The following is a 144,179-nucleotide window of genomic DNA, read 5'->3' on the forward strand; positions in this document are numbered from 1 at the left end:
TCAGTGATCACTTCGTTATTAAGTAGTGTATTGTGTAGCCTCCATGTGTTTGTATTTTTTACAGATCTTTTCCTGTAATTGACATCTAGTCTCATAGCGTTGTGGTCGGAAAAGATACTTGATACGATTTCAATTTTCTTAAATTTACCAAGGCTTGATTTGTGACCCAAGATATGATCTATCCTGGAGAATGTTCCATGAGCACTTGAGAAAAATGTGTATTCTGTTGTTTTTGGGTGGAATGTCCTATAAATATCAATTAAGTCCATCTTGTTTAATGTATCATTTAAAGCTTGTGTTTCCTTATTTATTTTCATTTTGGATGATCTGTCCATTGGTGAAAGTGGGGTGTTAAAGTCCCCTACTATGATTGTGTTGCTGTCGATTTCCCCTTTTATGGCTGTTAGTATTTGCCTTATGTATTGAGGTGCTCCTATGTTGGGTGCATAAATATTTACAATTGTTATACCTTCCTCTTGGATCGATCCCTTGATCATTATATAGTGTCCTTCTTTGTCTCTTGTAATAGTCTTTATTTTAAAGTCTATTTTGTCTGATATGAGAATTGCTACTCCAGCTTTCTTTTGATTTCCATTTGCATGGAATATCTTTTTCCATCCCCTCACTTTCAGTCTGTATGTGTCTCTAGGTCTGAAGTGGGTCTCTTGTAGACAGCATATATATGGGTCTTGTTTTTGTATCCATTCAGCCAGCCTGTGTCTTTTGGTGGGAGCATTTAATCCATTTACATTCAAGGTAATTATCGATATGTATGTTCCTATTCCCATTTTCTTAAATGTTTTGGGTTTGTTATTGTAGGTGTTTTCCTTCTCTTGTGTTTCTTGCCTAGAGAAGTTCCTTTAGCATTTGTTGTAAAGCTGGTTTGGTGGTGCTGAACTCTCTCAGCTTTTGCTTGTCTGTAAAGGTTTTAATTTCTCCATCACATCTGAATGAGATCCTTGCTGGGTAGAGTAATCTTGGTTGTAGGTTTTTCTCCTTCATCACTTTAAGTATATCCTGCCACTCCCTTCTGGCTTGCAGAGTTTCTGCTGAAAGATCAGATGTTAACCTTATGGGGATTCCCTTGTGTGTTATTTGTTTTTTTTCCCTTGCTGCCTTTAATATGTTTTCCTTATATTTAATTTTTGACAGTTTGATTAATATGTGTCTTGGCGTGTTTCTCCTTGGGTTTATCCTGTATGGGACTCTCTGTGCTTCCAGGACTTGATTAACTATTTCCTTTCCCATATTAGGGAAGTTTTCAACTATAATCTCTTCAAATATTTTCTCAGTCCCTTTCTTTTTCTCTTCTTCTTCTGGGACCCCTATAATTCGAATGTTGGTGCGTTTAATGTTGTCCCAGAGGTCTCTGAGACTGTCCTCAGTTCTTTTCATTCTTTTTTCTTTATCCTGCTCTGCAGTAGTTATTTCCACCATTTTATCTTCCAGGTCACTTATCCTTTCTTCTGCCTCAGTTATTCTGCTATTGATCCCATCTAGAGTATTTTTAATTTCATTTATTGTGTTTTTCATCGTTGCTTGGTTCCTCTTTAGTTCTTCTACGTCCTTGTTAAATGTTTCTTGCATTTTGTCTATTCTATTTCCAAGATTTTGGATCATCCTTACTATCATTATTCTGAATTCTTTTTCAGGTAGACTACCTATTTCCTCTTCATTTGTTAGGTCTGGTGTGTTTTGACCCTGCTCCTTCATCTGCTGTGTGTTTTTCTGTCGTCTCATTTTGCTTATCTTACTGTGTTTGGGGTCTCCTTTTCACAGGCTGCAGGTTCGTAGTTCCCGTTGTTTTTGGTATCTGTCCCCAGTGGCTAAGGTTGGTTCAGTGGGTTGTGTAGGCTTCCTGGTGGAGGGAACTAGTGCCTGAGTTCTGGTGGATGAGGCTGGATCTTGTCTTTCTGGTGGGCACGTCCACGTCTGGTGGTGTATTTTGGGGTGTCTGTGGCCTTATTATGATTTCAGGCAGCCTCTCTGATAATGGATGGGGCTGTGTTCCTGTCTTGCTAGTTGTTTGGCATAGGGTGTTCAGCACTGTAGCTTGCTGGTCATTGAGTGATGCTGGGTCTTGATGTTGAGATGGAGATCTCTGAGAGATTTTTGCCGTTTGGTATTACGTGGAGCTGGGAGGTCTCTTGTGGACCAGTGTCCTGAAGTTGGCTCTCCCACCTCAGAGGTATGGCCCTGATGCCTGGCTGGAGCATCAAGAGCCTTTCGTCCACACGGCTCAGAGTAAAAGGGAGAAAAAATAGAAAGAAAGAAAGAAAGAGGCTATAATATAGTGAAGTAAAATAAAGCTATTATAAAGCAAAGCTATACAGACAAAATCTCACCCAGAAGCATATACATATACACTCACAAAAAAAGGAAAAGGGGAAAAATTAATATATCCTGCTCCCAAAGTCCACCTCCTGAATTTGGGATGATTCGTTGTCTATTCAGGTATTCAACAGATGCAGGGACATCAAGTTGTTTGTGGGGATTTAATCCGCTGCTTCTGAGGCTGCTGGGAGAGATTTCCCCTTCTCTTCTCTGTTCGCACAGCTCCTGGGGATCAGCTTTGGATTTGGACCCGCCTCTGCGTGTAGGTCGCCTGAGGGCGTCTGTTCCCCACCCAGATAGGATGGGGTTAAAGGAGCAGCTGCTTTGGGGCTCTGGCTCACCCAGGCCGCGGGGAGGGAGGGGTACAGAGGAGGCGGGGCGAGCCTGCAGCGTCAGAGGCCAGCGTGACGTTGCACCAGCCTGAGGCGCGCAGTGCGTTCTCCCGGGGAAGTTGTCCCCGGATCACGGGAGCCTGGCAGTGGCGGGCTGCACAGGCTACCGGGAGGGGCGGTGTGGAGAGTGACCTGTGCTCGCACACAGGCTTTTTGGAGGCGGCAGCAGCAGCCCCAGCGTCTCACGCCCGTCTCTGGGGTCCGCGCTGATCGCCGCGGCTCGCGCCCGTCTCTGGAGCTCGTTTAGGCGGCGCTCTGAATCCCCTCTCCTTGTGCGCCGCGAAACAAAGAGGCAAGGAAAAGTCTCTTGCCTCTTCGGCAGCTGCAGACCTTTTCCCAGTCTCCCTCCCAGCCAGCTGTGGTGCGCTAACCCTTTCAGGCTGTGTTCACGCCGCCAACCCCAGTCCTCTCCCTGCGATCCAACTGAAGCCCGAGCCTCAGCTCCCAGCCCCGCCCGCCCCGGAGGCTGAGCAGACAAGCCTCTCGGGCTGGTGAGTGCTGGTCGGCGCTGCTCCTCTGTGCGGGAATCTCTCCCCTTTGCCCTCCGCACCCCTGTGGCTGCGCTCTCCTCCGTGGCTCCGAAGCTTCCCCCCTCTGCCACCCGCAGTCTCTGCCCACGAAGGGGCTTCCTAGTGCGTGGAAATCTTTCCTCCTTCACAGCTCCCTCCACTGGCGCAGGTGCCGTCCCTATTCTTTTGTCTCTGTTATTTCTTTTTTCTTTTGCCCTACCCAAGTACGGGGGGAGTTTCTTGCCTTTTGGGAGGTCTGACGTTTTCTGCCAGCGTTCAGTGGTGTTCTGTAGGAGCAGTTCCACGTGTAGATGTATTTCTACTGTATCTGTGGGAAGGAAGGTGATCTCTGCGTCTTACTCTTCCGCCATCTTCTCTCCTCCCCTCCGAATCATTTTTAACAGTAGGAAGAAGCAGAGGGAAAAGAAGTTGGGGAGGCAGACAGGCCAGATCAGGCAGAGGCTCTTAGGCCAAGTTAAAAATTTTGGTCTCTATTAAAAGAGAACAGAAAGGCTTTGAAAAGTTTTAGAACACATAATGACATGATCAGATTTGCATTTTTGAAAGACATTCCAGCCTTTATCAAAGAGCACCAATACCAGTTTAAAGGTTCTTTACAATATGTAAAGGGGCATGAAAGAAAAATTAGCTCATTTATGTATATATGAAAATCTGCACCACAAGAGGCTGCATCCCAGCAGGGGTTGTAAGTCTTTGTCAGCCCACAGCTACTGGAACTCCTCAAGTCCCTGCTCCCCTACCTCAGTCCAGCTGCAGCTAAAAGATGTTAGCCGTGACTGGCCATGACCATCCCGGCTACAGATTCCTCCCTCACACCGTGGGTACATTCCGTAGGGGTATCTGCAGTCACTCCAGAAGCTCCACCAGAGGCTGGTGTGGAGCTCCGAGGTGGAGGGGAAGTGCATGCTCACAGGACAATTTATATCCACAGGTTCTATTTTAAGATATGGTGACATTAAGATATTATTTTGAGAAAGCTCCTTTCTAACTGCAAGTCCAGTGCCTGGTGGTCATGGGGGGGTGGGTAGGGGGAAAACGGGGGTGTAACAACACAGTAAAACCATGGAGGTCCATGCACACTTTAGGCAAAATAGGTTCATTGAGGTTTGGAGAATAAGAGCATTTGTTGAGAGAAAAATTGAACAGAAGAGGTATGTTTTGGGTGAAGAAAGGTCCAAGGTGTTTTGTAGTGTGAAACCATGAACAGGTAGGAAATGGGACAGGAGCCCATAGGTATTCGAAGTGAGACCCCGGTAGCCCTGACAATGGACTCCAGACAGGAGAGGAAACAAGGGTCCCCAAAGAACCAGATGAAAAGTGAAACATGCATCTATCAACTGTATCGCAGGATGGCATGCCCCCATGCGAATGATTTAAGTATCTTAGAGAAACCTCTGAATTATCTCTCTCCATTCTAGAACATTATCCTTGTTTTCAGGACAAATAAACCCACTTGCATGGCTTCCCTTCTGCTTTTCAGAAGAGTACTTTCCAGTAAATTTTCTTTGATGTTTGGAATTTGCCTCAGAAACACAAGTACAACCTCTCACTGCTAAACTTGACTCATCAATAACTTTTTCCCTGATTTAAAAAAAAAAAGTGGCTCCTTACATTATACTCTGTAAGATTTTCCTATCCTCTGTTGAGTTGTGGGATGTTGCTTTGCCATTCAGCATCAGCTAATTAGAGCAGTTACAATTTCTAGCATGAAAATCAGGTAAGCATCTGGAGAGAAGTGTTTTGCTTCATGATTTGGCTGCCAACTCCTTTGAGATCTTAGTGTTTTTCTGATTTGGCTATACTATGTTATCTTGCTCCATAAGTGTTTGAAAATTGGATTGGAATTTGACAGGTGGGAACATGAATCATGTCTGACAATGCTTTTCCAATGAGCAATGGAGACATTTTAAGAAATTGTGCTGGATGCTCTGTATGACTAATCGTGATAACGACACCAAACAAAAGGACTCGCTGTCCTGTAGGTACAAGCCAATATTATATTAGAACAGCTAAAAAGCACAGTCCCTTCTGTTATATAAAAACGGGCTGCAATCACGGCCTCCTGGTGTAGTCATCACACAGGCGCAGGTATTTTTAAAAGCTGGAAAACTAGGCAAAAGTAACCAATAGCACATGAATTTTTTCCCTCCTACTACTTTTTCTGTGGGTGGCAATCAGCAGTGGATATTGTGTGGCAATTGACCTTTGTATAAATGAATGAGCATTAGGCTAGAGCATCGATTGGTAAGAATTTTGCTTTCATTAAGCAGTAGGAATTGTCCCTTAGCTATTTGGGTTAGAAAAGCTTGACGCAATCAGAGTTTTAATTAGAAACATGCTAGGCTTAATTACCTGTTTGGCACTCTTGTTTGATGTCAGTGGAAATGGTCCTACTTTTGATTCATAGTCTCTCATTCCATCTCCAACCTACCCCCTATGGGCAGTTAAACTGGTTAGACTAAAATCTAGAAAATGTGGAAAATCGCCCTAATAGCGGAAAGAGGCCGTCAGAAGCTAAGAACACAGGTAATTATGCTGTGGACTTCAGAAAACCATCTCCTTTTGTGGGAGCATCTGAGGTGTCCTTTGTGGTCCCACAGTAGGTGGATAATAAAGTTGACTTGCACAAAGCAGAGCCAGTTCTGTTCCTGCCATCGAGTTCCCAAATGCAGCAGGTTAACTTCCCTGATAGCCTCATTGCGGCCAGAATGATCATCCTCCCCCACCCAGGGCACTAGATGATCTATGGGGGCAGGATGACCCTAGAGGAAGAAGCCCAGATGGCCTGTGACACAGTGAACTCCTAGAGGGACGTTCTTATTCATCTGTGCTTCCTCACCACACACACACACACACACGGCTTATTGCATCACTGAGCACATTGAAGATGCCTAATGAATAGTTATAGATTGACCGATTGATATGATGGGCCAGAGAATGTCTTCCTTCCCCAACATCACCCAAACTAATGTGTCAAAACAAGGGAAATTCCGTAATAAGAAATGAAGTGATTGGTGTTAAGGTCATATTTTGAAAAAGCCCTTTTAAAACTCCAAATGACTTGAATGAAATAACACCAAATCATCAGCATTCATTGTTAATGTTTACTGAGCGTTACTATGTGCCCATACTAAACACATCACAAATATTCAAATCTCCACCCTATCCCTATAAAATATTTGCTCTTATCCCTATTTCATAAATGAAGAAATGAAGATATTTGCCTAGGTGAATTTGCACAAGACCACAGGGCTAGTAAATCCTAGCAGTCCAACTCCAAAGCTGGGACTCCTAAACCTTACTTTATATTGATGAGTTTGTTTATGACCTTGGGTAGACAAAAGGCAGCCCATCTTCTTGAGAAAATAGGACAGAGAACACGTATTAGGAAAGTAGAAGAAGAGGCCTGGGACTCACAGAGTAAGAGAGACAGGGCAGGGAGACCTGGGCCACCTGTGGAGAGAAAGGATCACGTATAGGTAAAGAAAGACCTCTGAAACAAGCCCGCCCAATTCTTACTTTAAAACTGTCTGATTATTCACAGTAGCCAAGACATGGAAACAACCTAAGTGTCCATCAGTGGACGAATGTGTAAAGAAAATGTATATGGTGGAATATTATTCAACTATAAAAAAGGAAATCCTGACTTCTATGACAACATGGATGGACCTTGAGGCGTTATGCTAACTGAAATAAGTCAGACAGAGAAAGGGCAAATACTATATGTTCTCACTTATATGTGGAATCTAATAAAAGTTGAACTGGTAGAGAAGATGGTTGCCGGGAACTGGGGGTGGGAGAAATGGGGTGATGAAAGTCAAACGGTACAAACACCCAGCTATAAGATAAGTAGAATCTGAGGATCCAATGCACAGCATGGCGATTATAATTAACAATACTGTATTATATACTTTAAAGTTGTTAAGAGAATAGATCTTACATTTATCATCATGCACACATACACACACACACACACACACACACACACACACAAATTGTAATTATGTGAGGGGATAGTGGTGTTAACTAACTTGATTGTGATAATCATTTTGTAATATATACATATATCCAATAATAACAATATACACCTTAAACTTATATATTTATATGTCAATAGTATCTCAAATGCTGGCAAACAAAGAAAAAACCCAAATTTTATGTTAAGTATTTCTCAATCCCCAAACAAAAAAACTGTCTGAGCTTCACCCTGGACTTAGCTTGGAATTGTCAACTTGGCATGGTCAAGGTAGATTCTTCAGAGGTGCAAAAATTCTGTGTATTAGTTGCCTACTGCTACTGTAACAAATTACTACAAATTTAATGGCTTGAAACAACACAAATTTATCATCTTATAGTACCTGAGGTCAGAAGTAGTAAAATCAAGATGTTGGCAGGGCTCTATTTTTTCTGGAGGCTCTTTCTTTGCCTTTTCTAGCTTGGTAAGGATGCCTGCATTCCTTGGCTCATGGCCCCATCCTTCATCTTCAAAACCAGCAGCATAGCATCTTCCAATCTCTTTCTCTGCTTCTGTCATCATGTGGCCTTTTTCTGACTCTGAACCTCTTGTCTCTCTCTTATAAGGACACTTGTGATTACATTGAGCTCATTCAGATAATCTGTGTAAGAAGTAGCCCATCTCAAGATCCTTCATCCAAGATCCTTAACTTAGTCATATGGGCCAAGTTCCTTTTACTAAGTAACATATTCACAGGTTGTAAGGGTTACGATGTGGACATCTTTGAGACACCATTATTTAGCCTGTCATAGTCAGTAAAAATCCAAGGTGCTGTAAATCCAATCTCCTGGTTGGAAAAAATCACAAAGATTGGGAATCATCTGTGTTGTTGAGAATGTAGAGAAATGAGAATTGTCCTGCATAACCCAGGAGTAGTGATGAATAGATAGGAATTATTATGATCAAAGTTTTAAAAACTTGTATTTCCTTTTAACTAACAATTCAAAACCAGACATTCCTCCAATTGTTCTGCTGTTTTAGGTGCAGTCCTCACGGAAGGGAAGGAAGAGCAGGACTAACTTCCTCACCTCTCTCAGGATGAGCCTCATCATTGTTTCCCTCCACTTCTCTTGTGGCTTTGTGGCTTTGTGGCTTTGCTCCTCATCTTCTCTACAAAGCAGCGGTATTCCCTCTGCAGTTCTGTTTGTGACTCTTCTTGCTCTCACTACATATATGTAAAAATCTGTGGCTGTGGATGATGGCACTGAGGTGTAGTGGTCCAAACTTATTGGTCACCTTTCTCCACTTTAAGCCATGCAAGTTAGACCCTGTTTTAACACTGTCCACAGAGTCCATGTGTACTAGTTAGACTGTGTTTGGCTACAAGCAACAGGACACTGAAAGCTTCTACCAATCAGGACTTTGTTCTCCCCAAAAAGGAGTCTGGGGTGCGCTAATTCGGATAACAGCTCAGAGATGCCATCAAGGCTCAGATTCCTACTGACTGCTTCCCCTCCCTTAGCATGTGGCCTTGGCCTCGTGGTGGCGGGAGGACTACTGCACCTCTCAGTTTGGGGTCCAGATCTCAGGTGGGAGACAGGTGAGCCAACGGACAGAGGAGAATGCCAGCTTGCCTGTCTCTTCTCTAATGTGTTTTGAAAGCTCTTCTCAGTGATTTCTGTCCGAATTTCACTGGCCAGAACTGGATCATACTGTCAGTTCAGACATAAGAAAGCCTGGGCAGGCGGGTGTTGTGGCTTTCTGGATTCTCGTGGTAGAGGAAGAAGGAAGGGGCAGGAGTTGTGAATGCCTCTGGGTAGCCAAGCCATAGCGTGTGCATCAACATGCTCCAGAAGTGCTTTAGAGGGAATTTTAGGTACTTGAGTTGAAAAAAATCTATATTATATGAGATGGAGCTAAGTTTATCTTAGACCAAAGGCTGATCCGATGGTCAATCTTGCCTCCACAATAGATGTCTGGAAAAAGTCGATTTTTGATAATGATTGCCAAAGTATCTAGAAATTTGTCAGAATTATAATTATATGAATTAGCAAAGAGTATATCTATACCAGTACAATAGCCCTAATAAAATTTCAGAATGAAATAATGCCATTTGCAGCAACATGGATGGACCTAGAGATTATCTAAGTGAAGTAAGTCAGACAGAGAAAGACAAATATCATATGATATCATTTGTATGTGGAATCTAAAAAAAGAAAAGGTACAAAGGAACTTATTTACAACACAGAAAGAGACTCACAGACATAGAAAACAAACTTATGGTTACCAAAGGGGAAAGGTGAGGGAAGGAAAATTAGGAGGTTGGGATTAACATATACACACTACTATATATAAAACAGATAACCAACAAGGACCTACTATATAGCACAGGGAACTCTACTCAATATTCTGTAATAACCTATAAGAAAAAATTATCTGGAAAAGAACATATATATATATATATATATATATATATATATATATATATATATATATATATTCATATATATATATGAATCAGTGTGCTGTACACCTGAAACTAACATGACATTGTAAACTATACTTCAATTTTAAAAAATTCATTTATACCATCATTCTATGTCTTGGCACAACACAAAAATGAGACTTACAGAGAGAAGGGTGCTTCAGAGGTTATCCAGATGTCCTCTCTTTTTTTGCAGATGAGGAAACAGATTAGAGTGGTGATGATGTGATTTTCCCAGGGTTACCCAGTTAGTGAGTGACACAGAGGGGCTGGTAGCCAGAGCCCCTTCTCCCACCGTGAGCCACCTGAAGATAAGCCCCACTAACCAGCATGTAGGACTGTTGGGCTCCACATCTTACCTGGGAGCTGTAGAAACAGTGGTTTACACTATCTCTGTCTTTCTTTTCTTTCATACTTGGAAAATAATTTCATGCAACTACTGCTGTTTCAATCAACACATATTCTGTTTATATTTTCATCAATGTAAATTCGATTTTAGGGGGGAAAATTTCAAACATGGAACTGAGGAGATTCCAGTGTTTGTGTGTCTATCTTAATGACAGCAAAAATATACTCCATAGACTACATATCTACTTGTTAAAAATATAAACAGGATGGGATGCAGCAAAAGCAGTTCTAAGAGGGAAGTTTATAGCAATACAAGCCTACCTCAAGAAACAAGAAAAATCTCAAATAAGCAATCTAACCTTACACCTAAAGGAACTAGAGAAAGAAGAACAAACAAAACCCGAAGTTAGCAGAAGGAAAGAAATCATAAAGAACAGAGCAGAAATAAATGAAGTAGAAACAAAGAAAACAATAGCAAAGGTCAACAAAACTAAAAGCTGGTCCTTTGAGAAGATAAACAAAATTGATAAACAATTAGCCAGACTCATCAGAAAAAGAGGGAGAGGACTCAAATCAATAAAATTAGAAATGAAAAAGGAGAAGTTACAACAGACATGGCAGAAATACAAAGCATCCACAGAGACTACTACAAGCAACTCTATGCCAATAAAATGGACAACCTGGAAGAAATGGACAAATTCTTAGAAAGGTATAACCTTCCAAGACTGAACCAGGAAGAAATAGAAAATATGAACAGACCAATCACAAGTAATGAAATTGAAACTGTGATTAAAAATCTTCCAACAAACAAAAGTCCAGGACCAGATGGCTTCACAGCTGAATTCTATCAAACATTTAGAGAAGAACTAACACCCATCCTTCTCAAACTCTTCCAAAAAATTGCAGAGGAAGGAAGACTCCCAAACTCATTCTATGAGGCCACCATCACCCTGATACCAAAACCAGACAAACATACTACAAAAAAGAAAATTACAGACCAATATCACTGATGAATATAGATGCAAAAATCCTCTACAAAATACTAGCAAATAGAATCCAACAACACATTAAAAGGGTCATACACCAGGATCAAGTGGGATTTATCCCAAGGATGCAAGGATTCTTCAATATACGCAAATCAATCAATATGATACACCATATTAACAAATTGAAGAAGAAAAACCATATGATCATCTCAGTAGATGCAGGAAAAGCTTTTGACAAAATTCAACACCCATTTATGATAAAAACTCTCCAGAAAGTGGGCATAGAGGGAACCTACCTCAACATAATAAAGGCCATATATGAGAAACCCACAGCAAACATCATTCTCAATGGTGAAAACTGAAAGCATTTCCTCAAAGATCAGGAACGAGACAAGGATGTCCATTCTCACCACTATTATTCAACACAGTTTTGGAAGTCCTAGCCATGGCAATCAGAGAAGAAAAAGAAATAAAAGGAATACAAATTGGAAAAGAAGAAGTAGAACTGTCACTGTTTGCAGATGACATCATACTACACATAGAGAATCCTAAAGATGCCACCAGAAAACTACTAGAGCTAATCAATGAATTTGGTAAAGTTGCAGGATACAAAATTAATGCACAGAAATCTCTTGCATTCCTATACACTAGTGATAAAAATCTGAAAGAGAAATTAAGGAAACACTCCCATTTACCATTGCAACAAAAAGAATAAAATACCTAGAAGTAAACCTATCTAGGGAGACAAAGACCTGTATGCAGAAAACTATAAGACACTGATGAAAGAAATTAAAGATGATACCAACAGATGGAGATATATACCATGTTCTTTGATTGGAAGACTCAATATTGTGAAAATGACTATACTACCCAAAGCAATCTACAGATTCAATGCAATCCCTATCAAATTACCAATGGCATTTTTTACAGAACTAGAACAAAACATCTTAAAATTTGTATGGAGACACAAAAGACCCTGAATAGCCAAAGCAGTCTTGAGGGAAAAAAACAGAGCTGGAGGAATCAGACTCCCTGACTTCAGACTATACTACAAAGCTACGGTAATCAAGACAATATGGTACTGGCACAAAAACAGAAATATAGATCAATGCAACAGGATAGAAAGCCCAGAGATAAACCCATGAACCTATGGTCAACTAATCTATGACAAAGGAGGCAAGGATATACAATGGAGAAAAGACAGTCTCTTCAATAAGTGGTGCTGGGAAAACTGGACAGCTACATGTAAAAGAATGAAATTAGAACACTCCCTTATACCATACACAAAAATAAACTCAAAATGGATTAGAGACCTAAATGTAAGACTGGACACTATAAAGCTCTTAGAGGAAAACATAGGAAGAATACTCTTTGACATAAATCACAGCAAGATGTTTTTTGATCCACCTCCTAGAGTAATGGAAATAAAGACAAAAATAAACAAATGGAACCTAATGAAACTTAAAAGCTTTTGCAACGCAAAGGAAACTGCAAACAAGACGAAAAGACAACCCTCAGAATGGGAGAAAATATTTGCAAATGAATCAACGGACAAAGGATTAATCTCCAAAATATATAAACAGTTTATGTAGCTCAATATTAAAAAAACAAACAACCCAATCCAAAAATGGGCAGAAGACCTAAATAGACATTTCTCCAAAAAAGACATACAGATGGCCAAGAAGCACATGAAAACCTGCTCAACATCACTAAATATTACAGAAATGCAAATCAAAACTATAATGAGGTTTCATCTCACACCAGTTAGAATGGGCATCATCAGAAAATCTACAAACAACAAATGCTGGAGAGGGTGTGAAGAAAAGCGAACCTTCTTGCACTGTTGGTGGGAATGTAAATTGATACAGCCACTATGGAGACCAGTATGGAGGTTCTTTAAAAAACTAAAAATAGAATTACCATATGACCCAGCAATCCCACTACTTGATATATACCCAGAGAAAACCATAATTCAAAAACACACAAGCACCCCAATGTTCATTGCTGCTCTATTTACAATAACCAGGTCATTGAAGCAACCTAAATGCCCATCGACAGATGAATGGATAAAGAAGATGTGGTACATATGTACAATGGAATATTACTCAACCATAAAAAGGAATGAAATTGGGTCATTTGTAGAGATGTGGATGAATCTAGAGACTGTCATACAGAGTGAAGTAAGTCAGAAAGAGAAAAACAAATATCGTATATTAACGCATTTGTGTGGAACCTAGAAAAATGGTACAGATGAACCAGTTTGCAGGGCAGAAATTGAGACACAGATGTAGAGAACAAACGTATGGACACCAAGGGGGGAAAGTGGCAGGGGGTGGGGGTGGTGGTGGGATGAATTGGGAGATTGGGATTGACATGTATACACTGATGTGTATAAACTGGATGACTAATAAGAACCTGCTGTATTAAAAAAATAAATAAAATAAAATACAAAAATTCAAGAAAATATATAAACAGGAACATCTCGAGACTGTTTATTTTTAAATATTAAAGATGCTAATATCTTCAATGAACTACAAAATTAATACATACAATATTTCTAAGTAATGTTGCCATGGTAACTGTAGATTCAGGATCAACTTTGAGGTTCTCATATGCTCAGAATGTTTTTCATTCTAAAAATTTTTTTATTGATTTTTTTAAAGAAATGAAATTCAGCACCTGTATGATATACCGTCTAGCTTCCTGTCAGTTATTAAACAAAATAATCATAACAGTTCTCTATTTTCTAAAAGAATGATCGAAGCAGTGTCAAAGTACTAATCCCTGCTTTTTTTTTTTTTTTTAGAATTTTTCTTTTTGATGTGGACCATTTTTAAAGTCTTTCTTGAATTCGTTACAATATTGCTTCTGTTTTATGTTTTGGTTTTTGGCCGTGAGGCATGTGAGATCTTAGCTCCCCAACCAGGAATTGAACCTGCACCCCCGGCACTGGAAGGCGAAGTCTTAACCACTGGACCACCAGGGAAGTCTCCTAATTCCTGCTTTGACACATCATTTCTTCTTTTTTTTTTTTTTAAGCAAACTGATTTAATAGTAATTTAAAATATGACAGGAGTAGTCACTGTTAAAAAAAATTGAAACTCTACAAGTCAGTAAGCTGGGTCCTATTCCCATGTCTGCCAGTGTAGCTGTGACCTCGATGGATGATGATTGTAATTTAATGCCTCTGGGTTTCATATTCTCATCTGTAAATGAGATTAGTGGGCTAGATTACCTCTACTGTGCCACAGTCAATGCTTCACAGACAATGTCTGATTTGCATCATCTTTTTGATCCTGAACACTGTTCTCACTGTGTCTATCCAAGAAGCCGAACCTCTAAGAATTAGGGGACAATTGATTTACTACAGGAATTAGACCTTTCACAATTGTGGGGAGGGAGAGAGTGCTGGGGAAGTGATGGTCTCACGGGGGAGCTGAAGGATCAACAGAGTGTCTGACCAGTTAATTTGAGAAGCCAAACACAAGCAGGAACAGACAGAGCCAGCAGAGAAGTCGATGGGGACACAGCAGGTGTCTGGAGATAGGCTTGGGCTACTGTTGGTCAACGGTGAGAAGTCAGGAAGGATGGTTGACAGAGAAGCAGAGGAGAGTGAGTTGAAACTAGAACCAACTGGCACCTCTGACCATACAACATCCAGAGAGGGAGGCTGCTGCTAAATCCTGCCTCCCGTTATCTTACACAAGGTTCTCTTTTGGCCAATTCTAACCTGGAACCATCTAAGGATGGGGATTCTAAGAAATACAGTTGCAGCTTAATTAAGATGATAACAGAATGATGTAATACGAACCCAGTGTGACAAAGTGGTGGGAACTTTGTTCTGATTCTCTCAACTGTTTATTCAATCTTTCTATAGTCTATGTATTTTGGTAATTAATCTCAAATCCTTGGTGCAGAAAGTTAAGTAATGAACGCTTTTAAAGAAGTATAGCTATGAAAACATCTGAGGATTGGGGGACCATGTGGACAATCTCAAAGTGAAGCTTTTGGTCTAGAATTAACCTGACTGCCTGCTCACACCAGCCCCTCCCTCCTCACAGATGCCCGGGCTGTGGGAAGAAAGAGTAGGAGGTTTTGCAGAAATGGGACATAGAGCCAGACGGGAAGAGGAGGCAGTGGGAGGAAGTGGCAGGTGGAGATACAGGATTGAGAAAGACAGACAGAGAGTTCAGGAGGGAATAGGAGTTCAGAGGAATAGGAGTTTGGAAGAAGCAGAGAAGAGCGATGAAAGTTGGAGAAACAATACAGAATGTACATCTGGACGATTGTAAGAATTACCTTAGAAACTTTTGTTTTTCATTACAGTGAAATAGTTTACATATCCCAAGGAATACAGGTCACAAATATTTAAAGATTGATGCATTACACTACATCAAATATCTGCCACCCAGCTCAAGGAAAAGGATATTGCCTACTGTTGAAGCTCTGTGGGTGCCTTTCATGGACTGCCTCTCTTGCCCTGGGAAGGAAGCCGCTATCCTGAACTTAGAGCCCAGAAATATGAGGTAGCTTTTCAAAAGACTACAAAGGAGAGTAAATGATGTGAGTGAAAGGGGAGTGGATAGGGTTTCCTTGAACAACTTTTCTTTCTGAAGAAAATGTCATGGAGTTTTTGTATCTTCTGCATAGCCAGCTGGGTGGTTCCTGGGTATATTGGTAAGGTCTGAGTGGGCTGGCAGGTGTTATTGTTCTTACTCTGACTCCAGTATGTTACAGTTTAATGTCTTTTGCATCTTTTCCCAGCGAAACTCAAGTCCTATGGCTATTCCACCTAAGCAAGCAGAGTAAGCTCACTTGCAAACAGTCACTGTCTACAAATTAGAGGCATTAACTGAGATGGTTCTTATATAGAGGGTCTCAGTATTTAATAGCCCCATTGAAGGCTGTTTCTTTGTAAATGATAAATTACCAGAACCTTTCTATAAAGAGGGATATTGTTTTGTTGCCTTTTCTGGGACTTCTAGATTGGTCTCTTCGGGTCCTTTTAGCTTCTTAGATCTTAAGCAGCCAATAAATTGAAGTCAGTCATAAGGAAGGGCTTTTCAGGTAGGTGAGGGAGAAAGTACACAGCAGAGAGAAGAAAGGCAGAGGGCGCTGAGGCTGTGACTCCTTGAGGAAGGGACGGTCTTATCCAATTTTCAATCTTTCCCTCTGTCTTACACTTTGCCTGGCACAGAACCCTTTGTTGAATTGTTGAGCTGAAATGAGACAGACGTAATTGGTCAGCAAAGCCTCCACAGCTTTCTAGCTTAACCATGCTTTTCGATCATCTACTTTGATTCCAACTCCACTGTTTCCGAACTGTAAGCGGAGTTGAAATTCACAGAGAAATCTCTCCAGCGTGACTGTGTCTGCCAACTGCAGTGATGACTCAGGAGTGGCCACAGAGCAAGCCCATCGTCCTTCAAACCTCCGAGTCTAATTGCCTCCAAAGGGTCAGAGACGAGTCGGCATTTTCCATCCTAAATCTTGGTTCCCAGGTTGTCAAAATGCTCTATAGTAAACTCCTGAGACTGAGCAGACATGGGAGGGGGTGAGTGGTCAGCAGTCACCAATACCAGGCTTGACGTGTGGGGAACCTGGAACTAAAGGCAGAAAGTTCAGAGTTTGGGACCCAAGTCTGCCAAGGGCAGTGTGGTTATAGGGCAGGTTTTCTCAACCCCAGCACCATTATCATTTTGAATCAGGTAATTCTTTGTTGCAGAGAGCAGTCCTGTGCACTGTAGCATGTGTGGTAGCATCTTTGACCTGCACTCACTAGACGCCGGTAGCACCGCTCCCCACCCCACCAAGACGTGACAATCAAAAATATCTCTAGACCTTGTCAAATGTTCCCTGGGGGCAAATTCACCTCCAACTGAGAACGACTGTGCATAGAATGTGTCTACAGCAGTTTTTCCCAAGACATTTTTCTAACCTACCTGCATCAGAAACACCTGGTGTGCTCATTAAAATACAGAGTCCCAGAGACCATTCCAGAATCACTGGGATGGTAGCATGTGTATGTTTGATGAGTGTCCTAAGAAATTCTTATATACATGAAATTTGCAAACCATCGTCTTCACTAATATTTGAAATAGGGATTTGTTTTGATAATTCAATAATACATGGGCCGTGAGTAAAACTATTTTAATGAATTTCCTTTAAATACAGGATTTTGTTTAAGAAAACATTTCCATGTCTCAAGGTGAGGGCTTGTTGATATCATAACTAACCCTTCCAGAGTCCCTTAACATAATATTTTCCAAAATAAAATGCAGTCATCTACCTGGCTCTGACATTCCTTACTACACTAATCAATGTTCCTTCTACTCTAGTTGGTCAGCAAAGCCTGCAAATCCTACCACTGGACGTTTATGTAAGTTTGGGCGAGGAAATCCCGTTACTATGCAAACATATTACCTGGTAGACGAAACTCTTTAAAACTTAGTACCACTTAGTTTTAAGGTTAGTTTTAGCATAGTGCATAGAGGGATATAAATAGACATTTATATCTAGATGAGGGATGAGATGTGTTCTGAGTTTTGAATAAAAATTAATTTTTTTTAACTAGACAATCTCTTAAGATACTTCTGTGGAGGCAACCTCAGTCTTAACATTCTTTGATTCATGGGGGGCTGGGCGCTATGTTCCTGGTTAACTTGGAAAGGGGCTTACGTTATGAGTCCTGGCTGTGGTGGTTACAGGGAATGTGTCTACAGACATTCCTCTGGGCTTTGGAGGATGGAAGCTGCCCACTAAGATGTGGGAGGACTGAAAGTAGAACAAAAAGACTCTAAAAATTAACAGAGCCTGCCTTCCGTTTTTGCCTACGGCTAACTCTGCCAATAACCACAGCTAACATTTGTGATGCATTTACTACGTATTTAATGGGCGTTATCGCGTTTAATCTTCTCAACAGCCCTAGGAGGCAGGCACTCTTATTATTCCCCTTGGCAGATGAGAAAACTCCAGTTTAGAGGTAGAACCATGGCCTACATGCAGACCTCTCTTCTCAAACCCATGCTCTTACCCCTGCAGGATGGGCTGCCTAGATTCCAAAGAATTGGTCTCAGAAAACACCCTCTAGGGGACAGAGGTTCACAGGCTTCTGTAGATGGAGCATGGCTTTTGATTTGGTTTACAATTTGGGCTTCTATTTTATCTGCGTCATAGCTGCCTGCTGAGATGGAGGTGGGTGGTGGGATGAAGGAGCAGAGCGGTCCCGGGGGTGAGATGCAGACAGGAGGAATGCAGATGGAGTCAGCTGGACCGTCCCCCAGGGATGGTCAGCAAGACCGGGCACCTCAGAGACCGTGGAACGAGAGGCAGTTCTCCCAGCTGCTGCCAACGCGGGCTGGAGCCCTTGACAAAGTTCAGAGGCATCCGATTTATTTTTCTATGCTCTGCCCTTCTGCTGGATACTCCCTTTTGTGCCTCCTTTTCCCCTCTAAGACATTCTCTTTCATCTGAGTTCACTCACTTAAAAATAAAAGGGAGGCGAGGAGGATGATTCCGAGTGAATTTTCCAGCTCTGCGTCCCTGCAGGGAAGGCTGAGTCTCTAGAGCTCCGCAGAGACCCCAGAGGAGGCTGTAGTCACTGGTCACCGTGTGGGAGAGAGGTGAGGGCTGGAAGGGAGGCGGCTGTCAGAGCTGAGTGCCTGGAGAGAAGTGTCAGCAAGCTTGGCTGTATTTCAAACCGGAGCCGGAGAGGGAACACGTGGTATCTGATCAGACAGTAGGATTTTAATGTCCGATCAAGTGTATTAACATTAGGATTTATTTATATTGTTCTATTTTGTGCCTCCATGATTCTGTCATCTTTTACTTCCTTTGTGTTTGCTCTCCCGTCTCACCTGGTCTGGAAAACTGGTACCTTCAGAGGCAGGACCTAAGCCAATGTGACTTTTCCAGTTGCTGGCACACTGTATTACCTGGTATACTGCTTCCCGTCCCCCAAATTCCATCTCCTCGTCATGTAGGGAATGTCAATCAGAACCTAAAATTGAGCTATATTATATAAGCATATTGTGCCTTTACAGTAGGACACACCCCGAAAGGGCCAGCACTGGTCTGAGGCCGCAGACAGAGCTGCCAAGGAACAGGGCCTCCCAATGATTGCTCCTTCTTTTCTTCCTTCAGCCTGTAAGCCACCTGCAAATCCAAAGTGCTGCAGTTGAGGGCTTTTCCAGTATTTACTTCAGGGTCTCTTGCCACTTCAGGTTGGTGCGCTTACAATTATCGTTGGAGAGGGTTTGGCTCTAAGTGAGCCACTAACACCTGTTTTCCTGTGCAAAGTGCCAGTCGGTGGGGAGGGTGAGCTTTCATTCCAAGGCCCTTGTGTCCTGTGCTGTGTGAACTCTTCACTCCAGCATCAGTTAAGTATATTTGTGCTTCCATGTTTGGGACAGAGACCTGCCAGTTACACAAGGAGAAAAATGCTCAAAGTGGAAGAGAAATAAAGGAGGCAGAACTTGGCTTCCACACAGGAAGTGACTCGTTTTCTGCACACACACACACACACACCCTGAAAGAGCGATGTCAGGAAACACCAATTTCGATTCATCCAGTAGAAAGCAGCCACTACCAGGAACCCAGACTCTGGAGTTGGTTTCATAAAATAATGTGCTTTTAAAGAACCACATCAATCTTGTCTATTGCAAAGACTTCCCTCCGGGAGTGTCCACTCTCTGAATAGCCACCTCAAAGATACAGTGCGCCCTCTAAAAGAACTGAGCTAATTACATTCATGTCTAATTCAAATGATTCCTTTTATCATGATGACAGCAGACTTTGAAATCAGTCTGAGATTCTACAGGGGTTTTCCGTAATAGGAGCATAAAAACATCACAGAGAAGCAGACCTAATTACTGTGTCCCAACGCTGGCAGTATTTTATTGCACACCCCCCCCCCACCCCCCGCCACTACTTATATTAGAAGCACTGAAAGAGGAATAGAATCACTTAATTGTTGAGTTTCCAATTTTGGAGGAAGGAGCAGGGACTCAGGATGGGATTCATTTTGCATGGTCCTATTTTCATATTTGGAGATGTCCACTGTGTCTGAATTAAGGAATACAGTAGAAAAAGTTCAAAAGTTTGAATTTTGAGATTGTTCACTGTTTCTCTTTGTTTGTTTGTTTGTTTTGAGGATTTTTTTATTTTGTTTTTTTAGCTAGTTGTTTGGGGTCACTTTTCTTTTTTAAAATTTTTTATTGTAGTATAGTTGATTTACAATGTTGTGCTCTGAAAAGTGAATCAGTTATACATATACATATATCCACTCTTTTTTAAAATTAATTAATTAATTTATTTTTGGCTGCGTTGGGTCTTTGTTGCTGTGCGCAGACTTCCTCTAGTTGTGGAGAGCGGGGTCTACTCTTCATTGCGGTGCGTGGGCTTCTCATTGCAGTGGCTTCTCTTGTTGTGGAGCATGGGTTCTAGGCTCACAGGCTTCAGTAGTTGTGGCACTTGGGCTCAGTAGTTGTGGCTTGTGGGCTCTAGAGCACAGGCTCAGTAGTTGTGGCACATGGGCTTAGTTGCTCTGCGGCAGGTGGGATCTTCCCGGACCAGGGCTCGAACCTGTGTCCCCTGCATTGGCAGGCGGATTCCTAACCACTGCACCACCAGGGAAGTTCTCTCCACTCTTTTTTGAGATTCTTTCCCCATATAGGTCATTACAGAGTATTGAGTAGAGTTCCTGTGCTATACAGTAGGTTCTTATTAGTTATCTGTTTTATATATAGTAGCGTGTATATGTCAACCCCAATCTCCCAATTTAAGAGCTCTTTGTTTAAAGCTGTGCCCTTTGGCTGGACTAAAGTTTTTCCTTGCATTTTATTGCAGCCTGTCCTCTGAGCATGTGTTGTGTAAAGACCCTCTTCTGGGTGCTCAGTTTCCCTAACCCTCGTCTCCTCTGCAGCCACCAAGCACCAGGCATGGACACTTCTGAACTTAGCAGAGGCAGAGCTCGTTAGAGGACAGGATAGGAGTCCCAGTGCACACAGCAGTGAGACCCCACAAAGTGACTGAATCTTAATGACTTCACTCTCTGTCCTTACACTTACCCCTCTCTGCCCCCGCTGCAGCTTTCCCCACCTCCTATCCCAGAGATGATAAAACAGGTTTCTAAGAGGGCAGTGTGCCATTCTGCAGTACCATTCTAATCTTTGGCAGGGAAAAAGATGGGGCCAATTTTGTGCATGATCACAGTGGAAGATGCTTCCGTGGCATGATTTTTTTTAAAGCCTAGGAGAACTATCATTTTAAAGTTTATTAGTCTAACAGGTTAATCATATATTTTAGAAGACACACAGGATGAAAAGAAATTGAAGAAACGTGCCAGGAATACCGACACTGTTAATTCAAGGGCCCAAGAATCTATCATTTTGCCCCAGGCCATCTTTCAGAAAAGATTTTCTTCCACCTTTGAGTCCACCTAGGGTGTAAGACAGCCTGCTCAATTTCATTGTTCTGGAAACTCTTTCTAGGAAAATTTTGATAACTGATACAATATTTATGACTTCTGGGGAAGACAGGAAAGATCGGAGAATTTTTCTCATTTACAATTCACTCTTGAATTTTATTAATTTTAATGAAATTCAGAAACTTTAATTCAATGTCTGTTAGGCTTGATTGATATCTCTGTTTTGAAGAATACATAAAGTTATACTTAATATTTATTTTCTTTTTCCTTGAGAGAGTTATACCTAGACCTCCTCAGTCTACTTCCATATAAACGTGAGAGTGATACATTATGTATGTTTAAAGTTATCATGAAAATTTGGATGCAAATACCAGGAGCTTCTTTAGTCAGCAAAAACCCTTCGGACCTTAAAGCCTGATAACGTGGAACTGAAGGACAGAGTTGTCTCAGAACACCTTTGTAATTCACTTGTCTGAATACAGATTAGTAATAATACTTGGAAGTAAACTGGCTTTCTAATATCAGCAATGAGAAACTTATGACTGAGACTTAAAGTTTCAGGATTACTCTGCCCTTCCAACCACTGGAGACCAGCTAGTGCTATAGTGAAAAAATAAATATTGCAGTTGTCATGGAAACTGAGATCACCTTGGAGATGATTAATACCCATAGGGCTAACAGTGGAGGCTACAATCACATCATTTCTGGCCAAATTAATCATGATCAAATAAAGCGCAGCAAACACTTTTATAAAGACCCATGAGCCCAAATCCTCTTTTCCAGACCACGTAAGTATTATCGTTTTGTTCTCTGTGAGTAAAGAAGTCTCCTGGTAAACAGTTATATTTCAATTTACTGAAAAACTTTTTTCTCGTTCAAATGTAGGAGGTGTTGAATGACTCTGTCAGGGTGCAGAAAAGAAAGTCCACCTCATAAAGGAAAACTCTCAAGCATTTTTTTCCTATTATTTTTTTCCTTTTGCTATGCATCCTCATCTTTTGAGAATCAGGTGAATCTAGATTATTATGATCTTTGAGGTTTTAAAAGTTTGTGGCTTTTACAGAGATTGCCCTGCTTGAGAGAGCTTTGCCAAAACCATCAAATACACTATGATGTTATCAAGAAAGTCTATTATTGGACAGGAAGAAATTACTATTGTGTAAACAAAAGAGTTCTTAACGGAATGTCAAGACAATAAAAAAATCTTTGTCACCAGGCATGGTTGGTTGAATATTAGACTGTCCTGGTTTTAAAAGACAATAAAGTCATTATCAACAAAGATACTGTTTCAGTTACATATTTCTCTCAGAAATTTAAGTATCAGAGAGAGAAATAATTATAGAAATAGTTCTGTTTTTCAGGTAAAGAGGGTTACATTATTAAAATATTATTAAAAATTGATAATGTCAATTTTTAAAGGTGATTGTTGAGATGTTTATAATTTACTTTATAATACTTCCTCCTGGACAAAGTGATACTACCTTAGCTGTATTAATATTGAGGAATAACATGGCTTCTGTAGCAGAAAATCTGAGAAATTGCAGAGGTTTAATTCAATAAAGATTATTTCTCAATTCCTACACAATCCAATTTTAACAGCCCACTTAATCGTAACATTACTATTTTGGAAAAACTCAGCTTTTTTTCCTTTCTGTGTAAGGAAAAACCCAGTTCTTCCCTACTGTGTTTCTCTCCCCTGTAAGTCTACCATTACTACTCACACAAACACTTCACTTCTGGTCACCAAATATGTGGAGGTTTTTTCCCCATGACAAACAATTCTCTGCAACCTCAGCTAGGTGTCCTACAATTTAAGTCAATTCTGATGGTATCTACCTGGAGATAGTGTCAGATCCTACAGGTAATGGCTCAGTCCTACAAGACCCCCTGCCCCTGCACACACACACTTCAGATGCCAGTCACAAGCTCAGGTTCACCTGTGCTCTGACCAACCAGCTATAGATCAGAGTTTCCAAAGACCCTCCTTGGGTTTGATTAATTTGCTAGAGTGGCTCACAGAACTCAAGGAAACACTCAAGCTTACCAGTTTTTTAAAGGATATGATAAAAGACGTAGATGAACAGCCAGATGAAGAGATACATAGCAAGAGGTCTGGGAGGGTCCTGAGCTCAGGTGCTTCTGTCCCTCTGGAGTTGGGGTGTGTCACCCTCCTGGTGTGGATGTGTTCAACCAACGTGGAAGCTCTGAACCCCCTACTATTGGGATTTTATGGAGGGTTCCTCATGCAGGCATGATCAGTTATTAACTCCATTTTCAGCTCCCTCTTTCCTCTCTGGAGGATAGGGATTGGGGCTGAAAGTTCCAAGCTTCTAATCATGGCTTGGTCTTTCTGGTGACCAGTCCCCACCCAGGAGTCCTACATGAGCCCACCCAGAGATGCTTCATTAGAACAAAAGATGCTCCCAGTGGTCTTATCACTTAGGAACTGATAAGACTTTTAGGAGCCCTGTGTCAGGGACGAGGTCAAGTCAAGCGCAAATATTTGAATAAGAGATTTGAATAATACAAATATTTGACTCTTATTTGAATAAGAATCAAATACAAATATTGAATAAGTCTTTGAATAAGACTAGTGCTCTTATCACTTAGGAAATGACAAGGGTTTCAGGAGCTCTGTGCCAGGAACTGGGAGCAGAGACAATTTACAGATGTTTCCTGTTATTTCAATTTACAAAAAGAGTCCATGGATTTCATGTGCCTCCTTAAGGGGATCCAGTGGAAAGTACACAATACCATCTATAAAATGTTCTGCCAAAAAACCTCACTGATCAGACAACCCATACACAGGACATATGGGGCAGTGAAACCTGTCAAATAACACCAGAGGGATGCAATCAGCTAAATCCAGAATGTGGAAAATGATATAGGAAAAATACTTTGTTTCCTTCAACAAAGAAATTGCAAGAGGAAAAAAAAGGAGGAGAAATCTAAAGATTAAAAGAGACTTCAGATATATTAATCAATGGTAAGGTGTGGACTTTATTTGAATCCTGATATGAAGAAACTGACAGGGAAAAAAAAGTATGAAACAATTGGAGAAATTTTAATACCAAGTGAGTATTTGATAATATTAAGAAATTCTTGTTACACTTTTGGGCATGATAATGATGTTGTGATTAAATTAAGATGAGAGAAGACTCCTTTAGGGCTAAATGCTGAAACATTTACAGAAGAAATGGAATGTCTGGGACTTGCTCCAAGATAATTCAGAGGTAGCGGTAGTTGGGGTGAGACCTTTACCTTTTTGTTTTTTCAATCACTCAGCAACAGAGACTTTGCTAATTAGTATTATGATGTTAGAAATGAGTTTCCATTGTTGAAATCAGTGGCTTTCTAAAAGCAAAATGGCTGTGAGAGATGGGCTTCCGCTTGTGAAATCTGTGGTATTCAAGACAAGAGGATTGGCTGAAATGTTTTGGAGTTATTCCTACACATTTATGAACAGGTTTTAAAGTCCTGAGATCTGTTTTATTTCATTCTTCATCTTTTACCCATAGGGATGGTGCCTGAGGATTTTATTCTTAAATTACCCTACATCCAAGATATTGGTTCAGAAGATTCTGGTTGCATATGTTCCTTTTTGAATAACTGGATCGTGACTGTAGAAGAGTGATTCTGAAAGTACGGTTCAGGGACATCTGGGGGCCCTGAAGGCTTGAAAGAGGTGCATGAGACCAGAATTATTTTTTAAATAAAAAGGTTCTGTTTGCTTTTCTCACTCTCATTCCTTGATGGGTATACAGTGGAGTTTTCCAGAGTCTCCATGATATGTGAAAACATCATTGCTCTGACAGCTAGAGGAAGGTGTGTTTATATTTTTGTAAGTTCTCAGTTTTATCTTCCAATGCAATAAATACCCGTAGATATAAGATACATAAACAAAATCTCTTTGCAGTCTTCAATACATTTTAAGAATATAAAGGTTCCTGAGTCCCAAAAGTTTGAGAACCCCTTATTTAGATTGTTGTCGTGTCTGCCTTGAGTGAAACTGTCATGGAGGATATTGAGGGGGTTCAGGACACGCTACCCCAAAATATGGCACCTTGGCATATTGAATATCTTAAGATGAAGAAGTTTGAGAAAACGGCAGAAGCAGGAGGGTCACTCTGATACCCTCCACTCACATTGTTTTCCCTGAAAGCAGGAGATAACTGTCCCATGTGAAAGGCACCCTCTCTGTATCTGGAAGGACAGGGACATTCTTATGTTCCCTACATGTCCCCAAGGATAGGGAGTGTAGGGCTGAGAAGGCTGTATGAACAAACTTTGTTATTTCATCATTTACTATCCCCAGCCCAAACCCCTTTGTCTTGTCAATTCTTCTCATATTTATTGTTTCTTTGTCTAAAAGGGTTATAAAATCGTCCTGCTCTGGTCACTTCTTCAGGTGTCTTCATTCTCTTGGGAAGGTTCCCGTGTACATGTAAAGATTTAATAAAATTTGTATGTTTTTCTCCTGTTGATCTGCCTTTGTCAGTTTAATTTTCAGACCCAGAACTTCATGGTTATTTGCGCCCACATTGGCTTAGGTCAGTCTGTAGTGGTAATGAAAACCATAAATCATATGCTCAGACTTGGAATAGAGAGGTAGGAAGTTGGAGGAGAAAATAAGGCGAAGGGATGGGAAGATAGAATGGAATCCAAATTCAGGCAGAGAAGAGACGAGGAGGAGTTGGGGGAGGGGCTGGTATGGAGGGAATGAAGACACTGGTTCTAGGTCCTAGAAAAAGCAGGTGATCTGGGACTTCAGCTCCTCCACTCCCAGCAATTCCTGGAAAAGTTCTCTGGCAGCTAAGCCAGCCCTGGTTTTCCCTTCTTGAGAAAGAAGTTCCAAGAAGAGTAGAGCCTGCAGAAGTATTATTTCCCTCTGCCCCAACTTCTTGCAAAGACTGGGATAACTTACTGGAGAACAAAGACATTCATTCCACAGTTAGAGATAAAAAGGCCAAAAATCAAAGTGTAATCAATTAATCAGTTAGCTAGCATGAATTATCATTTTAGATCTTTTCCTCTTGGAAGCACAGAGGATGGAGGATGTTGTTCCAAAGAGCCACGTGTAGAGATAGGAAGAGGAGAGTAGCAAAGGCTGACTTGCAAACAGACATATGTTAAAAATTTCCCTTGGGTTGGGTCAAGTACCCCTCCTTGCCTGGATGCTTTTTCAAGTGTAGTTAAGACTATGTGCCACTCTGCTTCTCAAGTTTTTTTTTTAACTTTTTATTTTATATTGGAGTATAGTTGATTAACAATGCTGTGATAATTTTAGATATACAGCAAAGTGATTCAGTTATACATATACATGTAACTGTTCTTTTTCAAATTCTCCTCCCGTTTAGGTTGTTACATAATATCGAGCAGAGTTCCCTGTGCCATACAGTAGTAGGTCCTTGTTGGTCATCCACTCTAAACATAGCAGTGTGCACGTGTCAATCCCAAACTCCCTACCATAAGTTCGTTCTCTAAGTCTGTGAGTCTATTTCTGTTCTGAGAAGACTTTGTTTTGGCCTAAGGGACTTTTTTAAAAATAATGATTTTTAAAGTTCTGAGAAGATGTGTCACTGAGAAAGAAAGAAACTTAGAATATACTCAAATCCATTCAAGTATAGTTGACTTGACAATAATTTTTCAGTTTCTGGATCATCTCAGAAACAGTCTTTTCAAAACTGTTTGCCTTTGGTCTTCCTGGCCTCATCCAGCCTCTTCACTCTAAGCCCATTGTTTCCACCTCCTCATCCCTCTCGCTGTCAGCAGGCGGTTCTGTGTATCTGCAGGGCTAGCACAGGTATCTACAGAGTGGACGGTAGATACCATCTGGTAGTGTCCAGAGCAAGGTGTGAGCTAAAGGTCATAGCACAGTGGCTATTCCCATGCAGTAAAGGAGAACTTGGTTATTTGAGCTTGTAAAATCCTTGAAGGACAGGTAATGTCTTATTTTGCTTTGTTTTTACAGCACTTAACACAATGCTTAGTGCACCCTGGGCTCTCTAAAAGTGATTGTTACTGTGGCTATCCAAGAGTGCAATCATGGGAGATATTTCCCTTTCTAAGTTATACAGTTCCATTTTGTTGGAATGTGTGTGTTTTTAAAAAATCATGACTGCAGATTGTTTCCATAACCAGTAATGCCATGCAAATAATTTTAAATGTATGAATAATAGTTGAAGAAAGTCCTGAAAGCAAAGGTGAAGCAGTAGCTTGGGGTGTCAAATCAAAAGGAAAAACCTAGACACGAATGAGAGACTAAATAAACAGGGAATATAGCCACTGGCAGGAAGAGCAAGAGAGAGAGATGCGGAAGACAGCTCCGGTAGGAATCAGCGTCCATTGTCCAAATGAGTCAGGACCCAGATGCAAATTCAAGCTATGCCTTGTGGGGACAGGGGAAGAAAGCATGAGAAAAGAGTAAACCATAAATACTTATCTCAGGCTCTGAAATGAAGAAGTGGCTCAAGGAAGCCCCAGGCATGCCATGCCACTTGATCTCTGGCAGGGGCAGACATTGAAGGAATAGCATTCTAGGCAAAAGGCACACACTGTGGAAAGCCTTGAGACAGGCAAGTGCTTGTTGTGCTCAATGATCAGGAAGGAAAGCGAGTGGGTGGAGCTGAGCGAGGCAGGTAGTAATAGATGAGGCTGGAGGTGTAACAAGGGACAGATTATGTAGGTCCTGCCAGGGCTGGGAAGCCACAGCAGGGCATGAGAAGACAAGTGACATGATTAATCCAGCTGCCATGTTGAGAGTAGACTACACTCCAGGATGGAAGTAGGAAGACTAGTTATGTGGGTATTTCAGAATTCCAGATGAGATAAGATGATGAAGTAAACAGTGGAGGTGGGTAAGAAATGTTTGGATTATATATTTTGAGGGCAGAGTCTACAGCATTTGCTGAAATATTGAGTGTGTGTAATGAAATAAAAACTAGAGTAAATGATGATGGTAAGGTTTTGGGGCTAAGCAAATGGAATGAGGGAGTCACAATCAACTGAGAAGGGGAAGACTACAGATAGACCAGGTTTAGAGAGAAAGATGGGAGTTCAATTTTGATATGTTAAATTTCATTTGTCTAGTAGACATCCAAGTGGAAAAGAGTCTGAATAAAAGGGAGAGTTTGGGAGTCATGGGCATGAGATGGTTTAAAAAGCCATCTGATCACCAAGTGAGTGAGGGTAGATCCAGAAGAGAGGAGAACCAAGGAATGAGCCCTAGAACACTCCAATGTTAGTGGAGAAAGGGAAAGACCAGCCATGGAGACTGAGAAGAAGGGACTAGCAAAGCAGGAAAAAAAATCAGGAGGATATGTTGTCCAAGAAACCAAAGATGAGGGAGAGAAAAACAGACAAATGAAGCTGGTAAATTAGTAAGACAATGACTGAGAATCAATATTTCCCCATTTTCCTTGCTACTACCTTGATCCAGGTCCCAACTACTCTTTCCTTCCTTCCAATATTTCCCAAACCACTCTGCAGATCACCATTAAGCATATATTTCTAGAAAACCTCCCTTGATGTATTCCTCTTATGCTTAGGAGGTCTTACCATGAATCTAGGAACCAGTTCCTGGCCTGGCTTTTGAAGTTATTGTGAATGTGAACTCCATGTTCCTTTGCAACTTACCTTCTGTTCTCTCCATTTTAAACTCAGTGCTCCAGACAGGTCACGTGTCTTGCAGGCTTTACTTCTCCCTGGTTCTGGGTCTTAACCTTGGAGGTATTTCCCTCTAAAAGATTGCCCTTGAACTATTTCCTTGATTCATACAAATCCTTCAAAGTATACCTCAAGTTGTTTCTTCCCAGAGAGCATTACCTTCTTTTTGATATTCCTTCAGGGTGTTAAGGATAGTGCAGCTCTCATAGCTGGTTCCCAATGCCATCAACAGTATCCCATGAGTGTGTATAAGATTCTTAAGAGTCTTTTTAAAAATCTATTTCTTTATCTATTTAATAAAATGAATAACATCTGGATGCCTTCTCACTTAACTTGGAAGAGGGGATATTTACATCTTAAATTTCTATTTTCCCTCTCTTCTGGTATCTGCTGTTAGCTCATAGGTATAAAATTTCATTAAGAGCAAGTTTCTATTTCAGGTTTACAACTATGAAATGAAGGTAATTTGCATGCTCAGGTAATGTTGGAATTCCTGGGAGACTGGAGAATGAGGAAGATGTGCTATACCAATCACAAGACCTTGGTAAATGGATTGTAACCTCCGACTCTCTAGAAACACTAACCGCAGATGATCATTTTGACAGATAAATTCATGAAATTGAAACATTATGTATACCTGGGTAACTGCTTCATTGATGAAATGGAAATAACTGCTTTATTTCAAATAGGGCTTGGGCATTAAAATTAAAAGGCAGGTATATGGGACACAAAGATAATACAAAGTTAATGTTTCAGAAAGGCCATTGACCAACTCTACAGGTACTGAATTGCTTTTGCATTACAAAAAGTTTTCTATTGATAAGTTCTATGTTTTAAAAAAGATATACACAGCTTTTGAAATTACTTTCCTTATTCATTCTAGGATCAAAAGACCAAGAGTACCACTGGATTAATTCCTTCTTTATCTTCCAGCAATTGGTTTATAGGCCAGTCCATGCCTTATATTCTAGTAAAACTTAAAATTTTATAACCAGCCACATACATTCTCCCTTTCTTATCATACGGTCTTTTGGGAACTGACCCATAAGTGTAGGGCAATGAAATACAGCCTATATTTTTCACCATGAACAAAAAGTAAATTAATTCTCTCAGTTTCCACTGGGAGCCCAGTATGTACCAACATTGTGCAAGACTCTGATGCATCTTGATGAATAAAGTCTGAAGTCTAGGAGAATAGAAATATGGAGAAAAGAGTCTACAAAGAACTTGTTAAAATCAGTTCCAGAATTTCCTGAACTTTCCAATATACAAATAATGCAATGACATACCTGAATTGACAATAACCTCCATTCTGACCAAGAGTCAACTCTTGGTAGACTGTGGCAACAGAAGTGAAAGAACAAAAATAACAAATATAAAATACATAATTTGAATACCCCACTGTAGCACCTTCTCAGATTTTCTTCCTTTGCTTCCACTGTGAACCCATGACAGTGTTATCATTATGTTGCAGAATGGTCAGTACTCAATGTTACCTCTCCTTTAACCCATCACCCAAAGAGAACATAACCATAACATTGTGTTAATGAAAGTAAATTATAAAATATACAAATAAATTTAAAAAGTTGAAAGAGAAGAGTGTGAATAATCCACAGATTAAACACTAAATAATTAAATAATTGAGAGCAGGCTATACTTGTAGGACTAGACCCTTTTGGTATAATTTTATAAATATACAATAAATTTGTGTCAGAATTTCTTAGTGTATATCATTGCCAGAACTCTAGAGTAAGAAAAGAATGGTTTACATTAAATTTATTTTGTAAGCTGCTGAATATTTTCTTAGCCAATATAAAATACAATGTAGTATTCACACACCAAAGTGAATATATTTCACTTAGATTACTTCATAAGATAATTTTTTTCCCTCTCTGTTAAATGATAAGGAGCATGCTACACTGTACAGGACAATTATTTATAGCCTATATTGAATATGATCCAGGTTCTAAATGTCTTCCATATTTTTTGCTCATATGCCCTCTTAATGCCCTGACATAGTAATAGACTATAATAGCGAACTCATAAAATGCAAGAGCCTTTGAAAGACATTTCCTTAACTCTTCAATTAACTGGCTGGAAAGTTAATGTGACTTCTCAGATTATTAACATTGTAACTGATAACACAAGGTGACACATTTGGAATTTGGAAATGCTTTAGGGAAAAATATATACCTAATGAACACAAAATATCTGAGTGCAGAAAAGAGTGATTTCATTTTTTAAAATAATAATCTCCGAGCAGCTTTGAATTATTGATGATTCATTAGTTGACAACCTCAAGTTAATGATTAATTCCCTAAACCTGAGGGTGACTGATTCAAATGAGCTGTATAATAAACACTGTTAATGTCTACTAAAATGTATTTAAAATCAACTAAGAATATGTTCTCACTGCTTTGGTGATTAAAAATTTTAAGCTTGGTTTTATTCCAAAATAAAGTATAAATGGAATGCCTTTTGCTGGGTATGGGTTTTCAATAAGCAGAAGAAACCAAAACAAAACAGAAAAACCATATGGCATTCTCTGCTCTCTCTAGCCCCCAGATCCCACGCTTCGTCCTTCCCTCCTCCTTGTCTTCCTGCCTTCCTTCTAGTACATGTGGTTTATTGAATATGGGTGCAAATGACTCATTTTAGTTCCATAGATCTTGTTCAAAGATAATATAATGGCTCAGAAGGGCATACTGGCATAATTTTCATGGCAGAGTTGCATAGTTAATAAATCAAACACAGGAAATCAAGCTATAAAATAAGTATTAAAAATTCTCGTGCCAAATTCTGTGCCTTGTCTAACGTCAGCCCCTAGTATATCACCCCATGACCTCACACGCACTTCTAAGATGTGATGAAGCATTCAAACTACATTTTCTGCCCGAAAGTTTAGATACTTTTCTCTTTACCAGTCCTAATAAACCCAAAATCTATTCATTGGATTTTGAATGTATGTTTTTTAAAAATGTTTTTTTTTTAAAGTTTGGTTTGATTTTAATTGATGGTGATACTGGGAATCAACAGTCCTGGATTCAAGTCTTGCCTCTGCCATGACCTTGTGTGTTCCACTGTGTGTCAGCTCGCATGTCCTTATTCTTGATTCCAGATTGGCATGTTTCTATTCACAAGTATTCTATCATTTGTACCACAAATATTGTGACCTTGTCTAGATTGTAAACCATTGCACTGCCAACAAAATCTCTACATTTAATTTGTAGAGTATACATGGTCCTGGAGACATAGTCTATACTCTTCAGTGATGAGAAAGAACTAGAGAATTATTAGAAGTCTCAAACTATTAAATGGTGAATTAATAGGGGAAGAGACAAAAATAAAAGTAATTTTCTTAATCATTTCTGGTATAAAACAAGTGCTGGATCAACCAGTAGCAGAGGGAAACAATAGAGTATACATAAAGTTTAAGACTGGAGATAGCCAAACTGAAGTGAGAATGACAAGATCCTATGTGCAGAGGTTTCCCATATCTTCTTTATGACTTGTTTTCTCTTTTCTTATACTGTCAGCAAATAACAAACATAAACGTAAATAAGTTTACCAAAGATGTGTTTCAAGAATAGGAACTGACTTATATTAACATATAAAGGTTGAGTGACCTAATTCTGTCATGTTAATGAGCCCTATTCTTGGGCAGACCTGATTTTTATTATTTAAAAAAATTTTTTTTAATTGAAGTATAGTTCATTTACAATATTGTGTTAGTTTCAGGTGTACAGCAAAGTGATTCAGATATATATATATATATATATATATTTCAGATTCTTTTCCATTATAGGTTATTACAAGATATTGAATATAGTTCCCAGTGCTATACAGTAGGTCCTTGTTTATTTTATATATAGTAGTGTGTATCTGTTAATCGCAAACCCCTAATTTGTCCTCCCCGCCTTCGCCTTTGGTAACCATAAGTTTGTTTTCTATGTCTGTGTGTCTGTTTCTCTTTTGTAAATAAATTAATAGATTTCACATATAAGTGATATCATATAACATTTACCTTTCTCTGACTTACTTAGTATGATATTCTCTAGGTTCATCCATGTTGCTGCAAATGGCAATATTTCATTCTTTGATTTTTAAATGACTATTTCAAGATGACATCAACTATTGAGTAAAAGGCACTTCAGTGAAGTGGGCCTTTTTTCCCTGGTGCCATCATCCTGTGAGAAAGAGCATATAGAGAGAAACCAACTGAATTATTTCAGTTTGAATTCAGATCACAAAGGACTTAAATCATCAAATGGGGATCCTATATCAAGTTTATGTACCCTATTATTGACATAAGGTCTAAAACAGGATTACATATAAGGTGGGGGAAGGGTAACAGGGCAATTCATTGAAAGTAAGAGACAGAATAATCTGTGTATGGCTCTTATGGTTCCTACTTAGGGAACAAGTGATTAAGATCTTTGAACAATCTAAATACCATAGCAGTTGAATATATACCACCGGGCAGGTCAACGTTTTAATATTTAAAATGCTATAAGTAAAATTTTGGTAAACTGGCGGATTTTTTTAAGAACCTATTTTATTTCTTTTAGTTATTCTTGGTGTGTTCCTGTAATGATTTAAAAGGGTTAAATTTGAACTGCTAAAATAAGTAGCTAAAAACTTATCTTCATCTAGTAAATTGTTAAATGCTGGCATAATATCCACTTTGATACAAAGTTGTGCTAAAAGTGGTTTTTTTTAAATGATTTTTACTGATTACCACTGTTTCTTCTAAAATTATGTAGATGGAAACACTAATTTGAGCCTGAAAGCTTTTATAATCGATGGTTACTCCTAAGCCAACTATAGGGTTTTCTATTTTTTATTATGTATCAAAATCAGTATTTCCTGCTTCAGAAAAGCTCTACCACTTTTGTTTAAATGATTATACTTACATTAAGATGATCAGTGTTAATGTAAATCTAAAATTGACCATATATTCTGCTTTGGGCCACCTGCCAACACCTTTGACCCTGCTTATGAGTCTGCTGACTACTGGCTCATGGGTCTGAAGCAGTTCATCTGGACTGGGGGAAAATATTAGTTCATTATGGCTGCTGTAACAAATGACACAAAAATAGTGGATTAAAACGACACGTATTTCTTCTCTTACAGTTCCAGAGGCCGCAAGTCCAAAATCATTTTCACTGCGCTAAAGTCAAGGTCAACCAGCAGGGCTGGTTCCTAGAGAGGCGCTGAGGGCAGAATCCATTTCCTTGGTTTTACCAGCTTCTAGAGCTTCCTTCCTTGTATTTCTCGGCTCATGGCTCCTCCCTCCATCTTTAAAGCCAGGATCTTAACCTTCCATTCTCTAGCTGCTTTGGTCACATCATCGTCTCCTCTGCCTCCTTCTTACAAGGACCTTCGTGATTACACTGGGCCCACCTGAATAATCCAGGATAATCTCCCCCACTTTAAGATCTTTAACTTAGAGTTGCAAGTCCATTTTGCCATATGGGACATGGACACTTTTAGAGGACTTTTATTCACCCTACCACAGGGGGTATACTTGGGGGTTAGGGTGGGGGCAGTGTGAAGCTTGAAGAGCTCTTAGGTGACACTTTCAGACAGTAATAGCTCACATATGTTGAGTGTTCCCTATGGGCCCACCCAGGCACCATCCTGGATGCCCTATGAGCATCAAACCACTTAATCTATAGCAATGGATCTTCATCCCAGGGCACCAAGAACCCGGGACTTTTAGAGTTAAAAAGGACTTTATAATTTATGTTCTTACTCATTTCATTTCCCACTTGAGGAACGAAGGCTTGAAATTAAGAAATTAATTGAAATTGAATTAATTGAAATGCAGAGATGAAGTGATTTATTCAAGGCTACACAGCTAGGGTGGCAAAGCCATTGGGGGCATACTGTGCTCTTGTCACCTAATCCAGGCTAAGAACACGCAGCTTTCCTGCTTCTCAAGGGCACACCTCCTGTGATGGGCAAAACCCCCAATTTGTATGTTTAAATCCTAACCCCCTGTACCTCAGAATGTAACCCTATTTGGAGATAGGGCCTTTTAAAAGGTCATTAAGGTGAAATAAGGCCTCTAGGGTAGGGCCTGAATCCAACATGACTGGTGTGGTCATTAGGCAAAGATATACCAGAGACACACAGTGAGAAAGTAGCTTCTGCAAGCCAAGGAGACAGGCCTCAGGACAAGCCAAATACCTTGATCTTGGACTTCAGACCTGTGAGAAAATAAATTTCTATTGTTTAAGCCACCCAATCTGTGGTATTTTGTATGGTAGCCTGAGCAAACTAATATACCCCAGATAGGCCACAGGCCTTAGAAACTCTTTGGACTAGAGGCAGCTGGTTCGTGGCCCAGATTCCTGGGGTTTCCCAGAGGAAGAAATGGAGTTTATAAGTAATCTGCAATATTTATAAAACCCTAAGGGAAATATACAAAATACAGTCTAACTAAAATTCCAGGTTCCATTGCTTTGGGGTGGAATTACATCAAGTCAATATGGCGACATCAGCTATTTCATATTCATCTAAAATTTTACTTAGCAACATGTCTTTGATTAATTTAAAATAAGAAAATTATTTATTGTTTAATAAAGTTGGTTTGTCTGGTAAGTAAAAACTCAGGCTTTTTGGTGGAGCGGAGGCTGAACAGAAATCTCTGCTTTGAGCTCCCAATTCCTTTATTCAAATCTTCCAAGACCCATGCTGTTTAATCCTCTTCAAATTGCTAGAGCTCTTTCAGGGGTGAGCTGAGCAAATTATATGGCTTTAGTCATTTGTCACATCAGGGGTGCTGTGAGCCATTGTTTTCAAATCTGGGAGTATTACTGACATTTGCTAGATGCTATGTATCTGGTTATTTTCCTGAAAGTCAATGAAATTTTAAGTGAAAATCATCCTAAATGTATTAGTCAGGGTTCTCCAGAGAAACTAAACCAATAGGAGATTAGATAGATAGATAGTTGATAGATAGATAGATAGATATTTATACACACACACACACACACACACACACACACACACACACACATATATTTATTTTGAAGCATTGGCTCTGGAGCCAAGAAATCCTACTATCTGCCATCTGCCTGCAAGCTAGAGAGGCCCAGGAAAGCAAGCGGTAGTTCTAGCCCAAACTCTAAGGCCAAAAAACCAAGGGAGCCAATGGCGTCAGTCCCAGTCTGAGTCCAAAGGCCTGAGGACCAGGAGCACTGATGTCCTAGGGCAGGAGGAAATGGATGCCCAGCTCAAGTAGAGGGAGGGAATTCATCCTTCCTCTGCCTTTTTGTCCTGTTCAGGCCTTCAGTGGATTGGATTAGATCCATCTGCATCGGTGAAGGCAATTATCTTTACTCAGTCTACCAATTCAAGTGCTAGTCTCTTCGGGAGACACCCTAGCAGACACACCTAGAAATCTGGACATCCCTTAGCCCAGTCAACCTGACACATAAAATTAACCATCACATCCAAATAACAAAATATGAAAATAGCTTAATACAACAGGTGGATGGACCTAGCTCTTTAACCTAACAGAAGCAAAATAAAAAAGCCAGAGTACCCAGTGCAGATGTTAGGGTATCAAGCACCTTCAGTAGAATGTATCTGAAAGTTTGAAAAATGGTACTTTGAACAGAAATGTATTTTATTCAAAAAATAATAGAAATGTATGAAGAACACACACTTGTATTAAGATTGGAGGTTTATTAAATGCTTTATCGTAAAGTATTAAGCCCACTCCATTACAATACACAGGCTTGATGTTCTAACAAGTAACACTGTGCCTCAGTCCAAGGAAGCTCGTGATGCTAATACAAGGTGGAATTGTGGGGAGCTACAGATACAAAGATATCATCCTTCTCCTCTTCCACAACAACTGCAATACTGATGTTCAGAAATGTGTATGCATTGGGAAAAACTTGTAAAATTTCCTGAGTATTCCGTTAAACAACTTTTTAAAATTAGGTTACCTTAACAGAAAACATGAAAATTTTCTGATGGAAAATCCATTTTAATATTTATTATCTTCAATAACTGAGAACCACAATCCAAAATATTTATTACACCATAAGAAAGTCTTTGGAGTTATCATAAGGCTTTCTAGCATAAGGTAAATTTCAAGGCAATGTATCAAGGACTAAATTTTCTTCAACCACCAACTTAGTGATATGCAAAGATAAAAGAAATGTCAAGGTTAGCTGATTACATTCCAAATAACAGGATCTAAAAAATATTGGGGGAAAACAAGGATGCAGGAGTCAGTGGGTATTAGATGATAAGAGAGACGGCTAGGAAAAGGTACTGAGACTAGTTAGCATTAACTAGCATGTATTTTCATTCATTAGTCAATCTTTTCTTCATATATATAATTATTTCAAGATAGCACTTCTAAACACTAAATTGGTTCATTCATTTTACAAGTCAGTTGCAAAGAAATTTTGATTCTGAATATCTAAAGTTATAGCTGAGCATTTTGATATTTACCCCTAAGAATATCTGGCATTTTCAGCCATGGCTCTTGAATACATGGTTTCTTAATAAAATATCACTAAAATAGAACTGATTTTGAAAAAATACTACCTACCTAGAGCTCAGGGTACAAGTCACAACCAACTCAACCAATTCCTGTCAATTAGCTACTCAGAACTAAGCCAATTTAACCAATTCACATTATTTAGCTCGCACGGAAGCTAGATTTTTTTCCTTTTAAATAATTTAACCAATCCTATATAAAAGCAACTTTTCAGAAAATGACACCTAAGATTTGCATTGAATTTGGCACTTCTAGTCTACACTTTGGTACCCTGCCTTTTCTAAACTGGTCACTTTGCTCTATGAATATGACCATCAATGAAAGAACTTTAAAGTAAAGAATAGGAACTTTAATTTGGATGGAATTATTTTGTATTCGTATCAATGAAAGAGCCCATGCTTTCAAGGGAACGGAAAAAAATAAATTCATATGTAGTAATATAGAGTACTGCAATCCTAAGTAATCCAAACATATAACCATCTCCATTACAGAATTAAGCAGCCAGGTCTAATACACTACAAACCATTTGATTAAAAAGGCTTATAACCAAGGCTTTAACAAGGGAACACTGGTGAAAATAGGTTTAGAATATATAGCCTTGTAAAATAAGATATTTTTTCAACATTAAAACCTTGTTTCAGAAGTTCCCCGCTTCAAGTTGTTACTCAAAAACTCATCGTGTTCAAAACTCAAATTATTGTGAGATCTTGAAATCATAAGAAGCTTCTCCTTATTGGTAAAGTCTTTCTTGATTGCAGCTTGGGGTACAAGCAGCCTCTCCATCGGGTCCTCTTTGTTCTCTAGTTTCATGTATCCTTTGCTGTTGCTTCGATCCAACCGAGGCCAACTTGGATGTTTCCGTTGTTCCGCCTGAACGGTTAAGGTGGAGTGACCCCGGTCTAAGTCTAAGGATTTCGAATGTGACGAGAGCAAATGCAAGGATGTGTTGGACCCAAACTGTCTTCTAGCATCCCCAGGAGACAAGAGCTGTCCAGCCCCAGGTCCAAGGGCCACAGAGGACTTGTACTGACTTGACAGTGACTCCCCAATGGAATTATTCCTTGGGATCATCATACTGACTGGCTGGAAGGACTGACTGGTATTGGGCAAAGGGACCATCAGGGAGTCCATTGACAAATTCCTCGACCTACTTTTGAGGTTATCAGCATCCTCAGTGATGTTGTCTATACTGGGCTCATCGATAACGCAATTATTAAGTTTGATCACAGGCAATGTAAAAGTACTGATGGACGATGACACAATTGACTTGGTTTCACATTTCTTAGGGCCACTGGTCTTATCATCAGTTGTCTGGGAAGGAGGTGGATAGAGGCCACAAACAGAGTTAGAGCTGTCAGAGAGCAAAGGTGGCATAAGGTGTCCAAAACTCTTACTTTCATTTATCACCAGCTCATCCTCCTCAACAGAACTGTCCATCCGAAAACTGCTCCTAAAACCTGAAAAAGAAGCAATGGTGTTTGCTGCCAGTCTCGAGGCACAGGAGTGCCCATTCTGTTTTACTTCCGTTTCCCCCATTAAACCAGGGTAGATGCCATTCATATGCTTTTGCTCCTTGATTCTTAGCGTGTGGATGTCGATGACTGTGGAATAGATATCCCTCATATGTATGACTTTTGTTTCTTTGTCACGGTTCTCGTGAAGAATGGCGTTAGCACAAATGAAAATGAAAATGCCAATCCCCATTGTGAAAGGGCCAAGCATTTTCATGTTATCAGAATGCAAATGCTGCTCAAAGAAGCGGACCACCACGCCACCTTGGCTCCGGATGACCTGAGTTTCGTTTGTTGACAATGTCGTCTCAGCATCGATAAAACGTTCTTTTTGAGGCCAATATCCAAGGACTGCCATTGCGATTCCTACAATGGAGATAAGGACTCCTAAAATGAGGAAGAAACCAGATGGGGAATAAAGCCGGATCTTGCCGCGAACAACCACGACATCGGCCCGAGGTCGACGCCTGACCGGTTTCTTCTCCTGGGCAGCAGGCGACGGGCTGAGGTTGACATGATGCTGCGATCTGGCGGAGTCTTGCCTCTTCAAGGCGGCCAGGCCAGTTATCACTCCACCAGTTGCTATCATAGTTCAGTCTTTTATTCTGAAAAGAAGAGAAAAAGATGACAATCTAAGTATGTTCTGAGGTATGCACAGCAGTTCAGCAATTGTTTATATAAGACATTATGGAGAAGCCCGAACGAACATTTTGGCCAATGCTGTATATTGTTGTTGTTATTGTTTCATGTAATGCAATGGGGCCGAGGAATAAGTCTTTAATTTGGGTATTGTTTTGTTTATTGACTAATGTAAAATTCTGGAGATTTCCTTTTTTGCCAGAATTAGTGTTTCTATTATTAATGAAATGTGAGCTCAAGGTATATTTGACTTAAATAATTTTATCACTTATTATATAAAACAGTTCCTTGGTCACACATATTCTCTGTCTCTGTCTCCGTCTCTCTCTCACACACACACATCATCCTTCATTATCTGTTATTTTAAAGAAACAGAAAAATCCAGAACACTTAATAGGCCCCAAACAAACTCTAGATTTACAAATAGAATACATTCCAGCAACTCACAGTTCTAAGACCATTCTTGTGAAAGTCACCAATGAACTCTTACCTACCACGTTTAATTTCTCCTGCTCAATTCTCATCTTCCTCACTTCTCTCTTTCCATGGATATTACCTGACCCTTCCTTTCTTGAAGCTCTCTCTTGTCCAGCTTTTTATGATGCTAAGTCTTCTGGCTCTTCCCTGACCTCACTGACTATTTTGATTTTGGCTCATCTTCTCTCACCCAAAAGTAGACCACCTTCCCTCCAGTGTCCTGTCCTTGGCCATCTTCTCTTTATGCTTCCCCTTGGTATTCATTTTCCCTCCCACGGTTTCCACCATTTCCTTTAAGCTAATGAGTCCCAAGTCTGTATTTCAAACTGTAGCCTGAGTTTCAATTTCATATTTCCAGCTCTCCATTGGGGAACATATATATGTACCTTCATGCTCCTACAGCAAAGCTGAACTCACCTTCCATCCCACAACACACAGAGCTGGACTCACCTTCTACCCACACTACTTGACTTGTCTGACTTTTTCAATGCTCTCAGTTCTCAGGCTTGACTCTCCATAGTTATCTTTGACTCCTCCCTTCCTTCTTCCTCTCACCTTCCAATCAGGTTCTAACTCCTAGAAATTTTCACTATAGAATGTCTCTCAATTCTACCCCTTCATTCCCATCCTGCTCTTCCCAGCCTAGTGCAGGTCTTTGAACTCTTACTAGACCATTATAATAACTTCCCAACTGGTCTTCCAAACTCCATTTCTCTTCCTCCACAATCAAGCTTACACGCTGAGGGCAGATTAATTATCCTAAAATACAGTTCTGATGTTGTTTAAAGAGTGGAAGAATGGATAAAATATTCCCCACTACCTACCAAAGTTTTAATCTGGGATTTCAAACCCATGAATTCAACTACTGAATTTAGCTTCATCTCCAACTGCTCTCTTTCATTTATAAAAACTAAAACGCAACCATATTGCCTGTACTTCATACTATACTATTTCTGAGACTCCGTTAATAATGTTTCATCTGTTTAGATCCCCCTTTTCACATATTTCACATATTATCATCTGGCTAATCACTGAAGCTGATATTCCACTTCCTTTATAAAGCCTTCTCTAATTCACTAAGCAAACTCCTACACGAGTCCATTCCTCACAGCATTTTAGCAAGTGTTCTATGGTACTCACCATATTATAATGTCTTAGTTCTTCCACTTCTTGTGGTCAAACATCAAGTTCAATCCACATTTTTTTATCAGAAGTATTTAATATAATACCTTACACATAGCTAGTGTCAAGAGATATTTGCTAAACTGCTCAGTAAGGGAGTAATACTTTTCCTGAGATTTGCTATATAATCATAATATTACTATACTAACTTTCCTAGTTAAAAATTTGAACAAATTTAATACCAAAATAAAAAGCAACATTTTGTGACTTGGTAAAATATTTGTCATTATTTGTGATGAATAGCTCTCAAGCTGCCAAATCTGGCTGGTAGAAAACAGAGAATATTTTAAGACCCACAAGGTCTCTGGCAAATTTCTGAGAGGGTTGCTTCACGGCATCGCATTCTGTCTTGCAAAATCAAGCTCTCCTTTTGAATTTCTATTTATGATTTTTGAATTGTCCTTAAATAACAGGGTCGTGGATGGTATCTACAGTTTTAGCTAGCTGAACTGGCTGGTGAGTAAATCCAGCCTTCGTTGGAATTCTAAGTTAGATTAAAGTAGTTGAATATTGGAAGAACAAACCATGTTATAACCCATAGCTCTAGTCTGCGAAATTTATCAAAGTATACATACCATAGCTTAGAACCTTTCCCAAACCTTGGCTAAAACAAAGCTTAGTGTCAACCTACGTTTTCTTGAACCAAAAACAGTTTCGAGCTCTTGAAAAAAATGCTTAGATTACATAGGAGCCATCTAACTCAATTATTTCCATAATGGCAGGATCCGAATTTTGTCTGAACTCTTTCTGAATAGAATGAAAACAAGGGCAAAAGACTCGCATCTGGTTTGAAAGCCACCTTGGTGAATTCCCATTCCATACACATTCCTAGCCCTCCCCAACTTGGGAAAACATTTTCTGCTAGTGATGCCATTTTCTATTCCTGAAGCTGATAGAGGAAAAGGGGCTGGAGAGAAATCCAGATGAGGAGAGAAGGTGGCAAAGTGCAGTGAGTGAGTGGGCTCTTTTGTGAGCAAGCAAAGCCAGTCGGAAGAGACGGGAAGAAAAAGCAAGGGCCGTTTAATAAGAGTGTGAGCGAAGGGAGGAAAGATTCCTGGAGGAGTTTATAAATTGAGATGAGAATCAGGGGGAGACGGAGGTTCACACAGCTTCTTCAGCCAGTCGGCCCTTGCCAGCCGGACAGGGGCACCAACACGCCCAAGGATCGGCAAGCTCAGGGTGGCTGTCAGTGTCGTCCCTCAGTTCCAATCAAGGCAATTCAACACTAAGTGAGCCTCTTTGGGGATTCAGGGCCCCAAACTGACCCTGAGTTGGGAAAGCAAAAGTGCACAAACTCAGTCCCTGCTTCAAAGAGCTTGAAAGCTAATGAAGGGGCTCATACACCGACATAAAACATAACGTGGTAACCCCTAGAATAAAAGTTTCAATCAGGGAGGACCTTTACAGCAGGCTTCATGCAGGCAAGAGCATGCTAACATTTATCACAGTAAAAAAATCAAGCGAATGGCACGTCGGGTAAGGTCAAGAGAAAGAAAGGCTGGGGAACAGAGCTCTGCCCAGCCTTTGGCACACAGCGCGGCACTGAGGGAGGGAACCAGGCGAGGCTAGAGAGGGAGCAGAGGGCCAGGTCTTGGGAGGGAGCAGGAGTCATTGCCGAATGCTTGAATGCTACACTCACACTCAGTGGAGCTGGAGGAAGATGCAAAACCCAGTTGTTGTCGTCTTAGGAAAATTAATCTCAACTTGTAGAGGAAAGCCGTAATGAGGGACTGATATTGGGAAATAACATGAGGATGCTAAAGGCAGCTTTGCAATAAGAAACTATAAAACCTAGAGGCAGTGAACGCACAGGCCTCAGCACCTTCAAACTGCAATGTCAGCTTGATCCAATGTGTTCAGTACATGCAAAAACAGCTTAAGTCTACTTCTTTATTTATGCTGCAAAGCCACATCTCTTCCATCCTACACTTTTATGACTTTTTTTTTTTATAATTTTTTAAAAAATATTTATTTATTTATTTATTTATTTTGGCTGTGTTGGGTCTTCGTTTCTGTGCGAGGGCTTTCTCTAGTTGCGGCGAGCGGGGGCCACTCTTCATCGCAGTGCGCGGGCCTCTCACTATCGCGGCCTCTCTTGTTGCGGAGCACAGGCTCCAGACGCGCAGGCTCAGTAGTTGTGGCTCACGGGCTTAGTTGCTCCGCGGCATGTGGGATCCTCCCAGACCAGGGCTCGAACCCGTGTCCCTTGCATTGGCAGGCAGATTCTCAACCACTGCGCCACCAGGGAAGCCCATTATGACTTTTTTTTTTGCTGGTGATTTGCTGGGGTTGGAGTATAGGGACCCCATTAACTACAGTCTTCTTATTGTAACAAATCATAGCATCCTTCTAAGTTTTAATAATAATAATAACAATAATAGTAATAATAGCTAACACACACTGCTCATAGTCAGGCACCACTTTAAGTGTTTTAGGTATAAGAACATATTTATTCTCACAGCAAATTTGGAGGTGGACACAATCATTAGGATCTCTATTTTGCAGATGAGAAAACTGAGGCTCAGAGAGTTTAGGTGACTTGCCTAAGGTCACACAGCTCAGAGGTGGCTCCAGAGCGTATGCTCTTACAGAATTTGAGATGGGGATGGGCCTCTAAATTTGCTCTAAATTTGCTTTTGCTTGAGGTCTTCTTTCCCTGTCCATTTTCTTATTTTGATTCCTGTTTCTGCCAGAACACCAGACCCTAAAGAATGCTTTGTGCCTTTAAAACTGTGACTGTGAACCAACTGACTTCCATTTCCATTTCATGGGGAGTAGATGAGGGTGAAGACCGTCCTTGGGTGAGCGTTGGCCTCTCACATCTGTCTAGATCACCTTCAGCATATGAAGGTGCAGACTCAGAACAGACCACTCTCCACCCCGACTGCCTTCCTTACTCTACCATCCTGGATAGGGTAGGGCTGGGGCTTATTTCCTCAAAAATCCAAGTGAAGAATTTTTCTACACTGAATTTCATTTTGTTAACTTGGGCACAGAGTTTTTATCAGTCTCTCTGGATCCAAGGCTTCACCCAAACTTCTGAAACTTGAAGAAAGCCCTGTGGTATTCCCCTAGAGACCTCCTCCTAGGTGGACATTGTTAATTTATGTAAATATTCATTCATGTAATCAGTAAAAACTGATATCTGGTACTGTAGTAGATATAGGGCTCAAAATATGTGTCCTGGCCTAAAGAATATAATGATTAGCAGCTATTTTTTTGAGGAGGTCATTCAACTAGCCTAACGAGAGGGTCAGCTACACTCAGTGTTTCCATATTCTCCAAAGAGATATCACGATTTTGTCAAATGCCAAGCTAAAAGACAGATATTCTTCTGTTAACAACACAAAACAAAACAAAAAATTAGTTCGGGTTAACTTTTAGCTACATATCAATCGTCCTATTTTGCATTCTCAGTGTTCATAAATCAGCTACAATTTTTCTAGCAACAGCTATAAAGATCAGCAGCTTAAATTTCGCACAACACACCTGCTTCTTCACTGTGCAAACCAGGATCCTGTTGGGCTATCTCCAAGCCTTTGCCATAGTACCCACTCGTCGTAGAGCTCAGAAATCATCAGGAGGAATTCAATCTCACTTGCTACCTTTCTCACTACAGACGCAGACCCTTGCATTCTTTCAAGCACACTTAACATCTACTCGTCTACCTTGGGCTCATCTCCCCTCTGGACCATGTTTATTCTACACCTTTCAGCTGAAAGCTCTTTCTCCTTGACTAGGAGGATTTCTGCCTGTGTATCACATATCAACGCTACACCATCCCATCTAACTGTCAGGTTTATCCTCTCCTATTCTTGCTCTGATTATAATTCTAAAAGCCTTATTGTTGTTGTCCTTTACCCTTTTTACAAATTTAAGCACATTCTGGAATTCGCTTTTCATAGCCCTAATCCTTACAAGTCTTTAATATTCACAGCCCCATGGAAGTTTATCCCTGTACACTTAAGTCTTCTTCTGACCACACTGACCTACTGTTCTGACCACACATGAGCCTGTTTTACACCACATGTGATTCTAAATGCATTCACATGCTCATATCTAAGGTAATGGTAAGTAAATAGACTTGCAGAGTTGAAAGCTTTAGAAGACTTTGAATCCAGACATTCCTTTTAGCCAGCTAAAAGCAGGAATGTTGTCTAAGATCTAACAATGAATTAGCAGAAAGAATAGGATTGGAATTTAAGTTTTCAGACTCCCAGGCCAATGTTCATTCTTGGTTAGACATTCCTCTTTGTATTATTTTTCATGCTATCTTCCAATGCCTCGCTCAGTGCCTGGAATGCAGTTAAGTGCTCAGCAAGTTTATTTGTTGACTCTGAACTGCCTTGATGAAGGCTTGACTATGACTGAACTATGCTAGTAACTAGGGACACAAAGATAATAAGACCCGATCCTTGATTTCAAGGAGTATGGGGTCCAGTGGGAAAGCAGTCAAAGTACACGTTTAAAGTAGAATGAATGAATTGCTCTGATGGAGCTATACTAGAGAATGCTCTTCCACACTATCTGGAGGAATCAAGGGAAGCTTCCAAGAAACAGCAGCAGGTCATGGAGACCTGCTGCATCAGCAAGAGTTGGCCATGCAGATTCTAAGTCATTCTCGTTCCTCACTGTTTCACAAGAGTCCTCGCCCTACAGTTTTTCTTCATCTTCTCAGCTGAAGTGTGCCTATTATTTTAAATATATTTGATACTGTCTTACGTATACTTTGAATTTTTATTCTAATCTCGAGGTTTAAAAAGTTGCCAGTGAGGCTATCTGCCAAAAGGAAGTGAAAATTAATCTATGCCTTCAGGACCAAACAAAAGCATTATATTAAAACCCCATGTGGTATCCACAGATGTGACAGACGGAAATATTTTCTGTTCAAGCTAGAACAGTTTTAGGACTTTCTTCCTTGTAGAGACATTTTAAACTTTTAGAGGAGGATTTCTAATCTATATCTTTACCAGAGTTGAAAGAGAAAATGCCTATGGGTGACAGATAGCTCAATCATATTAAAGTTTAAAAAATAAGAATAGAACAGAAATCATTTTTTAATGTGTAGCGTAATGGTTTTGCACATGGGCCTTGAAATCAGAAAGACAGGGGTTCACACCGTTGTTTCATCACTTGATAGCCATGCAACCTTGGGCATGTTGTTTTAAACTTTTCTCTTCTCAGTTCCTTCATGTATAAAATGGCAAAACCCGTCTTTAATACAGAGGATACAGTACACTGGGGGCAGAAGACCTGGGGGACTTGAATCCCTACACACCACTTAATAGCCATCCTTGAAAAACTGGCTCAACTTTTGGAGCCTCAGTTTCCTCATCTGTAAAATGAGGATGGTACCAATAAGGTTGCTGTAAAGCAAAGGAAATGATAAATGTAAAGCACAGCTCAGTGTCTGGGAACGAAGGTCTATATCAGTGATGTCAGCTGTGTCTGATTTTAAGGTCTTCTTGAGGATAAAATGAAGCATATAAAGTGTTCACTATAGTGTTGATTACAGTAATTTCTCAATAAACAATAGCTATTAACTCTTCATTGTTTATTATTATTAACCCTTTCATTGCTCAGGTAGGCAAACTAAAAACATATTTTAATATATTGAGTTAAATAATTAACGATGGGTCACTGTACATGGGAAGGAAATTATGACTGCAAGTTTGTCCTGGGATTTAGAGTCAAAAATTATCTGAGTGGCATCTGTGTATTTTAGTGGCAGAAGCATAAATAATTTGGTGGTTGCAAAGAAGAGTTGAGTGTATGTAAGAGAGAGACAGGTGGGAGATATGTTACAGAAAGAATAAAGCATGATTTTCTTTTCAATTCATTCTATTTGTTGAGATTTGGAGACTTGTCTCTGTCAAAAAATAATAGCAATAATAAAAACAAGGTAGAAAAACCCAAACCAGTTCATGTGATGTTTTTACTTAGTGATGCAATTAAATCATATGTCTGAATAATCTGATCAATTCTGCAAGCACCATTCTGTTTCCATTGGGACACCTGGACATAAAACAGATTGAAAATGAAGAATATGGGTTGGGGATATGAGAACTAGAGAAGATGCTGAAAGGGTGACATAAAGTGAAAATTTACAAAATGTGAATTTTGTGACAAAAAGTTTAAGCTATGATTTTATGTACATTCTGAAGACCTTTGCTGGCCTACCATGGAGAGAACGGTTTCTTAATACTTAGTATAGCTCTACTTCCACACGAATGCTAGAACTAAAGGGAAATACAGAATTTTTTGATAATTAGCAGCATGATACCCAGTCATTAAAGATAAAATATCATTTTATGGACAAGTACTTCCTAGACATGCAGAAAATGCTAGGAACGGAAAATGCACTTGGAAATCTATATATGTTCTTTGTTACTGATGCTTTCATAACCTGCCAGCCTGACAAACTGTAAAATATGGGCCTAAACCAATTATGAGCTGTGTAACAGTGATGTGGAACAATTTCTTTCCAAGGGCTAAAAGCCAGGAAGCCCATGGAACACAAAAGTCTTCAGGAGGCCAAATAACAGATCCATAATGAGCTGTTAGAAAAAAACTCTGCTGAGAGCCAGTGGGAGACATTTTCCGCAGGAACAGAAGAAATCAGAACCTCTTTCCTCAAAGTAGAAATATACTCCCCGCCCTGGATCCCAATTCTTCAAATCTGGACGGGTCCTTAGAAGGATTGTCACACTCCCTGTTCACTTTGTTTCCTGACAGGAAGTCGACTTGAAATTGGTGTAAAGAAGCTATCACTAAAGAAGTCACAAATTTACTAAGATGCAGGAAGTTAGCTGAGATATTCCTGCATAAAGAGCTGAAGTATTTAAAATCACAAATTGGACTTTTTATATGGATCCCTCCTCTGCAGGAGAGCATATTTCGTAACTTCACTTACAGGTAGGGTGACCGTGTTTTTGAAGACAATATTGGAAAGTGAGACTCTAAAAAGTGGTAATGTCCTTTCCAGTGATTTTAAATGCCTGGAAAATCCAAACACATGCTGACATTCCTATAGGGCAAGGGGCAAAGCTGGAGGGCAGTAGGAAGTTTCAATCCCAGTTGCTCCACTTTCTAGCCAATATCTTGTATACGTCTGTCAGTTTTGCATGTAACACAGCTGTGCCAATACCGTTAAGGATGCAAAAGGTCTTGCCTTCTTCTCTACTGTAAAGAAGGAACCACCTCCCACCAGAGTAAAAACACCATCTAAATTAGCAGTGAGCCATGTCATCTTTTAATCCACAGTAACAGTATGGTAGTACATCAAATTTCTTATAAAGTTTTCCAACTGACAGTAGCTCTAAGCTACATAGCATTTTTAAAACCCTAGAAAAACATTAGGAAATAGTTCAAAGTCCATCTAGAGAATTTACTTTTTTTTCCCATAAGTAAAATCTGAGCAGGATTGCCTTTCAGGCAAAATAGAAAGTGGTAGGAAGAGAGGCCTTGTGAGGGATGGCAAGACCAAACTCCACAACTCACACTAAAAAAGAATCTATTAAGCTTGGAAATACAAGAGTCCCTTAGCATTTAGGGGACATATTCCACAGGTCCTTTAGAGAAACCCTACTATTGGTAAACGTATTGAAAAAAAAATACAGGAGGCAGTGGGAATGCATGTAACTATTTTTATTTTCATTTTCTTCCCTCTCTTCTCCTATTTGTACAGGTTAGTGGCAGCAAGGGGAATTGAGGAAAACATATTTTTAGGCTTCCAGTTAAAAAAAAGGATTTGTTGGCCAGTCTGTGTTTCTCTTCTCTTATTTGGGAATTACTTGTGCTCAAAGTAAAAGCCCAACAGCACAAAGTGAAGAAGAAGTCTCTCCCACCCCTGTTTTCTCTAGTTCCCCTTCCCAGAGGTAAGCCCAGTGTTGGATTTCTCCTAGCTATTTCCAGAGAGGGGGGAGAATATTTTCTCATTTGGTTTTTCACAATTGATTTATACAAGCTGTTTAAAAATCAGCTCTCTGGTAGTAATATGCCTGGCAAACATATTTAATTTATATTTTTACTTTTTTTCATTGTATCTTTAACCAAACAGAAGATTTCAATTGTATGCGGTTAACCTTATCAGTATGTTGATTGATGGCCTCATATAATCATTAGAAAGACCTTCTTCAATGTTAGATTGTATTAAAAATTTTCCCATGTTTTCTTCTAATAATTTTATATGCCAATTATCTTCCATTTTAATTTTCTGATGTATTTGGAATTCCTTTTTGTGTAAGAGCTGAGATAGGGATCTACTTTGTTGACAGGTAATCAGTCACTCCTTTCTCGGTTTGAAATGCTACTTCCATTATGTGTTACTTTCATATATCAGTACTATATACCAAATCTCATGTGCATATGGATCAATATTAAGGGACTGACATATATACACTAATATGTATAAAATGGATAAATAATAAGAACCTGCTGTATAAAAAAATAAATAAAATTAAATTAAAAAAAAAAAAGACTTACCATTCTGTTCCAATAATCAGTCTATTAGTTTGCCAGAACCAAACTGATTTAATTACCATTTGTATTAAAATACATATTTGAATATCTGATAAGATTAGTCCATTCTCATTCTCCTTTGCCAAAAGTTTCTTGTCTATTGTTACACATTTTATGTGCCTACGAACTTTAGAATTTGATTTTTAAAAATCCAGTTAGTATTTTTATTGGGATCGTGCTAAATTTCTACATAAATATAGGGAAACTTGGCATTGTTATACCACAGCAGCATTTTATCTGAAAAGTTTTATTTTATATATTTTTTAAACATAGATCTTTCTTAATTTTTGTTACTTTTTATTTCTTGGGTATTTTGTCACTGGGTTTCTATTGCACATTGGTGTGTTTTCTGTCAGTATCATTTCTATCTTCAAGTGATTGTTGTTTGGATGTAGGAAGGCTACTGATTTTTGTACATTAATTTAGTACTAAGCTACTTTACTGAACTCGCTCACTTAAATAAAAAACTTTTCAGTTCATTCTCTTAGTTCTAGAAATATAATTACGTCATCCAGATATATTTTGGCCTCCCCTTTCCCAATTTTAAACCTACAATTGCTATTATCTAACTATCCCCCACTACCCGGAGAGCAAAGGTAAGCAAGTACACAACAGGAATGACGTGGACATCCTTGCCTCGCTCCTATTGAATGGGAATGCCTACTGTTTCACCCCTGAAAAAGTACCAATCAGTGCCTGTTTTAACTGAGAGTTTTTACCTAGAATTCCAGGAGACAAAATTAACTGATTCAGAGCTGCTGAGGGAGAGGAAGACAGAGAAAATGGGCAAAGGGCAGAAAAGAAGGAAGAGGGAAAGGTGGGAAAAGTGGAGGACAAGATGGAGAAACGTATTGGGGGAGAAAATTATGGATTATTAGTGCAAACATTAACTATCTGAAAGTGAACAACTCCTGTATATTTCCTTAAAGGTCCTTACTTCTTTTCATCTCTTCTTTTAAAAAAACATTTATATAAGGACAGGAATTGTCCTCCTGGGGTTGCTGGGATGACTGAATCTTCTACAAATCCTGACTCTAAATATATTAGCTAAAAGGGGAAAGCTGAGAAGAATGATAGACTGTATGAAATGTCAGGAATATGAAAAAGACTGGAAAGAATGCTTAGCAGTAAAAATGATTCAAGAGAGACCTAACCTAACATCAACGGGGGATAAAACCGTGTTTCTAAAAACATTATACAGGCACATTACGACTTTCTACAAGGGTAGGGTATTTGGGGATCATGCTTGAGATATTTTTAGCTTCAAATATCAGTTATACTTTAGAATGGTTTGCTTCATTGGTCATTTCCTGTGAGAGATAGCAATCCAAGAGAAAAATGGACAAAAGACATTAATAGTCAATTCACAGAAGAAAAAAATACAAATGTCCAGTTAACAAATGAAAAGGGCAACTCAGTAGCAAGCAAAGAAATGCAAACTAAAGCAATATCAAAAGTAAAGTTATAACTTTACTTACTAATTGACAAAAATGAAAAAAAGAGGGATTGATTATGCCCCTTATTGGTGAAGTGTAAGAAAATAAACTCTAATAAGCTGGCAATGAGAGGACAAGTTGGTACTTTTTTGAGGTGTAATTTGGGAATGACTTTCCAAAGTTTAACTGTCCATTCCCCTTGCCACGCCCCCCATTTCACTTCTACAAAGACATCCTTTAGAAAGACGTGCAGAAGTGCACATAAAATCATGCATTCAGTGCTACAGTAATGGCAACAGCTTGGAAATAACTTAAAGGTTCATCAACAGAAGATTGTGCTGCATCTGTATAATAGAATATTATGCAGATATCAAAAATGATTGATATAGACCAATAAAGAAAAATTTTCACATCATATTTTTGAGATTTTACAACAGAAATAAGAGTCCAGGCCTGTTGATGTCAAACATACAGACGTGTTTGAATATGCACTGAAATAACGCAGGAGGCAACCTCACTGTTAACGGTGCTTATGTTTGAAGAGTGGGATTGCGGGGGATACCTAACAGAACGCTCACTTTCTACATATCCAAATTATTCACGTTTTTGCAAGGAGCGTGCACTGCTTTTATTTCATTTCCATTTGGGGACTCTAATTAAATACAGAGCAAAAAAAAGGATGCTGTAACTTGTCAAATAAGATAAAAAGTAGACCAACCCGATAGACATTTGGGTAATTCTGTGGACTTGCTAATTTAAAAACAGGTGTAATGTAGCCTTTGAGGCAAAAATGCAGAACTTGAAAAAATACGAAATGGCGAAAATCACTAACCAGAGTAAACCAGAAATTCAGGAATGAAAGATTTACTTATGGTACATCATAATCTTGAAGCACAGAAAACAATTCTTACCTACCTGGGCAACACTTGCATTTACTGGGTGCAAGGCAACATAAAGCATGAATTAAGAATTGTTATCTGCCTTTAAACAATTTATAATCTAGAACATGCTCAAGGATAATGCTGTATATTGTAAAGCAAATCTTTTATCAGGATTGATCAGCTTTCTCTGTGCCTGGGCCATCCTGACCTATTCACACAACTCCCTTCTGGCTTTCAGAGGGCGTGTGGCTTGATTTCTTTCCCCAGAGCTCAGTCCTTGCTGAGAGCTTTTGGTTACTCTCACCTTCCAACTTTGATTCAATTATGCAAATGAGTTTCTTATGGAGATTATCTGGCAACTTCAAAATTATTATTCTCATAAAGCATGCAGCCACCAAGGCTGGACAGAGATCTTCAGCTTCATTATGAGAGGAAAACTGGGCTGGGGCTCCGGAAAGGGGTCTTCCACTTAACCTGATTTATATTCATCTCCTCCTAAAGATGATGGAGCAAGACAGAATTTTATTTAATTTTCATGCTCTGCAGTGAAATCTCTGTTCTGTCCCCTCCATTTACCCTGTTTCATCCTTTGTGTGCAGCACAGCCCAGTGTCTACAGAGACTCATGAGTCATCCCAGTGTGAGGGTCTGTCTGGGCAGGGCCTTATGGCAGGAGCTGGATGGGGTGGCAGGAAGGAGACCACCCTTGCACTCAAGGATTACCTCATACGTGCCTTTTCTCTGCTTAATCTGAACCTAAAGAAGGTATATTTACATTGAACTTTTCTTCAAGGCATTAACAACCCTGGGGCTTATTTAAGATGAGTTTATGCCAAGGGTGAGCTTTCCTATAAATTCACATGACTTCAATCTGAGTTTTAAAATGCCTTTAATCTTGATTTTTTTCCATCAAAATCAAATACTAGTAGGGTTATAGCGGTAAATTTTTGCTTCTGTACTCTATTTTTTTTTTTTGATTGGCTGTAGTTACATGCTGTACCACAGATTTTATTTGTATCCTTTTGGAGTTTAACCAAACATTTGTTGGCTTTTTCTCATATTAGCTCATTAAATCCTCACAATAACTATGAAAAGTAGTTATCAACATTCCCCTCATACCAATGAGCTAAGAGTTCAAGAAGACATGCAATTTGTACGTAAGTAACTGTCTTACAAGATTTCCAACTCCAGTTCTGACTATACAATTTCTGTAGCCATGACATTACCTTCTGAAGAACTGGCTGTGTTTTCAAAATGAAAATGGTATAGAGAATTGAAGTAATCAGTCAGCTTATTCAGGCTTCAATATCCTTTGCTTTAAACCATATATTTATAGGGAGTCTGGATTATTTTTGTATTACTTTTTGAATGATAAAGAGAACTATCCTTTCTTCCTAAAATCTGCATAAGATAATGAAATCAAGTAATTAAGTAATCAAATAACAGTCCTAATTCTTCAGTTGAACACCGACTATGTCCAAAGCTCTGAAGTGAATCTGACATCCTCTGTGCTCTTATTGGGCTGAGCGCCTAGAGCAGGGGGACAAGCAAGTACTAAGAAGTGTTCTAGGCACAATGATGGAAGTATTCATGGGGCACAGAGAAGGTCAAAAGGAGATAATGACCTTGGGGTGGGGGAGGGAATGAGCAGGAGAGGTTTCATTAAGAAGGTGACCCTTAAGATGTCTTAAAAGAAGGGAGGAGGGAAAGCAGAGAGGCAGAGAGGAATTTCCAGCAGAGAAAACAGAAGGAAGATAAGCCACAAGTGGACCTGCATGAAGTCAGACTGATTGGAGATTTAGACCCAAGTAGTGTCACTTTCTGTCAGCAATTCCCAAGCAGAACGCAGAATTCAGTGGTAAAATCCTTAAGCCTTGCTTGATGGAGACACTAGTCACCATCATAGCTCCTCTGCTGGACCTGTGATCTCAGATAGTAATCCCTTCTCATAAAATAGTTGAGGACTATGTCCTGCTTAAAAAGTCATTTTAGGATTCATTCACATTTAAATGGAACAAAGTTGACTAAACTAAGGTCTACAGACTTACTGAGATCGAAGGAGATGTTAGTTAAGTGGTGACTTTTTAATACTAATGAATCCCAGAAAGAAGGGAAAAAGTTTTATCCTGAATCTCTTCCAAGAGAACTGCCAAGAAGTTTATCTGGAGACTTTGGGGGAGAGGATGTAAATTGAGAAAAGAATAAAAAAATTAAAAATGAGAAAGGTACTAGTGTTTATTGAGCTCCGATTTTTTTTTTAGGAAAATACATATTATCGTATTTAATCTTCAGAAAAAGTCTGTGAGAGAGGAAAAGCTGTACCATTTCACTGAGGCTCAGATAGGGTAAGTAATTTGCTCAACACCACACAGCCAGGAAGTAGAAGAGCAAGATTTCAAGTCCAGATCTGTTTAGCTTAAAATCATGTGATTTCTCCTTCAATCATATTGCTTGTTAACAGAAATAGGATTAGGGGAAGGAGGCATAATTGGAAATGCTGAGAGAAAACAAGGAGATGAGGGGGAGAAAGAAGAGTTTACGATCGTGAATTTAGGATGTAGTGAGGAAAAATACATTATTTAAAGAAAAAGCAAACGTGTCATTTAAAGAAAAAATACATTATTTAAAGAAAGAAATCATATGCATCTCTGAATTGCACGGCATAATGCCACGCCCTCAATAACTTGCAATTGTTGGTGATGACAAAATGAGTTCAGCTTCTAACCTTTATAAGAACCACTTACATAAAAATTATCAAGATAGTATGTGGGAAGTAATCAAGTTCCTCAAAAAAAACAAAACCAAAAAACCAAAACCAAAACCAAATACCACAAATACCCAAATACCACATCACCCAATACACAGATAAAAGAAAGATCAACTATCCCCAAAAGCAAGTAACACTTGTTGCTTGATGGCAACACTTAATCTATTTAGCTTCTTATATATCTTATTACTTTGAGGCATAAGTTTTGGTATTTTATCTTTTTATCGCTACAGATTTGACCATCTAGCTCCAAAACTAAGGATATGTAAACTGACTCCTATTACCCTAAACTTATAGATAATATTTTAAAACCCAATCAGCTTAAAGATTCCACTTTTCACCTGAAGTATCAGATGAGAAGTATAAACTAAGGAAATGTCAGCAAAAGGCTTTTATTTGTTAGCTTTTATTTTTTAGTGTTTATACAAAAGCTTTTTCTCTCTTTCCAGAGGGTAATTTGACAACATGATTTTTTTTCCTTTCAATTACATTAACACAATGATTTGATCAACTAATTATGATACATTCAAATAAAGGAATACCATGTAGTCAGTTTTACAAATGTAGAAAATCATTTAATGACAGGAAGAAATGTTCAATAAATATGCTAATTGAATATAAACAGAACAATGTAGTAGCAATCTCATTTATTTGAAAATTTATATTTTACACACACACACACACACACACACACAAACACACACGGCTAGAGAACAGACACCAAAATGTACACAGCTGCTTATAGTGTACTGATTGAGCTACACAAATGCCCCTGTTGTAACTAGAGATATACACAGAGAAAAGATATACATAAAGAAAATACCCAGATAAGCCATTTGGAAAAGAGCTGATTTTATGGTCTAACTAATGTAATTTCTAGTTTGCTCATCTATTAATAAACATCCCAAACAGAAAATCGCTTAAAATCTGGACTTTCATTTCTTCAGGCTCACGTGTGTCTTTATTCTCAAAAGTCAAATTACTCTGTTGTTACATCAAGATCAACTTAAGAGCTAATACCATGAAATTAAAGCTTGAAGCGGTCAACTAAATGATAAATCTCCTTGTGCAAAACTGCAGACACATTAATTTTATCTCCTACTAATATAGCTGAAGTAATTCCTTTTTAATGATTTCAAAAAGGCTGACCAGCTAACTAGCTAGATACCAGGAGTATAATAATAAAAAAAAAAAAAACTCATGAATTTCTTAAATAGTTGGTTAAAGGCTCCAAATGTTTGCTACAAGGAAACCATCCCTTTACTGACCAAATACAGCCTTCATAAGCGCTGGGCAGGCTACTCCTTCAGCTTTCTCTCTCTACAAGGTCTTCTGGGATGAGACAGCTCCCATGCGTAGGAATTCATAATCCGTAACAATCAAAACAACATTTGAGTAGACACATAAAAGAGAAGACAAGTATTATGATATCAGAAAGATAAATAATTAGGAACATCCCACCAGTTCAAAAGCAACATGAAAAACAAAGCAAAACCAGTACCTAGAAAGAAACTAGCACTGGAAAATTTGGGCTCCTTCTGGAAGGAGCACCGGAAGAGTTCAGATGGAGTAGTGCCGCTCAAAGTAACAAAGCATTGGTATAACCCATGAGCTTGTTAGAAATGCAAATTCATGGGCCCTCTGCCACCTACTGCATCAGTAACCCTGGGGATGGGCTCAGCAATCTGTTTTCACAAGCCCTCTAGGTGATGCTGATGTTACTGAAGTTTGAGAGCCACTGAGATGGAGGAATTTCCTTAACAGACCCAGTCTTTACTCCGATGCAACAGTGGGGAGGGGACGGCTGACTGTATTCTTCTAAAACAGGACGCTTTTTCAGGGATGGAAGGAGGTGGGGAAGGGAATGATGTTATTAGAGAAATATGGCTCGAGGCAACAATGGCCAGCAGTGCTGTAGGATCTGGGAGACCCCTCCTTGCTTCCCCAGTGGTCACTTCCAGCCATGAGGATGAAAGAAATGAAGAGAAAGGAAAAAGATAATTAGCATAGGATTGCAGGGGGTCCCTGCACTGAGAAAATGTCCCCTTGTTCTCTCTTTATGCCTGAAATTCCTTTAACTGGGGACTGTACCTTTGTTGCACTGTCGTTCTGTTCTTCATTCACGGTTAATGAAGATCAACTAAGTTCCAGATGCTTCTGGGCATTGGGGACCCAAGGCTAAAGGATGACAGGGTCTTCACTGTAGAGAAGCTCACAGGCCAGAATAACACATTTAAGATCAAAGTGCCAACTAACACATAAAGTCATTTGTGGTAAAATGTAATCAATCAACCATCCATCACAATGACCCAATGACCGATTCTTTCCTGTTTAGCGGAAAAGAGTGAAAAAATAAGGCAAGAGAAATGTCTCCTCCCAAGGAAAAAGGAAGACAAAAAAGGACTCTAAAAACCAAGGGGACCTATTTTTGCCTAAATGGCTTTGACTATACTGTGACTTGCTTACCATCAACCTGGAAGAATCTAGGAACCATAAGCAGGGTTTTGCAGCTTAACACAGTGCAAAGGAATGTGCAGAAACAGGGTTGGACACTCAAAAATAATGAACTTGGCTCTATAACATGAAATGTATAATTCCAATCCTCTTTGTTATTTAGCAGTTTATAAATAAAAATTTCCCATCTGGACAGAAGAGAATAACTGACTACTGTTACATCTAAGTCAGCTGAGTCCTGATGCTGTGTCTGTGTAGCACACTGAGGCATTTCCCTCATGCAAGGTTAGGAAGTCATGCAGCTCTATTTTTCTTCCAGACACAGGCTCTATTTCAAAAATTCTATTTTCCTAAGACACACTACATGTAACAAGCTGATATAAGGTTCAAATCATCATTATGAATAAAGTTTGTAACCAATGTAAGTCATAACAATCCCTAACATTTACTTAGTTCTTGTAAGGTACCAGGCATTAAGCTTAGTGTTTTACATTCACTAAATTAACCCTCCTGGCAATCCTACTAGGGCTAAGTGGTGATCATTAGGGCTGTTCATCAATATTTCAGTTCTCTTTCCAGGCTCACAGGCCCACTGTTGGTTTTCATTTTCCCAACCCCATGAAGTTAGGCAAGAGAGGTGGCTTACCTTGGTCTGTCAAATGTGAGTGAAGAGATGTATGTCCTTTCCTGGCAAAAACCTTTAAGAGCCTGTGTGTGATTTGCTGTGATCCCTTCCCCTTGCCATAATGATCATAATGCCATAATGACAACCTTCCAGATAATAAAAAGACAATCATCCCAGGTTCTCATATAAGGATGATGTGAAAGAGCTACTGGGCAACCCACAACAGACATGAGTGAGTAAGAAATACATCTTGTTTTAAATCATTGAGATTTGGGGACTCTTCGTTACTGCACATAACCTATTCTGACTGATACAGATAGGTACTACTGTTATTCCAATGTTATACCAGAGAAGCTGAGAGTCAGATGGACTGAAAAATACCTTACTAAAACACAGAGGGCTGGTGTCACCAGGAAGTGTCTTTTTGTTTAATACCTGATCCTCTGGCTTCAAAACCCAAAGGAATTCATTAGCTGATTCCTCAAAGATTCCCCCTTGTGGCTCCAGTTCATACTTTGCCAAACTGATCTATCACATGACTAATAACTGCTCAGTTTGCCCTCATCTAAAGAGATTAAGCATATCGCCCACTGTGACTCAGTTTGTATGTGACTAAAGGAAAGACAAATCTAGATGTTTCTGGCACTAAAGCTTGTGATTTTACCACAATGCTACATTGCTTTTATGGCTAAATGTATCCAGAAAGACTAAAAGTTCTGGTCCTTAATAGCTGCAATCTTGAGGTAATAATTTATGTTATAGCTTCAGGTTTTTTATTTGTAAAGTGAGAACACTTACCCTCTCTTCCTCATAGGTTGCTCTCAGCTAGGTTGTTTAAAGGGTTTGCAAACTATACATCAATAGAATTAGGAGTAGTAAATAGTAAAACTTCAGCTCTGAGACACTCCATGGTTTATAAGTGGCTCTAAAAAATGGAAGCAATAACTTTGTATTCAGTTCTTTTAGAAGAAAAGCTTTTCATTCCCATTATTAGGTATGAAAACATTTCTAAAATACAATATTTCATTCCACGCTCCTCAAACAATATTAAACATAATTCAATTTTCTCTTGATGGCTCAGAGTTGTTTTGCTTTATTTTAATTATGACTATCAACTATGACATGGTTTTGTGTGATACTCTGAAAGTCTTGTAAAAAGTCAAGGTTTCCCCTTAAGAGCTTATGATCAAGAATGGGAAATGACTTTTTGAAAGCATAATCATGCCACTAGGCAAATATAGTTAGTGCTGTCACACAAGTAAGGTCCCACCGAAGTCTGGAGGAGGGAGAGATGACCCTGCTGTCAGCCGACACTGCCATTGGGAACAGTGGGTTCCTGCAACCGTCTTTCCCTGTCCAGTTCTTGTTTGGGGCTTTGGCCTTAGAAATGAGAAAGCCAAGCAAATAGATTTATTGATACTATGTGCAAATTAAGAGCAAGCAAAGTTGGAGTGAAGGCTTTGAGGACACATACACTTTGGGCTTTATGACATCTATTTGACTTGTTTTTTGACTTTTGGGATGTGTGTCTACTTCCTGTTTTGCTGCTCTTAATCTGTCTGCAAATTTCCAGTGAGTGTAAAGTTAGTATACTGGATCCTCTTTTATGTGTTTAGATACATGCAGCATGACTACAAGAAAATAAGTCTCTTCTAGATTTTACATTCCACATACATTCTCATAAAGAGGCCATTTGTTCAGGGCTTACCAATATATTGAAATTTCTTCACCTGGAAGATTCTTTCCATATGTACCCACACATTGCCAAGTCAATTTGAACCTGAGTAAACACGACTGTTGATGATACTTTCAAACAAATTTTTAAAAAGCACTACCCACTTGTGTTCAATTTTTAATTATTTGGGTTTTTTGAACTCTGTCATAATGTCAAAAGTAAGTATAATGTCAAAAAGGATAAAATGATGAACAACTCAAACTTGATCCTCACCTCCTTGGATCTACCTGTTGAGTGGGAAAGATAGACTTTGAATAAATAATTCTGAGTTACATGTGTTAAGAAGGGAAAATGTAGGATGACATGGAAGTGAATATCAAGGTGACGTGTTAAGAAGGGAAAATGCAGGATGACATGGAAGTGAATATCAAGGTGACCTATCTCAGTCTGAGAAGTATGAGGAAGTGACTTTACACTGAGACAGTGTAGAGAAGGGAGGAAAGAACAGCACGTTCCAGGACTCTGAAATGGTTGAGTAGCTGGTTCTCAAAGAAATGAACAGAAACAATGTGGCTCAGGCAAGGCGGTGAGTGAAAAGGTAGAAGGGGCAAGATCACATGAGGTTTCATAGATCATATTAAGGGCTTTGAACTTTATCTTAGGAGACATGATGAATGGGCTTTATGCAGAGAGAGACTAGGATCAAATCTAGGATCAAATTATAAGACTCTTGCTGCCATATGCAAAGGAGGTACAAATGATCTAGGAAGACTAGTTAAGAAGCCCCGCGGCAATCCAGGTAAGAGACGATGGTAACTTGAACGAAGGTGGTGGCTATGGGATCAATGAGTGGACAGACCTGAGAAGGCAGTTTAGAAGGCAGAATAAATAGATCCTGGCATTAGAGTAGATGTGGGAGATAAAGGAGAGAAACTTGTCAAGATGATGCCTAGTTGCTGGCTTGAGCAATTGGATGTGGATAATGGCACCTTTTAGAAAAATAAGGAACAAATAGAAGCTGTTGGAGGGGAAATTTTAGCTTTGAACATGTTATTGGATCTTACATTCCTAGAGACTTACTGTTAACTGACGATATGTACACACACACACACACACACACACACACACACAAATCAAAAGCTGAAAATTTAATCCATCGATAAAACAAGCATGAGGCTTAATGACTATGAATCATAATAATGTTGTTTTTCTTAGTGACATAGAATCTTTGAATCTTTACACTAGTCAAATACTACATGATGAATGTGATTTTGGAATTAATTTATGTTCTTTTACAGTATTATTTATTTTATAACTTGAAAAAGAATCTCAGTAGCAATTAGTATGGAATAATTGTTAAACTTAATTTACTATTAAGAAAACAACAACCCCAAATAGCCTGATTCCAAAATAAATGTCTTAATAAAAATCAATGTAATTATGACATTTAAAATGCAAAAAGAAAAAAAGTAGCAATGTCTATAAAATATTCAGTATATGAAACAGTTTGAAGTCTTGGAAGAAAAGGGAATTCAATGTACTATTGTTACCAAATTATTTCTAGTTTAATTTCCAAATGACTTGTTTCAATAAAGACGATAAATTTTCACTAATGATGCTTATAAATACTATAACACTTCCTTACACATATATAGCACAGTAACTCATTTACACATCAGATTGCAGTTTTCTTTTAAATAAGGGCACAAGCTCAGACACCCTCTAAAAATTGTCTTGTGGGCCGCAGGAAAGGAGGCATCTAATGACACTTCAGTAGAGAGAAATAGATCTCATGAGCAGGAAAGGGGTGACACATTTATTGTAATTATTTAGTAAACTATAAAAATGGTGTTCAAAGGAGTCCCAGTGTCCTTTCAAAAGTTAAGGGTCTATTACGTTATGAAGATTTTGGTTCTCTTTTTTCTAACTACTGACATGTAGTTTTCTTTAAATTATAAAGAGCTAACTTCTTCACCAAGTAATGATACAATTCATTAACAATGAAGCTTGCTGTTGGTAAGTCAAGCACACAGAATCGAGAAGCACATACTAAGTGGTTCATCTCTTCAGCTTCCAATTTCATCTTGTCGTCTCTACAGGGTGCAGGGGGAATTACTCTCTTCTGCTTATCCTCCTGACTTGGCACCTTATCATGCACTTGGAAGGAGAAAAAAATCCCTCCCCCTTTGGGCTAGACCTCTGTTCTTTACATCCCCCACTGTCTCTAACTCCTTGACTCTCTTCCCCTTGCTCCTACTACTTCAGAGGCTAAATTTGCAAGCCCTTACATTCCACTGAATTCTATTCTGAATGGTGCGGTAGGGATGGGCTTTTAGCTCTCATGGATAGATTATCTATAAAAAAATAAAACCTTTTATACTGCCCCCAAATAATTTACAAAACAATAAAATCTTTCATAATGCCGTAAAATGATTTACCTCCTATGCGTTAATAATGCCAAAAGAGTCTCTGACTCTTCCCTTCCTTTGTATTTAAAATCCAAAGATTGGTTTGGAAGTTCAGTACATTCCTGGCTTCAGAAAAACAGTGTGTATGAGCAAGGAAAAATAACTCTCCAACCACATGTATGCATTTGCTGGCTGACTTGTTTATTATGCATCTACTCCATTTTTGGAGTAGCTCTAAGAGAACATTTTTGTTCATAAATTCCTAGCATAGCACTTGACACACAATATACTCTCAGATAACATTTCTTGAATGAAGATGAAGTCTAGAGAACTGGACTTGGCCAAGTGATGCTACAACAAGTCACTTCTCTGTGCTCAAGAGGTTGGAATTCAAGAAAAACAATACATGCACACATTCTTGTACACTGGACTGTGCAACGTACACATAAGGAATTATAATATTTACAAACACCATTAATAAAAATCACCACCTTTACTGAAATGAGTCATGTGAAAATTAAACTAGTAATAATTTGGTAACAATAATATACTGAATTCCCTTTTCTTCCAGGGTTTAAAAGCATTTCATATACAGAATATTTTATAGACATTGTGCCTTTTTTTCCTTTTCACATTTTAAATGTCATAATTACATTGATTTTTATTAAGATTTTTATTTTGGAAGCAGTTGGAAGCAGACTCTTTCTTGTTGTTTTCTTAATAGTAAATTAAGTTTAACAATTATTTCATACTAATTGCCACTGAGATTCTCCTTCAAGTACAAAGTAAATAATATGTAAGAGCACAGAGATTAGTCCCCAAATCACATTCATCAGTAAGCATTTGGCTCTAGTGTAAAGATTCAAAGGTTCTATTTGGAATAGGGAAGTTAATGATATTTTAGACAGATGATATTCAAAAGTTCTAAGGTAGCAAAATGTTTGATATGTTCCAGGAACAGAAAGAAGGCCAAGGGCTTGGGGGTGAATAGCACAAGGTGAGGCTGCAGAGGTGAATAGGGGGCTAGTCATGCAGGTGTACATAAGAATTGTGGAATTTGTTAAGTGTGTTTAAGTAGGTTAGTGACATGATCCAATATGCAGACATCACTTTGGCAGCTGTGAGGATAATGAATCACAAGGTGGCAAGAATGGAGTAAGAGGTAGACCAGGCGAGAGATGTCGGTGGGTTGGACTAGGCTTGAGACAGGAAGTGCTGAAAAGAACAGAACAGACCACAGAATACACTGATCCATTCTACATAAAGGATAAAGGAGAAGAGCCAAGAACATTTCCAGATCTCTGGCTGGGGCTTTGTGGGGGCGGGGGGGAGGGGATGGTTGTGCCATTTACTGAGACCGGGAAGAAGAAGAAGAAGAAGAAGAAGATTTGTGCTGTGGAGGGCAGTATCAGGATTCAAGAGTTCAGGTGTGGGCATGCTGAGTTTGAGATGCCCGTGACACATCAAAATGGAGATGTCACATAGGCACTGGCTATAGGAGCATGAAGCATAGGGGATGCCTACTTGACATCTGCATTTTATATCTCATAGCCATCTCGATGACAAAGTTTTAGCACAATTGAGACTAAAGGGTAGTCCAAAACAGAGGGAGTTTGAAGGTAGTTCTAGGGTCAAGATCTGGGCTGGAAATATAAACTCAGGGTCCTTAGTATACATCCCATGTGTAGAACAGAAAGTACCTTAGACCTTTTGTCTGATTTAAAAGTACAGACCTGATGGAATGTAAATGAGGAACTGCTGGTACTTGGATTCTGAAATTTTCATCATGGATTTTGGACACAAAATCCTCTGAAGACAACTTACTCCTAAGTAATTAATGCACATGTATATTTTGGAGAAGATATGCTATAAATATATGGTAGTTTCTCATTGAATGCAGAATCAAACATCAAACCTTTGCCTTACTAAAATATGTATTTTCACATTAAAAATAAATCTTAAAAAAAATGACACGAGGAGTCTCAAGAAATCATTTCTCTTCAATTATATGTTCCAGAATCTTGGTGAAAAAATAGGACCACAGATCTTTGGTAAATTGTTAGGTAACTTCTAAATCCACACTTAAAAATGGCATTGAGCTCTATTCCCCTACATGAACAATTCATTCCTGAAGCCATGTGGTGGAGCTGAGGAAGGCAGAAATCCACACAGGAGTAGAGGAGCCATGATGAAGAGAGTGGGGTCCATGATGACAGAGAGTGGGGTGTCAAAGTCTGGCTAGGATGAGGACGATGTACACTCAGAGGGATGGCAGCTCCAACCAGGGTGTCAAAATCTGATTGGAGGAAAGAAGGCATCCCCACAGCAGGGCATGGGGTTGTGGGCTGGGAGGTGTCTAGCCACAGAGTTTCAGAGCCCAAGCAAAGCACGGAGCATTTCTACCTGGGACTGTGGCCCAGCACAGGGCGTCAGAGCCTGAGCAAGGTGAGCTAGGACTCCCTGTGGGAAGGGATAAGGTGGCCTGATGTGGGTGTTGAGACCTGGGCAGCATGAGGAAGGAGTGCTATTGCACAGTAGCCTAGTGCAGGGAATCAGAGCACTGACAATGAGGAGGGAGTCCCCAAGGGGTGGGTTGGGAGCAGCAGTGATGAGAGATTGTGTACCTACTGAGAGGGTCTGTGAGAAGCAGCAATGCCCCGAGAGCAATGAGCACACCTATCATCCAGATCTTGGTTTCTAAAGACCATTCTCCACTAAAAAGAATCAGGGCTTCTGGGAGAAATGGCTAATTTCAGAGCTAAGGCAGGGAAAGTATAAGATGATCTTGGAGCAACATGTGCCTCCCAAAAAACAAGGAAATGCTCAAAGATTAATGGGGGTGTGTCAACATAAAAGCCAGCTTGAATAAGCTCCCACTGGCCAAATAAGGGATAACTGAGCATCAAAATAAATGATAGTAACAGATTGTAACCCATTAAACCATGAGACCACAATAATATAAACTCACATATGTGTAACTTGAAAGGTACTGGCATAAATTCAAAGTACCCCTCACAAAATACTTATTAACTAAAAATGGAAAACAATGTGAAACTTTACAGTGGCACATACCTCTTTATCAAGGGATCAAAGTGAACATCATTATCATGAGATGAACTGAAATCACACACCAAATGACACAATACAGTGCATGAAGGGATCCAGAATAAGCCACTGTGGCATAAAAATTATTTTAAGCTAAAGTCATATGAGTTCCTGAAATCCCTTATCTGCCTAAAAGCAGAGCTTCTCAAAAGAACTCAAAAAATTCAGTTGTCATAAATCCCATCCCGGGCAACAACTCCAATCTTCTCTTTCAGAAAGAGAAGTTGGCACTACAGCCAAACAGATACTGTCACAAAACTATTACATATCTATCCATTCTCCTAAGGCCCATTTATCTTTCCAAAATGTCATTTGTTTTTCCTTAAGTGCCCTTTCTCTCCACTTCCCTTCTAAGAAGTTATTTGCTCTCCCAGAGGTATCCCTCTGGCCCTCCCGATTCTCTATTAAGATGGTATGTAAGCCCCAAATCCTAACTGCCTCTTTGAGTCAAATTTCTTTGAGAACTCCTGTGCATAGATGCATTAAATCTGTTTTTCTTTCCTCTCGCTAATCTGTCTTTTGTCAGTTTAATTCAAAGGCCTCCAAACACTGAACTAAAGACAGTAAAGGAGAAGTGATTTTCCACCTCAACAACACTTCTGTGATATTCCCACTAAACCTGAATCTAACAACAAGGAAGCATCAGACAAACCCACAGCGAGAGACATCTTACAATAACTGGCCTTTCAAGATCATGAAAATCTAGCAAAGACTAAAGAAACATTCCAGATGGAAGGAGACTAAAGAGACATGACCATTGAATCCAACACATGATTCTGGACTAGATCCTTTACGTTATAGAGACAACTGGCAAAACTTGAATAGGGTCAGAAAATTAGATGGTAGTAATGTACCAATGTGAATGGTTTGAATTTGATGGTTATATTATAGGTGAAGGTATCATGCCAATAAGTTATTTTCAAGTGCCTTGGGAAAAAATGTTCTTTGTACTATACTTGCAAAATTTCTGTAAGCATGAGATTTAAAAAAAATAAACACTTCCCAAAATGGCATTGATTTGATTTAGTGCCCCATCCACTCATCCCAACATAGTCAATTACTGGTTTGAAACAAATCTCGAGTGTCAATGTGAGATGCCATATTGAGTTTTCCAAAAATTCCACTTGACAAAGGCAGCCTCCCGATAGTAGCCAAGTCTACAATCCACTGTGGTTTCCCTAGACCTGTGACATCACTAATAACTTATTCTTTTTTTTTTTTAAACATCTTTATTGGAGTATAATTGGTTACAATGGTGTGTGAGTTTCTGCTTTATGACAAAGTGAATCAGCTATACATATACATATATCCCCATATCTCTTCCCGCTTGCGTCTCCCGCCCTCCCACCATCCCTATCCCACGTGGTCACAAAGCACCGAGCTGATCTCCCTGTGCTATGCGGCTGCTTCTCACTAGCTATCGGTTTTACATTTGGTAGTGTATATATGTCCATACCACTCTTTCACTTTGTCTCAGCTTACCCTTCACCCTCCCCGTATCCTCAAGTCCATTCTCTAGTAGGTCTGTGTCTTTATTCCCGTCCTGCCCCTAGGTTCTTCATGACTTTTTTTTTTTTTAGATTCCATATATATGTGTTAGCATACGGTATTTGTTTTTCTCATTCTGACTTACTTCACTCTGTATGACAGACTCTAGGTCCATCCACCTCACTACAAATAATTCAATTTTGTTTCGTTTTATGGTTGAGTAATATTCCATTGTATATATGTGCCACATCTTCTTTATCTATTCATCTGTCGATGGACACTTAGGTTGCTTCCATGTCCTAGCTATTGTAAATAGAGCTGCAAAGAACATTGTGGTACATGACTCCTTTTGAATTATGGTTTTCTCAGGGTATATGCCCAGTAGTGGGATCGCTGGGTCATACAGTGGTTCGATTTTTAGTTTTTTAAGGAACCTCCATACTGTTCTCCATAGTGGCTGTATCAATTTACATTCCCACCAACAGTGCAAGAGGGTTCCCTTTTCTCCACACCCTCTCCAGCATTTATTTTTTGTAGATTTTTTGGTGATGGCCATTCTGACTGGTGTGAGGTGATAACTCATTGTAGTTTTGATTTGCATTTCTCTAATGATTAATGGTGCTGAGCATTCTTTCATGTGTTTGTTGGCAATCTGTATATCTTCTTTGAGAAATGTCTATTCAGGTCTTCTGCCCATTTTTGGATTGGGTTGTTTGTCTTTTTGATATCGAGCTGCATGAGCTGCTTGTAAATTTTGGAGATTAATCCTTTGTCAGTTGCTTCATTTGCAAATATTTTCTCCCATTCTGAGGGTTGTCTTTTCGCCTTGTTTATGGCTTCCTTTGTTGTGCAAAAGCTTTGAAGTTTCATTAGGTCCCATTTGTGTATTTTTGTTTTTATTTCCATTTCTCTAGGAGGTGGGTCAAAAATAATCTTGCTGTGATTTATGTCACAGAGTGTTCTGCCTATGTTTTCCTCTAAGAATTTTATAGTGTCTGGCCTTACATTTAGGTCTTTAATCCATTTTGACTTTATTTTTGTGTATGGTGTTAGGGAGTGTTCTAATTTCATTCTGTTAGATGTAGCTGTCCAGTTCTCCCAGCACCACTTATTGAAGAAGCTGTCTTTTCTCCATTGTACATTCTTGCCTCCTTTATCAAAAATAAGGTGACCATAAGTGCGTGGGTTTATCTCTGGGTTTTCTATCCTGTTCCATTGATCTATATTTCTGTTTTTGTGCCAGTACCATACTGTATTCATTACTGTAGCTTTGTAGTATAGTCTGAAATCAGGGAGCCTGATTCCTCCAGCTCCGTTTTTCTGTCTCAAGATTGCTTTAGCTATTCAGGGTCTTTTGTGTTTCCATACAAATTGTGAAATTTTCTGTTCTAGTTCTGTGAAAAATGGCAGTGGTAGTTTGATAGGGATCGCACTGAAGCTGTAGATTGCTTTGGGTAGTAGAGTCATTTTCACAATGTTGATTCTTCCAATCCAAGAACATGGTATATCTCTCCCTCTGTTTGTATCATCTTTAATTTCTTTCATCAGTGTCTTACAGTTTTCTGCATACAGGTCTTTTGTCTCCCTAGGTAGGTTTATTCCTAGGTATTTTATTGTTTTTGTTGCAATGGTAAATGGGAGTGTTTCCTTAATTTCACTTTCAGATTTTTCATCATTAGTGTATAGGAATGCAAGAGATTTCTGTGCATTAATTTTGTATCCTGCTACTTTACCAAATTCATTGATTAGGTCTAGTAGTTTTCTGGTGGCATCTTTAGGATGCTCTGTGTATAGTATCATGTCGTCTGCAAACAGTGACAGCTTTACTTCTTCTTTTCTGATTTGGATTCCTTTTATTTCTTTTTCTTCTCTGATTGCTGTGGCTAAAACTTCCAAAACAATATTGAATAATAGTGGTGAGAGTGGGCAACCTTGTCTTGTTCCTGACCTTAGTGGAAATGGTTTCAGTTTTTCACCATTGAGGACGATGTTGGCTGTGGGTTTGTCATATATGGCCTTTATTATGTTGAGGTAAGTTCCCTCTAAGTTTCTGGAGGGTTTTTATCATAAATGGGTGTTGCATTTTGTTGAAAGCTTCTTCTGCATCTGTTGAGATGACCATATGGTTTTTCTTCTTCAGTTTGTTAATATGGTGTATCACATTGATTGATTTGCATATATTGAAGAATCCTTGCATTCCTGGGATAAATCCCACTTGATCATGGTGTATGATCCTTTTAATGTGCTGTTGGGTTCTGTTTGCTAGTATTTTGTTGAGGATTTTTGCATCTATATTCATCAGTGATATTGGCCTGTAGTTTTCTTTCTTTGTGACATCTTTGTCTGGTTTTGGTATCAGGGTGATGGTGGCCTCATTGAATGAGTTTGAGAGTGTTCCTCCCTCTGCTATATTTTGGAAGATTTTGAGAAGGATAGGTGTTAGCTCTTCTCTAAATGTTTGATAGAATTCGCCCGTGAAGCCATCTGGTCATGGACTTTTGTTTGTTGGAAGATTTTTAATCAATTTCAGTGCTTATGATTGGTCTGTTTATATTTTCTATTTCTTCCTGGTTCAGTCTTGGAAGGTTGTACTTTTCTACGAATTTGTCCATTTCTTCCAGATTGTCCATTTCATTGGCATATAGTTGCTTTTAGTAATCTTTCATGATCCTTTGTATTTCTTCAGTGTCACTTTTTAATTCTCCTTTTCATTTCTAATTCTATTGATTTGAGTCTTCTCCCTTTTTTTCTTGATGAGTCTGGCTAATGGATTATCAATTTTGTTTATCTTCTCAAATAACCAGCTTTTAGTTTTACTGATCTTTGCTATTGTTTCCTTCATTTCTTTTTCATTTACTTCTGATCTGATCTTTATGATTAATAACTTATTCTTAATTGAATAAGAAGGTCATGCCCCCAAAATACAATCTTATCAGAATTAAGACATAAGTTCATCAGTATTTCACTTGGGCTTTTGAAGTAATCACTCTTGTCATGTTCACTGATTATCATTTAGCTTTTTTTAAAGAAGGGATATGCCACATGAACAGGAGCAACATCTCAATTGTGCATGGGTCTTAATACTGCAAAATTATATCACACAAAATCCTTTCACCAGATAAACTTCTTAGCACTATTAAGTAAGTTCACAGAAATAGGAGATTTTTCTTCACATGGTTATTTTCACATGTAAGCAACTACTATGTATTCTCTTTAAATGAGAACTTACTAGATAATGCCCACAATTCCAGTTAGATCATTAGGACTTAATATATATTTTTTAATGGAAAAGTTAATGTTAAATGTATTTAACATTTTATCTCTCTGCATAGTTTGAATCCATTTGAATTTTTGTCAGCCTTTTAGTTGTCACTTACTGAAGAGATTCTGTGTGTAAAATGAGAGCAAAGCAGTGCAGCTAAAACCATGAGGTTGGTCCTCAATCCCTCCTTAAATCCTGGACCACACAGGGAATCCCCGTTCACAGAGAATTCACAAAAGACCTCTGATCACAGGAACACTTGAAAGCCTGCCCAGGAGATTAGATAATGCTCAATTCTACAACTTAACTAACAAATTCATTTTAGTTTCAAAAATCTTGATACTCAACCTAGCATTTCATTTTAAATAAATGTAGCGCACAATTTTGCTGTTAGCCATATTATATAAACTGCAATATGACAGACCTTCTAAAAACAAAAAATTAACTTCCATATTTTTCTCATGTTTGAAGATCACAACCTACTTCAAGAACATGATTCACTGTTTTTACTTAAAGTGATTTTTTTATTAAAGAGAGAGAGAGGAAGTGCTTTTCATATATAAGGCACAATATTCTAAAGAGAAACACTGCTTCAAAAATCATACAGTGATTTGCTATAATTAATCCTGTCCTCCCAAATGCTAGGTCACGGGCTTTTAAGATGCTGAATTATCTTCCTCTTTTATCTAACCACCTGCTAGTCATGAGATATCAAAATACTTTATAAGAATGACAGTCAGGAAAAAAATCCTTTCTGTCTGAAGCATTTCCTGTTCATCAACTCTTTGAACCTGAGCCAATCCTGCCACGATGGGATGTAGGAAATACATTACTAAGTAGAACTAAGCAAGGCTGCCAGTTCTGCCCTAGTTCCTCAGAAGCCTGTCAGATCCCAGGTAGTTGTAATGACAAGTTGTGCGGAGAAGCTTGGCATGCCCGGGAGTCCAAACTGTCCTGAGATCATTTATTTAACATTACCTCTGACTTCATAAAACAGTGTATTTCGTATAAAGGAAAGCATGCTAGTTCAGAGAGTAAAAGTATAAAGAACCACTTAAAGATACAGACTAAAATTTAAAAGTAGGCTTTGAGGCATCATTTGTCAGTTCATGTCCTATGGAAAGCCAATGTCAAGACAGAATTAGAACTAAAAGAGATTACTGGGGGAAACACCTGACAGATAAAGGGCGAGGGATTCAGGAATAGACAGAGGAAGCCTGAGACCATCATAAACCCCTGGCACCCATGAAAAGAAGGAGAAGGATTGAATAGGAGGAGACTCGGATGTGTACGGCTCTGAGAAAGTCTCTGCCAGCCCAGCCTCAAGCAGACCACCCACTGGAAGAGTCCCTGTTGGGCAGAACTGGCCTGGCCCCAGGCCCCGCCCTGCTCAGTCATTACCCTGGGAGCAGCCCACGGAGAGTGTGGCCCTGAGGGGATGCTGTGGCAGATCAGAAGACGTGGCACCTGCCGGCTGTTGGCTAACTACTCCTACAGCAGTTCCCTCCTGAAGGGAGGTCAGAACAGCAAACTCATCAACGGCTTCAATGCAGAAACAGTAAAACTAGCTAAACAGTATGAATATACTTACTACGCAAGTCTTTCATGTCATTCTGCTACTTGAAAGCCTTTCAGGGTTCTCCCATTTTGATCTAATCATGTCCAAACTCCTCAGCAAGGCACATATGTTCTTTCAGGATCTGGACCCTGCCTTTTCTGGTCAACTCCATTTCCACCTCTTCTTCATAAGCATCCTACCTATGCTCCAGCCAGGCATATTTACTCATGCCCCACATGCTGCATGCCAGTTTTGCTTCTCTGACTCTTCACACGCTCCTTTCTTTCCTGTTGTGTCTGATTCCCCAACCCCATCTAAGCTGCAACACCTGACAAATCCATTCTGGGCTCTGGAGGCATCCAGAACCTAGAGTCCGAATTCGAGGAAAGTAGGTAAGAAATAGGAGGTCGGGATCCGAGGTTGCAGGGTGGAGACCAGAGCAAGGCTAGAACTAATCAAAACGTCTAGGAAAAGGTCTGTCATAGACTTTCGCCAGCCCCAGGTGTCGTTGGAGAAAAATCCATGAAAAATGTCACCTGGGCAGAAAACTTGGAACACTCGCCTTCTGTGTCCCTCTGGTAAGTTTCTAGTCATCCTTTAAGAGCCCCACTGGGTCCTGAAGCCTGTGCAACCTGATCTAATCAGAGCTCCCGCCTGCCTCTCTTCACTGGGTCACTACAGTGTTGTGTACACTGGGGCACTTATACTGTACTAGGAATACGGTCTCTTTTTTAAAAATTTTATTGAAGTATAATTGATTTACAATGTTGTGTTTAACTTCTGCTGTACAGCAAAGTGATTCAGTTATACATATCTGTATCCTTTTTCATATTATTTTCCATTATGGTTTATCACAGGATACTGAGTATAGCTCCCTGTGCTATACAGTTGGATCTTGTTGTTTATCCATCCTAAATATAATAGTTTGAATCTGCTAATCCCAAACTCCTAATCCTTCCCCCGCTCTCCATCCCACGGTTTTCACATCTATCTCCTTACTGCTCTGAACTTCTCAACCACATCTTATCAAGCTTTGCATGCCTGCACTTTGTAGTGGAGCATAGTAAGTACCAACACAAGTTTGATGAATGAACTGAATTTATCACAAGTGTTAGAATACCGATGGTATGTAAGTAATACGTCAACACAGTTGTTATATAAAAATAAAAGGATAGAGGACAGAAAATTCAAAAATCAGGTCTGAGACGTAGTCTTAAATCTGCTTCAAAAGAAAATTAAGTCTCAAAGTTTGTGAGAGTCAAGCTCCCTTTGCACATGAACCTTTATATACCTTTTCTGTTTCTTAAATGCCATTTGTAGGCTGATTTGCAATATAAATTATTTGTCTACTTTGGGTTTTTTCTCCTCTAGATTGGCGGCAACTTGAGGGCTATCTCTCCTATTCATTGCTGGGTTTCTTAGAGCCCGAATCAGTGTTTTAAACATCGTAGGCATTTATGAGATTGGCCAAATCGAGTATCTTCATGTACATAGGAATCTTCATGTACATAGGTGTACACAGATGTAAAGAGTATCTTCATGTTAAGGTGTAATTGATGTTAAATTATTGAGATAATTATTTGAATAGAGATAATTTAGGCAACAAACGTTTTGGTTTTGAATTACCTACATCATTATTTTAATAATCTTTGCTAATGCAGACAAAATATATCTCTTAAGCACAGCAATCCTACTGAAGTAAGATCCTGGCCCAAATGAGAAGAAGTTATTAATCCTGATGCCAAACATGTGTCATATTTCACAATCTTGATACCTGTCACATTCCAAAGTGAATTGAATCCCTGGATAAAAGGAAACATTCGGTAAGATTTTTTCCAATTAATTTTGCTTCTATCATTGTTATTCAGAAGGTACTTAAAATATGTTTAAGCATTTTCAGATGCAAAAAGATTTTTAAGAGATACATACACATGTGATTAAACAATAAAGAAAAGGGAGAAAATAATATAAAATTCAGGATATTGTTTGAGGGAGAGAAGGAAGAGGATCAGAGCACACAAGTGGTTCAGATGTATTGGGAAGGGTCTAGTTTTAAGCTAGGTTGTGTGTTATACTGTTAATCTTTAAACTGCGCATACATTTTATATTTCTCCTTTATACATGTGGTATGTTGTATATAGTTTTCAAAATCAAATAAAAGGACAGAAATGACTTGGCTACATTATATATTAATGAAAAGGATCCAAGGTGAAAGTTAGAAATGGAAGTTATGAAAAGACAAGGATAACTGTTGGAGGTGGATCCCAGAAGAGCAATGATTTATGGGTTCCTGAGATGGATGAATGAACCTTGGAAAAGAGGGTCATCTATTCCTTATTAGAAGTCAGGGAATGACAGAGGATGAAAATATGAAAAGAAGCACGCATTAGCTTGAGGCAGATGCAACTGCTGACTTTGCAAGTCAAAACCAGTCAAACACTGGCAATTTCATATGGGTCTGTCCAATACATAGAGAGGCTGTGGTCCAGTGAGGTGGTAAGCAAGTCTGTCATCTGGACCAGGAAGCAGTGGGTGAGGAAACCTGGGGAGGGCGGTATGAGCTGGCATAGGAAGAGGACAAGAGGCTCCCAAGAGGACCTCTGAGCAGTGCTGAAAGCACACCCAGGGCTGGAGACCACAACTGTGTAAGGGCAGTGATGTGCAAGGCATTGTCTCCAGCAGCCCTGAGCAATCCAGCTGTCAGAGGTGAGTGACTGTTCACAAGGGTGTGATGCACATAATTTCTCCTTCTTGAAATGACTCTCCTACCATGACACCAAATCAACTAATGGAAAGTGAATGGTAGGAAGAAATCAAAACAAACTGCTGCAGTAGTGGATTTAAGTAAAGCAATTCTTCAAAGTTTCCATAATAAGAATGATTCGGGCTTCCCTGGTGGCACAGTGGTTGAGAATCCATCTGCCAACGCAGGGGACACAGGTTCGAGCCCTGGTCCAGGAAGATCCCTTATGCCATGGAGCAACTCAGCCCATGCGCCACAACTACCGAGCCTGCGCTCTAATGCCCGCGAGCCACGACTACTGAAGCCCACGTGCCTAGAGCCCGTGCTCTGCCACAAGAGAAGCCACCGCAATGAGAAGCCCACGCACTGCAACAAAGAGTAGCCCCTGCTCGCCGCAACTAGAGAAAGCCCGCGTGCAGCAATGAAGACCCAACACAGCCAATAAATAAATAAATTAATTAAATTTTTTAAAAAAGAATGATTCACTCAAAAATCGTAGAATGATTCATGCTTTTGCATTTAAAAATACAAGCTATCAAAGAGTACACATTTCTTTTTCAAAATTTTATAATATTAAACATACAATTTGCTTCTTCCAATAACACTGTGATCATATAAGCGATCACCAATGTAAGTTAGAAGGAAAACATTTCCTCAAAGGTAAAAAAAGAGAGAACTATGTCTGGACACCATTTATCAAAATAATAACAATAACAAAGAAGACTCCATTATTCTACATATCTAGAATTTGCTTGGTATGGGAGTGATATCTTCTTTGGTCATGCATTCTGTCTGAACAATGGGAAAGGAAATCTGTGATCTGCTGTCATCAAAAATTAATTATTGTGAATGTTCTGTTACATTTATCAACAGAATTCAAAGTAGTAATTAGTGATCACTAATGCAGTCACATGTCAGATACTTCTCAGCATGGGGGGGACCATTAGTGTGAGGAATACAGACAGAATGTTCCATCCATGTGCTTTTCCCAAATGTTTTTACCTGGTGCAGCTGCACCTAGAGATAGAAGGAGAGAAGCAAGGCTGCCAGTGACAGAAATAATATGAAATTAAGCCACTGCAGATTTGGAGTATGAAGGTTGCACTGACTTGTATTTATTTCTTTATACTTTTCTAAATTATCTAATTTGTTTTTGAAGAGAAAAGTTGAGTATTATTTTCACAAAACCAACAACAACAGTCTCAAAAACCAACTCCCTCATTTCCTCTTGGGAAATTTGATTTTTTTATAACTTTTATCTCACCAATTTGGAATATTCTTAGTTCAAAAAAAAAACTGGTCAAAGCCCAAAATGTCTGAGGATTTTCTCAAAATTCCAATAAAGATATAAGCAAACAAAAATACATAAATAATACAATAGCCAAGACATGGAAACAACCTAAATGTCCATTGACAGATGAATGGATAAAGAAGATGTGGTACATATATACAATGGAATACTACTCAGCCATAAAAAAGAATGAAATAATGCCATTTGCAGCAACATGGATGGACCTAGAGATTATCATACTAAGTGAAGTCAGAAAGAGAAAGACAAATACCATATGGTATCACTTATATGTGGAATCTAAAATATGACACAAATGAACTTATCTACAAAACAGAAACAGACTCACAGACCTATAGAACAGATTTGTGGTTGCCAAGGGAGGTGGGGGAGGGAGGGAGTGGGAGTTTGGGATTAGTAGATGCAAACTACTCTATATAGAATGGATAAACAAACAAGGTCCTACTGTATAGCACAAGGAACTATATTCAATACCCTGTGGTAAACCATTATGAAAAAGAATGTATATATGTGTATAACTGAATCACTTTGCTGTACACCTGAAACTAACACAACATTGTAAATCAACTATATTTCAATAAAGTAAATTTTAGAAAATACATAGATAAAAAGTTCGTGCAAAAGATTTTCCTTAAATTTTTAAAATCTTTTAATATTATCACCTGCCAGTATCTGCAGAACACCCACTATGTGTAAGAAATTGCTGGCCCCATGTCCATAAATGTCAGAAACACTAATAAATATAAAGTCTGAGAGTGGAGAACATTTTTTAAAGCTTTCGCTGATGTTTTTAAGGCCCCTAAAAATGTAAACCGTATAGATTTTGCACACAAGTTCATAATTAAAGTATGTCTGATACTTTTGTTTGAAAATGATTTCAACACCAAATGTCCCTTATTAGCATTTTCATACTTAGTCCAGGGAGGAAGATGAAGACGTTAAAGTGTTAAGTTTTAGCCACTAAGGGCACCATCACAAAATTGATATCCCTGCCCTTTTTAGAACTACCATCAAAAAAGACCACACCATTATGGTCTCTATATTTTAACTACCATTATATGTAGCATTTGCTTTAAATTCAATCAGGGGATTTCCCTGGCAGTCCAGTGGTTAAGACTCCGTGCTTCCAACACAGGGGGCGTGAGTTCGGTCCCTGGTCAGAGAACTAAGATTCCACATGCTGCATGGAGTGGCCAAAGTAAATAAATAAATAAAATAAAATAAAGTCATGGGCTCTAAGGTAAAGGGCACTAAACTACAAGTCAGAAGATCAGTGTTTTAAAAAAAAAAATTCAATCAGACTTTGATCCAGCTAGTAACCTTCTTGAATACATAACACAATCCAGTCAAGGAAATGAGTGGCGAGCCTCTTCTAACATCACTACCAGCGAAACCTTTCCCAGCTGACCAGTGAATTTAAAAGCAATTGTTATGAACAGATATATAGTTTACTAACCTTTTGTTTTTAAAAAATCACTTCCTAATACCAGGTTTCATAAGAGCTTTGTAAAAATTACTTAATTAAGCATTTAAGATTCTCAGCCAGAATCTGAAATATTTTCTGAGCTACTTTCACTCAAATTAGTTGTTTATGTAATCATTCCCTCTGAAGAAAAAATTTGTGAGATCTGTTTTTCCTGAGTATGCCTTCACAAATGTGCTATTAATGTTTCAGATAGTATAATGGAACAGACTGTCCAGGGCAGGTGATTGGAACTGCTCCAAAATTACAGATTGATTTTGACATGTTTCAGCTGGCTGGCATTTCAACTAAGGGTTCCAACCACTTGGGAGAAGGGAAAACTACTGAAATGACCCTTTTTCCAGGCAACTCAATCTAGCTGCAATTATAGCCAATCCATCTAGTATGGCTATGCAGCTAGTCAGGATTGTTTTTGTGGGGAAAGGGATGAGGGTTTTTTTTTTCATCCTATATGCAGAAACAACAATGAAGGTATTCGATACACCTAATAAAATGTACTGAGTGCTCACTACTTTCAAAGCATTGAGATACAGTGAAAATAATGCAAGACAAAGAGAAAAGACCAGTATTCTGGCGTAGGTTCTAGCACAGGCCAGCTGGGTGGCCATAGGTAAGTCACTTAAGTGTTCTCAGCCTCAATGAAGGCAATAGATCACGTGGCAGTAGATCGCATGAACTTTCAAATCCTGACCCACTTATAAGCTTAGGATTCTGTGATCCACTGTTCACTAAAGGGTCTTGAGACTTTTGCGAGAAGGCAAGTAAATCACACCCACTACCCTCTATTTACCCAGTACTGTAACTTTCATTCCAAAGAGAGAACTTCTAACATCCCATGCCTACTGGAAGCTCCAGAATGTAAATTCAGCCTTCACTCCAATGCTCTGTATGTACCATTTGACATCTTAACAAATGCATAAAAAATGCCAAAAAATAAATCAGCAAGGGCACTGTCAGCCAGACATGAAGCGAAGAGGCTAATCTGTGCCCAAAAATGTCCTCCCACGTGTAAAGAAACTGGTAATTGGAAGTAAGAGGAATTCCCCACCTCCAAGAGCAGACTGTGCAGAGGCGGGGCGCCCCTGCCAATACCCAAACCTTTGCCAGAAGCAGAAGCAGCGTGGGGAGAGAAGAAAGCTCTTCCACCCCCGCTACTCTGAGTATTTACAGGGATGCATTCCAGCTCCTGGCAGGAACCTGCTGGCAGAAGTAAGTATTCCCTTCTGCAGGAACGGAAGGGAATTTCAGTGTGACAGTTGTGAGACAGCAAAATCAGATCAAGCCTTGATAAAAGGTCTTTCTTGAGCATCAGTTCTGCATTTCCCCTTGAAGCAGTCCCAGGCTTACAGATTCTCGGCTGGGTTTAGAGGAAGGGTGTTGGCGTTTTCCACACAGAGCAGTCAAGATCCAAATCTCCTGGGGTTGGTATAAGGTTTTTCAGAAATGGATGAATATTGACGTCAAACTCTAACAGCTGACTCACAAATACAGTTTACTGAATCCCTTAAACACAACCAGGGATGCGATTCACTGCTATTTCACCTCAGTGACAAAGCAATGCACAAATAACGGGTGTGGAAACTTGTTCATTACTCTAATTGAAGGGCAACATATGCTGTTCCATATGTCAAATCAAAAAGAGGAAGAGAAATCCTTCCTGAAAAGATGAGATGACATTTCAAACGATAAAACATGACTAGAGGTTTTTCAAATGTAATTTATAAAAGGCACATATTTGAACAACAAAGAAATGTGTTCCTTTGCCCAACCAGAAAGCAACATGGTTCCTTCGATGGAATCATGGGTTAAAATAATTAGTGATGTCACTAAATGATATTTTGGTCATCTCCTTAATGTTGAGAAAGCTGTACACCATGTTTCCCTGCTTTGTATGTCAGGCCTGAAAAATGATCTTCCTGAAAAAGGACTCTTGAGACTACCGCTTTTAGCAGCGAACTAGTCTAAAAACGCTTAGGTAGAAAATGACAAAACACTGGCACCATTTGTGGCTCGGGCCATGTGATCCCAAGGCATTGTGGCCCGCTGAACACCATCTTTGATCAGGCTCTTTACACACGGCTGTTACTGGCACTGGAGGCTTGAAACTGCTGTAAAACATCTGCCCACTGCACATGTGCCTTTGATGTCTGAGCTGGTCATTTCTGGCCCCCAGGCAATGACTCCATTTGTTGCAAAATTACTTCATCTCTGTTGCCATAACACTAGGTGTGTACCTTTTAAATAGCACTCTATTATAAGCATTGATTCACTTTTCCTTCTGGTGTTTCTCCCTCGTTCTCAGCGACAGTAAAAGAAGGCAGCATGCCTTAACACCCAGACCCTTTGGAATTCCTCCCGCTATTATCTATTACAGATGAGCTTTCTCAGTTAAGACTTCTAACTTGATCTCAGCTTTAAGCTTCTGTATCTACTGACCACTGGATTCTATCCAATAGAGATACCAACATGGTTTCTTCATTCCAAATTTTGCTGGTTACTTCTGTCAATTTATTCTGATTCAATTTTGTTCCTGCAGTTTTGTAAGTCTACACTGCCTGACTCAATCTTATGGAATCCTAGCTTTACTCAACTATAAATAGTAGTTATTTATAGTCGTCACCTTATTATGTGCCAAGAAATGAGCTACTCACTAGAGAAACCAAAATGAATGAGAAATCAAAATGGATGCAATGTCAAAAACTGACAATTTAGGGAATTCCCTGGCGGTCCAGTGGTTAGGACTCCGTGCTTTCACTGCTGAGGGCTCAGGTTCCATCCCTGGTCGGGGAACTAAGATCCCACAAGCTGTGTGGCAAGGCCAAAAAAAAAAAAAAAAATTTCACAATTTAGTGGGAAACACAATCAAGAAACATAAGTCATCATAGTAAGTGCCAGAAGATACCTATGCAGAGTGTTACTATGGTAAGAGCACAGGCACATAGTGGAGAAATTATTTCAGCAAAGGGTGGTCAAGTACTGCTTCTAAGATGAAGAGACAATGGAACTTTGACTTAAAGATGAATAGATGTTAGCTTAACAAAGAAAACAGAAGAAACAAGGAGGAGGGGACAGTTGGCATAGGCATGGAAGCATGAGTGAACCTGGCATGTTAGGGTCTGATTGCTAAAGCATGTTGGGATATTACCCATGGTGAGCCTAAAAGGTAAGCATGTCACCAAGGGCCATCTACGTCATGCTTGAGAGGCTGACCTTCATTAAAAAGACAATGAGAAACACTAAGGAGTATCCCCACCCAGGAAGCAAGACAACGAACAGATAGGCTGAAGGTGAAACTAGAGGCAGAAAGGCTGGTTTTAAGGACTGCTGTAACAATCTAAGCAAGAAAGGACCAAAACCTTCACTGCAGCCATTGCACTTAAAATGGATAAGAATAGGCCACACTGAACTGAAATGACAGGTGGGATTAACAAAAGGGATTTGTAGGGATTTGCTGGGTGGGACCAGCGAAATGGTGAGCGAAGGAGTAAGAGATGGTTCTCAGGTACCTGGTGAAGGCATGTTTTTGGACAATAAAAACATCTACCATTTATTAAGCAGGCCAGGCAATATTTTCTAAGTGATTTACATGCATTACTTAATTTGATCTTCACAATAACCCTGGAAGATCGGTATCTGTTTGACAGAGGAGGGCAATGAGGCAACAAGAGGAGAAATAATATGCCCAAGGTCACTGAGTTATCAAAGAACAAAGGAAGATTCTGACTCCAGAGCCCTGCACCAGTCCCTGGGATAAAGAATTCTGAAAAGTTGAAAAGGGGCAAGGAAGTAATATCATGAGTTCAACTGGATACACGTTGGGGTTTTGTTTCCAGAGTTTGTGAAATATATAAGAGAAGATCTCTAGTAGGGCTAGGAAACATGATTCTGGAATTAATAGGGAGGTTCTAAGCTAAAGATACATGTTTAGGAATCTTCAGGGTACAGGTGGTATTTGGAGCCTGGGTGCAGAAAGTGTTATAAAGTTTAAAAAAAGAGGTGGAGAGAAAGAGGCGCCTTTGATCTCTGCCTGGACCTTGAAGCCTAAAGTCTCAAGTATCCAATGCCGCTTTGAGTGAACACACTGCATAATTCTGTCAACGATCAGGGCATGGGGGAAAGGAAGATTGAGAAGAAGGTGGTAGCACTAATGGTTTCAGAAAAGAGACTTGAGATTACAGCGGGTCCTTGCCCTTTTGGTCCAGAAGTAAACAAAAAATTCATATAATGAACCAACACAGTTACTATAACTGATTAGTTCTTTAAGTGTCTTTTCCTTTTCTTTCCATATTCAATGCACCTCTGCCCTGTGTGGGAGCTGAGGCTCAGAGAAAGACACAGTGCAGCTTCCTAGGGGCTGGCAGTCTGGTTGGGAGAAGGCACAGGCAAGCTGATTATTACATACAAATCCAGCGATGCTGCAGGACTGCTGTATACAGTGATTCTCAACTGCTGGCAGCTTTGTCCCCAGACGACAAGAGGCAATGTCAGGAGGTATTTTTTACTGTTCAACTTGGTCTGCGCTTAACGCTGAAGTTCCTGGCAGATGTGACTAAACATCCTAAAATGCACAGGACGACCTTCCACAACAAAGGATTATCTGGTCCAAACAACCAATAGTGGGAAGGTTGAGAAATCCTGCTCTAATGAAGGAGAGCAAAGTCCAGGGCAGACGGACCAAACACTCAAGGCTGCCTTGGAGGATCAGAGCAACCTCAACATTGGAGTGGATTCCAGCAGAAGGAATCTGCCAGGAAATGAGTGGATATCTGATCTTCGTGGACCCGTGTTCCTTGCTGAGCAGTATTTTTTTCACAGTCCCAATCCATTATCAGCATTTATTAAGCACCTACTATATGCAATGCAATCCCCCCATGATATGGAGGAGAAATATTCATAAGAAAGGCAGGGCTCACACTCTTAAGGGTATAAAGAATGCTAACTTAGCAAGGTTTTTCACATGCTTTATCATTTAAAACTCAGAGTAATCCAGTGAAGCAGGTAGTACTAGCCTCACTTTGTCAATTCATTAATGGCTCACTGAGATCAAATGACATACTTCAGACCACACAGAAAGTGGTGCTGCTCCAAACGCCAATGTCACCCTCTTCTCCTCCTGCCCTCTGCACGATAGCACCCTGCAGAATGCAGCTCACACTCACCCGACATGGCAAGAGGCACCCGTCATTTCACCAAAATGGGACTCAAGTCAAGTTTGCTATTCAGCTACAGTGAAGAACTTCAGAATGCTTCTTGGTTAAAACTAGACGACTGGGGGGTTGGGGATAGGGATAGATTAGGAGTTCAGGATTAGCAGATACACACTACTACATATAAAATAGATAAACAACAAGGACCTACTGTATAGCACAGGGAACCATACTCAATATCTTGTAATAACCTGTAATGGAAAAGAATCTGAAAAGGAATAAATATATATATGTATAACTGAAACACTTTGCTGTATACACCTGAAACGATCACAACATTATAAATTACCTACACTTCAATGAAAATAAAGTAAAAGAAAATAAAAGAAAAAGAAAAAAAATAACTGGATGACTGAGAGGTATAATAAGATCTCGTTTCTCCAGAATCCAAACAACTGAGATAAAATAAATAAAATTGTATGATTTATAATCATGTCTATCAGGGCTGAAATTTTATAATCAAAGAAAAATTAAATTATATAGTCAAAAATAGTTTGAAGGCTGCTGGGCATTTAATTTTTCATACTGTTTTTTGGAAACCGATTCAGAGTAATTTTTAGTTAACCAGAACATCCAAGAAATCAAAACACTTCTGGCCGTCCTTGAGGTGTGCTTAATGTACTTGTAAGCAGAATAACTTTTATTAGTAACTCAATTGTCAATATGAGCAATTTTTACCTGGTTAAACCTTCCTAAGGAAGCATATTAACAAAGAACTGGGTGGAGAATTTATAGCTTTATTGTGACAAAGTGGGCCCATGTAATGAGCCCACAGAAGTCTGAACATATGTCCTTTACTTAGCACAACTAACCTGGAAATTTTACTGAGAAAGTTTGAAATTTCTGAGAAAATCTGAAATTCAGTGAATCATCAGAATCTATTGATGGTGTTAAAATCTGGCTGTGATCTCCTATATCTAAAAGTAATGGTTCCTCAAAATTCTGGAGTTGTATCACTGCTTTCCTCCTATCATATTCAAAAATTTTTGGTGGAGGGCCCTGGGATCCACATTAACCTCATATATTACTCTCAAGTATATAACATTTACTTTCAATTTTTTATAAGATGATGATACAGTTGTGGGTTGAGGGAGGCAACATAATGTCAAAGGAGCAAGAGCTCCAGAGACAGACCCCTTACTCGATGAGCAACCAAGGACAAGTTCCTTCACTTTTCTAGAATATTCTTAGATGCACAATTGTTACCTCACATGGTGCAGTGAGAATCAAGTGAGAAGGTATGGACAAAGTAACCTAGCAAGGTACACAGAGTACATACTAACAAATGTGAGGCATTTTCCTTCACAGAAAGATCAAGTTCTAAAGTAATATTTACCTTTCTATTTGGAAAGGCCACCTTTCACAGGGGTCATGTACAGTGGAGCTGGCTTGGTGAATCAAAGTTCCTGCTCCTAGCTTTCCTTAATCCTTTTCTGCAGGCTCACACCTCCCTCTTCCCCTAATGGTACAAGCACTGATATATCTACTCTGCTCATCATTATTCCCAGCATGTGCCTTCACTGCCCTTTTCAAAGTCTACACCTGGCATTCTGGACAGTGCGCTACAGTAGAACATGCCCTGGGCTGAGAATCAGGAGACCCCTCAGGCCCCTCCCAATCTGCTTCCTGCTTCCACTAATATTCCACTAATATCTTGCAGTATGACTGGATCCCAATTCTAAATCTTTGTTCTCTCATATGTAAAATCAGAGGACTATATTAGAAGGTCTTCTATAGTCTACCCAAATCCAACAATCTATAGTTATAACCTAAAATTATATCCTAAGGTTCTAATTTGTTGAGAGGCCATGAAAATATCATTGGCTTATCTAATTATCTAAACATAATGAAGCTAGAATATAGTAGTATTTTCATATTATGTTTATTTTATATTTATATTCAGTTTACCTTTATTAGATTAATGATGAGCAGTTGCTTTTTTAATAAGTTTTCTTGTCTTCTCCTTAAACGTAATGATCAGTGTTAAAATTACCACCATTCAGTGAGTGCCATGAGTTATATGATTTTGTAAGCACACATACCTGCAGAAGTTGATGTAATTCACATAAACTGCAATAAATATGCTTTCTGTAAGGATACTGAAATGCTTCTTTTTTTCAGTCTTAGTGATTTTAGTGTTTATATAACTGATTGATGCACATATTTTTTAAGTACTGGAATTATTTTAAAAAATCAAATATGTACTTACATACATAAAAATTAATAGTCGTTTTTCTAGTGACCAGATTGAGAAAGCATGGTTATCTAATTATGCCACTCACTAAATCAATCACCTTATCAGAAGTAGAAAAAATAGGGCTATATGAGTTTAGATTAGGGAGTGAAAACACACATAATCAAGAATGCACATGTAACATCAACAGACACTGAACTTATCTAAGCAATGAATTGTCATACTTTGAAAATAGGTCCCATTTTCCCTAAGGACAGGTATAATACCTCTCTTGATCATTCATTCTGCAGGTTATCAACTTAGGAAGTGTCTATATAGCTGATTTCCTAATGTTGTAATTTAAGCACATTTCCTTTCGAATTGTTTTTTCCCTAAAGAGGGAGGTATCTGATTCTTACATTTGAAAGCTATTAATATAAACTTTCTCTTTTCCAGAATAATCCTAGTTCCTTTCACATTTTGCAACATCTTAATCAGGCCTTATTGCTCACCTAAACGTCAACTCCCTCACGGCCTCTTCATTTGGAGATTACTGAAGTGGACATGATGATCTCCACTAGTGTACAGTATAAGGATGTTACTAACATTTAAAATTTCACTCTCCTCTTTCCTGGGTGGAACTTGCCTTTCTCCCTTCCACTCCCATATACTCATTATGAAAATGTCCACCTGTGAAAGGAAAATTATCCTGAGAAGTGGAAACTAACTGTAAATTTTCAATTCTCTGTGACACTGGAATACCTACCCTTCACATCTTTGCATTCTTTCTTACTTTCACAAAGGCAAACAGAATTTTTGAAACTTCCAAAGAGAAAACAATTGGACAGGACTCTGAGTCACTCTAGTCAGAAAATTTAAACCTAATAAATATACAAAACAATGAATATATCAGAAAATCTCTAAAACAAAAAAGTTTAAACCTAAATATTCCCAAATCCAGTAGCCAAAGAGCCTCACCTATAACTGTTCCAGGGAAACACAGTTAAGGGTATGGAAACTGTACCATGATTTTGGTCTAGAGTTCCCTCTACAGAATTTGAGTCTCCTTGGCTCAACCATTTGTAAACAAACTTGAAAAGTCATGTGGTTGAGTCCACATGACCACACTCATAAGACCACACCCAATGACCTATCCTTTTAAAACCCTACCCAAACAAAACAGCCTTTCTGCTACAAAGGAATTATGGGAATTTTCCCAAAGGCCTTTAATGTTGTTATGTGATTGACATTTTTATGATAAACACAATAGGGCTGGGGGACAGTTACAGACAGGTAACCCCTCCTTTCTTTTCGTGCATTTCAGAGTCTTGCACCACCAACTTCACATAAGGAAGACATACTATCACAAGATGATAGAGCTAGAATGGATCATAAAGGTCACATCCTCTTCAATTGACAATTAAAGGGCCTTCTCCTACCCACTCACTTTAATAGCATCAGAGGATTATTGATGAATGAGCCATGATGTGAGACTGCCTTCAACACAGCTGAAAGGTTTCCGATTTAGAAATAGGTTCTCAGTGAGGGAGTGCCTGGGAGTCCTGCAGGGAAATCTATAAAAGGATCTGGCTTTCAACTGCTGCTGTGGAAGAAAAAGGAATACTGACTTTTGAGCACAAGTTTTAAAATAACAAAGCAAAATTTGCAAAGCAAATTTACTATAAAATGTTCCAAGGTCATACCTGCTGAGATTACATTTTTACTAGTTTCTTTTTTCTTTCTTTCTTCTTCTTCTTTTTGTGTTTTTTTTTTTTTTTTTTTTTGGCTGTGGGGAGGTGGGAGAAAAAGTGTTTCAATGCCAATGACCTAGAGTAGCTTTTAAAGACCTATGGTTTCTTTTCTGCCCTAAAAGGGTGAGATACTTTTCCATACTTTATATTTTTCCCAACGACTATACAGTTGCTGTATAAACCCAGATACATACACATGAGTGAAATAAAGAATACAGGAAAATTCTAGATTATGTAAATGTAAGAGCCCTTTGCTCGCAAATATATTAACAATTTTCCTTAGAATATCAATATGATTTCAGAAAAACAGGAGTTTCTTTCTCAGCTGAAGGATAATATTCTCAACTGTTCATTTTGCATTTCAAAGCATGACCAAAGGGCAAAACGTCACCCCGAAAAACTCAGCTGAAAATTCTTCTTATGGTTTATTTATAATAATGTGAGATTACATAGCGTTATGAGTTAGTTGAGGCTCAGACTCTTAGAAAAGGTTTTCAAAAAGGAAAATGACAGGCAAGATCAGTGGTTGCAAGGTTACAGACCTCTTTTCATTCCAAGCAGAACATAATGTAGTTTTAAAATTACAGAAGTGCAGAGAGATTAATTTTTCTTTTCGACAATGAGCTTCTAATTAAGGGCATTTTCTTTTGGGGATTTGGGTGGAGAGCAAAGACCTGGAGGAATGAGGCGCAATCCTGCTAAAGAGCCTCCTCAACAAAATGGTCTGCAAACTTTTTTACAGTGAGTGTTTCACCAGAGTAGCGGCCTATCTTTATTGTGCATTAAAAGTATTTACTGGAGAAGCTTTGATTTGGCAACATAAGACAACTGCTTTATATAATCAGGTTAACAAAAGAAATGGCCTGCCAAATCCCTGACAATAAACTGTTAGGAATTTAAAGGAACTCTGTTAGATCCCTGAAAGAATAAACAGATAATAAAAATAATCGTAAAAAGCCACCTTCTAGGCGACAACGTCCTCCAGGGCCCTGATGTCATCCCACACTGTCACTCACTCACCTCCAGGCACAGAGTCCCAGTAAGGAGCCCTGGTCCCCATCAGACCTTGCAGTAGCTTCAGGCTATAAGAAATTAAAAGTTTTATCATGTGGTCTTCATAACTGATAATTCCCCCAAAATGCATGCATGGAGCAAAATGTTAACAAAGAAAATCCCCTTTCTAGATAAAGACTTTTTTCTGACTACTTTCTTCCATATTTATATCCAAAAGATTGTATTAAACCTGACAATCTTGCTGTGTTTCTCTCTACCACTGGATGAGATGCTAATAAAGATAAATCCTTTTACGAAAAGATAATAAATGTACTCCAAATGTTAACTGTTGTAATATTAGAAGAAAAGCAAAAATAATCCCAAAGTGTCTGACACCGTGAAGCTTCTAAGAGAAAAAAATTCCTTCAGAAAACTTTCAGGGATCGTTATCTGCCCCTTGACAAGTTAACAAGTGTGATCTGATCTTCACTTTAAATGTTAAGCTTCATTAAAAAAATTCCAAAATATCCAATGATACATCTGAAAAACATGCTTTTCTTTCCCAAGATTGCAAAGAAATTGCAAAGGAAAGTTTTAAATATCACAAGAATCAATATTTCCTTTTTAATTAATTAAAAACTATAATTTAAAAACGTTGGTAGCAGACCACATTGCAGCCTTTAGAAAGGTATGTTTATCAAAACTTCAGTACCATGACAAATGTTTATAATAAACTAAAATAAATTCATAAAGAATAAATTTACTTTTTATAAAGTAACTATAAAAACAACTTACAATGTTGAGAAAGTACTTAAGAAATGATTTCTTCTTTTTTCATATCATTTGAATATATTATTCCTGTAAAATTCTTTGGGTCCACTGGCCCTCAAAGTTTTAATATTTGTCAGAATTATTCAGAACATTTTTAAAAGAGAATGATAATCCTCTGTACTCATAATGAAGACAGTATTCACCACTTTCTGATACTCATTTTTATCTCTATGCCAACCAAATGTGATTTACTAAAACATTAAAAATTGAAACTGAAGACACTTATTGGGTTTTGAGCCTGACAGCTCATACTTTATTGATCAGTATTTTCAGAGAGACCGGAAAGTAGTATCTAGATACATAGCTGAGTTATGAACTATGTTTGGGAAGCTGATTATTTGTCACTGTCAGGCATTCAAGTGTTCAACTTTCAGTTTTATTAAGATACCTTCATGGATGTTTCAAAACATCAAAATGAAAAAGGCCAAGAAAAGGACTGGATTTTCTGTTGTTATTTAACACTCCCCATCTGGCTATGTTCTGGAATGCCAGGACGCCCAGACGTGCTGTCTTATACTGTTTCCACTTCGTGCCTCACACTGTGCCAGACCCTTTACTTACATGACCTTTTATAACCCGACCATGCTTCCAAGGAAGTCATGCTGTCCCACGCTAGGGAGAGTGAACTAAGGCTCAGAGCGGTTAAGTAACCTGACCGAGATCACATAGCTTTTAGGGTGTAAAGCTCAAATTCTCCAGTGATTTTCAAATTATCCCTGGCAATGAGACTCTTGTTTTCAAAAAAGAGAAGAAAGCTACTAAGTCTAGGGTAGCTCTTCCTCTGAACTAGTTAATACCTTTGGCTTGATAAGACCTGCCCGTCAACCAAGGTGACACTATCCCACCTGATGCTACTACAGGGGTTCATAAACCCCTCAGAGCTGCTGTTTTAATTCAACTGAATTTGACAATTCAAAAATTAGAGAGGAGTCTTAAACTTAATAGAACACCACAACTGGCCATAAGGAGCTCACACCATTCATCAGGTAAGAGGGTTTGCTTCCGGTATGGAGTCCCTAGGGGGCCAGAGCAGGTGTCTAGAGGAGCCTGGTCACAGAAGAAACTTAATAGCAGGAACTTAGCAGACTTAGGAGCAGAAACTTGGCTGCTTGGTGCATCTACCTTGCCCCTGCCCCAAGAAGACAGAGAAGGAACCTTTCTGGGGGTGGGGAGGAGGTACTTCTTTTGTTTTTTTATTGAAGTATAGCTGATTTACAATATTATATTAGTTTCAAAATTAGTTTCATTACAAGATAATGGCTATAACTCCCAGTGCTATACAGTATATCCTGGTTGCTTATCTATGTTACGCATAGCAGTTAGTTTGTATCTCTTCATCCCATACCCCTACTGCTCGTGGGGCTGCTGCCTTTCTTGAGACCCCTGTCCATGGTCTCCAAAAAGCTGAAGTGGTTCTATATGTTGGTAACATTCCTGGTGGTACCACCACCAATGGAAAAAAATAATTCCCCTTCCACTCTCCATTCAATTCTTTTTGTTGTCCTGAAGGAGGCATTAGGTCCACTTTTACTACTTATACACTTCAGTCTAGAACAGAGACAGAAGGTAGAGAAGTCACTCTTTGTGGATCAGGCTTAGCTGCTGGCATGAGCAAAGCATCTCAGAGGTGCAGGAAAGTGCAACCAACTCTCCCAGGAGAAAGGATTTCATCTTAGGTAACAGGCAGAGATAACAGTTTTATCCCACAGACTGTGTGCGCAAAACAAAGGCATGGTGGTGGGAGCCAGTGGAGAAAAAGGCCAAGAAAAGGACTAGATTATCTACTGTCATTGAACACTCCTCCTCTGGCTATGTTCTGGAATGACAGGACGCCCAGACTTGCTGCCTCATACTGTTTCCACTTCGTGCCTCACGCTGTGCCAGACCCTTTACTTACATGACCTTTTATAACCCAACCATGCTTCCAAGGAAGTCATGCTGTCCCACGCTAGGAAGAGCGAACTAAGGCTCAGAGAGGTTAAGTAACTTGACCAAGATCACATAGCTTTTAGGGTGTAAAGCTCGAATTCTCCAGTGATTTTCAAATTATCCCTGGCAATGGGACTCTTTTTTTTCCAAACAAAATCTCACTTAAATCATAAATAGCCCAGATAATCAAAAGTTGACTCTATATTTAAAAAGTATCTTTGAAGGGGAGCCACTTCAGCTAGACAGCCAGGTGATAGGGATTCTGGAATGAATGGAAGAGAAAATGCAGGTAAGAGATGAGATCCCACTCAGAGATGGTCCAGCAGGTCCGGGAACCAGCCTTTCAAAAGTTAACCTTTAATTAGCAATTCCTCAAATCTCATCGGCTAAACTATAGAGCTAAAGGATAAGACCCATACAAACCTTTCTGGTGCCTACACTTAAATTTTAAAATGGCACTCTGCCTCTTTCCACAGACTGCTTTTTATATGTGCACGTCGACAGACAAAAAAAAAAAAAAAGGCTTTCTCCCACTCTGCAGGAATAATATCATGCTATAACGTGTGCCTGACATAGCACAAGGCAGCTTAGGGACCGTCACTCAATGTACTGCAGTTGTACAGAAAGATGGCTGACATTCTAAAAGAACTGCACTTGCAGGGAAGTTACTGGAGTCCCCAGCACAGTAATCCAGGGCTGACAGTTATTTCTCATTCATCTTCTGCACCAGACATAGTTATCCACCGGGAAGTCAACTTCCATGACTAGTTATAAAAAGTCCTCTCTGAACCGGAAAACGGCCCCACTTCTCTCCTCAAAGGTTATCTTCAGAAATGGTTCACACAGAGGCACACATTTGGAAAAAAAAAAAAAATTGTTTTTTGGTTGGGAGCAAGCAAGAAGACGGATCATCAAATATAGCCAGCAGTATCTGGCACTACTTCTTAGGACACATCGCTGTGAAGGTCTTATGTAACTGATGGACACTTATGCCAGTGGATAAAACTTATGGATAAAACCAGTGGTAAGCTCACCTTCTAAGCATTCAAATAACAAAAGAAAGGTGCCAAAGGAGGTCTGGAGGATTCTCATTGACACAGGGGACCCTGGGCAGCAAGGTGCAAACTCCCAAAGGACTCAAAGTCCAGGAGAGTTTTTTTATTATACACTTGTCAATCATAACTTAAGAAAGTACTATGGACATAATAGCACTATTAAGTGCTTTGATAACTTCATACTATAAATAAAGTTATTCCTGAATCTTAAATAATCTTTTAATATGAAGAAAAATATTAAAAAATGAAAAGACTACATTAGAAGATTAGAGAAAATGTAAATGTAGTTAATCCCCTCTAATGTGACAATGCGCACACAAGGATGATTTTTATTTTTGCACATTAGTTTCACGTACTACTGGTGACTTTCCACTGTGTCTTTTCCTGTAGGAAAATACAAGAACAAGGATGTGATGCTCCCTCAGGGTCCACTGTCACACACAGAATGGGCTAAGCTAAGCTCCCAAGTGGGGAGGCTAAAGGCAACCTCAAATAACAGGTGTCTTTTCTCTTCAATTTTAATGAGCTAAAATGTGATTGTAATAAGAGCCAGGGTAATCCTCTGAGTCTTTTGCTAGCTATCCAAGCAACTCTCTTTTAAATTATATACTTTCCTTATAGTGTCCTGAAAGAGAAAAAACAGCTTTAAAATGCCTGTCACATAGATAACATATGACCTAGTAATGCTTTAAAATAAAGTTATAAAATAAATAAGTCCTGGGGAATGTAATGTACAACATGGTGACTATAGTTAATAATACTGTATTGTATATTTGAAAGTAGCTGAGAGTAGATCTCAAAAGTTCTCATCACAAGAAAAAAAATTTGTAACTATGCGTTAATTTGATGGATGTTAATTTAAGTAGACTTATTGTGGTAAGCATTTCACAATACATACATATATTAAATCATTATGTTGTATACCTGAAACTAATATATTATACATCAATTATGTCTCAATTTTTAAAAAGTATATATGGGGACTTCCCTGATAGTCCAGTAGTAAAGAATCCACCTTACAATACAGGGGATGTGGATTTGATCCCTGGTCAGGGAACTAAGATCCCACATGCTGCGGGGCAACTAAGCCCGTGTGCCACAACTACTGAGATCACGCACCTCAACTAGAGAGCCTGCTTGTTGCAAACTACAGAGCCCACGTGCTCTGGAACCCACACGCCACAACTACAAAGCCCACGCGCCCTGGAGCCTACGTGCCACAACCAGAGAAGAGAAAAACCCGTGCACCACAACTAGAGAGAAGCCCGCACGCCGCAACTAGAGAGAAACCTGCGTGCTATGGTGAAAGATCCTACATGCCACAACGAAGTTTCCGCATGCTGCAACTAAGACCCAATGCAGCCAAAAATAAATAAAATAAATAAATAATAAATAAATCTTTTAAAAAATAAATAAAATTTAAAAAATAAATTAAAAATTTTAAAAAAAATTTTAAATAAGAAGTGTATATGCAAATGCTTTAAAAATTTCAAAGACCTACCAAATTGGAAGGCAGCAGTGGAACTGATAGTAGGAATAGATGAGTAACCAGCATGATAATGAAAATGACCTTCAGATATGCTATTCTATCATGATTTTTTTGTGAAGGTATGATTCGTGCATTTATTCTGTTCTAATTTAGCATCAACAACTACGACATGAAATTCAAAAAAAGATTTTCAGCAATTTCTAATCCCATTTCACCCAAAAGTTTATAGGTTAAACTACATCACCGTTGCACTTGTAAGTTTAATCGGAGAAAGAAATTGAACCTAAATCTTCAGAAAGGGCTCAGTAAGGAGCAGGCAAACAAAGCTTTCTTGCTAATACCACGTACTTTTCATGAATGACATCACACCCTTGGCTTTTCTCCTACCTCCAGGGTTGCTACTTCTCTGTATGTTTCTCTAACCACCCTTAAATGTGGAAATCCCCAAAGCATGCTCCTAAGTCACCTTCTTTGTTTGGTCTCTATTCTCTCCATGACTTTATTACCAACTACAAGCTAAGGACTCTCAAATTTATGTCTCCATTCTAAATTTATCATCTGAGCTCCACACCCATCTGTCCAAAAGCCTACTTGCCCTTTCCCCTGGGATATCTCACCTGCAACTCAAATGTAACATGTCCAAAACTGAACTCATGAACGGAACTTAGGAAAAGTCTTCCTCACCTGTATGAATACTACCACCATCCATGCTAAAATCTTGGAGGATCTTGGCCCACATTTTCCGACATGCTCTCAGTTACCAATGTCTGCTGGTTCTGCCTTCAAAACCTGTCTTTACTTTGTCCAGTTCTCTCGAACATCACTGCCACCGATCGAAGGCCCTGTTATCTCTTCCTTTATGCATTCTTGCTTCTTGCAACTCCTTCACCAGGAAACTCCTAGCATGATACCTAAATGCAAATCAGTTCATGTCATTCCTCTTTTTTTCAAAGCCTGCTCTTTGGATTAAGTATCAAACCCTTACCATCTCCCTCAGGGCACTGCATAATGGCTGGCCCAGCTTACAGCTTTTCCTTCCACCGTCTCTCCCCTGCTCACTTTGACCAATAACAGGGCTTATGTTCTGTCCTTCAAAAGCAATCCAACTCCTTCCTTCCTCAACCTCCCTGCTTGGGTTTTCCTTTCTGGCAAGCATCTTCTCCAGACAAGCTCCTCTCGTCTCTGGTCCCATCTTACAAGATATTTCTCAGGGGAGCCTTCATTGACCCTCTGACTCACAACCCTCTCTCCTAGCAACCTGTGTGTCTCCATGCCACGAATCACACTTACATTTTTTTAATATAAATTTATTTTATTTATTTATTTTTGGCTGTGTTGGGTCTTCGTTGCTGCGTGCGGGGTTTCTCTAGTTGAGGCGAGCAGGGGCTACTCTTCGTGGCAGTGCGTGGGCTTCTAATTGCAGTGGCTTCTCTTGTTGTGGAGCATGGGCTCAAGGCACACAGGCTTCAGTAGTTGTGGCACGCGGGCTCAGTAGTTGTGGCTCGCGGGCTCTAGAGCACAGGCTCAGTAGTTGTGGCACACGTGCTTAGTTGCTCCGCGGCATGTGGGATCTTCCCGGACCAGGGCTTGAACCCATGTCCCCTGCATTGGCAGGAGGATTTTTAACCACTGTGCCACCAGGGAAGTCCCACACTTATTATTTATGACGTAATTTTTTGCCCCCATTACTAGAGCATAAGCTCCATGTGCACCCTGTGAACACAGCTCGCTGCTCCCCCCGCACCACACGCAGTCAGTAAGCAGAACACAGCAGTTGCTCCATGAGCATCTCTCGACCAAATGAATGCTGATATTTAAGGAGGTCTTCTGGGCATGCTCCAAGTCATTAACCCTGACAGTCCTGGTTCTTATTAGGTAGCTAATCTCCGGCCAAATTTCACAATGTTTCTCTCCCTTAACCCATGTATGTCACCCCATTCTTCAAGAGCCAAGATCAGGAGGAGAAAGGCCTGGATTTTAATCCTGTATCTGCATCTAATACTTAGTAAGTGAACTTTAGCAAAAGCGGACTGCTTCTCCAGACTTCAGATTTCTTACTGTTGTATGAAAAAGTCTCCTCATGGCTCTCACACTCTGATCGGTGAATGCACAGTTTCCAATCCACAGCAAAATTTTGCTCACACCCAAAGTAAAACATTTTCTTTGGAATTCTCTGGGTTATTCTTGCTTCAAAGTCTTTATCAGTGTCACTTTCATTGGATCACATCACTGCTGAGAATCCTGAACTGGAGTTCAGGCCCATCAGGTAGGGCCTACAGGTGATGAGGCAGAACACCTAGGCCTCCACTCGCTGCATATTCCCTTCTGAGACTAGTTGAGGACCACGAGGACTGGGCCCAGCAAAGCCCCCACTGTAGGTTAGGATCCTGGCAGATGCCTCTTATGCTACCCAGAGTAAAGTCCAAAGTTCCCTCGTGGCCCCAAGGCCCTCTAGAAGTCCCTGCTCTGTTTTAATCACACTGGCCTCTTTGCTATTCAAACATTCCAAGCCAACTCCCACCTCTCCTGCTGCCTCCTCCGGCCTTTGCACTTCCTGCTCTCTGCCTGGCACTCTCCTCTCCCCCAGACCTTCTAATGAGTCCTTCCCTCCCTTTCATTCAGGTCTCGGCTCAAACATCAGACCTGATCACAGGGGCTTTCCGTGACTAGGCCACACTACCCCCATCCCAGCGCTCTCCGTCCCTGAGCTGTGCTTCATTCTTCATATTACTTGTCACAAGAAAGTATACATGTATTGGCTGTCTCCTGAGGAACTTCATTTTGTTTCCTGTTATATATCCAGTGCCTAAATTAGTAGGTACTCAGAAAATATTTATTGAACGAGTGAATGAATAAAGCAATGAATAAGTGATGCTCTATTAGCAACCGAGAAGACAGCAGATCTAAAGCTGCAGGAGTATATGAAGGTCTGGAGGAGTGGTGCCCATGAGGACGTGGAGGGGGAGCTTAGGTCCCTAGACCCCAAGGCTGGTGAGCCAAGGGGGCAGGGTTCATGGGGTTGTGTGTTGGGGGAAGCAGGGGGATGTTGCCAGTCCCTGGGTTTCCTGCCAAATGAACACTGAGTCACTGGCAGCTGGGGAACCCCCAAGGTCATATCAGTAGAAATGAGAATCGGGACGCAGGTGGCCTTGTTACCGAAAGATGGATGGCACGTGCTGCCTTTTTTATCTTTGTCTTCTTTTTGTAATCTGTCTTTTAAAAAAAAAAAAACCTAACCAAATTCCACATTGAAGGCTTCTGTGAAATAATGCACAGTTTCACTCACTACCATCTCCTTTCCCCAAGCTTAGACTCAGGGAGACCCAAAGATCATCTTTCAAAACTCTCACCCTTGCTCCAAGTATGTACCAGATTGCTCTCTGCACTGTGAGTTCCTCGTGAGAAGCCTGTTAACTTCCAGAACTGACCACAGTGGATGGCACTTGGCCCACTCTCCATAAATGTCTGATGACTCAATAAGTATATTTTGAACCCGGTCTCCCGGAAAACAATGAGCTTAACAAGCATCACTAATTATATGCTATTATCATCTATATTCCACTACACTGGTGTTGGCAGAAGAGTTCTGAATAGAGGTTGATTCAACGATTGGGAGACTCATAAAATAAATAAGGAATTTCCACATGTGTTAAATAGAGTGTGATAAAACCAACTGACGCTAATGAAAGCTTTATCTAACATGTGGACTTTCCAGAGACTTCCACCTATACTGCATATAAAGAAGATAATTATAGCTGGGTATTAGATTTTTATTTTCAATATTTCAATTTTTAATTTTGACTATAATTGAAAATTATTATTAATATTCAGAGTACAGTTAACATTTTGTCTAAATTTTATCTAAATATTTTTCTAAGAAATAATTTGGTCTTTTCATAAAAATACTGCCTTAAATGTGATTTTATATAGTAGGGTGATATTTTACTGACAGTTTAGAAGATTCAATATAATTAATTCAGCAAACATTTACTGAATACATACAGTACACAAGTCACTATGCTAGGCACAGTTAAAAAAATATAAGCTTTACATAAAAACTTCACAGTGGACTGATTAAGCTGTTTATATTTTATGGACAGAACTATACTTATATTAATATAGAATATTTGTAGTCATATTAAAAGCCCTTTGAAGGTGGATATACTATTTATGGGATGCCTTCAGCCACATAATGACGTAGGGCACATCTTGAGCAGAACTACACAGGGAGTTTTTAACGCGAACGTTGCTTTTGTTCCCAGCTCCAACACCATCATCACAATATTGCTTAGCATTCTAAACCTCAACCACTATTTTTAATAAATGACCTCAAACATCATGTTCCAGAAGAAACACCTTCTAATGGCTTCCCAGTGCCCTGAAAATAAAGCCTACTCCCCTCCCCAATATGCAAGGCTGGTCTTAGTTCAAATGACAAACGCAGAGAGGTCTTTCCTGACTTTCTGATCTACAGAACCCCAGGCACTCTGTTACATCACGTTCCTTCCTTTTCTCATAGGACTTTCTACTTCCTGAAACTGACTTGTCTTCCTCATTTAGGATGTACACTCCACCACAACCTTTCTTTTGATCTTTACGCTATCCCCAGCTCCCGGCAGGTAACATTTATTGAATCAATTATTAGTGAATGAACTTCCTACAGAGCTTGCATTTACTACATTATGCATGATGAACTTTTATATGTTTCATCAGAGAGCAAATAATAAATGTATAGGTCATACTTTCCTACCTGGTTTCCTACACTATCATGGTGTAAGGCACACCTCACATTTGACAAAATGGGTCATAAATATAATTCAACAGCAACTACTGAATGAATCTCAGTAAATAATGATTTGGTGAACAAATGAATGAAAATAATTTTGCTCAAAATTATTGACTGAGATCCACAGAAGAAAATGGAGTCATAACACTATAATAATATTCTCCAACTTTTAGAAGAAAGCCAGAAGTATTTTTATTGTAGTTGTGAATTATTTCTGCAGCAAAAGAGCAGTTGTGGAAACACTGAAACAGGCACTCAAAAACCACCTCAAATTGACTGCTATGGTAAAGTTCAATAGTTCCTTTGTAGTCTCAAGCAATGTTTTGGGGCAATAAACACCCCACAGAGGTCTGAATAAACTCCAAGTTCCTCCTTCTTGTGGAATAAGGCAAGGTTTATCACTCTGAAAACCGGACACTTCGATATGGTTGGCTTGCCTTTGGGAGAGGGAGTAAAACCAGAAGTTTCCAAATTCAGGATCTTTGTTTGGCTCATTTTGGGGGGATCAGTGACTAAGAGGGCAGAGGGCCTTGGGAAGGAGCTATCCCTCAGGTGTTCACATCCTACCTTAGGGCACAGCCGACCTCAAGTTCTACCCATCAGCACTAACTGCTCCTGGGTCGCCTGCTGAGAGCACAGCCCTGAACAAAACAGACCATGCTCCCTGGGTGACAGCCCCTTCAAACAGTGTAGGGACCACGAGCGCAACAGTCCCAAATGTTCCACAATTCCAGGACTGCGAGGGCCTGACTGCCAAGCTACAGGGGCGGGGCTGGCAGAGCGTTTGCTCCAAAAAGTGAGGCCTTTGTCCAGCATCACCTTCACTCGCAGGTTCTCACACTACGGTCTGAAGTGTGCCCTCGCACGATGTGCCTGCCTGTCATTGGCTTTAAAAAGTCATTCATGGGCTTCCCTGGTGGCGCAGTGGTTGAGAATCTGCCTGCCAATGCAGGGGACACGGGTTCGAGCCCTGGTCTGGGAAGATCCCACATGCCGCGGAGCAACTAGGCCCGTGAGCCACAACTACTGAGCCTGCGCGTCTGGAGCCTGTGCTCCGCAACAAGAGAGGCCGCGATAGTGAGAGGCCCGCGCACCGCGATGAAGAGTGGCCCCCACTTGCCGCAACTAGAGAAAGCCCTCGCACAGAAATGAAGACCCAACACAGCCATAAATTAATTAATTAATTAATTAATGTTTTAAAAAAGTCATTCACAAGCTAATTTTCTCTCTGTCATGGGTCCCTATCTGAATATTCAGGACCACTTTGTGAGTAAATTTTTTTAAATCGAGTGGTTCATCACAACATTTGACGAACCTCCACTCTAAAAGAGAGGTTTTGGTACAAAGGAACAAAATCAGCAGTTGGCATAACTGTTACTCATTTTGAAATGGTAGCTTTTCTCATTTAAGAAAAAAATAAATAAACCCCTAGTGCAGGCACGGTGAGGGGGGATTCCCCTGCATTGTCAATCACAAGTTCACTTACTCTGAAAATCAGTTTGGCATTAAGTACCAAAGGTCTTAAAATATTTACACTCTTTGACCCAGGAATTACCTTTCCATGGATCTTGCTTAAAGAAGTAATCTGAAATATGAACAAAGATTTCATCAAAATGCCAGTTATAAGACCAGTTATTTGGAAACAGCCTAACGGTCCAATCTTAAGGGAATAGTTAATAAATTATGGTAAATCATACAATCAAATATTATACAACACTAATAACGCTTGCGGAGAAGCTGGAAAATATTTAGGACACAAGGTTAAGCAAACAGAGCACATTGTAATATGTTATTAACTATGGAAAAACTTCATTAAATATAAAGGGGAAGAAAAATGCCAAACTGTTATGGGTGCTTTTGGGGCATGGGATTATAGACAGATTTTCTCCCTGATTTTTTTTATAGTTACTGTATTTTCCAAAGTTTTCATTAGAAGCATGTATTGCTTTTATTAGAAATAATAACACCCCTTCAGAAATGCTAAGTCTACTGTATCACAAATACTTGCACATGTATGTTCTCATACTTGCACTGAGCTGATCTGATATTTGCTTTGCCAAGTGAGCCAAAAATGCATGCCTCTTCTATACCAAGATCAGCTTAGAGAGAGGACTGAGAATCTTTGGATTCATACTGCATTTCAGCCCAAAGATGCTGATTCTCAAAACTGCAAACATACCTTAGCAGCTGCCAATCTATCAGCACCTCTGTGATTAGCTCACTGTCTGTAAAAGAGCCTACCCTTTCTCAGCATCACTTTCATCCCAGGAGCCCCTATTCTTCTTTACCTATTCTCATATCCCTACCAGCTTTATTTCAAAGCATCACAGTCACTGACTTGCGTGCAGTTCTCTCATTAGATTATGAGATTCTTGAGATCCTTGTCATCCTGACCTCCCCAGAATCTAACAGGGTACCTGGTAAACAGTGGGAACTTAATAAATGATATTAAATAAAATTTTACAAAATAGGAAGAAAATCACCTCAGTAACTCCAAGAGAAGAATTCACTAACAGGATCATATTGTAATGGGAATCTCGGTTGGTGCATGAAATCAGATACACTTTGGAATATAATTTCCAGTTTATGAAAGAGCACAGTAGACCTGACATTCGGGAGCTGGCCCTGGGGTTCTGTTGGATGGAAATGATTTCACAGTGCATCCACACCAGACGAGGCCACTCTGTGACCGTGATGAATCAGGACAGGAACAAGACCACTGTGTAATCCTATCTGAACACAAACAAAAACACAAATATTATCCCAAAATGACCAATATCCTCCTAATCTGGCTAATGAGTATTTGCTGCATCTTTGCCAATTATAATGTCAGCCTCTCTAGTCTTGCTCCTTCTAGATAAGACTTATTAAGATACAAACTCATAGCATTATCCCTGCTTCAATGCAGAGCAAAGCCCTGCTTCTTTAAACCCTCTCCCAAATCACTTACAAGACCAAATCCTATAATCACGCATTTCTAACACCTTTTTACTGCGACACCCCATGTTTTCCTGTGGTGTACCTTTTCCCTCACTGTAACAAGTAACAAACCCAACCTGTTCAGCTACACGTCATTTCCCAGTGGTCTCTGGCTCATTGAGAAGTTTAGTCATCCTACCTGGAATACGCTTGTCTCTTCTTTCTGCCCATACTTATCAGAACTCCCAGAAGCTTCCCCTGATCAGCCTTCCAGGTTTCAGATGGTTCCACTCCTTTTAGTTTCCATAACATTTATGTTCATCTGCTACTATTCAGTTTGTATTTCATAATACTGGCTAACACTGTGATCCTGATTACTCTCTGAAAGATCCTGCCAACTCTGAAATCATATTATTCCACCGTGCTGCTTTAAAAGTTTATGCATGGTTGTCTTACCTCCCCAAATAGGCTATGAATTCTCAAAACTATGTCTCAAATATTTCTTTTCACTTACCTTTTCATTCCCCTTCTTCTTATCATATGTATACACAGTTCACTGCACACAGCGAACATCTACATCCAGTCATAAATTTACACAGAGACCAATTTGACCTTGCATTTGTTGGGGAATGATATATCACTCATATTTCATCAGCAAACAGTTTCATTTAGAGCATCTTCAAGTATAGACCTTTATAGCTGGAGTGTATTCCACACACCTGCTACATTCAGTATGTGCTAATGCTCTTCCTCTCTCTCCAACTCTCTCCATGTATGTATCTATTTCTTATTTATCATATTTCTGGGAAATGTACCTTTGTGTATAAAGGTAAATTCAGGCCATGGCAGCTGGCAGAGGTCCCTTCTCTTCAACTGAAGTCAGTGACTAAAATTAAGCCCTCCGAACATCTGACTTGCTGACGTATCTATCCTGCATGATGATAGCGATCCTGCACTGAGGGGGAAAAACCTACCAGGTTATTAAGTTTTCTGCCAAAGCCCGATACAGTCCTGCTGGACAACGCTGTTCAGGTGACCTGCTCTCAGCTCACATTCACATGTCTAAACGTTCACTCACGATCTCCCTTCCCAACCATACATCCCTGTTGACTTCCCCACGTCTATGGACCAGACTTGAAATTGACCTTGCCCTGCCAGGACCAGGATGACTCCCTGAAGATCCAGGATGGGGTGGAGATACAGATATATCTTGGTTTCCATGACAGCTCCTTCATTTTCCAGTCTGGCTCCAGGAGCTCAGGCAAGTAATTTAACTTCTCTAAGCCTTCATTACCTTGCTCAAAAAAAAAAAAAAAAAAAAGAGCCGAAATATATCTCCTCCCAGGAGTCTAATGAAGACTTGGTGAGATTATGTATCTAAGGCACATGGCAGATGCTCTACAAATGTTAGCTCTTTTTTCCCCTAAGAGTGCCTGACAACTAATAGAACTCCGTCTCCCTCTAAGGAGCTGCCCATGCCGTATTCTTATTGACTTACACCATGAAGGATATTTAAAGCAGGGCAGATGGCAGAGTTCCTGTTCTCAGATTAACCATCAAGCTCTAGTTCTATTGATCTGCCCACCTATTCAACTTCCTGATGCTGCCCCCACTCACTTTCCTCCCTGTACCCCCCCAAACCAAGAATCTATGCTTGTTCTATTCTTCCTGTGGCACTCTTGTCCAGCTTGCCACTGAGCACGAATGCTCTACACCTTCACCCTGATAGCCTCTATTCCATCCCCTCTGTCTGACCTGGACTTCTGGCACTCTGGTTGCCTACTGGGAGGCCCAATTTGGGGCCCATCCTTCAATTTGGCCTGATATACTAGATTCTGACCTTGACCTTGAGAGGTGGTGTTGCACAGTTTAAGCACAGGCTTTTGTTTCAGACTGCCAGGGTTTGAATCCCAGGTCTACCACTTAATGACCACATAACCTTGAGCAACTTATTTACCTCCCTAACTTTCAGCTTTCTCACAGTAGAGGGCTTTTATGAGATGTCAATAACATAATGAATGTAAAGCATTTAACATGGGACTTGGCATACCAGGTAGGTCTTTAATAAATGTCAGTGCTACACATATAAAGGTTTCGCCCCTAGGACACGTGGTGGCCACAGGCCTCCTTTCGATACAGTCCAGTTGCTATGAATCTACCTACAACACACAGCCACTTCACCTACTGGCCCAGCCTACCTTCCTGGTTTGGTTCCCCTTGATCTGTTTCATCCTACCAATGTTTTTGTCAACACAGATGCTCCTTCATCCTCACCAGACCTTAATAATGTTGCTCACACATGCCAATATTCTAATTTGGGGCCTATTACCTTAGGTCTCCTAAGTGGTAACCCTCATCTGTGCCTGCTGCCTCCCCTCTGCCCATTTCCCACAAACTCAATAAACTTGTATAAACAATAGTTCTGTGTTCATCACTTCACTTCCTTGTTCAAACTGTCACTGTGTCACTGGGTCTCTAATCTCATAATGCCCAAAGTAGGGGTCTCTAATCAAATGATCCCTAGAAGACCAGGGCTTCTGGAAATAAGATCCCTAGGCTGGAAATAAGGCACAGGGGTATTTGCTAAAAGCACATGGACATGGATAAATGGTGGGCTCCTCATTCAATAATATTCTGGGTCCTCTTAGCAAAGTCTAGACATGGAGGGAATTATTTCATCACCTAGCTTTGCCTTGGCTGGGAGGAAGGTCCCACTTCTGGAATTTGCATGGCCGTGGTCACCTGAGTTGCTTCCATGTGCAAACTTCACATCGTTGTGCAAGTGCCTGTCTCAAAATGGAGGGGGCGGGGACTTCCCTGGTGGCGCAGTGGTTGAGAATCCACCTGCCAATGCAGGGGACATGGGTTCGAGCCCTGGTCTGGGAAGATCCCACATGCCGTGGAGCAACTAGGCCCGTGAGCCACAACTACTGAGCCTGCACGTCTGGAGCCTGTGCTCCGCAACAAGAGAGGCCGCGATAGTGAGAGGCCCGCACACCGCGATGAAGAGTGGCCCCCGCTTGCCACAACTAGAGAGAGCCCTCGCACAGAAACGAAGACCCAACACAGCCATAAATAAATAAATAAATAAAATTTTAAAAATAAATGGAGGGGGCAAGTCTCCGCAATAATAGACATGTTGTTTTTGATTGGCAGCCTCATTGTCTTGGGAGATCTATATGACCTTAACAGAACTGTCAATCACGGTGCCTCTACCGGTCCCCTTTTCCCCATCCCACCACTAGCATCACATATATACAGGGTTGGGCACATGATCCAGTCCAAGACTATCACAGTAGCAGTCTCTGCTGGACACAGAGACTGATTCAATGACCTCCATAGCAGGGCCAACCATAGCCCTTTCAGGAGATTTCTATAAATGGGACCTGGAAGAGACAAGACCTCTCTTTCCTATGGATCAAAAGCCCAAGGATGCAGGTTTGGAACTAACAGTGGTCACCTTTCTTAGTACGTAGAAAGAGGCCTCAGAATGAAGCTGATTCAGAAAGAAGAGAAGCTGAGAAATGGGGAGAGAGAGAAAGAACCTTAACAAAGTCATGTGAGGTTCTGGGTTCCAGCCATGACTAAAGCAAAGTCCACGTTTGGACTTTCCAGTCACATGAGCCAATAAATCTACTTTTTCTGCCGAACGCAGTTAAATGTAGGTCCCTCGAGTGTATAACCAGATGAATCCTGATCAGCTCCCTTCCACAGGAACACAGGGGGAGGGGGAGGGGACTTGACCCCCTTTAGTGCACTTGACCCCCCTTTAGTGCTTGGAGCAGAGTGACAAGGGCACTGGAGGAAGGAATGCACAGATCCACATCTTCACACTTTGCTCACATTCCCATGAATTTTGTGTAATTTCACCTCTGGTGACAGTTTCCAAAGCACAGTTTGCTATTGGAACATATCCCATTAATTAACAGTACAATGGTCCAAGAATCCCCACCTTTATATGAGAACTTCCTTTTTCCAATTGCACTCAAAACTCTTGGAAAAGTCTTATCAATGACTGTAATAATCATATCACCAGAACTCCTGCTGAGGATGGGGAGGGAGATGAGATGAGGAGGAAGCCCAGAAAAGGAGTAATCAAACTAAAGATTAACAATCAGAATTCCAGATGTGTCAGGTCTTGATCTCACAATTGGAGATTCTTATCTTCCAGAATGTAACCTAAATTTTTACTCGGAAATTTGAAACCCCACTAAAATCTGAAGCCACCCTTATATCTCTCTCCCATTTACACAGGGTTTCCAAAGTGTGTTCTAGCTTTTCCTGTTTCTACAGAAAGGCAATGGAGCGTACTGGTGCAAACGTGCTTCGAGAAATTACTCCTGGTTTCACCACCTTTCTGCCTGAATAAACTCTTGTGGTTGTAATGAAAATCAATTGGCATTAAGTGTGAATATTCATCGAAAACCATCAAGTACTAAGTGAATGTTGCTATTTATTACTTTGTTATGTATTTTAAACTCATATAACCAATGATGGGCCAGATGCCCCAGGTCGGATCTCCTCGACCTTCTATTATCATGGTCATTATTCTCTCCCTGTGTCCAGCACAGCCTGTCTTCTCCAGCCTGTCTTCCCCCAACCCAAACTCTACTCACCACCCCACCACCACCCACACATCCTGATTTCTCCTCATCAGGCAGCATTTTAAAAAGAGGATGAAAAGATTACAAAGTCCTTGGTCTGTCGATGAAAGCAGAGAGGCTCAGAAAAGCCTAGAAACATACCCAGGGCCACATCATTAGTGTCTCAGCCAGGACAACAACTTGGGTTTTCCAACTCCCCATCCAGTGTCCTTGGAAATCCACCATCCTGCTCCCCAGTGTGAACCAGTCCCGTGATGCTCAAGGACTATTCCAGGTGCTCAACGATCTATGGCACATTTTCCAGTCCCCTCCCCGCCAGCCTGTAAGCTCCCATAGGAGAGGCTACTTTGCTGCCCTTCAGCAAGCCTGGCACCATAACAAGGGTTCACCCATGTTTTCTGAATGCTTGGGCACATATCAGACCTTAGCAGACAAAACATATCTTAAGTCCTGAAATGAATACACTTGATAAAACTGCAAATCATATCTTCCGTCATAAAATGAGGGGTCCAACTCACTGCAGATTTGTTTTTTTCCATCTCTACACAAGTTCTTTTTGCAAATGTGTTCTGCTTGACTGAACTCCCCATGCGGTCTCCCATTTAGGGAGAGCAACACTAAATGAAATTTATTTTAAAACTGCCTCCTCTTTTAGACTGTACATTCTATTGATAAGTAATATGCATTACCATGAAGACTATTTTATCTTCTACTAATTTTGTTTAAGAAATGTAAAAAGTGACATCTGCTTTTATTTTTGTTCTTATCTATTTTCCTAAATTAAAAAGAATTTCTTTCCCTTTATGCTGAGAATTATCATGGGAATAAGAGAATTTAAACAAACTGTTCAAATCCACTCCCCCTGTATGTCAGTAGTTATCTTTCTCTGTCCAATGAGCTGTTGTCAAAATTCTGAAACTACAAAAGTCCAAGTATAGCAATCTAACTCTGGGAAGATTCAAAAGCTTCACTAATAATTCCTCCAAGTTGGAATACAAGTGCAGCCATCATTCTTTACAATGATCGTTCCTGAAGAATCCATTCTGCTTATGGGTGCCTTTGGAATACTACATGTGTTCTCTGGACCTGACTCAGAAGCAACAGGTAAATCTCTATGTGCCAGCTGCCTGGAAATTGCATACAGAAGCTCCCCACACAACTCTCTTTCACTGAAAGATTCCCCAGCCTAGGATACAAAGCTAATTATAACCAGGGTTACAAGTTATACCTAAGTCATCTCACAATTATGAGCTCTGTAGTAGGACTTCATTAGAGAAAATAATTCCTAACCCTTCAGTATATATATTTTGAGTAAAAAATACCTCATGACATTACTAAGGCATTTAACTATAGTTTCTACTTAATAGAAGCATTACTTTCTCTTAAGAAGATGCCTATTCTTCACTTAAGCTGTTTGAAAAGCATGAAACTAAAGCAGATGCTTCTGTATGGGGAAAAAGTAGTGGAAAAATAAAGTAAGATTTGAGAAGTTTCGAAATTTAGCCTACTTTTTACAAAATGGTAATATATTCTAGTATCAGTAGCCAAATAACAAACTTGAAGGTCATTTTATAAGTGTTTCCATAATGCAAGACATGACAGACCAGCAAAGTAAATAGCTTTCATAGGAGTTGGTAATAATTTATTCATAAAGCACTACAGAAAGTGTATCTCAGAACTCGGTTTGACAGCAAAACCTAAGAGTTCAATATTCTTACTGACAAATAAGAATAGTTGTTGATTCTTGAAATGCTTTCTGTATATACAGTGGTCCACAACTACTTCTGAAGGTCTTTAGAAGAAAAATCCGGGTAAGAGACACTTTAGCCCAACATACTTAGTCCAACACCAGACTAAGGTGTACTTGGTCTGACTTCCATGAGTAAATTACATAAATGTGAAGCATCTGACTTTCTGGCATTACCAATGCCTGAAACTGGCACTGAAATAGTGAACTGTTCTTATTACAAATATCACCTCACACACACATACACATACTTCTCAGTCGAAATCTAGCGGCAGTAAATACACACAGAGAGCTTGTACCTACAAAATGTGAAATGTTGGCTTGGGCAATTAATTATAGCAAAAGAATGATTAATGGAGAAAATTTTTCAAACCCTCAGCCCTTTCTCTTAAGGACAGACTCCATAGGGAGAAGAATAGTGCTGAACTTGGCAAACAATTGCTTCGCGTCTCCATTTCGCCTACGAAGATACTACCACATACAGATATTGCTTTAGGAAACCCTGACCACACTTTGCTCTTGCCAAGGACTACTATAAATTACGCTGTGGACATCTTTACAGAGAATGCTGACTCTCTGGAACGGAGACAAAGGAGGGTGTAGCTTGGAGAAACCCAGCCAGGCGCTCCAAGGCTCCGGGTCCTGGGAGGCTGCCCCGCACGGCTGCTCTTGCGCTCTGAGGACTGGGGAGTCCGGAACTGACGGCGGGCTTGGTTTATTTCCCAAACTTCAGGAGACGGTGTTTACCCTAACTCCGGGGTCCCAAGCGGGGCGGGGGAGGGGGAATAAAGCAGCGCCCCGTTTCAGCTGCACCGACTGCCCACCCACCTCCGCACCGGCAGCACCCTTTCCTTCCCCCTCACCTGTCCCGAGCTCGGGGCCTCGGGGGTCCGGTCGCCTGTCGCGGCTCTCACTCCCGGAGCTGGTGGGACCTCGGGCGCCTCCGGAGCCGAGCGAAGGAGGCGGCGGGGTCGGGGGCGTCAGCAGGAAGCTCGGCAGCCGCGGGCAGCCGCGCTCTCCCTCCCCATCCCGGCGGGGCTCGGGCAGCGGGCGCGGCGCTGCCACGGCAGGCGGATGAGTCAGGCGAGGGGGCGGGCGGCGAGGGGTGCGGGCCGGCGGAGGGGAGTGGCGGCGGCGGCCTCTGGGCGGGGGGCGCGTCGCTGTGTGTGCCCGCCGTGGGTCGCCGGCCGCAGCCGTAGGGCGCACGGAGTCCGAGCGCTCCCGCCCTCGGAGGTCACCCGGCGCGGTGAGCCGGGCAGGGGACAGGGAGTCGCTGCTCAGTCGTCGCCGCCGCCGCGCAAGAAAGACAAAAGGGACCGGGGGCTGGGAAGGGAAAAGTTTTCCGCTCGGCTCCCGAAAGATGCCCACCGAACCTCACGCCCCAAGCGCCGAAGAGGAGGCTGGGCACGGGGTGCAGGGGGCCGGGCGGGCTACCAGGAGCGTGGCCACGCCGTCCACGACCCGTGGGAACGCCCCCGGCCCGGCCGCCCCCAATCTCGCCGCCAGCCTCCTCCTCGAGGATGCAGACAAAATCCAATCCTCTCCCTCCAGGACCCCCAGCCCCCAAGACCCGTGCCGCGGCCGCAAAGTTGCACTTCCAGAACAGGGAATCACCGCAGACAAAAACCTATCTTTGAGAACAAAATACCCGCTTCCAGGAGCTCTTCTCCGGGCTGGAAGGCCAGAGGGTGGAAACGGACACTCCCACCCTCGGGGCGAGCCTCTCGCTGGAGCCCCCGGTCTCGGAGCCGGGGTCCCGCCAGCCCCCGGAGGAGTGGAGAAGACGCGGCGGATTCCCGGTTTTCCTGGAGCAGGCGCTGCAGGACCCTGGCTCCACGCCCCTCGGACTCTTTCTTATCAGACGCCGCCTGGGCGGGTCGGGGTCCCCCTGGCGGGCTGCGCGGGCGCTGCGCAAGCGGAGCCAAAACCCGCGCGGAGCGGACACCGCGAACGTCCGCTCTCTACACCGCTCTGGAGCGCCCACCAGATCTAGCCCGGAAAGGGGCCCGGGAGAGCGGCTCGGGGGCGAGGGTCATGGGCATGGAGGACGAGGGCGAACCGGATCGTTGAGGGCTTCGATGAGCAGTGCTTAGATTCAACTCCAAACATCACAGTCAAGGAGGGGTGTAGGTTAATCCGCCTTGCCTCTAAACATCCTGTGAGTGGGGACTGTGCCCTATTCATAGAGTAAAATGTTAATGATAGTTACCTCCTATTCCGCAGAGACAGAACTGATGGTTGTATATATGCCGGTCAATTCAGTAAATAAAGTTTTATGTAAAACTCTGCATTACCAGATATTCCAACCACAACCCTGGCATGTACAGAGCATACAATCCCCCAGCGCAGGGAGTGGGTTGTACCTATGTGTCTCCTGAATGTATTTGAGCTGGTAACTAGAGGGCAAGCATGGCATTCTAGTGCAGTGTATTTGTGTCTTTCAATGTGCAATCTGCTGATCTCATTTTCAAGAAGGGTTTGTTTCTGGATGTGGAAAATGTATGCGAGAGGGAGAGAGAGAGAGAATAGAATTCCATGCAAAACTTTAACATTAAAAAAAAATCTTGGAAATCAGATATGGCAGTGAAGAGAGACTGCTGTAGAAATGGATTTCTTTGGTACAATCTTCCTGTCTCGACTAGAAGAACTTGGAGATTTGGCACTTTTAGTAAAAATTTCACAATCAAAATGTTAAAAACAAAACTAAAAACTAAAGGGGTTGGAAGTTGGAAGGGGGTGGAGAAATGAGTCACCCCTGTAAACCATCTGTGGTCTTATTTTTGCCCCACCTGTTTCTATAATCTTTAGCCCACAGCCAAATGCTCAACTCACTTAGGTGTTCTTACACATTTGTCCAGGCATCCTATTAAAGGAGTGTGATTCCATGGTGCCTTCCTTCTAGTTGTAGCCTCTACATTTTATGACGAAATATCTTGAAACCACATTTCTCTGTAAAGCTCCTGAGAGAGGATATCTCCTGATTATGTTCAGTAGCTTCCTAGGAAATGAAGAATGGGCTCATGGTGTCCATCAGGATCATTAAACACGACATCCTAAGACAAGTAGTGACACATTTTAAATGGTCATCTAGCCATGTTACACAGTGAAAGACTGAGCCTCCCTCAAAGATGAAGACCATGAAATAAGGAATAAGCATATTTCTTTGGCCACAAATATTGGTGATTCATTTCTGAACTTAGATTTCAAAAAAGAAGCAGAAAAATGGACTACATAAGATCACCAAAGGGGAATTATTTACATTTCTGTTAAAAATAATTACTATTAGTCTCAGAAAAAACGGGGTAAAATATTCTATAAATAGAGGATTATCTGCAATTCAGTAGACCAAGCAACTCCCAAGATATTAGTTATAAATTCTTCCCTGGCATTGAGTGCTCAAACTCAGGTAAATTATTTAATCTCTGCTAATGACCAGTATCCCTCCATCTGGGAAAAGCGCAGCAAAAATACCATCCCAGTAATGGATTTTGAATTTAGCTCCATATCTTCTTTTGAGGTAATAGATGGAAGCTCTCGCCATCAAGCTGCACTGCACTTCACATATAATATTTTTTGCAGTGTCCTTCTGAGATGTGTAAATTTCCACTAGAACAAACCCATCTTACAAGAGTGCATAGTGGGAAGAGAACATTCCCTATAATTCAAGCTCAACTACGTACTAACAGAAGGACTTGAAACTTCATTCCTCCCATCCCTTAAGTAGGAACAAACCTATTTCAAAGTATTTTTGCACAAATTAAATGAAATAATACATGTAAGACTCTTTTTACCTGTGACACAGTTCCTCAAGACATATTTAGTTACACACACACACACACCACAAACTTGTTTTAATGCTATTAACATAGTAAGAAAGAAGACACTTCCTCTGGAGTCAAGAATTGACTTGAGAAAAAATGTTGAAATATGAAGTTCAACATTTTCATTCTTGGTACACTAAAAATATAAGCCCGATGGATGGCAAAACATTTTGAATGAATTCATTTTGAAAACATATATTAAAATGAAAAAGAACAAGTATTCATAAGCAGATCATGTAACAAGGCTAAGGGAAGGCTTATTAGAAGGTTTATGTGGGATGGTAGTCATTTGCTTTTGCCATAAATGTAGCACATAGCATCTCCAGACCTAAGAAAAAAATTCTTCAACCAGAAAATAAAAATATCTTTAATGGCAAACAAATGGAATTGTTTGCCAGACTCTTATCTGAATTGCTTTGTTCCAGCTGTGAAATAGATTGATAGTCATAAAGCCCCTGAGGAAGCTTTGCCGGCACCCGGAGTTGCTGTTTCAAAGTAAGGGGTAAAGAAGGACAAAGTCAAAGAAAATTATCTGTCTGAGTTCATCCTTAAAATATGGAATTAGGTGGAAAGAATCCAGAAGAAAGCAAAAGGTAGCAGAAATACATTTAAAATAAAAATTTTAAATCATTTTAATTTCACTGTTATTTTGAGTAGCATTTTGCCATATTTAAATTTTTTCTCTCTCATTATGTACAACTGGTTAATAGTTGAGTAGAGTTAGCAGCAGAAAGATGTTGCTAGTTTCTGTTCACCAAATGTGCAACTTAGATATCTCAAATAGATATTTTATAATTTTGAGGCTGATAATCTTACTTAAATATTTTATGAATTCCCTATTTGATAATAAACCTGATTAGATTCTTTCTACCTGAGTAGCACTAGTGGCATATACTTTTAAAATGCACCCTCTCTCCCTTCTAAAACCCCAGTTCTTTCCTCTGGACAGATTTGTACCTACTTATATAAAGGGAAGGATCACCACATAGCTGCTAGCAATCCAAGAAGTACTTTAAAAATTTCTGACTGTGTGTTTTGTTACAAGAATCTACCCACAGAAGATATTAGAGGTTTGAGAGAAATGGCAGAGAAGATGGTAGTGGTAGCCCACCTGTTCTACTGTCCATGGTACTGAACCAGTCAAGGCGCACTAACACCTGGCTACTCAAAGTGTGGTCTGAGGTTCGGCGACATTGGCATCACTGAGGAGTTGTTAGAATAGCAGGATCTCAGCCCCAGCCCAAACCTACTGAATGATATTCTGCAATTAACAACATCCTCAAGTGACTAGTCTGCTTGTTGAAATTTGAGAAGTGTTGCACAAGGACACAATTCTCATTGCCTTGTGACTTCCCTAGTTCTCTGCTTATATCCCCCCTCAATTCAGTCCCCTCCAGAGGCATACCCCAAATGTTGCCCTTTTAGCTACATTTTATTTGGTGATGGTCGTGTGGTGTTACCCAGCGAGCATAGCCTTTGAATCAAACAACTTGTACTGATCATTCTGAGCTTTATCGTTCTCATTCATAAAGTGTCAATAATTATAGTATGTCCTTATGATGCTGTTTTAATGATTCAATGATAATAAAAGAGTAGCCTGGTACATAGCAGATGTTCAACATGTCTCTCAACCACTGTGTGAATACTACATCCTCTAACCAGGAGGGAGGCCCTCTTAACATAACATTCTCAGGCATGGTGAAAACTTATTGTAAAAAAGTTTAATCACCAGTTCCTGCTCAATCAAATCAATAGCACATCACATACACATTAAATTAATAATATTCAATAAAACAAAAATTTAAGACCTACCAAATCTTTCAATTTAGTGTTTCTCCACCCATAATTTAATTTTGTTCACATATTGTATGATTCCTTTTATATGAAATATCCAGAAAAGATAAAGCCTTGGATATAGAAAGCAGTTTAGTGGTTACCAGGATCTGTGGGAGAGGGAATGGGGTGTGACTGCTAAATGAATTCAGGGTTTCCCTTTTGAGGTAATGAATATTCCACCCATAATTTATGATCTGGGGTAAAGAAAGATAATGTCTTCCTTGACAGTTATATTAGATCTTTTTTATTAATTTAGTACAAGATGAGTTGTCATTTTGAAATAAAAAATGTTTATAAATATCTGGAACTCTTAATTATACTACCAATGGAAATCTGTACCTCATACAGCTGACTTTGTAAACAGTAATCATTTACACTTATGTATAGACCTTAATTAAGCCATGATGTTGGTAAAATAGAATGCAGCTTTAACTGTGCTATTTAGAAGCCCTGGGAATACCCTTTCCCACATTCATTTTAGAACATTAGGAAATGTTGAAATATTCATTTTTCAAAAGAAATGTCAAACCTGATCATCTGCTCTATTACAATAGTCATTTGATGAGTTTTGACACTTAGGATCTTTGCTCATTGTGCCATTGCTGATCTGAAAGCACCTATTTCTATAAGGGAAAGAGCTGTAATGAACTTGAGCAGGTCAAATCTTCTTTTTGGCACTACATTCAGTTTTTAAAGTTGCTGGAGAGCAACCTTTAAAATACCTTAGCTGTCATTCCTTTCAGCTCCCTCATTTTAAAATTTATGAACACAGGATAAGTGCCTGTCTCAGGATCATATAAGCAGAGAGTGGTACGACCATGATCAGAACCCAAGTCTTCCTATTCCTATTCAGTGCTTATTCAACACTTGTAAAACATGACTAATGAAAGGCTGTTTTAAAATCCTCAGGCGATTGAGAGATTTCAGCATATCCCTGGAAGTATATGCATTTCCCCAGCCTTACCATGCCTCCACACCTAAGGAAATAGCCTTACGATAAAATAAGTAGAGCTTCAGTTTTAGATTGTTCATTCATTAGTTCAGAAAGCATTCACATAATGTATTGGACATTATATTCAGTTAGGATCTTATAAAAATCAGAGTTCGAGCTCTTTTCTTCATAATTGTGGCCTGGTATGTTTGGCACATCCATAAGCATATAGTTGCAGTGTTAAAAGTGCCTAATTAGGGTAGAAAATGGTGATATAAAGTTAACGTCATCAGAAATCCTTTCAGAAGCTATAGTTCAAAGGAGATATCAAAGACATGGAGATACAAGATCTTGGCCTTAAAAGACAAGGAGGCTTCAAAAGATCGACAAAGGGGGTACAGAATTCAAAGAAGGAGGACTGAACATGCAATTTCCAGAGGATGAAACAGTGTGGTACATTCAGAGGTGTGTTGGTAAAGCCAGTGTGGCTGGAGTATGGATGTAAGCCAGAGCTGTAAGAAGGAGTTTGGAGAGATAGGCAGGGACAAGCTCACAAAGGGCCTTGCATCCCAGGTTAAAGAGTTTACATTTTAACCTCGAAAATTAAGGAACATTAAAATGTCCCTTTGGCAGCAGTGGTAGAGGTTGGTTGGAAGGGATGGGGGAACTCACAAGCAGGCAGGCAAAGATGTTAGAAGATTTTTGTTAACAGCCCAGGTAAGGGAAGATGATGGACTGAACTAGAACTTTGGAAATAGGGATAAATTGGAGAAATTCAGAAAATAAGTGTCTTTATTTATGGTTTCTAGCACTGGTGTTCCATGAACAGAGCAATGTATTGCCTTTTCTGTTCATACTATTTCTGCTATATAAGAAATGAAGGCTAAGAGTTCATTGGCTATTTTCACCACAGCCTAATTCTGTGTCCTCAAAAACATGTCATCTGTTCAAGAGTTAAAATTCAGATATATATGAAAGCAATAGATTGCAGTATTGTCCCTAGCAACAAAAATATCATGGTGAACCTTCACATAGTACTTACTGTGAGGAAGGTACTGTTTAAGCATTTTATACTTATTAACTCTTCACAACAACTTTCTAGAGTAAGTGCTAATTTCTTCCCATTTTACAGCTGAAATAACTGAGAACTAGGAAGTTAAGTAATTTGCATAAGTTAGTAAGTGGAGGAACTGGGCTTATGAGCCCATGCAGCCTGCTGCCAGAGTCTGGGCTCTCAAGAACTATGTTAACTGTCTCTCAGTGAAAACTGGAAATCACCCCGTGCTCATCACTAGTTAAATTATGATGTTCATACAATGGAATACCATGCAGCATTAAACAGAAAAGATCTATAACCAGTGATGTGGGTAGATGTCAAAGAGACACTGTTAAGTGAGAAAAGAAGTTGTAGGACAACTTGAATAGTGTGATCCCATCTTTGCTAAAAAGAGTGTGTGAGCGTGTCTGTGCGTGTGTAAGGCATGGAAGGATATATACTAAAATATTAGCAGAGACTACCAATGGGGAATAAAATTAAACAGTGAGAGGATTCTTCTAATTTTTATTTTATACAATTTTGTTTTTGTAAATTGTTTTATAGTGACATTATGTTACTCTTATAATGAACATTCAAAAAATGACAACAACAACCTTGGAGACATTTCTCTCCTCTGTAACTCTCGACCTAGCAACAGGATGGATCTTACTTATAAATGACAGATTTAGGAAGGTCACCTTCATATTTTCAGAGCTTTTCTCCAAAACTGATATATACAAGCAACCACAAATTTAAGAACCAGGTTTCACCTTATAATTCATCAGCTAAAATACAAAATTTCTGAAATTCTTCCTGAGATCTGCAAACTGAATTGAAAGCTTCCTGAACTTTCATTGTATCTAAAAGAAAGTCCCAAGGAATCTTTTGCAAATGCAATCAATCTGCAGCTTCATTGTATTTCCTTCTTTTAGATGTGTGAAAGAATAATTTACTTCAAAATGTGGAAAAAGGCAAGGTAATGGTTGCCTGATTTTCTGTCATCTTGCTAGCAAGAGTATTATCTACTTATATTCTTCTGCTTCTATGGGAGAATGCAACTTTTTGCTGTAGTATGTTTGATTAGCAACCATCAAATAATTGTTAAAAAAACAGAAAGTGATATATTATTGCTTTTAGAGAAATTAATCCTATTCACTGGCCATATACCAGTGAATAGGAAATGTAGAATTTCTTTTCTTACTGACAAGATAAGTCCCCATTCTTCAAGTGTTTGTCAAATCAGCTCTTTCGTCTTCCTATAGGCTTCCTCATTAATTACTTAAACGAAAGTTGACAAGTGCCAACAAAAAATTGAAAACAGTGCTTTCACAAAGTTTACCAAATATAATCATGAACAATGCTCTTTTACAGTGTTTAAGTGTATAGTGTGCCAGAAGGTTTTCCTTCACAGATTGATTAATTACCCAAGAGAGAATTTGAAATTACTTTTTTAACCTTGAGAGAGAAGATACACACTGGAATGTTGGAACAAAGAGTTTAACTTGCCCAGATTCTGACACGTAATAAATGTCAGGCCTAGAACAAGAATACAATTTTCCTGTCCATCAGAGACCCCAAAGGGAGTCAAGAGAAAAGTATGTACTCCAACACCTGACTATGCTTTTTACCCATAGAAACATGAGGAAATGGAAAACAAACGTTTCAACCACATCCCACAGTATAGTTTTTCAACAATTAGAAATCAAAAATACAATTATAAACCAAAAATACATAAGCTATATCACAATTGATCCTTTTGGCTGAGACCCATTAATATCAAAGCTCTAAGAATCTCAGAATGAAGACATGCTGTTACACATATGTCTCCCTAGAGCAGTGTATACTTTCTTTGCTGCTCACAGAAACCATGTGTTCCACTGAAAATAAAAGTCTACTCTTCAAAATGTTTAATTTCTAACTCAGTGAGCATGAAGATCCCAGACATCTTGCAATGATAAGTTCTGAGAAGGAGAAATTTTCATATTCTTCGATGATCTTTAAGTGCAGCTGTATTGCCTTATCCTTGATTTTACATTAGCATTGGTGTTGAAAGGATGGGTAGTTGGGGCCCTTTTCATTGGAAGTAATTTGTAATCATAAATATGAGAATTGGTGGTTACTATTGGCAAGGGTGAGGGTTCTATTTATAGTAAGAAAAGTCATAAAGTGAAGAGGTTTCAATTCAAACTCCTTAAGTTGTGAGTCACACTTGGATTTTAAACTAAGTCCATTTTAATGGACTTTTACTCATAAAGACTTAATATCTTTGTTCATTAACATAGCTCCTTAACTGGAGTTGACCCTCCTTTCTTTCCCAAAATGACCACATTAACTTTTAATCAGGTCATTCTCTTGCCTAAAAACTTCTATGGCTGCCTCTTACAGAAAGATAAGATACAAAATATTCAGCTTGCCATAACAGCCTAGTGTGTTTTTCGACCTTTCTAGACTTCTCTATAACCCCTCTCAGGACACTAATAGAACTGCCTTACTTGTTGTCCTAACATTCAACTTGGGAACAGGGCACGATCCATGACCCAGGACAGATACTGAGAATTTTCTAGTCCCAGTTATGAGGGTCGGTTCTCTGTTTTTGGGGGTTTTTTTTTTTTTTTATTCTTGAGCTCCCTGCGTTCATATGTGAAGTCAAGCAGCCTAACTTCTTTTATGCCAGTTGGGGACAGCTGATGAATTCTCACTTCCCTGCTGGGAGGGAGCTTAAAGCTCGCTTTCCGCGTTTACTCATTCAAAGAACATGTGCCGAGAGCTTGCCATGTGCCAGGTACAAGGTCTTGAAAGTGCTCTGAATGCTGCTGTCTCTGAGGGGCTTTCTGGAGACTTGGATTCTCTCCCTATCCCCACCTCCTCAAAATCAGCCTCCCTCATGATTTTGCCTAAGGCTTGTCTTAGTCTAGGAGATTCTTATTCACCAACGCGAATACAGTTCAATCGAAACTAACACAGCTCTTCCTGCTTCATCCAAAGCACCCCTTTCAGGACGCGGAACACCCTCCCAGGCAGCAGAAGCTGAGGAGTGGTTTCCACAGCTGCCAGACAGGAAATGCCTCGGTGGATGGCAGCGTATGCTCATTCCTGATTGATTGATTGATGAAAAGAGATGGTGAGGTTTTGAAATTTTGTCTTTTTCATACGGAGGCCCCCTTTTACAACACCTCTCTCCCTTGAGTGGGACCCTACTAGCTCCACTTCCATGCAGGCACCTAATGCCTTCCTGTTGCCTTCAGGCTTCTTCCACCTTTCCCTGCCCTCTCCCCGCTCAAAACATTCACCTCCATTCAGCACTCATTCATTAAGTGCTCATTAGCTATTGGGTCACTTGATCATTGCCCCACCTTAAGAGGTTTGGAGCAAATTGACTGGTTACTTTGACAGAAATTTATTCATAGCACAATATTAGGTCGATAAATGGTCCCCCTTTCCTCCACTTGTGTACTGTTCTGTGTTCGGGGCTCAAAGAAAGTGTGCAGAAATATTGACAGGAGAGATGGAGGGGGTGAGTTGGGCATAGCGGGGGCAGGTGTCCTGAAATGTCAGAAAGAACATTTCCTAGGCCAAAGTAAAACTAACACAGTCTCTCTCCCTCTCTCTCTCTCTCTCTCTCCCCCCACCAGCCCCTGTCTTTTCTTTCCACTTTTCCTTTCCCCTTCCTTTCCTTCCTGTTTTTGGTTTTGTGAAAATAATACTCAACTTTTCTCTTAAAAAACAAATCAGATAATCCCACATGCCGCAACTAAAGATCCCACGTGCCGCAATGAAGACCCCACATGCTGCAACTGAGACCCAGCACAGCCAAAGTAAATAAATATATATATATTTTTAAAAATCAGATAATTTAGAAAAGTATATGTATATATGGGGGGTGGGGTGTCAGTAGGGAGGGACTGCCTATCAGAACCAGGGAAAGTCAGAAACAAGCGTCTCTGGAGAAATATTTACACATAATACATTAAACGAATAAAGTTGGATTACCAATTAGATTTTGGGATTTTGTCAGTGTGCAAACATATGGATGGAAAGCAATAGACACGCAGCAAACCACTGGGAGGAAAAATAACAAAATGTCAGTAGTTGTTCTTACTGGTTAGGGATACACTTATGTATGTATGACCAGATTTTCTACAATGAACATTTGCTACTCTAGAATAAGAAAAATAAATTGCTAATAAGACAAGGAAAACAAAAACCAGAAATAGTTTCCTCCCTGAGGGTTGCCTCTTGGCGTGGGGACTCCAGCAAGGTCCTCTCTCAGGGGATTTACTGGGGTGAAGAGGTGTCCATTACTCTTTGTCAGTGATTTCTTCTTGGACTAGCACTTTGTCTCCTGCTATTTCCCTCAGAACTCCCAGCCTCTAACTTGCCCAGGTCCTACTGTGCTACTCGTCCTTTGCCCTTGACACTGAACTCTCCTCATAGTGAATCAGCATGCAGCCTCTGACCCCCTAGGAGATGAACATGTGGACAGTGTTTGAAACAGGACAATACTGGAGAATTAGGGCTATAGGATACATTTAGCTTTGCAACAATACTGCTGAGACATGACTTTTATTAATTATTTCTCCACCCATACATTGGCATGTTATTCTTGCGCTGACCAAAGCTTTCCAGAAAAGTTCTGTGTGACTAGAAAGCATCCTTTCATCTCTTGGTCATGACTTATAATACAGGTAATTCATTTAAGACCCCAGGCTGTGGAGATTTGGGGCTAACTCGAGGGATGTCAGGGAGAATGAACGTTCAGTGAAATGAAATCTTTTCTAAGTAAAAAGTTTATTTGACAAGATTCTGAGAGCTGTAGATAATGCATCCCTGAAATAGCCTTTTATGCCGGATTCAATATTAAATTACACAAAAAACCCAAAGTACATAAAAATCAATAACAATAATCCCCAAAGTAATTAAATTCCATCATCTTTTCCAAAAAGTTGTCTTCTTCCAGAAGTTTTCTAAAATTTCTTATTTGATTCCATTCTAGAAGAGTCAGGTTTTGCTCCTAGTAGCTTTGAATCAAGGTCCCCCAACATGGTCTGAATTTTCTAGGTTCACCAGCTACACTGCTTACCAAAGCATGGTCAACACTTCCTTTTCTTTTACATACTAGAGATAAAGACTTTGATAACTTTATAACATTTTAATAATTTTGTTACTGCTACCTTTCAAGAAAGCTAGTTAGCTTCTTAGAGTAGATCAAGAACAGTTAAAAATCAACTAAAATATTGAGCTACATGTGAAACGTTATATGATTAAGAATTGGGTTGAATAATATTCTTTTTTATTTTTGAATGATAGAGTCACACGTTTTAAGCTGTCATTAAAGAAAAAGATCCATACATTTCCAGTATTGTGGGACTCTGTCAAGATGATAGGGGGTTTCATGTTTTTAAAAAGAGAAATCCTTGCAAAAATCAAAACATGCTATGGTTTGCAGAGCCTCTAAAGTGAGTTTTAAAGCGATTAACTTCAATTAATTATGAATGTGATTGTAAGATATTAAAATTAATAGCCCAATTCTTAGCTAAAATTAATTGAAAATGATGCTTAATGCACAGGTTGCTTAGCAATTACATTTTTGTGTTTTCATATTAATTTTCCAAAGCGGCTGCTCAGTTCATGCATGATAGCCAAAAACTGCTCATTATGGACTCTAAAACAATTTTTTTCTGAGGTTTGTAAGCAACGTTTTGTTAAAAAACAGATTCTAAATCTCTGGTTCTTAAACATTTTATTTTCTTCCTTATTATTTATTAGACACGAGAGCCATTTGAGGATCAAATGAAAGCTATGGTTTCTCATCCCAGAAAAATACACATGCAATCATATCCAAAATCTTTTCCTATGCTTAGAGAGAATTCACAGTTGGCCTGATATCCTTTAGGATCATTCAGTTATCCATAAACCTGAGGTTAAGAACCCCTGTCCAAAGGCTAGGTCAAGAGACATGCCTATGTCTTTGCTTTGTAAGAACTATTTCCCTGCCAAGTTTAATCCATTAGAATAGTTTATGAATAGTTAAAATTTATTGAGCTGAATTTATGAAGGTGTTTGGGTGTAGAAAGCACATAATTATGCATTTTAATCTTTCAGCCAGTCAGTAGGCTTAGAAAAAGTAGAGAAGACATAGTGAAATGCCATCCTTTCGCCATTTATTTCCTGAAAGGCTCCCAAAAGAGCATGCTTCAGTGTGTTTAACAAGGTGCTATGATACCAACAACTTCCCACTCACACGTGCTGCCACCAACACCACATGTAGTGCACCAATGCCAAGATGCCCTCCGGGTCCTTGCTCATGGACAGATGAAAGTCACGCCACACCGACGCAAAGCTCTGACTACAGACACACCCCTATCGCCTGGGTCATGGAATCTACAGCCCCAGAATATCCTCATTCACCTGTATTTATAATCTACTTGTCAATGGAATTTTTAAGCCAGAGTGGGCTTCAACTAACTAGAGTGGACTTCATTTGTTTTTGAGGCAAGTGAAGCCTGATTTTATTCCATTTCTTATTTAACAAGTCTCAGTAGGTTCTTAAGTGAGAAAATAAACAAAACTAAAATCTGAATTAAAAGCAAGAACTAGGCATTCCTACTGCATCTTTATTCTAAAAGTCATTCATGTTTGACCATTTTGCATTGTCCACAGAATAGACTACGTTGTCAATTAGTTGACGAATGCTGATGTCATGCGCTGTGTTAAAGCAAGGTAGAGTGACAGACCATATTAGTTATTACCACTTAGCTTTTCTTTATTTCTTGACAGCAAACCGTCAAACAATACACAAACAAAACTTAACACTGAGAGTCTGTGGAATCTGATGTCAGTAAAGTTCAATCATTAGAGGCACCTAAAACTTTGTGTGGTCCAAATATATTGGAAACCTTTTAATGCTTCTGGCATCAGTTTTTGCTTCCAGACGGATTTCACTCAAAGATGACACACCTTGTCTGGAGGCTTGACTGCATCAGGGAAATTAAACATCATCAGAAAAAAAAAAGTTTCAAGAAGAGATTGAACACAATTTGAAGCAACATAACCTTGAACTTAATCATAACAGATGCCAGATGGCTGGCTACAATAGCAGGAAACTAAGGTGTTTGTGAAAAAAAGTCTCAAAATGATATAAATATGATCAGAATATCAAATTTGATTGTATCTAGTATTTTCTTCTTCTTCTTCTTCTTCTTCTTTTTTTTTTTTTTTAGAGATTCCTAGGAATTCTTGCAGAATTAAAAGATGAGGTTTGGAGAATCCATCCTGATTTTACCTTAACCCTTCTTATTTTTACTTAAATGATTAGCGTTTGTGGTCAGCAGAGTAATGGCTCCTTAAAGATATCCATGCCCCAATGCCCTAGAAACTGTGAATATATTATGTTACATAGTAATGAAGCATTAAGGTTGTGATGGAGTTAAGGTTACTAATTAGCTGGCCTTGATGTGGGGACTTTATCCTGGATTATCCAGGTAAGCCCAAGGTAATCACAGAGTCCTTGTAAGTGAAAGAGAGGATAAGAGAGTGAGAGTCAGAGAGAAATTCGAAGATGCTATGCTTCTGGCTTTGAAGATGGAAGGGGCTACAAGCCAAGAAATGTTGGAACAGGCAAGGAAACTGATTTTCCTCTAGAATCTCCAGAAGGAACCAGCCCTGTCAATACCTTTACTTTAGCCCAGGCAAACTCATTTTGGACTTCTTCCCTCCAGAATTATAAGATAATAAATTTGTGTTGTTTAAACTACTAAGTATGTGGTGATTTGTTATCGCAGCAATAGATAACAAATAAAGTATTATTGAACACATATTGTTTGACCATCTCTGCATTAAAGATAGGGTACATACTGAGGTATAAGTCATGGTCTGACACCCTCAATAAGTTTAGTGGAGAATAAGATTATATTTACAAAATATCTCCTCTACTTTATCACGTATTAAGTCCTATGGGGGAGCTTTCAAGATATTAAGAGTCTTCTGACTTTTGAGGGACTACATTAGGAGGATAAATTTGATCAGGTAAAATGAGAGAAATAGACTTAGAAAATTATGTAGAATATTTGGATGGGAAAGGCCAACATCTTACATTGAATTGGGACAAATATCCAAACTAGTAATATTCTTTCTTCTACACCCAACAACCTGCTGCAGAAGCTAACAGTGTGAATTAATTCTTAGAAGTCCAATTTTCTGAGTGATGGGTTTGGAAAGGAGAAAGTATAATTGTGGATTCAGGTGCCCAAGTGTCCTCAGTGCAAGTGGCAGGTGGTGAATGCAGGTGGCACTGAAAGTCAACAGTCCCCACTTATGGTTTACTTCAAGCTGGTCTGACGGTCTTTGCTGGTGGTGTTAAGCACCTGATGGTCTAGCTGAGGTTTATTATAATGTACATTCAGGACTTTATAGCTCAGTCATAACACATACAAACCCTTCAGGAGTATAAACAGTGCCTCACATCTGAGGTGGCTGGAAACCAGTCCAGTGCAAAGTCCATCACAGGATTGTCTAGCAAGGTGTAAGTTCCTTAACTTGCACGTAGGGGTTGAGATTTGAAAAAGAGTGCATTGCACATCCAGATTCTGACATAAGTACCATGAAGTGCTACCTCCCTCTAAAAGCGTCCCAATTTATAGCAATTACCTTTCCCTCTGGCATAGAGACTCAAAGAATCATCGAAGAGCTTTTTTGTCAGACGTTTGGGCACAATATACAGATGTGCACAGTGATGGCAGTTGCTCCACCATTATTAATGTGAACAGCTGAATTTTTAGGTGCAACTCTAACTTGACAATGACCAGCATTTTAGAGAATAAGTTTTCCAGCGTAGGATTCAATACACTTGCATTTTAAAGCACTTATGGAACACTACCTGCTGTAGCAAGATTGATTACTACATTTTCAGGTAGGAAATGACTGTATTATGATAAGCGTTTGCATAAGACTACTACTTTGCAGCATGTAGGAAAACGTGGTGAATTTTTCCTCTGAATATTTCTGAACAGAAATCACTGTGAGATACCTGTTTTACTTATGGAAAATACACAAATACAGAATCAGTAATCAAAAATGTTACTTCCACTCACCTGGTATATCCTCTATAATTGTAATTAGTTTTCCTCCTTCGTTAAGAATGAAAATTTCCCAGAAACAGTCCCATGTACTGGGTTGTAGCCCTTGAAAACAGTATGATACAGTGATTAAATACAGACAAATCAGGATTCAAATCCCAGCTCTACCGCTGTGTGTGACCCTAGCAACCTGAACCTCACTTTCATCCTCTGTAAAGCAGGGATACTAGAAAATATTTCAAAGTTTTTTTTTAATTATTAAAGAGATAATTCATGTAAAGCCCTTAATAAATTATATTAATAAATGTTAGCTTTCAGTTTAATAGCTGAAGCATAGAAATCTACTAAGATGAGGTCTTTGTTGATAATGTTGGTTACAAAGCCCCAGGTTGGATAATGTTTGAGTGAATAAATGAATTAATGATTGTGTATCTGGTTTGCTTAAAAGTCTATAACATGTAATCAGCACACTGTTCTTTACTAGCAGGCTGTAGGTGATGGTCCTCTCTCAGGAAGATTCACCAGTGGAATTGTCTCCTTGGTGGTGATTGGCTTAGGCTGAGCCATCACCTTCCCTGATGTGTTTGTCTTGGTGACAGGTCACACATATTGGAGAGTTGCTCGGTCAGGTTCAGGGCTGGACTCATCAGTCTTGGTACATTATTTTCCCCATTTGGAATATTCCTGCCCATGAGGGGAGAGAACTCATAACCTTGGCCTCCTCTCCATTCCCCCCGGAACATAAGAAAGGCTGCTCATCAACTGCCTGCTGACCACTTGGCTCGACTGTGAGAATAGGAAAGCCAACCTGAGAAAACTAGCAGCTGGAGGCCTGACCCTTTGCTACTGTCGGGCCTTGGCCCGTCGCCTACAGCTCAGAGACAAAGGTGATTGGCGTTGCCAGGTGTTTTCGAAAATGTTGTGAATCTTTTAAATAAAAAGGGTTGAGTGATAGATGACATGATGTCCATTTTACACTGAGCATGCATACTGCCTTTCTGCTGGTAACAGACTTGTCTACTGTTAATACGTCTTGGTTGTCGACATGTCACTGCGTTTCTCCAATGACCACACTGATGGTGCAATATGCTCTGGGAGTAGGGGAACTGGGCTTTCATTCTGGATCTGCCACACATTGCATATATGGCTTTGAGCAAGATGGGAGAAGCTAGCATTGTTGAATGTCTTCTATGTGCCAGTAACTGAGGTAAGATACCATGTGTGCATATAAGCTCTTTAAATCTCCCAACAACTCTGTAAGGTAGGTACAATGATCCCCATTTTGCAGATGAAGAAGTGAAACCTCAGAGAGACTGTATAATTTGCCCAAGGTCATTGAACTAATAAGCAACAGAATTAGAAAACTAACTTACTTTTGCTTATTGCAAAGCCTTTGCTGTTTCTTCCACACCGTGTTGCTTCTGGAACTTAGTCATCTCATCCATAAAATAGAGGAGATGAACTAGACCAAGCAACCACATTTCCTCAGTAGAGAATCACACAAAATCAAAATCCAGGGCCATGTAGGCCACTGTCTTTCTTTTTTTTCTTCTTCTTCCTTTTCTTTTTAAAACATTTTCTTTTTTTTTTTTTTTTGGAAGTTAACATACTATTATTTATTTATTTATTATTATTATTTTTTTTTTTTGGCTGCTTTGGGTCTACACTGCTGCACGTGGGCTTTCTCTAGTTGCGGCGAGCAGGGGCTACTCTTCCTTGCCATGTGCGGGCTTCTCATTGCAGTGGCTTCTCTTGTTGCGGAGCACGGGCTCTAGGAGCATGGGCTTCAGTAGTTGTGGCTATAGGGCTCTAGAGCGCAGGCTCAGTAGTTGTGGCGCACAGGCTTAGTTGCTCCACGGCATGTGGGATCTTCTTGGACCAGGGCTCGAACCCATGTCCCCTGCATTGTCGGGCGGATTCTTAACCACTGCACCACCAGGGAAGTCCCTAAAACATTTTCTTTAATGACATGCCCATGCCTTATGTAGAAGTGTTGCAGGATTATTCACTGAGATAGTAATTTGTTTAAATGTGTTTCCCTCCTCCCCTTTTCTCCTACTGCCAGTTTCAAGGCTATGCTCCTTGGACTCAGAGGATATGTGTGGCAGGTTGGAAAGCAGAAGCTACTTGAAATCAGAGAACTTTCCTAGGCACTTCCCTCTTGGTACAGTTGTTAAGAATCCGCCTGCCAATGCAGGGGACACAGGTTCGATCCCTGGTCCAGGAAGATCCCACATGCTGCAGAGCAACTAAGCCCGTACGCCACAACTACTGAGCCTGCGCTCTAGAGCCCATGAGCCACAGCTACTGAGCCTGTGCTGCAAAACAAGAGAAGCCACCACAATGAGAAGCCCGTGCACCGCAATGAAGAGTAGCCCCCGCTCGCCGCAACTAGAGAAAGCCCACACGCAGCAATGAAGACCCAACTCAGCCAAAGATAAATAAATAAAATTTTATTTTAATTAAAAATAAAAGAGAACTTTCCCAGGTTTTGTAAAAGACTAAACTCCTTGACGTTATTATGCTAAGTCCTCCAAGGATAGATGAAAGAGAAAGTAGTGCCTTTGAGGTTAACAGAGGGAGGTGGAAAGATTTCAACAGAGAAGGAAAAGAATGGAGATCTGTGTGCAGGAACCTGAGTGTAGCTCCAGCTCAGAGCCCCAGAGAAGTGGCAGCTCCACAAGGGGTCTGGCTGTCCTCTGGTCCCATTGTGTCTGGGCCTCAAGCATAGGCTTTGCAGCCTCTGTGTGGCATAGAAACAGAGCACATGGGCGTAAACCATGAGGATAAGATGACCACGGCAAACTGGAGATGAAACAATCTTCTCTCAGTTTGTCAGTACCACATACACTTCCTTGATTCTCATGCAGCCTTAATGACTAAGACTGAATTTCTCCTCTGTCTGTATGGGAGCTTAGAATAGATGTTATATGAATTTAAAATAAGAAATAAGGTGATATTTCCTGCCACCAGTGTTTATAGACTGAATCACCCCTGCTCTACAGTACTGAATGTGACTCAAACATGAGTCAAGTGCATATGGAAGCTTTATTCAAACTCATCTTCCTGTTGTTTATAATCTGTCATAATGTCCCCTTTTCACGGTGTACTTGAATTAAATATAAGTTTACTCAAAATTCTATGCTAAATTATACTGAGCTTCCATTAGAATTGCTAGTTGATCCAGGTCTATTTAACAATATAATGGCTAGTAGTCACTCACGAAACTATCAGGCAGGAAAGGGTTAGGATGCATTAGATCACTAATTCATCTTAGGCTACAACACACACTTCAGGATCTTGGTTACTTTTGGGGAGGAGGCGGAGCAATGGGATCAGAGAAGAGTGCGCAAGGGTGTGAGTGGTTGGGATCAAGTTCTAAAGCCTAGATCTCAAGTGGGCAGTAAGAGCACAAGGCTTCCCTTTATTATGTATATTTCATAACTTACACACGCATAGCGAATACTCTTTTGCATGCATCAAATATACATTAAAATATTTTTTAGTGCTGAAAACCTTCAGCAAGATCTAGGGATTGACATCTTCATTTGGATATGTAATATATCTCTCAAACTTAACACATCCAAAATGTAACTCCTGCTTTCCCCCCAAAAATGTTCTTTACCCAGTCTTTTCCTTCTCAGTAAATAGCGCCACCTTCTACAGCCTTAATCACTCAAAACAAAAAAATTAGGAGCTGTACTTCATTGTCCCCTCCTTCCCCTTCCACGTCTGAAATCTCACATTCTGTCAATTCTACCTCCTATAAAATTACCCCCAAACTGGCAACTTTGCTCCATTTCTACCACTACCATCCTAACCCAATCATCATCATATTTTGTCTTGGCTACTTGCTTCCACTTTGACATCCCCATAAACCACCCTCCACATAATAGTCAGAGATACTTTAAAGCATAAATCAGGTCACATCACTGACAAGGCTTTGTGATCTACTCCTGACAATCTCTGCAACTTCATCCCCACCCACTCTTCCCCTGGTGTTTGTTTTCTTTTGTTTTCCATTTCTTAAGCTTGCTAAACTTTTTTAACCTGTAGGTCTTTGCTCTTGCTATTTTCTCCACCTGGCATGATTGGCCCCTAATCAATGCAGGCCCTACTTCACCTTGATGTTCAGGTCTTGTCTCAAATGTCACATCCTAGGAGAGGACATACTTTGCCACACCATGTAAAGTTGTAAACACATACACATGTATATACACATACAACAATCACCCCCTGTCATGGTATCAGGAGCTTTTTTTGGCTTGCTCCTCACTCCATTTCCCAGGGCCTGGAATAGTTGCCTAATGAATAGCAGGCACTCAGTAAAGACTTATTGAATAAGGGAATGGTAGATATTCCGAAACTATATGGTTATACGGCCTCACATTTCTGCTTAAATTATTTCCAGTCATTTCATGACTTGTTTTTGCTACTATAAGTGGATCTTTAATTTTACCATTTTATTTTTTAGCTGGTTAGTATTGGTACATAGTAAAAACTAATGAATTTTGTATAATTATTTTGTATCCAGCCACTCTCATGAATTCTCTCATCAAGTCTAAGACTTTTTAAAGTAAATTCTCTTGAATTTTCTATTATACAATCTTTTTTCTGGATGCAATATTAGTAATATTATCTTTTCCTTTATCATTGTTGTATGTCTTCTTTGCCTTACTTGTATTATTGCATCGGACAGAAAATCCAAAACAATGTTGGATTTTAATGATGACAGTAGACAGCAGTCTCATGGTTCTGATTTTAATAGAAACAACTGGTGATATCTTTATTTATAGTCTCCATGCAAACCCCATTTTTTCCTGCTCATTGATTTAATATGTCAATATCTTTGATTGAGTTACAAATATGTTTCATATTCAATCATGGCTTAATTTGATTTCTATTCCCTTTTACTTCAGCTCATATTCTAAGAAATATCCTATCCTTTTAAATGACTTCTGCAGATAGCTGAACTCATCCATATTGTGTTAATTTTTTTTCAGCATCAATGTCAACAAATAAACTTTCTTTTTTTTAAAATAAATTTATTTATTTTATTTATTTTTGACTGCTGCGCGGGGGCTTTCTCTAGTTGCTGGGGCTACTCTTCCTTGCCGTGCACGGGCTTCTCATTGTGGTGGCTTCTCTTGCTGCGGAGCACGGGCTCTAGGTGAGCAGGCTTCAGTAGTTGTGGCACGCAGGCCCAGTAGCTGTGGCTCGTGAGCTCCAGAGCACAGGCTCAGCAGTTGTGGCGCACGGGCCCAGTTTCTCCGTGGCATGTGGGATCTTCCTGGACCAGGGATCAAATCTGTGTCCCCTGCATTGGCAGGCAGATTCTCAACCACTGCACCACCAGGGAAGCCCCTCAACAAATAATCTTATTTTCATATTCTTAAGAGGGAGAAAGAGTGCAGGGAAATAATTCTGGTACCCAGTAATCTGGAGGTTACATAAGTGACAGAGATTTTGATGTTGATATTTCAGAGCAGTTTCTTTTCCCAGTTCTTCCAAGCCTGATTGAGGGAGCAGGTAGCACCCTCAGAACCAACACCTATCCAGTTCACTAGGAGGAGAGCCTAAGACATTTTAAATCTACCCTTTCCACCAATGAAATCTGGTACCCCCAAATCCTCTTCCTCCATCTTCTCACTTGTCACTTCCAATTTCTGGATTTTTTAGTTCTGGCTTTTTTTTTTTAAGTTCTTTTAGCTTGGGAGTATCTATTACATAATTCTCCCACTTTAACTGCACTTGCTCAGTAAAATATTTGTATGTTCCCCCAATTCAGCGGTCATGGAAGCCATCTTGGTCCCTTTGGGCTGCTGTAATAAAATACCAAGACTGACCAGCTTGAAAACAATAGGAATTTATTGTTCACAGTTCTGGAGGCTGGGAGTCCAAGATTACGGCACCAGCATAGTTAGGTGAGGGTCCACCTTCAGATTCCTAATCAGTGCAGTTTCACTGTGTCCTCATGTGGTGGAAGAGTCAAGATATCTCTCTGGAGCCTCTTTTATAAGAGCAGTAATTCCACTCATAAGGGTTTTGCCCTCATGATTTAAGCACCTCTCAAAGGCCATACCTACTAATATCACACAGGGCACTGAGATTTCAACATATGAATTTGGGGGGGACACAAACTTTCAGACCATAGCAGATGCACATGAACACTTTATTCACATAATAAATTTTTTCACTTTCCCTCTTCTAAGCTGTAAACCATCCTTAAAAACATAGCTACATGACTGAATCTCACTGTTTTCTACCCTTTTGAAGTCCTGATATTGGTAATTTCTTGATTAGTTATGTAGATTAAAACTTTGGTAGCAACATAAACTCATAAATACTATTTAAGTGGAAAGTTTTTAACACAAAATATAGCCATTTTAACTGCATTCCAATACCATGCCAATACTACACCAATACCCTAACATGTCATTTCATCCTTATATTACGTCCCCATATCCTACAAGTCCCATTCTTGCATCCATCTCAAGCCCAGGCAATATCCTCCCATTCTCTGGGGCTATCTAACTTTTAGATAACTATCCTTACTCCATGGTACATGAGATGTATTATCCTGCAATTATTCATTGTTCACACATTTAACAGAGTCACTGGGCTGTTTCATTCTACCACCCTTTAGGACCTCACTTTGGGTGCTGTGTATCTGAAAGTGGTTGGTAAAGATGTCAGGCAGATGTCATTGTTCCCCAAAATGAATGTAGTTTCAGTAATAGAGGCAAGCCTAATCAGTAGTGCTAAACTCTACCAGACATTTTTTTTGAGATTTGTTGCTGGTGCCATCTATTTAGCTATTATAAACAAGGCAGTGGTAATGATAGCAGCCACAATACCAAAGACAATTGTTAAAGATATGGTCTACCTGATTAAAAACAGAAAACAGAAGTGGTTAATCCAGTGATCAATACATATAAATGTGCCCACCTCAAATCAATCTCTTATATTCTAATTTCCCTCTGAAACTATCAACCTGATCTTGGCAAATCTACCATCTCTCCTTTGTACTCTTAAACTTTACTTATTTTCTCTCCACTTAAATGTCTCTACATTACGCCCATCTACTTGGGATCCCAAATGATTTTCCATGTTTTATCCTGAGTATTCCTTAAAGTTGACAATAGATAGATGCCATGAATAGAGAGTTCTAGCAAACTGGGTCAATATTTGGATGGCTGGAACAAATGAAAAATATTTTCAAGGTTCGAGGATTGTTATTGGCTAAACAGGTTTGGCCTCAAGGCATTCTGTGATCCTAGCAGCAGCATGGTGGGCTGAGGGAGGTGAGTTGGAAGTATGCTGGATAGAAACTGAGAGGACCAAACTTGCTTTGGGGTTGATCTTGTGTGTAGTTGTCTGGTAGTGAAAAGCTCAAAGCCCAAGATGACTTGGTAAACTCAGTTCCCTTCTGGGCTAATGTGAATATCCAGAAGGTCTACTCTTTTAAATGATGTGTGGAATCAGTATTTCCTGGGCATTGAGGACACGTAGGTGACAGCATCTGGATCCTAAGGGAGGTGGGGAAAAAGGGAATTTGGGACTGAAGTAGAACCCCAGTCAGTGCCTCTAGGTAGGAGACAGAGTTCAGCCCACCAGGAAGTGAGTGTTGGCAAGGGCCGGACCGTTTGGCTGTAGCCAGCAGTCAGGGTCCAGGGCACATAGCTCCAGGCCCAGAAGGTCCTGTAATATGAGTTAGAATTGGGCATGAGTCCATCCCACATTTAGGCCTACCAGTAGCAATTGTGGGAAGGGTACCAGTCAATTGGCCCATGAGTCTACTTCCAGGGACCCATACCAGATCTGCAACATTAACAGCAGGTGGATTTCAAAGCTCAGTTTCTGTGGAAAACTCAGAAAGTGGATAGAAGACAGGCAGGGACAGACAGGGGCTGAATGGACCATATGTGGAGAGTTATAGTCTCCTTGGCTTGTCTATATTTAACCTCATTTCCAAGGATAGACAATGATGGGCTCGTTAATGTTAACTGTGGATTTGAAAATATTCACCTTTTGATTAATTTTTCATTCAACTCTTCCTTATTTTATTTATTTACCTCTCCACACATATGTTTTCTCCATCATAATATGGACATTGTAATCATCTTTATCTTATAAATTCTTTTGAGTATTAAAATGACAAAATTAAAAGTACATAACATGGAGCAGAGTGCTTGTTGTATAACCCTCAATATGGTGGTTGTTATAAATATTAATATCTATACCTGTTCCATACAGATTATAAATACCAACTGTTCATTTAATAAGTCTGCGCTAGGCCTTATGCCAAGTTGACCATTTATCCAGTTTTTATTTTGATACTTTCTTGATGTACAAGTTTAATGGCTATTTTTACTAAATTCATTTCCTTGAAATAGTTATCTGGTTTATTGTCCATTAATTTATAATTTGCTAGCTACTAAATATGGAATTTCATGTTTTTTAGTCCTAAATTCTCTAAGAGTTAAGCTTTTCTATTTCCTAGAGAAAAGTAATGTCTTTTTTAAAGCTATAAATCTGAAATTTAATGATAAATTCAATTACTAAGTCTAATTCTAGAATCTGGAGGAAGGTAATATCTTTCTACTGGCAGCTTTTTTAGAATCAACTCCTTATCTTCTGATTAAAAAATAATGTTCTAATTTTGACTGATTCGTTTGATGGAAATAACTATTTTACAAGCCAATGTTTATTTTTCATAGCGAAATCAATTGGCTTATATCTGTCCAGGGGTTGCAAATTCAATCAAAGAAATGAGACTATGGTCCTGGAAAGAAAGGTAAAACATTTCACAATTTATGAGGTGCATACTGGAAGGAAATAGATCATGTTAAGACAAATGTTTTCCTATGAAAAGAGACAGTATCAGAAAAATTATCACCAAATTATTTGTTTAGTGAGTATAGATCTGATATTTAAAAACCCAAAGTAAATTTCAGTTTCAAATATAATCATCTTGCAGTTAATTATAGTTGCTGTATTGTTTCCTCTGTCTCCATCAGGGCAACTGCCTGTAGTTGGGTAACTTGTATAATTTACATACAAGTCAAGGGGGGTAGAGTGGACATTCACATCATAAGCTATGGCACTAGTACCCACCCCTTGAGTTGTGCAGTGCACAACGTATACAACGTACTCAGTGGCCTTAAGATATGGTAGAAACATTTAAAATTAGGAACAATGTTAAATTCCTGTTTATTCACTCCACAAAAAGAAAAATACCTACAATTCAAATTAATGAATATTTATGGACTGACTTTTGTGTACCACTGAACTTATTACAATGCCAAAGAGAGAATTCCCACCCAAAAGGAGCATAGAAGGAAAGCCAGACAGATAAACAGAAAAATAGACTATACTATGTGTATTCAGTTAGGGAAATGCAGCTAAAGACAAAAATAGACTATAAGACATCTATTCAGTTAGAGAAATGCACAAGGTGCTATGGGACAAAAGAAAAGGGACATTTAATAAAAGCTGGGACTGCAGAAGAGAATTACTGGGAGTTTGTCACATGGACTGAGCCAATGTGTATGACCAAGTTTGCAAATAAAAAAAAATAACCAAGCATTTCTAGAGAGAGAAACATCATGGGTAAAGTCATAGAGGCAAGAAATATAAGGGTATCTAGGAGCTATAGCCAGCTCAATACTATTTAAGTTAATAAAATAAGGTCAGGAGTAAAGAAAGAAGAGGCTAGACTTAAGGCAGATGCAATGAGATGTGAATAGAGTCAGAGAGTCCAAATTAGAGGTTATTACAATAATCCAGATAAGACTATGGTGAATGTTGAAACTAGGGTCAATATGGCAGAAATGGAGAAGAGGGAATAGATTAGATAAATGTTCATCATTCATTCATTCCTCAAATATTTATTGAGCATCAGGGACTGTGATAGCCTCTCTGAGTTCATAGACCAAGTCCCTGCCCACGTGGCAGCTGCAGTCACACAGGGGAGACACGCAAGAGACAAACTGAAGGATTAGGTGCCTGAGAAATATGGAAGTGAGCAAGTAAAAGCAATGCAGCCCGGTTTCTGGATTTCTGAATGGACAACTGGATAGATTTCAGGTGCATTCCCTGAAATCAGTAATACTGGAAAGGAGAAGGGCAATGACAAGTTCCATAAAGGACACATTGAATTTGAGGCACTTCAACCATGACATTTAAGGTTTAATCTCAGTAGTGAACTATGCCAAGAATACAAAGAAATATATAAATTCTAAATGAACAGCAGTGAGATTTCTGCTAAACTAAAAACCTGCTTGGTACAGCTTTTGTTTGCAAATGGATACAATTCTCCAGGGCCAAATCGCACCTGCAGAATTTCATTTAAGGCTACACTGATATTTATGGCAATAAAAAGATACTCAATAAAAATGAAAAGATTATCACTTAAAATGGTAAAAAAAACAAAAAACAAAAAAAAACCCACAAGACGCCGTAACTCCTTGGCAAGCTTGCCAGGTTGTGTTCCAGTGTGAGACACAAGGAAAGGATTAGTTCTTGTGTGAAGGCTGCACCCAGACCAGATTAGGTGATGGCGTCTGGGCAAGTTTTATGCATGAATTAACATTTTTCTGTTCCAAGAAATTTTCTCCAAAATGTAACTTTTGTTATTTTAGTTCCAGTAATTTTCGAGAATAATGTTCAAATCTTTTGAACTAAGGAATTTACTTGACATATTTAAAAGATCATTTGTCTTCCTCCAAGCCTAATTTTCCTGATAAGCAGAGTTTTAACCTAGTTTCCTCAAGGGAAGAGAAATAGTTTCAAGGAAGAGGAAAGCCACAGTAAATTGGTACAAACATCCAGAAAGTGCTTCATAATTTGAAACAGTCTAAGACAGATCCAAGAATAAAATTTTATATTTTTATGATAAAGAAGCCAGTTCCAAAATTAATTATGTTTTGATACTCCATAAATGGATACAACCATACAAAAACATAAGATGCCAAGAGTATTCCTCACATATATGTTTAAACAATAAAATCAACCACACTTAACATACTCATCATACTTATGGCTTTTGCCAGATTGGGGCAGCAATATGGGTTAAAAAGGAAAAAAAAATTTACTGAATTTAAAGGCCTTGTTTTGAGAGAGTTCACCTAATTATCTCAAAATTAGTTTCTAACTAATAAAGTCTACTAAATCAAGATCTTGGGATTCAACTAATCTTTCTTAGCTATTATCCTAATGTTTAATAACATTTGATCTATACAAAATGTAAAAAAATATTTTACAATATTTTAAATGTTAAAAAAAAAACATTTTAAAATGTTCTATTTTTTAATCACAAAAGGGACTTCCCTGGTGGTCCAGTGGTTAAGACTCTGTGCTCCCAATGCAGGGGGCCCGGGTTCAATCCCTGGTCAGGGAACTAGATCCCACATGCATGCCACAACTAAGAGTTCACATGCCACAACTAACAAGCTGCATGCCGCAACTGAAAAAAAAAGATCCCGCATGCTGTAATGAAGATCCTGCATGCTGCAACTAAGACCCAGCACATCCAAAAATAAATAAATAAATAATAAATTAATAAATAATATTTTTAAAAATCATGCAAGAATAATATATTCATAAAAAGTTTCCAAAGTTAAATGCTAGGTTGTATTTATTAAGTCCTCCCTTGTGTATCTCACATGCACCATCATATTTCAGCCATTCATTTATTCATTCATTGATTTAAGTATTTATTGAGCATATGCTGCATATCCAGCACTTATAAGGCACAAATAGAAGGGAACAAGAATGCACAGTTTTTTTCCCCTTTTCCCTTACGTTCTGGTTGTGAAACTGAGCAGGACCCTGCAAGGCTTGTGATCAGCTTGTGGACATTCTTCTGATTGGTTGGTGGTGAGGTAACTAGGCGATATTTCTGGAGTCAACATCATCAACCTTCTGGTTCCAACCAGTCTGGGGTCTATGTGCTTATGGTAAGCATGCAGCTAACTTCTTCCACCTGGTGGGGGTTTTAGTATCTGCAAAACAATGCAAGGATATGGCTCAGTATATTATCTATAGCCCTTGAGAAGGAACTCCCTCATCTTGCCTTTAAGAACCCTTCCCAGAAAGCTATTGTGGAGTTCAGGTCCTTTGAGTATGAGCTGTCCATTCTCCTTGCTTAGCCCTGCAATATGCACTGTACTTTCCTTCAACACAACCTGGTGTCAGTAGATTGGCTTTACTGTACATCGGGCAAGCAGACCCAAGTTTGATTCAGTAACAGTTGGGGAACAAACTATTGTGTGGTGTTTACCATGTGCCCCACTATTTTAAGCGCTCATATTAACTCATGTAAGCCCTACAACAATCCTATGAAGTTAGTACTATTGCTATCCTATTTTACAGATAAAGAAAATGAGGCTCAGAGGGGTTAAGTAATTTGTCCAAGGTCACACAGCTAGCTAGTTAAGTAGTGGTCCCAGAAACAGAAAGGAATAGAGAAAATTAACAGTGCAAAATGTTAGAGTGTCTTTGTACATAACTTCAGAGAAATACAAATAGAGAGAATGAAGTAAAATAGTCAGATGAAGTGACTTGTCAGGGATTTGTCTCCAATAGCATTTCAAAAGGAAACAGGGAATGTGGATTGATAAAGAGGAAGTGTGACCTGGGGACAGAAAACCCTTGAAGCCTGCTAGGCACAGCTAGGCAACCTGGCTTTTGTAACGGTTGGCAAAGAGGTACTCATCATCCTATTCTCTCACCTGTCTATATTTCAGCTGTGTCTAACATTCATCTATCAGAAGAATCACTAAAGAACATAGCAGGCAACATTCTTTGCTGTTTTGACTTTTATAAAATGCTTCATTGTTAACTACTTGTAAAACAGTTTTATTTCATATGTCAATGGCTGTTGGCATGATAGTCATTGTTTGACTTTCCATCTACTATTCCGGGAACATTTTCTATTGTAAACTTATAAATGTCAGAAAGAAATAGTAGCTTGAGATTCAACTCTAGTTACTCCATTTTCTGTGTTTACCAGCAAATCACGAACACACTGCCACCTAGTGGGTCTTAGCAGCAGCCTCCAGGATTGACAAATTGTAATTCAAGTATCTCAAGCCCACACTTCTTTACAATTTCTGTTTATACATTAATTGCTTGGAATACAAAACTCCTTTGAATATAGAAATGATATCATGAGTGGTAGTTAGATTTCCAGCTTGTTCACAAAATCATTCATCCCATAATGTACTTTGAATGAACACTTTCCAGTTATGTTGATCCATCTGCAGTCAGAGGTTCAAGGAGTCTTCTTTTTTTTTTTTTTTAAACAGTGTCTTTTTTTTGAATTTTATTTTATTTAATTTTTTATACAGCAGGTTCTTATTAGTTATCCACTTTATACATATTAGTGTATATATGTCAATCCCAATCTCTCAATTCATCACACCACCACCACCACCCCACCACTTTCCCTCCTTGGTGTCCATATGTTTGTTCTCTACAACTGTGTCTCTATTTCTGCCCTGCAAACCAGTTCATCTGTACCATTTGTCTAGGTTCCACATATATGCGTTAATATACGATATTTGTTTTTCTCTTTCTCACTTACTTCACTCTGTATGACAGTCTCTAGATCCATCCATGTCTCTACATATGACCCAATTTCGTTCCTTTTTACGGCTGAGTAATATTCCATTGTATATATGTACCACATCTTCTTTATCCATTCGTCTGTCAATGGGCATTTAGGTTGCTTCCATAACCTGGCTATTGTAAATAGTGCTGCAATGAACATTGGGGTGCATGTGTCTTTTTGAATTATAGTTTTCTCTGGGTATATGCCCAGTAGTGGGATTGCTGGGTCATATGGTAATTCTATTTAGTTTTTTGAGGAACCTCCATACTGTTCTCCATAGTGGCTGTATCAATTTACATTCCCACCAACAGTGCAAGAGGGTTCCCTTTTCTCCACACCCTCTCCAGCATTTGTTGTTTGTAGATTTTCTGATGATGCCCATTCTAACCGGTGTGAGGTGATACCTCATTATAGTTTTGATTTGCATTTCTCTAATAATTAGTGATGTTGAGCAGTTTTTCACTTGTTTCTTGGCCATCAGTATGTCTTCTTTGGAGAAATGTCTATTTAGCTCTTCTGCTTATTTTTTGATTGAGTTGTTTGTTTTTTTAATATTGAGCTGCATGAGCTGTTTATATATTTTGGAGATTAATCCTTTGTCCATTGATTCATTTGCAAATATTTTCTCCCATTCTGAGGGTTGTCTTTTCACTATGTTGCTACTAGCCTTATGACATTGATTTCATGGCTGGTTTCTATTCACAGAAAGATAGACAAAATGAAAAAGCAGAGGACTTTGTACGAGATGAAGGATACGATAAAACCCCAGAAAAACAACTAAAAACCTCACAGCTACCGTCTGCCTCGCTGTTCTTACTGTTGCTATGGGTTGTCATTTTCCCTAGCAACTGTAAGCAATGAGATGACAAGGGAATGGGAGAAAGAAGACAGTGGCAGAGTACAACCTCTTCCCAGAACCTTGAAATGTTGATGGGAAAGTAATGGTACAGATGTAGGTGAATTGGTGACCAGTCCACAAGCATCTTCCCAAGAAGAATTAGAGCTCGCTGAACATACATACAAGTATTTCTGGAAGACCTGCTATATGTCTTTTCGTCTTGTTTGTAGTTTCCTTTGCTGTGCAAAAGCTTTTAAGTTGCATTAGGTCCCATTTGTCTATTTTTAATCTTTATATTCTTAAATGAGGAATTATAGCCTAACATAGGTGTATATTTGAAATTTATAAAAGGTTTTTAATAAATATTGTCTTGCTCAAAGATAGTTGCTTTTTGGGTTTCGCCATTTCAGAATCTCATAAGGCCTATATTTTCCACTTCGAATGCTGTTTTTATTGAACAAATGATAACACTAAGGGCTTTAGGCCAAAAAAATGTGAAAAGAATGTATTTTGTACCTTTAAATTTCTTTTCTTCATCTTTAGCCAAAATCATTAATAATACCTCCCCAATTCACATACTTTTATGCCCTTTCCACCCTCCCTCTCACCAAAAGCTAATATCAAAAAAGCAGCTGGGAATTCTGGTTATACAGAGTGAATTAAACACACGCATTTACTGTCGATCCTTTGTAATACTGCAAAATGAAAATAAATGCATAAAAGGGCATAAATCTACAAAAACAAAAAGAAAGGAAGAACAGATAACAGCACATGAAAGATGTCAACAAAACTTTGGACTCAGGGAAGCAGAGGGATGAAAAGTAATTGATGCAGCAGATCAGAGATAACGGAACCGTGAGCTTGCCGGAGAGAAAGTTGCTTAGCTCTGCTAAACCTCAGAAAGGTACAAATTCTAGAGACAGTAGATATTTCTGAAAGCAGAGCTTGAGAGCACAACTGCAACCTGGAGGATAAGTAGAAAGTTTGTGTGAGAGTCAGTTAGACCCCCAGGTTCCCTCTCCAAGAGTCTGGCCCCTTTCTACCTCTACTGAAGAGATTTATCTTTGGAGAGACTTACAGTTGAAAATGGAAAGTGTGTTGGTATTGATGAAAGGCAAAACCAAAAATAAGGGAATTAAACAGAATGTCTTAACTGAATGTCCTAACTGAATGGTAAGACTCTCAAGGTTCCCGTTGTCTCCCAGATTGCTTATAACTGGGCTTTTCTTTTCTGGAAAAACATAAGGTAGCCAGTGGTTCTCAATCCAGGGTGATTTGCCCCTTCGGGGACTTTTGGCAATGTCTGGAGACATGTTTGGTACTGGCATCTTAGTGGTAGAAGCCAGAGATGCTGTTAAGCATCCTACAAATGCACAGGCCAGCCCCACACAACGAGGTGTTACGTGGCATAAAATGTCCATAGTGCTGAGTTTGAGAAACTCTGTACCAAGGCAGTGAGTTTCAAAGTGTGGTCCCCAGATCAACAGCATCTGCAATGACTGGGACCTTGATAGAAATGCAGATTCTCCCTAGATGTCTCTATAGATCTACTGGATCACAAACCTTGAGGAGTGTGCGTGTGGCGGTGAGGGAGGTGAAGCTCAGCCCTCCTTTTTAACAGACCCTCCGAGTAATTCTGATGCAGCTACAGTCTGACAACTATTGCTGAACCAATGCTCTAAGGAAATTGCAACCCAAGAAAAAAGTCCTACAGGTGCTGAGAGCTGGTGATCCTCTACGCAAAAGTCTGTCACTTCAATAGTCTCATCACATGCAAAACCCACTCCCACCCCATGAGAACCATCAGCTTGTTAGTGCTTTACTCTTTAAAAAGAACAAACATCCAGATAAATCGAAAGATTATTGAGAAAGTCAGCCACCAAAACAAACAAAGGGTTTATACGTGTGTGTATATGTCCAGTTGCCCCTTGAACAACAGGGAGGTAAAGAATGCTGACTCTCCCACAGTTGCAAGTATGCATATAACTTGGCCACCGTATCAGCAGTTCTGCATCCACGGATTCCACCAACCATGGATCATGTAGTGTGTACTATTGAAAAAAATCCATGTGCAAGTGGACCCATGTTGTTCAAGGGTCAACTGCACACACACACACACACACACACACACACTAAATCTTATACAGACATACCTCGGAATATTTCGGGTTTGGTTCTCGACCACCACAAAAAAGCAAATACCGCAATAAAGTGAGTCACACAAATGTTTTGGCTTCCCAGTGCATATAAAAGTCAGGTTTACATTATACTGTAGTCTAGTAAGTGTGCAGTAGCATTATGTCTAAAAAAACAACGTGCACACCTTAATTTTAAAAAACTTTATTGCTAACCATCATCCGAGCCCTCGGTGAGTCGTAGTGGTAACATCAAAGATCACTGATCACAGATCACCATAACAAATATAACAACAATGAAAACATTTGAAATATTGCAAGAATTACCAAAATGTGACACAGAGACATGAAGTGAGCAAATGCTGCTCGAAGAGTGATGCTGATAGGCTTGCTTGATGCATTCAATTTGTAAAAAATCACAATATCTGTGAAGTGCAATAAAATGAGGTATACCTGTAATTACTATTAATACATGAATATTCAACAAAATAAGATGGGGTTCAAAAACAAGGCATAGAATCAGAACAGGGGCCTCAAAATTAGGTCCCAAATTGTAACAAGGATAACTTGATACTGAATCCCAGAGTGAACAGAGTTAAATGACTTTATTATCTTCTAAGGACTGAATTGATTCCGGACACATAGTTGGTTCAAACGTTGAGACACCAGCTCTGGCTGAGGGGAGCTGCAAAACTTAGAGACCAGGAAGGTCTTTCCTGACAAGGAAAGAGCATTTTGTAACAATATCTTGAGCATGTATGACTTGGGAATCAGTGCCTACTTAACTTTTTGTTTCCCAGTGTGGTTTTCAAAGTTGTTCAGTGAAAGTTGTCTTCTCCTGTTTTCGGAAAAAACATTTGGCAGTCTCATGTCTTCTCACTCTTAAACTAACAAAATATTCTACCATCACTTAGAGTCACGGAACTCAGTCTCAATTTACACATGAGAAATGTCCAGCCTAGTATATCAATCAACACTTCCATATTTATTTGTTCCAAATTTATTCTCCTCCCTCTCTTTCAGCTACGACTCACAAAGGCAAGAAGGTGTTCATTAGGAAGAGGTGTTTGTTAGCTCTGGCTTCCTCTCTTTGGCTCTGTTTCTGTCACCAGTGTTAACAGTGGTTTAGCACCTGAGGTCGCAGAAGTGAGGAAGAAGAGGGGAAGAGACACTCTCTGGGCTCAGTGGAGGTTTCAAACAGGCTTGTTCCTCACTGGGCACTTCCTTGGTTTCATCAGAGGTCCCTCTCCTGATGGGGGATAGAATCCGTTCCTCTAGCTACCTCTCCAACCTTGGTTCCTGGTCCTCTGGTTGTCCAACCAAATAGAAACAGAAGTTCCTCTAGGACAGGACTTTAAACTGCTCCAGACCAGTTCCCTTTGGCTCTTCATCCCCCTCTCTCCAACATGGCTGATTTCTGGCCACAGAAAACCCTTCCATAGCCTTTGTCCTCAACACAGCCACCTCCATTCTGCTTAAACTTTCTCAGGTTGACTCAGGCACCAAACCAAGCTCTCTGAGCAGCCCCCTCACTCACTTAGTGTGGAGTTGGAGGTCAGCGACTCCCACTGTGTTTGGTGGGGATGAAGGGACAGTATAACAACTCTCTCTAAGAACTTCTCACAGTTGCCCTGCCTTCTTCCTGCTCTCAACCCTTTTACATTTGAAGTTGGCAAAGAGATCAAAAAAATATTGAATCAGTTCTCCAACATTTTCTTCATAAGTTCCGTGTGTGAGGATTTGCCTCAGTCATTTTATATCTGACACCTATTGTATTGATGCCCAAGTTGACAATGAGGCAGATTGAATCCTACTCTTAGTGACTTGTACAATTATACACATGGAAGAAAGTAGGAAGCTCCAACAAGGAAATGTGTGGTAAGTCAGCCCCCCAAAATAAATAAATAAAATAATCCCCTCCTCCAACTCCAGGTTGTAACTACCCACACTTTCCTTGGCTAAAGACTGAGTAGTTTGCTCTTTTAAAAACTCAGTCATGGTCTGGGGAGAAAAAGGATCTAAGACTGGAAGCCCCATAAACTGGGTCAGCCCACCAGTGTGTGACCGAATCCAAACCTTAGGATAGGAAATGCGTATTCAGCAAAGTATTTCCTTTTATGTATATTTGATCCTTCTCAATGGGATGTTTCCAGACTAGAACCTAGGAGATGAATCAGGAAAAAGCCTAAAAGAAAGCAGTAGGCCAACAACTGTCTTTACAAATTTTATTTTTAACACTTCAGGTATTCCCCTTGCTCTAAGTTTCAGCTGATTTTTAAAAGTATAGGATGGTCAGCCCCTGGAAGACGCTTCTCTTGTTTTTTCAGGAAGACTCAGAATACTGCTGTGCAGGCACCCAGGACCATGAGAGTGGCTGCACGAGAGTCCAGGGCAGGTCAGTGGGCTGGGGTGGGGGCTTGCCCTTGCCTCTGCCCTTTGGCTGAGCACATAGTTTCTCCAAGCCCCAGTTCCCTCATGTCTTGTCAAATGCATCTTTAATCAAATGTAAATGATTTCTAAATAACCTTCCAGCGCTAATATGTTGTGATTCTGACAATAAAATAAAACACTCTTGGACTTCCCTGGTGGCGCAGTGGTTGAGAGTCTGCCTGCCAATGCAGGGGACACGGGTTCGAGCCCTGGTCTGGGAGGATCCCACATGCCGCGGAGCAGCTGGGCCCGTGAGCCACAACTGCTGAGCCTGAGCGTCTGGAGCCTGTGCTCTGCAACAAGAGAGGCCACGATAGTGAGAGGCCCGCGCACCGCGATGAAGAGTGGCCCCCACTTGCCGCAACTGGAGAAAGCCCTCACACAGAAACGGAGACCCAACACAGCCAAAAATATAAATAATAAATAAATAATAAATAAATAATTTTTTAAAAAAAACACTCTTTTGATAACTGGATGAATAAAATCAATACTCACAGTAGAAAAGACTCAATTACAAGAAAAGATTCGATTCAAATAATTCTAACATCACTTCTGAAAGTATGAAAAACAGAAGAATGGGGAGGAGGTCGATTCTGTTTGCTTATTCTATTGGTTTTCCTTTTTAAATATAGCTCCTCCTCTCTGTAGCTGCGTGATTTGGCAGGAGAGGTGAGATGGAGCGTAGAATGTGTGGTTCTTTGTCAGGGTTTCCTGGCTCTGCTTCAGCCTTTATTCCATCCTCCCTGCACTGCTCCGTGTGAGATCATATACCTAAGGTACTCCTGACTAGTACCTACCATTGGGTTTACCACTGACCGACTCTCCCTTCTCAATCCCTGGGAGAAGAGTATTAGCTATGATTTTAGTTTATTTTTTAAAGATCTAAACCTGCTGAATCCAAAACATTGTTGTGGCTTTTGAATGCCTCATGCTCAGATCTATCCAAAGCAGTAGAAAAACTTAGTGGCTGTCTTAACAGATACACATTTGCAATCAATCTTCAGCTCATTACTTTTGCAATAGAATTCAGAATTCCTTAAGCCTTTGAGATATGCAATCTACAATTGTAGGGCTTGGGAATTTACACGTGTTACATTATCTGCACAGAGCACATTTACTGTAATTTTGAATTCAATAGAAGCACATCATTTATTGCCAGAAAAAATTATAATACTAAAATAGAATAGAAAACTATAACGTTCAAGGAAATTGTGTTCCCTAGATCAAAACCAGAACTATGTATATGCACAATGTATAGGAATTTTGTTACAGTGTGGTATATTGTGACTTAATTTTTAAACAAAAAGAATTTAAATCGTTTTATTAACCAACAAGTATTTTTAGAAGACAAAGATAATTAACCTTGTAAAATAAATCATTCCTTTGGCCAATAATGAGATAAAATATATGAAATATTTCTACTAATACAAATTCTACCCATAAGGGTTCTAAAATGCTTTGCATATAAATGAAGTCTTCTCAAAAGGCAATAAATATAGGTTTTACTAAGATTACATTCATATTAAAGAAGTTCCAATATTTATAAAGGTAGGGAGGCAATTATGGTGATGGTGTTTTACCTTCTTAGAAACACACTGAAACTGATTCTGTGACTCACATGGAAAGGCCTGCCAGAAAACTCTCATAGAATGTTATTCCCTAATATAAGAAGACAGGGGCAGACCTTCAAGATGGCGGAGGAGTAAGACGTGGAGATCACCTTCCTCCCCACAAATACATCAGAAATACATCTACATGTGGGAGCAACTCCTACAGAACACCTACTGAATGCTGGCAGAAGACCTCAGACCT

At 39.7% G+C, this 144,179-nt stretch overlaps 1 protein-coding gene across 6 annotated transcripts; it reads right to left on the reverse strand.

Moving 5' to 3' along the window:
* Positions 1–36,798: 36,798 nt before the first annotated feature.
* On the reverse strand, positions 36,799–108,497 carry TMEM200A (transmembrane protein 200A). Of its 6 annotated transcripts, XM_036872082.1 has the most exons (4): positions 107,515–107,715; positions 99,865–100,114; positions 93,280–93,506; positions 36,815–39,761 (listed from the first exon to the last, which is right to left on the reverse strand). In XM_036872082.1, exon 4 carries the CDS (start codon positions 39,743–39,745, stop codon positions 38,270–38,272), a length of 1,476 nt encoding a protein of 491 aa, XP_036727977.1. In that variant the 5' UTR covers positions 39,746–39,761; positions 93,280–93,506; positions 99,865–100,114; positions 107,515–107,715; the 3' UTR covers positions 36,815–38,269. The 6 variants fall into 6 exon arrangements, with proteins under 6 accessions (XP_036727976.1, XP_036727977.1, XP_036727979.1 ...); XM_036872084.1 differs by lacking the exons at positions 93,280–93,506; positions 99,865–100,114 and adding an exon at positions 87,319–87,380; XM_036872083.1 differs by lacking the exon at positions 99,865–100,114.
* Positions 108,498–144,179: the final 35,682 nt, after the last annotated feature.

The sequence above is a fragment of the Balaenoptera musculus genome, chromosome 12 (genome assembly GCF_009873245.2).
Source record: "Balaenoptera musculus isolate JJ_BM4_2016_0621 chromosome 12, mBalMus1.pri.v3, whole genome shotgun sequence".
NCBI lineage: Eukaryota > Metazoa > Chordata > Mammalia > Artiodactyla > Balaenopteridae > Balaenoptera > Balaenoptera musculus.

What these genes read in the sequence shown, in the direction of transcription:
- TMEM200A (XM_036872081.1), bottom strand. Translation starts at nt 39,745, where the DNA reads ATGATAGCAACTGGTGGAGTGATAACTGGCCTGGCCGCCTTGAAGAGG.